Below are 144179 nucleotides of genomic sequence, written 5' to 3'. Positions count from 1 at the left end.
AGACTTTATGGCGAATTTTGTTTTAATTATAGTCTCTATTTGATAGTCGTCACTTTCGAACTCATATATTACATTATATTCCTAATCGAACGAAAACGATAAGTCAATATGATTCGAGAAATGTATTTCAAAAAAGGTCATCAATCAGTTTTTAGCTTATGATATGTTTTCATTTTCGTAATTCAAAAAGGTATGATAAGGGTAGAAATAAAATTCAACTAATAAACAGTAAGCATAAAAATAGTTATCAAAGGTACCAGGATTATATTTAGAACGCCAGACGCGCGTTTCGTCTACATAAGACTCATCAGTGACGCTCATATCAAAATATTTATAAAGCCAAACAAGTACAAAGTTGAAGAGCAAAGAGGATAAAAAATTCCAAAAAATTGTGCCAAATATGGCTAAGGTTATCTATGCCTGGGATAAGAAAATCCTTAGTTTTTCGAAAAATTCAAAGTTTTGTAAACATAAAAAGTCATTTTATCATTTAACATTCCCTTTCATCACAAAAACTTTCAACATTTCCCATGAGATAGACGATGATGTTTTACTACAACAAAATCTTTAACAATCAGTATAAATATTTCATCTGGTGCAGATAATTATCAATAATCGTCATCACTAACATCCTGTGCTGATATGTGCTACAAAAACATCATATAGAAAAGTAGATAAAACTAATGTTAATAAAATAAGATTCTTTCCTGGTGTTCATTTCAATCTTTTAAGATAATTAATTCGAAAAGCATGTTTATAAATAGTTGTCTCTTTTATTATTTGTAATAGCTCGATGTGCACATGACGTTTTACATTTGATTGAACTAAAACAATTTTTTATACATCACAAACATCAAGCTAAAGTCTTTTGATGTTTATTACAACATAATCTCTAACAATCAGTATAAATATTTCAGCTGTTGTTGATGATATTTCATTATCGTTATCACTAATAAAATGTGCTGACATTTGTTTATGATTCTTTACTCGTGTTCATTTCAATCTTTTGAAAATATAAATTCATGTAAGAAAAGCCATTTTTTTCTCTTTTTTATTTGCAAATGTACGATGTCAACATGGCTCAGACAAATGATTGAACATGTGTTGAACTAAAAATAACTTTTAGTACACAACAAACATAAAGTGAAACTATTTGTATGTTCATTTCAACATTATCTATAATGATCAGTGTATATACGCTACAGATTATTTTTATGACTCTTCCATTAACTTGATAAGTAACAATTTCCTTAGATACATTTTAAAAGGTCAAATCTACTACTGTTTTGAATGGTTTGAAAATAAATACTAACATACGTAAAAAACGTATGTTCTAAAATCCGTGTAAGGAGTGCATTGTTTTCGCTTTTTTTTATTTGTAAATGAACGATATCATCAACATAGCTGTTTACAAATGATTTAACTCATATTAACTGTTGGTACATCAGAAACCTACAAATGATTTAACTAATAATAACTCTTGGTACGTGAATCTATAGCGATCAGTATATATATGCAACATATTATTTTTATTACTTTTAATTACCTTAATAACAAACACTTTCCGTAGATATGTGATTCAAAATACATTTAAAAAGGGTAAATCCACTACTGTTTTGAATGGTTTAAGAATAAATACGAACATACGTAAACACATATGTTCTAAAACCCTGTGTTGATATTTGTTATATTAAACTGTAAATACATGTGTGAAAATCACCTTCAGTATTATAACTGAAAGTTCACATGAAAAAAATAACGCAAAAATTTTTTCAAAAAAGAAAATATTTTTCTAAATATTTTTAAAAGACTTTCTCGTTTCTTATAATTGTCATCAGTTATGAAATCTATTTAATACTCATCTCTTTGCAAATCATATGATTTGAGAAATGTATGTAAAATATTGTTAACAACTCTTTTTTAATTATAATAAAACATTGTATTAGACCGTTGGTTTTCCCGTTTGAATGGTTTTACAATAGTAATTTTGGGGCCCTTTATAGCTATTTGTTCGGTGTGAGCCAAGGCTCCGTGTTGAAGACCGTACATTGACCTATAATGGTTTACTTTTATTAATTGTTATTTGGATGGAGAGTTGTCTCATTGGCACTCTGACTATGTAGTTTGTTTTACTTTTGTTAATTTAAAAAGCATGATAAGGAGTGTAATAGAATACGATTTATGAACAGTTAGCATGAAAAGTAATGTCGTTCAACTTTCCCATAAGCCAGACGATAATCTTTAGTATATTACCTATAACAATCAGTATAAATATTTCAGCTGATTTAGATGATTATCTGTTATCGCCATCACTATTACCGTCAATGAAACATGTATTGAGAATGTCCATTCTTTCAAATTACTTGGAATAGACATTGATGAAAATTTAAGCTGGGAAGATCATGTTGATCGTATATGTAAAATTATCTCATCTAAAGTATCACTTTTATATAAAATTAAAGTATATTTGCCAATACACACAAGGCAACTATTTTATAATGCATATATTCTACCATATATAGACTATTGTAGTTCAGGTTGGGGAAATTTATTACAAAAAGATTCAGATAGAATCATAAAACTTCAAAAAAGAGTAGCAAGAATTATACTGGAATGCGATATTTCTATTCCATCTAATTTCATGTTTTCTTCTTTAAAATGGCTATCTTTTACCAAAAGAATAAAATACCAACAATCAATTCTAATGTATAAAATTGTAAATGGGGTAACACCTGATTACTTAGCAATACTAAATATTGATGATGTGCAACGCCACAACTTACGATCTGTCTCTAATAATGATCTTTTTGTTCCAAGACCAAATACAAATTTTTATAAAAAATCTTTTCATTATTCTGCAACCAAAGTATGGAATAATTTACCACTCGAAATAAAGAAATGTCCTAATGTGGAATTATTCAAGAAACATAGTTATAATCATTTTCTTGAAAATTATATGCAAGTCAACTAATTTGTTTTCCTCTAACAAAACTATATCAAATATTGTCATTTATTACCCTTTGTATATTTCAATGATTGAATTGTGTATATACTAGTAATATATATCATGTAAATTAATGTATGAATGTATGAATGTTAACTGTATGCATGTATTTTGTTTGAGGGCCTCAATGAAAATTAGACTATTTCTAATTGAGTTACCCTCTTTAAATAAAGAATTTATTATTATTATTATTATTATTATTATTACTAACATTATGTGCTGACATTTGTAAAAAAAACATAATTCTGAAAAATAGTTAAAACTTCTGTTATTAAAATACGATTCTTTATACTAGTGTTCATTTCAATCCTTTAAGAATATAAATTCATGTGAGAAGTGCACTGTTTTTTTGTTTTTTTTTCAAATGAACAATGTCACCAGAGCTTTTAACATTTGATTTAACTAAAGACAACGTTCTATACATCACAAACATCAAGCTAAAGTCTTCTTATTTTTATAACAACATTGTCTCTCACGATCAATCTGTAAAATATTTCAGCTGTTTCTGATTTTTATTTTTTATCGTTATCACTAATATCATGTGCTGACATTTGTTAAAAATACACAATTATAAAAAACTAGTTTAAACTAATGTTATAAGAATTAGATTCTGAACTTGTGATCTTTCAATCTTTTAAGAATATAAATGCGTGTAAGAATTTCATTGTTTCACGTTTTTATTTGTAAATCAACCATGTCAACGATATCAGCATAACTGTGGTCGAATGATTTAACTAATAATAAGTTTTAATACATCATAAACATCAAGTGAAACTATCTTTATGTTTATCACAACATTATCTATAACGATCAGTATACATATGCTACGGAGTATATTCATGACGCTTCAATTACCTTAATAACCAACACTTTCCGTAGATATGTGATTCAACATACATTTAAAAAGGTCAAATCAACTACTGTTTTGCATGGTTTTAAAATAAATTCTAACATACGTAAACAAATATATGGTCATTATCCTGTGTTGATAATGGATACAAGTACAAATTATGAAAAAAGTATAAAGTACTGTTTTAAAAAAAGATTCTTTGCTAGAGTTCATTTCAATCTTATAATGCTTCTGGTGCATGAAAATTGGTACCGTTAATTTTATAACTACCACTGGGTCGATGCCTCTGCTGGTGGACTATTAGTCCCCGAGGGTATCACCACCCCAGTAGCCAGTACTTCGGTACTGGCATGAAAATACGGATTTTTTTGTGTTATTAAAATTTACTGTTACAAAATGATAGAAATTATTGTAAATTAAGGAATGTATCTCCCTCATGCAAAGCTCTGATTCCTTTCACGGATTTTGCTATACTTTCTGGACCTTTTGGATTATAGCTCTTCATCTTTTATATAAGCTTTGGATTTCAAATATTTTGGCCACGAGCATCACTGAAGAGACATGTATTGTCGAAATACGCATCTGGTGCATGAAAATTGGTACCGTTAATTTTATTATAAAAGTACTAATTCGTGTAAAAAGCGTAGTTTTTTCCTTTCTTTCTTTCTTTCTTTCTTTTAAAAATGAACGATATGAACATAGCTGTTTACAAATGATTTTTTTGATATTATAACGATCAGTATATAAATGCTACACAGTATGTTTATGACTCTTCCATTTACTACGTAGATACCACTTCCCGTTAATATGTGATTCAAAGTACATTTCTGAAGCGTAAATCCGCTACTGTTTTGAATGGTTTGAAAATAAGTACTGGCAAACTTAAATAAATGTATGGTCAACATCCTGTGTTTATATTTGATAAAAGTACATAACTATGAAAAAAGTAGTTTTAACTATTGTTATTAAAATAAGATTCTTTACTGGTGTTCATTCCAATCTTTAAAAAATATTAATTCAAATGAAAAGTGCAATATTTTTTTTTAATTTGTCGAATGAACGATATCAAAATGGCTGTTACAAATGATTTAACTAAAAATAACTTTACTTCATCACAAAATAGCGCAACTATTTTTATGTTTATTCGTAACAAATATGCCTCTGTAGATGCATTTAACTATACCATTCCTTACAAATATTTCCCGTTGATTACGGATGACAAATAAATTTGAAAAGGGAAAATAAAATACTGTTTTAAATAGTTAATTCAAAAATCATATTAAGGGGAGTAATAGAAATACGATCGGTAAACAGTAAGCATGAACAGTAGTAAGGTCGATCAACTTTCCCATGAACCAGACGATGATGTTTTATATATTACCTATAACAATCAGTATAAATATTTCAGCTTGTGCAGATGATTATCTGTTATCGTCATAACTAGCTTCCTGTGCTGATATTTGTTACAAAAACATCATATGGAAAAGAAGTTTAAACTGATGTTAATAAAATAAGATTCTTTACTGGTTTTCATTTCAATCCTTAAAGAATATAATTTCGTGTAAGGAGTGCGTTGTTGTTTCTTTTTATTTGCAAATGAACGATGTAAATATGACTTTTTACATATGATTTAACTTGAAATAACTTTTAATTACCTTATGAAAATCAAGTGAAACTATTTTTTATATTATTACAACTTTATATTAAACGATCAGTACAAGTATTATTATGTAGATGTTTATAAAACTACCATGAATTATTTACTTATAGTAATCAAAGGTACCTAGCTTAAAGGGGCACAAGCTACGAGATATTTAAAAAACTAAAGTAATATTTGTTTTTGTTCAATCAATAATGAAAGTGAAATAGTGAAATAATAATTCGCTTTTAGCATCCAAAATGGTTCAATTTTGTCAAATTAAGCGAAGAAACATTGATAATTACTCATTCACTTGCAAGTGAATAAGTCGACCTCATTAAATCCGTATTCATGTGAACTTCAATTTAACCCCTTGCTAGAGATTTACAACGCATGCATTGTACGTGCACTGGTTATTTAAAGAAAAAGAATGTCAACAATGAAAGTGAAACTACGGTAAATCATTTGATTACTGATTCGAGCCATATAAAATCACTCTTATACGGTTAAAAACAATGAGAAACATATATTTTCAATCTATAAAATAAACTCAAACAGACCTTAAAAAAATCCTATTGCACGTGATGGTTTAATCTATTCATATCTTTATTTATGTTTATATCGCTTATATGGTCATTTGAGGTCAAATCGATAGTTAATTAGATGGCGTCTGGACTAAAATACATACGAAACGAACCTTCATAGTATCTACCCCATGCTCTGTAAACTGTTTATTTTAGACTTTTGGTAGTTAGGATAAATGATCATATAATTGATATTCATGTCAACACCAAAGTTCCGACTCCTTGGCTGTTGAAACCCTCGGGGACGAAACGTCCACCAGCACTTTCATCGACCCAGTGGTGTTAATAGTTATCAAAGGTAACATTTTAAATAGATATGTGATTCAAAAGGGATTTGAAAATTTCCAGGTGAACTGCTGTTTTGAATGATTAGTTAAAAAGAAATCTGTATATGCATCACTATTTTAACTCAAAGTTCACACAAAAAAATAACGCCAAAATGTTTCAGAAATTGAAGATATTTTTCTGAATATTTTTTAATGACTTATTGGTTTTTTAATGGTTCACAGTTACTGTGGGTTCATTTTTATTCATTGGATACCAATTTTAGTGGGTTTTGTGGGTATATGTGACCCAATAATACAGATGTTCAAAGACAAGCATATTTCAACAGGCATTCTTTGCAGAGATTTGCAAAACAGTTGAACGGCAAACGATTTAATGGCTTCTAAGGTCAAGACATTGGTCACGTGATAAAAGGTCAGAGTTTACGATTTTTTGGTAAACGTGCATGCCTCGTGGTCTTTGGACTCGTATTGTCTTATTTATACTCGTACATTAATAAAAACCAAAGTGTTCAATTCTAGATTGAATAAGCTTCCTTATTTTATATAATTATCATCAGAAAGTGTTGTTAAAATGTTATAAATTCACGAGTGAAATGAAACTTTTTTTCTGAAAATTTGCGTAGGTCCTCGGAAAGTTCTTGATATATCCTTAAATAGGTTTGGTAACGTGTTGAGGGTGTAAAATATGAAGTAAAACCATTTTTTGCTTCTTATTTTTCTATATCAGATCACGAAAACCCCGGATACGCAATTGTGTCAGCTAATTCGTTGCGAAGCGGAGATCAAAGGGAGATAACTCGGTACGCGCATCGTAGGATATTGCAAGTTCACAACAGTAAATTTGAGTAAAATTAATGATTGCAGATCTATTTCGACGCTTTCTTGAATAATTTTTCAATATTCCATGTTCCTCTACTGTTGTAACATTAAAAAAGTAATGGAAAGGTTGAATATGACATTTTTTTCAAGTTCTTACAGGTTTTTGAACACTTCCAAAGAAGACAATATTACCTACATTTAACAGACTGACTTTTTCTCTGAAACTATGACTTATTGTATTTTTCCAACACCCTTTTGGTAGATAGAAGGATACAAGATTGGTTTATCAGTCATTTGTCAGAAGAACCTGTGTTACAATAGAATTGAACTGTTCATTACATTTGAACAAAAATATGGAAAAAAAGGAAATATAGTCTTCAAAATTGTGACCATTAACATTGAATGAAAATAAAATGAATCTGCAGTGGACAGAAGTACATGTACAATTTTTGTTTTATTATAGCTGCTTTAAGATACAGGGGCAAATCTCAGGGTGTCTGGTGATTGGAACCTCCTCTTTTTATGGAAGATTAATGCATTTGAATGGGATCATATAGTTGGAACCCCTTCTTTATCCTTGGTTGAGAATACCACCACTTATGTTTTAAATTGTCTGGATTCACCCTGAGATAAGAAACTATATAAGTTGTACAAGTTATGTTGCTTGCCTTAATCAAGAGAAAATAATCTGAACATCCAAAGAACCAGAAAGGGATTTAAAACATAACAATCAACGCAAAGATAACTGAACAAAAGCTGTATTGCAATCTGATATCCTGCAGTTATCATAAATCCTATTATATGTAATATTTCAAGTTTTGCTTTATATTTTTTCTTCTTTCTTATATTTGAATTCAAAAGTCTTGCAACCAACTGTTAAGTCCTTTCAATTAAATTATTGATTGGATAATAACCTAAGCTGACCAGTAAATAAAAATGGAAAATGCTTTGTTGAAATACAATAGTGGTATTATGTCATAAAATATACTGAATCAACTTCAAATTTAATCCAAATTCACATTTACCTGTTCTAAAATGCATATAGTCAATTGGACTACAAAAACAAAAACCTGAGTCTACTTCAATGTATAACATAGAGATTGGTCACCTCCCATGTTATAGTAGTCTCAGACAAAAACAAAACTGACTTAAATACAGTACAGTACAGCCTGTGACATTCTCTTAATTATGTCCACCCTCTTGCATGGTCAACATCCAATGGTGGCCATTTATTGGGGTATTCAATCTTGAGATGTTGGCCATTTATTGGGGTCATAAAACATAGGCTGATGTTTTATCTAATAATGTTACCTGTTATAATCAATCCGGGTTGAAGTTTTCAACTTGTATGTTTCTTTAAAATTTACCTGTACAGGTAACTTAGCTTTCTTTCAAAATTGACAGTTCACCTTTTTTTGAAAATGTAGAATAAGACATTGTTTTAGTCATTGTCAATTAATATTATTTTTGATTTTTCTATCTTTTGAGTTTATTCAAATTTATTTTTTTTATTCTTTAATTTGTTTTACTTCATTTTTGTATTATTTTGATTCTTATTCTTTTAATGTCTTCTTAGTAAAAATCTTGAGAAGCAAAAAGACAAAAATACCAAAGATAAAGTTATTGACTAGCATTTGAAAGACAACAGACTTTAATTAAATTTTTTTTAAATTAAAAAAAAATTAATGTACATGATGTTCATTGTATTTAATTGTTTATTTGCATTATTTAATAATTACATTAAATAAAATTGAGAATGGAAATGGGGAATGGGTCAAAGAGACAACAACCCGACCAAATAAAAAAAACAACAGCAGAGGGTCACCAACAGGTCTTCAATGTAGCGAGAAATTCCCGCACCCGGAGGCGTCCTTCAGCTGGCCCCTAAACAAATATATACTAGTCCAGTGATAATGAACGCCATACTAATTTCCAAATTGTACACAAGAAACTAAAATTAAAATAATACAAGACTAACAAAGGCCAGAGGCTCCTGACTTGGGACAGGCGCAAAAATGCGGCGGGGTTAAACATGTTTGTGAGATCTCAACCCTCCCCCTATACCTCTAACCAATGTAGAAAAGTAAACGCATAACAATACGCACATTAAAATTCAGTTCAAGTGAAGTCCGAGTCTGATGTTAGAAGATGTAACCAAAGAAAATAAACAAAATGACAATAATACATAAATAACAACAGACTACTAGCAGTTAACTGACATGGCAGCTCCAGACTTCAATTAAACTGACTGAAAGATTATGATATTCTCTTGATTAAGGCAAGCAACATAACTTGTACAACTTATATAGTTTCTTATCTCAGGGTGAATCCAGACAATTTAAAACATAAGTGGTGGTATTCTCAAGCACAATCCTTCCCGTTAGGGGTTTAGTATCATACCATCATAACATATATGAGAAGAACATAACCCGTGTCATGCCAACAACTGTTTTTAGAATAAATGTGTTTAGTTCCGATGCAAAGACCTTATCAGTGACTCAATATTAACGCCAAAATATGCAATTTTTAATGACTTGACAACAGTATCGTAATTATATCCCTTCTTAATAAGTCTATTCAAAGGTTTTGTAAGTTTCTGAGGTGAATACTGACACCTTTGTGCTTTATAAAGAATATTTCCATAAAAAATTTGATGTGAAGTACCTGAACGTATTAGAAGTATGCATGTTGAAGCTATATTTACGAATGATGTCTTTATACCGATGATAAAATTTAGTAAATGTTTTGACTAGTTTGTGATATCGAAAACCCTGGTGTCATAATTTGTCAGTAATACATAAATTTCTCTCGTTAAAATCTAAAACATTGTTACATACACGAGTGAATCGTACAAGTTGAGATATATAAACACCGTAAGATGGTGACAAGGGAACGTCACCATCTAAAAACGGATAATTAACGAACGGAAATGAAAAATCATCCCTTTTATCATAAATTTTAGTATTCAGCTTTCCATTAGTGATATAGATATCAAGATCGAGAAAAGGGCAGTGGACATTGTTAGTATTAGCTTTATTAAAAGTAAGTTCAACAGGATAAATTTCATTAATACACATACTGAAGTCGTCATTATTGAGAGCCAAAATATCATCCAAATATCTAAAAGTATTATTAAATTTGTTTATCAAATGTTGTTTCGATGGGTCTTTGCTTATTTTTGTCATAAATTGTAACTCATAACAATACAAAAACAGGTCCGCAATAAGTGGTGCACAGTTAGTCCCCATTGGAATTCCGATAATCTGACGATATACGGAATCCCCAAAGCAAACAAAAATATTATCTAGTAAAAATTCAAGGGCATATATAGTATCAAAGCATGTCCAATTAACATAGTTTTCTTGTTTATTGCTACTAAAAAATGACCTAAAAGAGTTTGAACATATATATTCACATTCTGATTTTTTGAATGCCCATTTAATTAGGTGTGTGAATTTTTTCTTAATGAGAATGTGAGGCAATGTGGTATACAGGGTAGAAAAATCAAAACTTTGAACAGATTCAAAATCACCAATATAAGCATCCAATTTATCAAGTACTTCCAATGAGTTCTTGACACTCCAAAAGTAATTTATTCCACTATTTTCGAAGGCCTTATTTGAACAATTTATTATCAGGTTTTTAATTGTACCAAGTGTGCTGGTAAGAAGAATAGACAATTTAGTAGTTGAACAATGGCTTGAAGACGAAATAAATCTATATTTGTAAGGTGTTTTGTGTAGCTTCGGAAGCCAATACATAGTTGGGACTTTCATTGTATTTGGGTCTGCTTGTAAAGCGGTGGCTAACAGTTTATGTTTGTTACAGATTTCGTTTTCTGAAAATGGAGTCAGTTGGAATGTTGGTGAATTGGTGATTTCCCTTTTCAGAACCTCAATGTAAAATTTACGTCAAACAATAATAATATTATTAGCAGCTTTATCGGCCGGGACAAAAACAAACTCCTTGGCTAGTTCTTTTAGTTTATGTTTGATACGAGAAATAGGTTTATTGTGGTTATTGTTAATAGTAAAATGTTCTTTAAAATGTTGAATACGTATATCAACTATCTTCATTACTGAATTAAAAAAAGAGTCCAAAGATTTGTTGTCAGCTTTTTCCCGTTTTATCCATTTCATACAGTAAGTATGGAGTGAGTCGTGGTTGATATTACGACACTCATTCCAATTAATAATTGACGGGGGACGATATTTAGGTCCGTTACTGAGGAATGATTTTAACTCTCGGTCTTGAACGATGTTAAGATCTCCTGTTATAACATGGGAAATGGGTCCATAAATATATTCGGAATTACTGCAATTACATGAAGTAGGTGTATTTTCACTGATATTAACATCTTTACACAATTGACTATAATTAAACCCAAATTTCCGGGTAGATTTCTTGTAAATATAACAAATAAGAGGTAGCTCAGTATTGTCAAAATATCCAGGAATTTGTTCTTTAATAGAATGGTCGTTAAATATACCGGCAATATTTACAAAATCAAAGCCTTTATTGACATACTTAATTTTAATAAAATGTTTTTATGATCTTCAGGGCGATCAATTTTGGGAAATAATTTATAATAACAATATGCCATAATAATTTAAACAATTTCATACTTAGGACTGCTATATGAAATTGTGTTGCAATCCTCCAAAATTTTATTTAACTTATTAACCGGTAACGAACAGAGTTTTGTTAACAGATAATGTCTGCCGTTGTTTTTTTAAATAAAAATTAGGTCCGAAATATTGGTATGATTGGCCCGAAATTTTCTTTGATTGCGATTTGTTCTACGACCGTGAGAACGTTTTTTACGAACAGTTTTAGAAACTATATCCAAAATGTTAACGGAATTGGTTCTAGATATATTACCAATTCCCATGATATTATCATTTAGACCGAGAGGGTAAACTGTCTGTAATTTTTTAATCCAATTTAATTCAATTATTTTCCGTGATCGTACAAACTTCGAATGCGATTCACCAGGCTGCTTATTTATTACTTCTAAAGGTTGAACTGCTAAATATTTAAAAGGATGGTTGTGCTTCTTAAGGTGTTGGTAAATGATACTTTTGAATTTATTGGGTCTTTTAAAACGATACAGATGTTCTTGAGTGCGTTTAGATAAATATCGTCCAGTTTCTCCTACGTACTGAATACCACACCCCGGTTTGTTTCATGTGAGTAAATAAATAATACTGTTTGTTCTTCAAGTTATATCAGTTTCAAAATTTAAAGAAAATGTGCGACTATTAAACGTGGACCTTACCGTATTGTTGGTGGAAAGACGGGGACATGTAAGTCATTTTTTAGGCATGACACTTATCGATAGAAGGGTACCCACGATTTTTATTGTTAAAAATGTTAGCGATGGTAGTATTTTTAGATAACCGATTTTGAAGATTGAGACGTGTGGATACCCTTTGAACAAGTTTAGTATTTAGTAATTTTCCATTTCTAAGCTTCATAATTGTTTTGTTAGTGAATTATATAATAAAGGAGCAAAGATTGGCGTCCAGAATATAAACCAGCATACAATAATTTAAGTTATATAAAATGGATAAATTTGTTCGGCTAAAAATGTCAAACGCTATCAGTATTAATTACCCAAAAAAGATAGGGTATATCAGGGTAGGACTGATGGCTGACTAAATAGTAGAATGGGGCTGAATATTGAAATACTACTTTTTGATAAATATTCCTAAAGTAATGAACTAGAGCAGTTCTCGCTCGGACACACACTCCATAATCTAGTTTATTATAAGAGCATAAACCTGAAGCACGGGGAGGCACTCTACTGCCTCCACACGGCAATAAAGACAAACTCTGTAAAAAATAAAATTGAGAATAGAAATGGTGAATGTGTCAAAGAGAAAACAACCCGACCAAATAAAAAACAACAGCAGAGGGTCACCAACAGGTCTTCAATGTAGCGAGAAATTCCCGCACCCGGAGGCGTCCTTCAGCTGGCCCCTAAACAAATATATACTAGTCCAGTGATAATGAACGCCATACTAATTTCCAAATTGTACACAAGAAACTAAAATTAAAATAATACAAGACTAACAAAGGCCAGAGGCTCCTGACTTGGGACAGGCGCAAAAATGCGGCGGGGTTAAACATGTTTGTGAGATCTCAACCCTCCCCCTATACCTCAAACCAATGAAGAAAAGTAAACGCATAACAATGTATGTTTCACTATAATACGTTATTCTGATTGGCTAACTGTACATCATGTGTTATTCCTTAAGCAGTTGTATCACACAATAAAACTATTCATTCATGATGACACGAGGTCCCACAATAAAGTGCACAGGTAAATGAAATAAAAACTTGATAAAAGGCGTGTTTCATGATCCTATAGGTAAAAATGTAATTATAAGTATTGAATGCTTTTTTTGTAACTTTATAGGGTTGTAATAGCGTTGACTGTGTGCACATTTTTAGTATGAAGCGCTTCCGCGCTTCATACAAATGTACTTTGGTCAACGCTTTTACACCCCAATAAATTTACAAAAAAGAGCATTCAATTTTTAAATGAATTATCATTAATAATAACTAATAATCAAGCAAATGATATTTTTTAAGAAACCATGAAGGAAGTAATTTTTAGCAAGCCTGTTTCTTAACAAAATAAAATGATCAGACAATATCAATCCTCTTATAATAAATTTTTATAACATCTATTATCATTCAGGAAAACTACAAATGTCATTATATGGTTGTAATAGGAAAAAACAATTTTTATCTATCTTTTTTTATAAATTTGAAATCAGGGGTTTAAATAATGGACATGTTGAAGAGACTTATTTTCCAAAAAAATATTTAAAGAAAAAAACTGTCTTGCTTTGCCTTTTTGAAACAAATCTGAATTTATTAAATATGACATCTTCAGTTTGGCTAATATCTGTCAGTTAAAAGCCAAAATTTGACAAAATACACTTTATAAATAGCTACACGTTTATGGTCTATTAATTAAATCTTTTTTTTTCTGTGTACATTTATATTGTTGGAAGTGCTGGACTGGTATGATACATATTTTTGGTATACATTTGCAAATATTTCCCTAAACCCAGGCCTTTTAGATAAAGTTAACAATTTCAGGGTCTTGAATGAATTAAAACTTTAAAACCCTCGATGAAAAATCAATTTAAAGAAAAATATAAGAACATTTTTGAAAATAGATTTAAGAATAAAAATTTTGGTAAAAACTGTATACTCAAATGTGTCACATAGAGAGCATGGAGAGTTAGTGGTCATAATTTAGAAATAGAAAATAGTGGACAATATAAAATTCCTAAAAAGATAGAATATGTAAACTTTGCCACTTGCTGGACAATGAAGACCGCTCCTTCCTTAATTGTAAAATTAACAAAACAACTTGAGATAATCTATTTAAAAATTATTCACCTTCTCATAATAATGTCTCTTACCCAAGAACAAAAAAATAAAGAAATGCTAAACCTTTATTACATGAATATGTTAAAAATATTGCCTTCCTTATAAAATAGTCATTATTAGAACTGAGGGCAGAAACCTAAACAAAATCCATGTGTTTTAATTTCTTAAAGAATTGTTAATTCTTTGCACTATAATTGTTTTTTTTTGTTTGTTTGTTTTTTTGTCATAACTAAATACCATATGTTTATGACAATACAAATATTATCAAATTTTGTTGAATTAATGAATATTTTGAATATATTTATTCAATAGAGAAATAAGGAATTGCCTAAATTTTATTTAGATTAGAATAAGTTCTAAAGACAATCTTTAACATTTGTAAAACAGTATTGAATGCAGATAAGTCTATCTACTATGATTTAAGTATAAATCATTTTGATTTAAGAAAATTAATTTGAGAAACATCTTTTCCATAGAAAAAGGCAGGCATTGGGAAAGTTTGCATTATATTATAAGATGATATTCATTAATTCTTCACTTACCATAAAGTACACGTAAAAAATAACTTAAATTGATTAAAAAGGTATAATGTAAAAACAAATAGTCATGAGTTAAATTAAAAAAACAATATCAGGTCTTTATTCAACTAGTTACATTATTTCATTTTATTTTTGAAATTTTCTTGTCATAATCACAGTAATTAAATTTCACAAACACATACATGTATATTTTACCTGAGACACATGACCTGTAAGTTATATAATTTTACCACTTCAATGCAGTCAAGATTTCCCTTTATCCTTGACTAATTTTTAATTAATACCTTGTGTATTAATTAAGCGACAGGGAGTATAATGATGGACATATAGGGCCACCATGGTGGACATAATTTTTATGGCCACCATGAATAAGATAATTTCACAGGTAGTACTGTATGTTCAGATATTTTTTGAAAAAAGGACAACAGTAAGAAATTTATTATTCTGATATCAGAAATAATCTCATAGTATCAAAGCAGAATGTCAGTTCTTTTAATTGAGATTACCAGTTTAATCACAATATTTACTTTTATATAAAAAAAAAAATCATGATATTATCTGGATTTACAATCATTGACTAAGCTTGTCAACAATTCACTCACTTTAAATGCTTTTTAAAGTTTACCTGTCAGTACTAAAATAAAGAAATGTGGTATAAGACAAGATATTTTATTCCAATTAAAGGGCACATGAAGAGCAAAGTAATGTATTACAATGATTTTTATAATTGAACAATGATGTTAAATATAAATCAGATAAATATGGAGATATAAACCAACTCCATTCTTAGAACCACAGCCAGATCAGAGCCACACATACATGTATATTAGAAAAAAGGGCATATAACAATTATATCTTCTATTAACAGGCAAATATTCTCAAAGTCTTAATTAAACAATATCTGGACTCGATATAGTGATAGTTTTCTGAGTTCAAATCATTTATTTTAAATTGCAACACTTTTCAATACCTTCTTGAATATAAAGCCAATTAAATTTGGCACTTGTGCTTAACTTATTATTATATTATCATTAAATTCTGTTCTTAAAAACTTATTAAGGGGTAACTGACATTTATGGTATAGTTGCCAATGTGATAAGAAACTTATCTAAATATCACCAGAGTCCAAGTCTCTGTTAGCAGTGACAGTTAAATTACAAGTCACTTTACATACATCAACAATCAATACATTTCATTGTTTTCAGGCAAATGAGGAAACTAAGAGTAAAAATAGCTTTTGCCTTACTACATGCACAAGAGAATATTAGAAATTATAATATAAATAAGTAAATATCAGAGGCAAAAAAGACAGGACTTAGCCACTGGACCTTATGTAAAGTATGCCCTTACTAATCCTTAGAGGAGCTGCTGTATACTAGAAAAAATGATGTTGATAATTTGACCCCACCAATCAGCATTTTAGCATTACATTATTGTCTGCTATCTGCTCTATTTGTTCCAACCTGTTATGAGAGTCAACATGTATATCTAGGGTGGGAATTAAATCCATGTATGTTCATTTACTTTATTGTTCTTTGTGTACATAAAATTTACATGTATATCATGTACAAGTCATATGTAATATATCAAATGCAAATTACACCCTCATTAGTGAAGGACCAAGTAAAGGAAGTCCCTTCACCTACCTTGACGTATTTCTTGGGTAAGATGTATTATATAACTCTTTAAAGTATAACACGATAAAGGTTATTGGTAAGTATATAGTAACATCAACGTGCAATTCAGGTAAACAAACTGTCAAACATAAACAATCTACCACGTGTTTGTCTGCTTGTGCTTGAGTTCAAAACGACCCATCGGGCTTATTTACACGAATTTTTGCTCAAGCAGACAGTTAAATATGTCCGTTTACCTTATGGGGTCTATTAAGAATGGATTTGCTGTTATGAATTGTGTATGCATGGAAATATAATGAAGATAACATTGATTTTTACTGTAACTTTTGAATACACAACATTCCCAAGGTATCCCCACAAAGCACATGGCTACTTTGTGACGATGACTGGTAACGTGTAGCCACTTTCTAACGGTAAATGTAATTGGATGATCTTCAAGAATCAATAATAAAATTGCTAATAAATGATTGGATACGAAATTGTGTCGGATTATAAATAGATGAAAAAATGTAAACATTGAAATTCGCCATTTTGATGTAGGAAAACTAATTTTTAATCTTGGATTAAAGGACATTGCGCACATTGCCAGCGTATCATGTATAACCAGTCATCGTCAAATATATCTTTCAATTTGTTTTTTACACTTACTTTTCTATGTTTTAGTTAATTTTATGTTTTAATTTACTACAGAACGGGACATCGTTCTCAAAGATGCCGGTGAAAAAATTATAGGTGGCACTCTTTGTGGGCGTAAACATTTTACATACGAGTCCTTTTTGTGTCGACAAATTGACCTTTATCTGTCAGATTCAGGCGTTTGCTGTCCAACTGAAACTACGAAATTAAATATCCATGAAAATACAACCTTTCATCAATCCACGAAAACTGGTACCCACGAAAATAAATGTCTCCACAGTATGACCTCTATTGGATAATCAGCTTATTAGAAATCATACATTATTGTCACTGATGAGTCTTTTTCTAGACGAAACGCGCGTCTGGCGTACATACAAAATTTAGTCCTGGTATCTATGATGAGTTTATTACATATTTCTTTTCAAACAAGAATAATAAGTCAATATAATTTGAGAAATGTATGTAGAAAAACAGTTTCTAATTAATAGTTTGTTTTATTTTTCTATATTCAAACAGCATGATAAGGGAGGTAATAAAAATATTTCTGATTAAACGTTAGCATGAAAAGTCATTTTATTATATAATATTCCCTTTCGTCATGAAAATGTTCAACGTTCCTATGATGCAGACGATTATATTTTATTACCACATTACCTATTATAAAAATCAGTGTAAATATATCTATAGATGCAGATGATTATCTATTATCGTAATCACTAACTACATGTGCTGACATTTGAATTACTGTTTGTTCATTTTTGATTATATAGTTATGACGTGGTTTGGTACTTATGCATCCCGACATTGTGTTATTTTGTTATGGTCAATTTTGAGTAATTGTCATTCATTTTTGCTAAAGTACTTTGCCTTTACGATTTCTTTTGTTAAAACAGCTATTTGTTTAAATGTTTTAAAGATTATATTACAATGTTGACTGCTGAACTCCAGTTTAGATGTTACACCTATATGTCTGTTTGTCTTACTTATTCATCGTTATCAATATGGTGGAATTGTATGCAACTGTCATACAGTGAGAGGTTGAGATAGCTTTAAAATCGAGTTCAATCTAATCCATTTTCTACATATGGAAATGCCTATACCATGTCAGGAATATGACAGTTGTTTTTCATTTGTAAGATGTGTTTGAGTTTCGGATATAATCATATAATAAAGGACATTCCGTTAAGAATTTCCTCTGAGTTGGGTGTTTTGTTTTAGTTAATCTATTATAGGTCAATTTAATTTGTCAATTATTGTGTTGAAGCTGTCTTTGTTAGTCTATTCTTTTTTTTTTAATGCTGATGTTTTTCATTTTGGCCTTTATCACAAATTGGGTCAAAAGAACAAAAAAATATTCATTTTTTTGGATACGTTATTTAACATTTAGCTCTTGTTTGTTCTTTCTATCTAAATCGTGGCGATTTAATTTCGCGAATTTACAATTCATTTGATGTAATTTGAAGAAAATAAGTTACATCCAAGTTTTACAAATTTGCAATAAATTATGTTTGCGTCCATTTTAACTCGCGAAAAAAAAATCGCTCACGAAAATTAGTTGGTTTACACTAACCACGATCATCTTTTCAAACATTTATGCAGTTTGTAAAGTTCGTTTTCAAACTAAAAGGTAAACTATCAAACATACTAAATAATCAAACCGCTGCAAGGGTTTCATGGTTTTATAGCTTGTGGAGCATCTCACTTGTATAACAGTCGCATAAATTTCTATTATATTGACAACCAATTAACAAAATAAGTATAACAGATTTGTCATTCATTTAATTTATACGTCAACTTTGCACTCGTTTGGTTTTCTAACTATTTTGATCTGAGAGTCACTGATGAGTTTTATGTAGACAAAACACTCGTCTGGCGTATATCAAATTATATACCTTTGATAACTGTTGAACCTCTCACAGACACACCCATACCTGTCAACCTGTGACGATGAAAATGCAGGTCATGATCTGCATTTAAGAATCAAATCTCAGGTCATAACGCGTACGAACTTTTTCGAGCTGAATTTCAGTATTTATGGTACATTTTCTTATAATGTATATCAAAGATACCAAAATATCAATGCATGTTCACTTTGTTAAGTCATTTTAAATCTTATTAAATCTTATTTCATTGCACTTTTAAAGATTTTTATAAATTTGTGTAACTCAGTCTTATGTGCTTTACTTTTTGAGAAATAATAATACAATCATCAAACACTAGAATTCAATGTAATCCTTAAATGTTTGAGATTATTCACTATGTAGCCTTAAACCATAATATTTTTATTGAACAAGGAAATTAGACTATGATAAAATATAGTAAAACAGTTAAAGGAAGTACAAATGTAAAAAATAATTTTCAACTTTTTTTAAAAAATTGTATAAAGGTATAAAAATAATGAATAGTTATTTTTCAATATGTATTTGAATTTTATATTTTGAATGATTTAATCTTTTTCACCCATAAAACGTAAATATAAGGAATAATTTTGAATGGTGACAAATAAGGGTAAGTAACTCTAGTTCAGTTTGTAACCGATGGTGCAATTTATTTACGACCTAAACCTAAGGTAATTGGTGTTAATTAACAGTGTGTTTGACACCAAAGCTGTCAAGTGAAGCCATGCACTTAATGGGTCACTTAATTAGAAAGTTTACATAGCTAGATGAACTTCCTGTTCATGGAAGAATTACGAATTTGCCGGTATTTCAAAGGAATATTACTTATAAAATCAATCTCAAGGCTAAGAAATACGGGTGAAATCGGGTCATTTTCGGAATTCCCGGGTTATTTCAATGACCCGGCGGGTGTTCCGGGTGATCCCTCAGAATTATGAAAATATCGGGTCACACCCGCAGAATATGGGTCAGTTGACAGGTATGCACACCTCACAGATATATGGGTTTTGGTCACAATAATTAAGATACAAGGAACTAAAAGTAATATGAATAAGTGTTTTTAAGTTATACAATACATAAAAAAATAACTGATGAAAACATGTCTTGACAACATAAAAAACACAAAAATACACTTACTGCGTCGATATAGAAAAAGATCTTAGTATTTTGAAAACATTTAAAAAAAATATGTTCAAGTGTCAATAATTTTTGTTTATTTTATTAAACCTTAAGTAGGTGTATGCAATTTAACTATGTCATACATTGTTGAATCATACGAGGACGGAAACGATATTGTAACGGGATGTAAACACCTCATATACAACAGTAAAATTATATGCAATTAAAACACACATAAAGGATTTAAATTAATTCTACGATGAGGTAAGACCTATGCTATGTTATTTTGAGACAAAATATCCATTTACAATATAAACACTTTCAGGTTTTCAATCTTTCATCGGATTTTGGATTGATTCATAGAGAGTTATTATGTGTCGTTTTGTCACCCACGGAACAAATAAGGTTTATTTTATTAACAAACTACGAACTGGCCTAATAAACCGTGGTACATACGTCTGCTTAGCGAGTATCACAAATAAACACTCCACACATATTGTTTATCTCATGTGACCTAAAAGGTCATGTAGGCTTTCTTCTTACTAGTCCTCAGTCGTCCGTCATCATCGTCGTTAATCTTTAACATTTTGAACTTCTTCTGGAGAACTACTGAATATAATGAAACTAAACATGGTATGACTGTTCCCAATGAGATGCTGAACAAGTGTTGTAGCTTCGTAGGCGAACGTTCATCCAAGATGGCCGCCAGCATAAGACTGCGTTTAACATGAGACCCTATAGGAAATACACACAAATGCTTTTTCTAAAGCCATACTGAAAAGAAAACTTTTAGTTTGCTTAATTTCTTGAACGTGTTCTTTTGAATTAATAACATCCTTACGAAATGGAAACAAGCATAAAAAAATCTAGTTTATTTATTGTTTATATCGGAAGTTGTTTTGTGCCACTTGATTTTTTTCACAAACACCGGTTAAGACAGCTAGATACATTCCTAATGATTAAAAGCATGAGTAATTTCTTACAATGGGATAAATAACAAAGAAAAAGATCTAAATTCATGCTAACTAATAAGATGATATTACAAATTACATGGCGGTTTGTGAAAATGACAAAAGACAATTTATACCAAACACTGCCCATGTAAAACATGTTTTGTGTGCACAAGTTATATTTTTCACATCTTTAAAAAAAACCAAATCAATTGTTTAACAGATATTCAATTCTACACTATGTCGTATAGTACGTTACTGTATTTGTTCTGTATTGTTCTTTATCATAGGTTTATTTATAAGTATATGGATGTGGTTGTGAATTATTGGTCATAATGGTGGAGTGTAGTATATCATTATAACTATAGATATTTACATCATGTCATTTGAGCATTTGTTTTTTTAAAGTTGGTTTAAATCGTAATGTAGTCAGTTCAGGTTTAGGAATATTTGTTAGTTTGCCCTATATCACACACTTTCCTTTTCATATTCCACTCCGATAGCTTATAAAAATGCTATTATCAACATAAAGGCAGATTTGAATTGTTTTGCGAACGATTTGAGACCCAAATAATGCCAAAGCTCAATATAAGGTAAATGTCAAAGTTAGCCTTTTGCAGCTGTTTTTTTTAGAGAGAGTCAAATATCTCAAAAAGGAGTTCCATAACCTAGCAATATGATCAGCTTAAAATGTTTATTAACTAAAAATAATGCTCCACTGACTTAAAATATCAATGCTTAACCCTAGATGTTTTTAATTTCACATAACAAAATCATTAGAGTAAACGAACATAATTGATCTTTTACATTGAAATAGTGATACTATAATTACTCTGTTTTAGCTTTAGGAGGTCCAAATTTGATTTCAAGAAGATGGAAGTTAATAATGCTTGGTCCAAATAGTTTATATACCTATGAGTTAAGATATTGGTATGGGAAACATATTTCACATCCATCAACAGGAGAAAAATACGTATATGTTCATTGCGATATTTTATTTTACCATAAGTATGATAAGTGTATTATGTTTTTTAATAATTTTTATGTCGTAGTATGTTCATAGAAGAAATTTCAGTTCAAGATTGTTTAACTTCTTTAATATCGATGTAATCATTGCTGTTCAACTTATGTTAAAAATGTGAAAGATGAAATATAGTGCAACTGACGATTGCCATTTGTCTTTATTATCATACAAAACAACCTAATTCATTGAGAAAAAAGCAAACGTCATTGTTTACGAACACTACTTGTAATAAATACCCTGTATAAATGAGTGTTTATAAAACGCTACTTGGTTATTTTACAATTGTAAAAGATTAAATCCTCAAGGATGACACATCAGGGAAGTAAACCAATCTCATTTTAAACTTCCTCCTGCAAAATGTATAATATTATTCATTTGAAGTATTGACAGTAAAAAAATAGACATATTTTATATAGGTTCTGTGCGTATGAAGCACTTTAAAGTTATGGATGTGCCTTAGCTAGTAAAGCTCAAACATTAAGACTATAATTCAGGAAAGTGTAAATGCATAGAACAGATAATTGCTTTATAACTGCAAAAGACGTAAACGATTTGCGAATTTCTTCAAAGGTCTAATTTTCTGTAGGAGCTGACATATATGTTTCGTAATAATTTATTTACCAACAAAGAAATTCAGAATAGTATGTGATACGTACACCCAGTGTCGACTGACTGACTGCTGGGACTTACAATAGGAGTAGTATCGACCCCCGCGATAAAATAACAATTTATAAATATAGTGCCTCCAGGGGATTGATCGTTTTTTGGATTTATCCTCACCAGGAAAGCTCGCACCTAATTATTTGACTGTCAGGTACGTGTAGTACATAGAAATGTTTGAGGCTAAATAGACAGAACGGACCTAACATCATTGAAAAATTTATCTTTTTTGTCAATTGCAAAAAAAGGAGATTGCATTTCTATTTATGTACAACATAAACTATCTTTTTCCAAAATTATGATTTTGCATCACGTTAATCATCTTTTCTATTTTTTTTCTTTTTATTTTTTATCAATTTGAAATGAACTTCAACTAGACAGTCCGGTTGTTGTCTCTTTGACACATTCTCCATTTCCATTCTCAATTTTATTTTAGTGTTCACCATAAGAGTTCTTAGGGCAGTGTTCAATGTATGATTCCAGTTGTTTTATTGATGGACCACTGATATATATATCTTGACTACTGTTGGATTAAAATATTTTTCTTCACGGACCCCTGTTGAATATCCAGAACCTTTCGTTACCACTGTTGGATTGACAGTACTGTTCTTGATGGACCACTGTTACATATCCAGAACCTTTCTTGAGGGACCCCAATTTGATTTCCAGTTGTTTTTTCTTGATGGGCCACTGTTAGATTTCCAATGCTTTTTTGTTAAACTTCTGTTGGATTTCTAGTACTTTTCATAATGAACCACTGTTAGTTTCATATGTTGGATTTCCAGTTGTTTTCTTTATGGACTATTGTTTGATTCCCAGCACTTTTCTTGATGGACCACCAATTTTTTTCAAAGAACCACTGTTTAATTTCCAGAACTTTTTTTCAAAGGATCACTGTTGGATCTCCAGTTATTTTCTGAGTGGACCACTGTTAGAATTCCAGTACCTTTCTTCATGGACCAACCTTGAATTTGAACATTTGAAATAGTTTATAAATATATCCAGAAAATAATATTGATTGATTATACTTACAATTGCAACCAACTGTAACCATGATAACTATTTCTGTAATTAATACATACTTATTCGTATTAATCGTTATGTAATTTTGGAAGATAACAAGGGATCTGTATGTTAGTATGAACACAATTGGGGTTTTGAACATTACTGATGAAAAATGATTTGTTATCAAGTTACAAAAGTTTAAATTCATAACATATTTGAAAGTACACAAGAAAATTTGTACAATGACTTAAGTAAACTTGTACCATCAGTTGATCTTTAGCAAAAAGATTAAATCGTTCAGTTCATAATTAACTTGTATATTATAATAAACAAATCAATGAGATAATGGGAAAAAAACAAGGGAAATGCATAATTGATTATTACACGTTATTCTCCGCAGTTTTCCCTCTTATATTTCGTTTTATTACAAAAATCGAAAAAAAAAATGGGACAAATGATATCAGCGGCAAATCCAAAATTATAAATAGAAGATAAACTGGTAAACTGGTTAACTGGTTAAAAAGAAAAAGACAAACAGACAAACAATAGTACACAAATCACATCACAGGAAAATAGAGACTAAGCAACACGAACCTTTCTTTCACGAGATAGAAAATTACAAACAAAGTTTAATTACCGATAAAACTCAACCAGGAAGTTCATATTTTCTAAAGTACTAATAACGTTTATCTGGTTTGTTTTATTTTTTTTTTATCTCGTTGACAATTCATTTTTACACAAATGATTTCACTCATCTGTTATCTGATCGAAACAATCAAGGACAATCAACAAATTGCAGAATTTGATTAATCCATGTTCTATATCGTGTGACTTAATGCACGTACTAGTTATAGTGGATAAACATGAAAGTCTAAGGTATATAACACATTGAATGTAACGTATTGAATCTTACAAATATGTTTTTTGTTCTCTTATGATTTCACAGGTTGAGACGATACTGGACGAGGATGAGATAATGAAAAAAACTAATTTTAACCACGCTCTCTAATAATTTCTAGAAATACGTAAAAAAGCTATCTCCTGCAATCATATGTGGTATTATATATTTCGTTTAACCTGACAAACATTACTTTTCGGATTTTTCAGATCAAGTTGAAATGTCTATGCAACTTATATATATATCTAATTTAGACTTATTTATAATAAAAATACTAAGCAAAACGTCAGCCGGTACCTAAAATAATTGACAAAATGCATGCACACATAAAATCTAACGTGTTCGTATCTAAATAACAAAATGACTAAAATTTAAATCAACGTAAAAACAAAACTTATTATGAGCGCACAATTGCTCTAAGTTCACATTTCTTTTTTCTAAGACAGCTTCATGTGGTACTAAATACCTTGACTAAAATTAATTTGGCTCGTTTAATTTGCAGAAAAGTTTTACAAATTATTTACTTTGACACTTTGACAAAAATATATAAATTTCAAAAACTTGAACCAAACACTACTCGGAAAATTTTCATTGGATATATAGCAATTTGATAAACACGAATTTTGATCATTGAGAAGCTTAATATTTCATTCACAAGACAATGTGATGAAAACGTTTAGCAGATTTTTGCAGAGTTATCTCCCTGTAGTGTGAGGAACCACATTTAGTATAGAATGAGCCAACCAATATGCGTGTACTTCAACACAAGGAATGGATGTAGAAATAGCTTTATATTTCCTTAACAATGCAACTTGATTAAAACGTGTATCTGATTTTTACAGAGTTATCTCCCTGTAGTGTAGAATGAGCCAAACAATATGCGTGTACTTCAACACAAGGAATGGATGTAAAAATGGGGATCGATGTAAATTCGTTCACCAAAAAATTGATTCTTCGCAAAGATCTAAATGTAGAAATTATAGGTAAGTAAACATTTGGAATGTAGGTAGAAGGATCTACGAAAATAAACTGACAATGCCAGGGCTAAACGAAGGAGACAGACAAACATACAACGGTATTCAAAACAAAGCATAGAAAACTAAAGACTAACATCACGAACCAAACCAAAATCTGAAGGGTCAGCAGATATGCTCTATATGTGGTATATGTGTCACCTGTCGTGTTATTCAAACGGCTATAATTGATTAATACTCTTCCAAAACATAGCAGGAGTATTTGATGATATTGTCGGATAACTACATATATTAAAAAAGGTAAACATTCGATTTGAATGACGCCAAAAATAATATTTAAGGTTTAAACTAATAAATGATAAAAAGGGAAATGCACTGCATGTTGTGACAATAATTTGATTAATTTTAGGTAAATTATAAGAATTTTATTAAAAAACGGAAGGTATGCAAAAGTTTCAGATCGCTTCATTTGGGATATGTTTAACATTGCCAAAGGACTAATTATTAGCTGTTTCGTAATAATTTGTTACATGTATTTATTTGCAAATGAGTGAAACACCTCATTGCGTTTGCATTCCCAAGAACGCTTTAATCAAACATTTAATAGTTAGGGATGTTCAAATGCATAGAAATACATAGCAAATGTTCACTTTAATTACAGGGGACCAGGCACCTGTAAATATTATGACAACTGTTTTTTCCGTCATGAAGAGTCAGAACCAGATATTCTCGCCACTCAATTACAGAATAATTTGATAATATCAGATCAAACGAATGGTGAAAGATATGCCAAAGAGTCGGTGGTTGTTATGGATATTTTTCCAAAAATCACGCGAGATCTCGTACACGATATCATTAATCCAACTGAGCTGTTTCATTTGTTACAAAACAGTTCTATTCGGAACACATTTACAGAAAGAGAAAATAACATGGTTGAAAGCCTTGTGTCTAATGGGTACAATGAATGCGACGTTGATTTTATTTACAAAATAGTATGGCAATACCTTCCGAAACCTCGTTGTGGGTGGCAAACATTTCCGGAAAACTCCGACTTATCAGTAGGTGATGATTTGCAAAGAATCTATTTGAGAAGCAAATTGTTCTATTCAAGACCTCGTGTTGAAATATTGGGAGAAGAATTCGCCGCTTGGTTCAAAGAATTCAAAGATGTGGCGAAGCGAATCGATATTTTTTTGCATAAACAAGCAGACGAAACATATCTGTGTAAGATTTCAAATATAGAAAGTAACAAGTTCGATGAAAGCTACATAGAAACCTGTATTGAAAAAGCTCGTCAAATTGAAAACATGCAAGGTAAGGTAATACAAATATTGAATTCATTAATGGAATTTGATACTATATCATGATTATCCTTAAAATTTTTGGTGCTTCTATCTGTATTTCATATTTATAAAAAAAGGAAGACGTGGTATTATTGCCTATGTGGCAACCCTCCACAAGAGCCCAAATGACACAGAAATTAACAACTATAGTTCACCGTACGACCTTCAACAATGAGCAAAGCCCATACCGCATAGTCAGCTATAAATGGTACAGAAATTACAAATGTAAAGCAATTCAAACGATAAAACTAACGGCCTCTTTTATGTACAAAAATTAACGAGAAACAAATATGGAACACACCAACAAACGACAATCACTGAATAACAGCTTCCTGACTGGGAAAAGTTACAAACATACAAGTATGGCGGGACTAAACATTTTAGCGGGATCCCAAATAACCTAAGACAGTGGTGTTTGATTGGACACTTCACCGGCAGAGCTTAACCTAACAAGTATTTTGATGTAAAGTATTCAGGCGATTACAATTGAATATTGATAAGATGCTGATTTTCTGCTTGAAACAATGTAAAAATATTTACAAACAGAGTATCTCCAATTAAATGTCTTATTCTTATACTCTGATTTTTTTATTTAATGGCCATTGCTGGCATAGGTCTGTGATGTGCAACATTCATGCTGTTCTATCACTTTAATCTACCGTGTATTCATTATTATTTGTTCGACACACATGTTCATGGAGTTTTACGTTAAGTGCAAATTTAAACCGCGAATGCTAAATGAAGTACATGTTTTTTTATATACTTTAATTAGAGTTTTTATCAAATGAAAAGAAAAAATATTCACAAATATCATTATATTCCTAAATCTTCTAAAATTAGGCTCGTCGAATATACACTAAGTACTCCATTTTTTTCAGTGGGCAGAACATGCAGAAGCAATGATACCTCTATTAATCTTTACATCGGAAGATCTGGTAGAAAGTTTATAGATCGTCTCATAAAAGAAGGCAAGTTAGACAGTTCTTTTTCTTAATTTATTCCTCATACTTTCTTTTAAAAAATTAAAAAATAATCACTAGAATATGATCAATCCACCGTTTCAATTGTTTATTTTCATTATAATTATTAACAAGCCTTAATCAAATTGCATTACGATAGTTGTTCCAAACAATATCAAATATTCATGAAGTGTTAAACCTGTTTCTCTGTGTTAAATGAAAAAATCCGCGATTCGTTGAACTATTATGTGGCACATAGTAGTATGACATTGTGTGTCCTGCTCCGCCATCAAACTTTAACATCCTACATTTAAAAACTTTGCTTAAGCTTCAGAATGAATTTAAAATTGACAAAACAAAATTTTGAATTAGAAACAGTGCGAGTGTTTTGTATATTGAAGGATTCATTTATGGTTGATACCATGAATGAAATGTACATCGTCGTAACATTAGAAAACATCAATGACCAAACGAAAAGGCAATAGAAATGGCGTACTATTGTCTCATGACGCCGATTAAAGCATTTGAATTAAGGCAGTTTTCGAATCTATTTTTGTATCATATTCCGTGTATTGTAATGCGAGAAATATCAATTCAAACAAGACATAGATAACATGCCATAATTGCAACCATTAGTGATTGAAATGTTATTGTCTCATGAAATAAATACATTATTTTATCTACCCTTTTCAGGGTCAAAAGTGGAAATGATGAATTTAATAGTAACGGGAGAGGTTAAGGAAAATGAAGTTGCTGAAAAGTTTTTAAGAGTGAATTCCAGTGAAAACTTGTTTCAGACTGAAATTGAAGATATTCAACCGAATCGTATAGTATTGATCATGAAAGTCAAGGCTCAAACACTCCAATCTAAAGACCATTTTATGGAGAAAATGCTCAAATTATTAGTCAAAGTTTTGATACCTGAAGAGGAGAATCAATTTCCAAATTCAACAATTGACACCGTCATTATTGGTTTTGCCGATAGAATAACTCTAGGTACATGTATTTTATACTACATATTTTTTTACGACCTATAACTTCAGAACCGAGGTATAACATATTTGTTTTTAGTTCCTGAGCGCCCATGAGTGGTAATATAAGAGAAGGAACTATTGATCCTTTCATGAGCACTGTTAAATTTTTCCTAATTTTTCGGTAAGGGTTTCTAAACCTTAGTTTTAAGTATTGTGTTTTGATTTTTGTTAGTGTGTTCAGATCTATTTGTCTTATTGTCCGTTTGTTTGATTGTTTGTTTGTTCGATTATTTGTATGTTTATGGTATTAGCTAAAGATCTTAGTTTATATACCGGTTACATTTCCTTCCTTCTATAGTTGTAATTGTTTTGTAATAACAGTTAAAATAATATAATTGACATATCTAACCTTGTGTCGTTTCCAAATTCTGATTGAAATTTTTTTTAAGAGCAAACCAGATTTTTTCTACTCTACTTAATTTGTATTTACTATCATATGAATTAAATTAACAATATACCCCAATGTTTAGTTATCATAAATCTTTTTGAGAGATACAAATCAAGATGACAAAAATTAACTGAGGAAGTCGCATGAACCTTGAACGGAACAAAACTAGGTGCGTCTACAGGGTAAATAAACTCATCATAGATATTACTTGATTTATTTCACTTGACTTGGTGGGTTATAATCAGTTCGCTTTTTAAAGACCAGTCCATCTATAGACAGGAGTTTGGGGATTAACGCATGAATGAAGTGTCCAGGTATTTGTCCCATAGTATACACTAGTTCTTTTGTATATACATTCGGTGACAATGATAGGTGATTAGAAATCAATAATAATTATAATGGCAATCAATCTAACATCACACATCTTTATATAGACTGTCCTTATGCAAATTAAAACATAAGCTCCGCCCGATCATTTGAAATACCGTTGGTAATACCAGGCTTGAAATTTTATATTTGCGGCAGACGCGCGTTTCGTCTACAAAAGATTCATCAGTGACGCTGGAATAAAAAAATGTTGAAGGCCAAAGAAAGCACGAAGTCGTAGAGCGTTGAAGACCACAAATTCCTAAATAAAATTGCCAAATACAGCTACGGTAATCTAGTCCTGAGGTAGAAAAGCCTTAGTATTTCAAAAATTCAAAAAGATTTGCAAACAGTTAATTCATAATAATGGCCATATCAATAATGATCCATGTCAACACGGAAGTGCTGACTGCTGGGCTGGTGAAACACTCGAGGAAGAAAAAACCAACTAGCAGTGGCATCTACCCGGTGGTGGTAAATAAACTCATCATAGATACCAAAACTGAAATTTTATATTTGCGCCAGACTCGAATCGAAAAAAATGTCTCCTGTCGTACAACTTACACGTACCTTCAAAAATATAGACTGTCAACAATGAAAGTCATGATAGTTTTGAACTGTGTCTCTGTCCTACCGGTACTGTTAGTTTTTATAACATACTTTTGCAGAAAAAAAATATTCCGGAATTGATTTTGAAATCATCTTTAAAGTAACCTTCCAATTCTTTATATCAGCTTATCCTAAATGATTCGTTCACGGTAACTTCAGGATCGTTGCTTCTAATATATCAACATCCCATATGTTATTACGTCAAAGTAACATCACACATAGTATGCAAATAACAAAAATGACATCTATTTTGAAATATTTTATAAATACTGTATTGAGATATACCGGAATGCTCCTGTGGATAATTTATTAAGTTCGATTTTGTATGTTAAAATGAGCAACAACACGACAGGTGCCACATATGGAGCAGGATCTGCTTAACATTCCGGAGCACCTGAGATCACCACTAGTTTTTGGTGGGGTTCATGTTGCTTATTCTTTAGTTTTCTATGTTGTGTCATGTAGACTATTGTTTGTCTGTTTGTCTTTTTCATTTTTAGCCATGGCGTTGTCAGTTTGTTTTCGATTTATAAGTTTGATTGTCCATCTGGTATATTTCGCCCCTCTTTTAAAAGATTTGATTTTATCATGTTTTTATTAATATCTTTATTTTAGAAAATCCACCATCACAGGAAGAACTTGTCAAATATGCACAAAGAGCTGAGGGATATAACTTGTTTCTGTCCGTAAGTCTCAACAGAAAATTCGATTTGAAATCTCAAGATGACGGATATCTGGACCTTTCAGATTGCACCATTCTCAGCACGAAAATGGTGTTCACGGATAGTAAAGGATTACTTATATATGATACAACCATTGATGCTACCACTTATATACCTCTGTCCGAAAAACCACGATATGTGACAGAGATTGACAACGAAACCGTAGCAGTATCTTCGGAATGGGACTGGGACATTAAAATTATAAGTTTGACAACAAAGGAAGTATCCAGGACAATACAAACAAGCGGTTATTGCTATGGTGTCTCATTTTATGATAACAAGCTTTATGCTGCTTTCAAAAATGGTAATAAAATTGATGTCCAAGTTATAGATCGCGATAGTCAAAACGAATTTCAGAAAAGCAACGTCGTACCAATTTTTTCCGATAGTGTGCGTTACATCACAGTCAACAATGGAAAGTTATTTTACACGGCCGAATCTATTTTATACTGTTGTGATTTGAATGGAAAAGTTCAATGGCAGTTTTCTGATGACAATCATTCATGTTTGCTAGGTGTCACGAGTGATGGAAATGGAAATGCCTTTGTTTCTTGTTTGAGTGCGCATGCTGTCTTACTAGTCTTAAGTGGCGGGAAAAAATACAGAGAAATTCTGAATAGGTCAAGTGGATTGACACTTCCAAGAGGAATTCATTTTGCCGAACATGATAACTTACTTCTTGTCTGTAATAAAACCGGTAAAGTGTCCATAGTTGATGCTAGATAATTAGGCATTACAAAGTGTTAATTATTCCAGAATGAGAAGCAAATTATACATTTTGATGTTGATATGAAACCATTCGTATAACTTGTAAATAATCTCATAAGACAAAAATTTCCTTTATCAAATACCTTATTATTATTTGTTTATATTTGTCTTTTTTTGTAATCTATAAATGTTTGTTTAAACACATAAGGGTAAACAAGTTTGCTTCGAAATACCATACATGTAGAATCATTTCTATCGACCCTTTAATTTATATGTTCCGACCATCCGTGGTCGTATAAATCAAACGTATTTTTCTTATTTGCAATATTCATAGAATTTGCTTTAGTTATTCCAACACCGTATTGAAAAGAAAAATCACAAAAATACTTTTGATGGTAAATAATTTGGTAACACAATATGGTGATTATTCCAGAATGAGCCAATTATACAAAACCTTTGCTAATAATTACTTATATCCACTTCATTTGAACTTATTTCTTTTCTTATTTTAAAGCAAATCAGTATATTAAAATGCCACACTTAATCCCCAAATAACATCGTTTTTGTGTGTAAAAGTCACTACATCAACTGCTAGATAAACGAATTAGGTATTGACAATTCACTTGGTAACTCAACATATACCCTCACGACACTTACCAAAGAGGAAATCCTGGATAATCATAGGTCTGTTCTATGTTCCTTTGGAATTTCAACCAAAGATGAAGAACTGGATCTTCCATCACTGTATTGGATACCTAAACTACATAAGTGTCCTTACAAACAACGGTATATTGCTGGGTCTTCCAAGTGCTCCACGAAACCTCTTTCTAAATTATTAACATCTATTTTATCAGCAATCAAAGACGGGCTTCAAAGTTATTGTGAAACTGCCTATTCTAGAGGTGGCGTGAATCAGATGTGGATACTTAAAAATTCAAAAGATCTTTTAGAGTACATACAATCTAACTCTCTTTCATCTTGTAACAGTATTAAAACATTTGACTTTTCTACCCTGTACACAAGTATTCCACATTCCAAACTAAAAGACAAATTGAAAGAGTTGATATTACTTTGCTTCATAAAAAAGAATGGCCAACGTAGATACAAGTATCTTGTCTTAGGGAGGGATAAATCCTACTTTGTAAAGAATCACTCTGATTCAAACAAAAAATTCTCTGAAACTGATATTATCAAGATGCTTGATTTCTTGATTGACAACATATTTGTTACGTTCGGAGGACGTGTTTTTCAACAGACTGTCGGCATTCCAATGGGAACAAACTGTGCCCCTTTACTCGCCGACTTGTTTCTTTATTATTATGAGGCTGACTTCATGCAGGAACTTCTTAGGAAGAAAGATAAGAAGTTAGCAATATCCTTTAACTCTACTTTCCGCTATATAGATGATGTTCTTTCACTAAACAATTCAAAATTTGGTGACTATGTGGAACGCATCTATCCAATCGAACTAGAGATAAAGGATACTACAGATACAGTTAAGTCGGCTTCATATCTTGACTTACATCTAGAAATTGACAATGAGGGTCGGTTGAAAACAAAACTTTACGACAAAAGAGATGATTTCAGCTTTCCAATTGTGAACTTTCCATTTCTAAGTAGCAACATTCCAGCAGCATCTGCATACGGGGTATATATCTCCCAATTGATACGATATTCCCGTGCTTGCATTTCCTATCATGATTTTCTTGATAGAGGTTTGCTGCTCACAAGGAAGCTATTAAACCAAGAGTTCCAAATGGTGAAGTTGAAATCATCCCTTCGTAAATTTTACGGACGCCATCACGAGTTGGTTGACCGTTATGGAATAACCGTTTCACAAATGATATCGGATATGTTCCTTACGTCGTAACTATAATCCCCTTCCCTTTCATGAATATGACCTACCGAATTAGACTATTTACCGGATTTGTAATCACTTAAGCAACACGACGGGTGCCACATGTGGAGCAGGATCTGCTTACCCTTCCGGAGCACCTGAGATCACCCCTAGTTTTTGGTGGGGTTCGTGTTGTTTATTCTTTAGTTTTCTATGTTGTGTCGTGTGTACTATTGTTTTTCTGTTTTTCTGTTTGTCTTTTTTTATTTTTAGCCATGGCGTTGTCAGTTTGTTTTAGATTTATGAGTTTGACTGTCCCTTTGGTATCTTTCGTCCCTCTTTTAATGTTCTGTAATAACATGTTGAGTTATTCTCTATAGAAAAAGTTTAGATACTGTAAACCAACTTATTTTCGCGGGTACTTTTTTCGAGTTTAGCCCTATCTATTCCATTTCGCAGCAATTCAATTTTGCGATTCTTAAATGTACTGTATGTAGTTAAGTAAGAAATCATCAGTTTTACATATTCGCGACGATTTGTATTCGAGATATTATTCTACTCGGGATAATATGTTGGTTTACAGTAGTTTACAAAAAAATATTTTTTAATTTGCAATTTTAAGCTTTTCAAACAGTGTCAAGAAAAGAATTTTGTATACTTACAGAACATTATCTAAAACTTAATCATGACAATCCTTGAATTATTGCAGAGTTTACAAAATGTTAGCGAACTAATTGTTGTTATTTAATGCAAATAATCAATTAATATAACAAGATGATCTCATTTTTTATATTCATATTTTGCTATACCCTTTATAACCAAAACGTATAGTTCTGAAATAAATCTTTAATAGGGATTTGACGAATAAGACTCACCTTTCACAATCAATGTTTCATCAAAAGGGTCCAGGATTTCAGGTAGCATCAATCAATTAGCTTTATAACATGTATATCATGACCCCATACAGTTTTGTAGTTTTAATAATGTATGGTATTTATATGGATTCAATCATAAGGTCTTTGCATCGAAAATAAAAATACCAATTGTTGGCATGATACGGGTTATGTTATTCTCATATAATTTATGATGGTATGATTCTTAACCCCTAAAGGGAAGGATTTTGCTTGATATGTATATGATGAAGACATAATTCTTCAATTAGTTTATATGAGGTCTGGAACTGACATGTCAGTTACTGGTAGTAGTTCTTTTGTTAATTTATGTATCATTGTAAATTATCTTTGTTTTATTTTTTATTCTGCCAAGGGACGCGGAATCATTTTAAACAGAGTTTTACTGTGTGTGTGTTTATTTTACATTGGCTAATGGTATAGGGAGAGGGTTAAAATCACAAAAAGAGTATTTTATTTTATCAAGCGAGTGTTTAAGTAGATATGAACAGATTGAAACTTATGTTACAACCATCTTTTGCCATATGACCTAATTATCGATAATTGTAAAGTTTTGAATAAAAATCAGGAAAAGCCGACCTATTATTATGTGTGTACAAGGTTAAGCTTTTTGCATCCAATTTTCTATGAGTTTTTCTTAATGAAACACATAAATTGTCGTCAGTCGATCATTTCAAACGATTATCAAATCTTTAAATAGACTTATTCAAAAGGGAAATAGTTCCGATACCGTGTCAAGTAATCAAAGACGGCCTTTTTTAGAATTGATGCTTATCAACTTGTGACATCTTTGTATCGAAAATATTCACATTTATTCTAGAACCAGTATTTGACATGATACGGAATAGGTTCTTCTCGTATATTTTATGATATTATAATCCAAAACCCCTAAAGAGAGGGATTGTGCTTGATTTTCATATGATGATGACATAATCTTTCAAACAGTTTAATTAAGGTATGGAGCTGGAACATCAGTCATTGCAAGTACATGTAGTCTTTTCTTAATGTATGTATCATTGTCATCTTGCTCAGATTTTATTTTTACCTAATCTGACATCAGACTTGAACTTCTTTTAAAATGAGTTTAGCTGAACGTTTCGATGCGTATTTGTTTATTCTAAATTAGCTAGATATTAGGTTTGAAATCCTACAAAACATGTTTAATCTCGCCGTTTTAAAGCCCAAATCCCTAGTCAGGTGCCTCTGGCATTTGTTAGTCTTGTCATTATTTTTGATTTTGTATATCTATATGTTTAAAAGCTTTTTTGTGACGTTTATTTTTGCTGAACCAGTTGTTTGCATGATGTGGGTTATGTTCTTTTACTATGATTTATGATGGCATGATAACAAACAACAAATGTGAGTGATTGTGACTGATTTTCATATAACATGTAACATAATTTTGCGACCAGTTTTATCTCAGTAACTGCTAATTTGTATCTTTCTTCCTATCATATCTGTTTATATTGTTCAGGCATCGTTGCCATTATAATGGAATTTGATTCCATTGTCACACAAGTGAGGTGTTTTGCTAGTTAAAAAACCAGATACATAAAAAAATACCTGTACCAAGTCAGGAATATGACAGTTATTTTTTCACCGAGGTTTGAGCTTTCGATTTTGCCTTTTAATTGGGGTTTTTGGTTTTAAATTTTCTTTGGAGTTTTTTTGTGATTTTACTTTTTTAATTTAAATGACGGACTCGGATTACTTTTAAATGAGTTTTATGGTACATTTTCTTGTGTGTTAGTTTCTTTCACATAAGCCAAATGTTTATAGTATATGGGATGGATTGAGATCTCACAAAACAAGTTAAATCCCGTAAGATGTCTCAAGTTAGGAACTTATAGCTTTTGAAAGTCTGCTTTGTTTTATTTTTTTTTGGTTATATTTGTACATGTTGTTTGTTTCAGAGTGCAGTTTGGCATCCATGTCACTGAACATGTATTCTTTATTGTTTGGGGACAGGCTGAATCCCGATGCCGGGTAGGAATTTTCTAGATGCATTGAAGACCAATTTGTGTCCTTATGCTGTTTTCTACGTGTTGTCGTGTACCTAGAAATGAACATATATGAAATATTTGCCGCTGGACGCTAAGCAAGCAACTACATCTCAATCAACATGACGCATAGTAACCGGACAGCTGAATCAATTTCTAACGCTTTATTAAATTCTGATAAAGATGTGTTCAAATTTCATACAATGTCTGGGTGAAGTGAAGATTCATTTAAAAATCGAAGGGGGTGTCTCTGACACACTTAATGTTTCCAATCTCTATTCAATGCATCTAGAGTCGCCAATAATGAGCAATACTAACCCGTATTTAGAGATATAAGAAACCCCAGGATGACAAATGCGAAACTATTTCAAAGAGAAAAACACAAGACAGATGTACACTACATCAATTAACACAGTTATGATAGACAGGCATATGTTACAGGGAAAAAGATAATGACCTTTAACGCTTGTTATATTCAAAATATTACAGACTGGTAATAACCTCAGAGTAAAAATCAACAATTTCATTATGGAAACATGTAATAATCAACTTTGTAATTTTTTTGTCATAACAAATAGAATTCAGTTGACAATTATGACTCTTTCAAGTATGTTTACTGGGAACTCATTCTTTTATAATATTCATATACCATAGATTTAAAAACTATGAAATACGCATTTGTTATATTGATAGAATTAGCCTTTGGTTGATTATTGTCAACAAACTAAAAAAAGTAGGATAACGTGAAAGACAAATAAAGCCACTCACCCAAAACATGTATGTGATTGCAAATGAGACAAGTATCGATACATATAAAACATCAAAGATGTGAATATATAGATACCGTACGGCCTTTACAATTGGGGAAAACCTATACTTCCTAGTAAGGTAACAAAAAGACCCTGCTACCAGTTGGAAGAATCCATCAATCGTATTTGATAGTTTTATAATTAATAAGAAAAAAGTGTATGCTACAAGGGGTAAACTGCAAGTTAAAGCAAATTAACATATTGATATCATGTGCTAAATATCTGTTTCGATATCTTGCAAAACAGTAAAATGTCTCTGTGTGAGTTACATTTTAATGTTGTGTCGTTGTTCGCCTCTTATATTTAATGCGTTTCCCTCAGTTTTAGTTTGTTACCCCGATTTTGTTTTTTGTCCATGGATTTATGAGTTTTGAACAGCGGTATACTACTGTTGCCTTTATTTAGCAAAAAAAACTAGTGGAAGAAAAGAAAACCAAACCATAAGGTTTTTCCACAAGTGGAAAGAACTAATAATAAAATTGAGAAAGGAAATGGTGAATATGTCAAAGCGACAACCACCCGACCATAGAGCAAACAACAGCCGAAGGCAACCAATGGGTCTTCAATGTAGCGAGAATTCCCGCACCCGTAGGTGTCCTTCAGCTGGCCCCTAAAATATGCATAATAGTACAGTGATAATGGACGTCATACTAAACTCCGAATTATACACAAGAAACTAAAATTTAAAATCATACAAGACTAACAAAGGCCAGAGGCTCCTGACTTGGGACAGGCGCAAAATTGCGGCGGGGTTAAACATGTTTATGAGATCTCAACCCTCCCCCTATACCTCTAGCCAATGTAGAAAAGTAAAAGAATAACAATACGCACATTAAAATTCAGTTCAAGAGAAGTCCGAGTCTGATGTCAAAAGATGTAACAAAAGAAAATAAATAAAATGACAATAATACATAAATAACAACAGACTACTAGCAGTTAACTGACATGCCAGCTCCAGACCTCAATTAAACTGATTGAAAGATTATGTCTTCATCATATGAATATCAGGTACAATCCCTCCCGTTAGGGGTTTAGTATCATACTATCATAAAATATATGAGAAGAACATAACCCGTGTCATGCCAACAACTGTTTTTTAGAAATAAATGTGTTTAGTTCCGATGCAAAGACCCTATCAGTGAATCAATGTTAAATCCAAAATATGCAATCTTTAATGACCTGACAACAGTATCGTAACTATATCCCCTTTTAATAAGTCTATTTAAAGGTTTTGTTAGTTTCTGAGGAGAATACTGACATTTTTGTGCTTTATAAAGAATATTTCCATAAAATTTTGGATGTGAAATACCTGAACGTATAAGATGTCTGCATGTTGAGTTATATTTACGAATTATTTCCTTATACCGGTGATAAAATTTAGTAAATGTTTTGACCAGTTTGTGATATCGAAAACCCTGGTGTAATAATTTTTCAGTAATACATAAATTTCTCTCGCTAAAAACTTATACATTGTTACATACACGAGCGAATCGTACACGTTGAGATATATAAACACCATAAGATGGTGACAAGGGAACGTCACCATCTAAAAATGGATAATTAACAATAGGAAATGAAAAATCATCTCTTTTATCATAAATTTTTGTATTAAGCTTCCCGTTTATGATATAGATATCAAGATCGAGGAAAGGGCAGTGGTCATTGTTATCATTAGCTTTATTTAAAGTAAGTTCTACAGGATAAATTTCTTTAGTATACATACTGAAGTCGTCATTATTTAGAGCCAATATATCATCCAAATATCTAAAAGTATTGTTAAATTTTTGTATCAAATGTTGTTTTGATGGGTCTTTGCTAATTTTAGTCATAAATTGTAACTCATAACAATACAAAAACAGGTCCGCAATAAGTGGTGCACAGTTAGTCCCCATTGGAATTCCAATAACTTGACGATATACGGAATCTCCAAAGCGAACAAAAATGTTATCAAGTAAAAATTCAAGTGCATAAATAGTATCAAAGCATGTCCAATTGACATAGTTCTTTTGTTTATTGCTACTAAAAAATGATCTAAAAGAGTTTGAACATATGTACTCGCATTCCGACTTTTTAAATGCCCAGTTAATTAGGGATGTGAATTTTTTCTTAATAAGAATATGAGGCAAAGTGGTATATAGGGTAGAAAAATCAAAACTTTGAACAGATTCAAAATCACCAATATATGCATGCAATTTATCAAGTACTTCCAACGAGTTTTTGACACTCCAAAAGTAATTAATTCCACTATTTTCAAAGGCCTTATTTGAACAATGTATTATCAGGTTTTTTATTGTACCAAGTGTACTAGTAAGTAAAACAGACAATTTAGTAGTTGAACAATGGCTGGAAGATGAAATAAATCTATATTTGTAAGGTTTTTTGTGCAGCTTCGGAAGCCAGTACATAGTTGGGACTTTCATTGTGTTTGGTTCTGCTTGTAAAGAAGTAGCTAAAAGTTTATGTTTGTTACAGATGTCGTTATATATGTTTTATAAATTAAAAATGAAATATTGAGACAGCCAGTTATGTACTATAACTATCAACTACTTAGCGCTTTTGAAATATGAGTTATAATATTTTTTGTCCGATGTTATCATGCACGGAACAAATGATTTTTTACAAGAAAATGCAAGCAAATTTGAACCCAATTAAATATGTTACAGTCATTATTTAGGGTAAACATACGATATTTACAAATAGATGCTCGAATAGTTAAAATGTGAATTAAATATTTTGCATCATGTATATAAACTCATCATAGATACCAGGACTAAATTTTAAATATATGCCAGACGCGCGTTTCGTCTACAAAAGACTCATCAGTGACGCTCGAATCCCAAAAAGTTAAAAAAAAAAACAAAAAAAAAACCAAAAAAAAAAGCCAAAGAAAGTACGAAGTTGAAGAGCATTGAGATCCAAAATTCCTAAAAGTGTTGCCAAATACAGCTAAGGTAATCTATGCCTGAGGTAGAAAAGCCTTAGTATTTAAAAAAATTCAAAATTTTGTAAACAGTTAATTTATTAATATAACAATATCAATGATAATTCATGTCATCACAAAAAGTGTTGAATACTGGGCTTATGATACCCTTGGGGAAATAAATCTCCACCAGCAGTGGCATGAATATCATAAGTCTCCAACGAAATAAACTTTTTTTCAATATGAAAAATGAACAGACAATAGTAGGACGATCGCAAACAGAGGAAATTGAAACAACAAGAAGGTATAAATGACACCCCTGTTTCGGATGGACGGAATCGTATATCTTGGAAGTACAAATGCTTTTTAAAACGTACCTGACATTGAGTTCCTAAAACCGTTTAAAAACCCACTTGGTTACCTCCTTTAATGGATTCAAGCTGCATATTACCATAAAAATATCTGATAACATTTATGACCACCCACCTCATGCCCTTTTCGTAATATTGCATACTTTGATATGTTTGCGTCTTAACTCGTAAGCGATGATTTTTCCTGATAATAAGGGGGTAGGCCAACATTTCCCTCTCGTTTAATTTTTCTTATATTGATATCATAGTACGGGTCCGAGCATCATCTGCCAAAGTCTTAAACGAAATTCACCGTTTCATTATATGTTTAGGGTATATTGAATATGACCAGTTTTGGGGTACCATAAAAACGATGAAAACACTTGTAGGTAAACATCATTGTTTGTTTTTGCACATGTTGTCACAGTTTTTAACTATTGATACGTCGAAAAATCTGGCAAGCTCAGACAGCAATTTCTTTTCAAACATAGCCAGAAAAAAAATTGTCGTTTAATTCCTGCCAAATAGTTATCAAAGGTAGCAGTATTATAATTTAGTACGCGAGACGCGCGTTTCGTCTACATAAGACTCATCAGTGACGCTCATATCAAAATATTTATAAAGCTAAACAAGAACAAAGATGAAGAGCATTCAGGATCTTAAATTCCAAAAAAATGGGTTAAATACGACTTAAAGCTATTTAAACATTTATTGGTTATCAATCTTGAAAATAATAAACTTTTATCGAATTTGACGGTTTGGAATTTTCAAAATCTTTAAACAAAGCACATGAAAAAGTAGAATTTTGAGACAAAGTTCATTTTTCCCTTCCAAACCATTCTTTTTATGTGTAATAGTCCAAGGTGTACTGTCCCAATAATAATTTTAATAATTATTTTAAAGAAAAACAATAAAATTTAGTATTGGACGAGTACCCTTGGGGCGAATTTACATAAACTTTTATCACAACTATATATTGGTGTCCCTCCCTAGACTACAAAATGTAATTCCCTGTCATCAAAACCAGACGCTATCAGAATTTATTCTTTTGACAGTCTGTCACTATCTAAGTTCTAGCTTTGTGTAGATTTTCTATTAGCATAAGCTTGTACTAGGATTGATGTTCAGGTCATATCTTCTTGAATAGTGCCTTTTTAATTTGAAAAAAAAATTAAACACAATCAGTAAGTGCAAACTCTCACGGTATCAATGACTTAGCACTAAAACCATATTACTTCATTATTTAATCCATTTGTTCAAATCGAACTACACAAAACTTCCATTTTTCAAAGTAATGCCACAAGACACTATAGTCAGTATGGTTGCTCTAGAACTCCTCAGACTCTGTGTTTTTTAAGCATTTTGTGTATGAATGGTAATTTTCTACCTTTTCATCCACGTCATTAAAAAGATGATCTTAAGTTTAATGCTTGGTGGTGTCAAACATGTACAGTTTAACGGACCTGTTTGCATTATTCTCACAGCCAAATGTAAACAACATAAATGCTTGATCACTGTATAATTAAATGATATGGGAAAACGCACAAATGACTTTCAATATATTTGGAAGAGTTGTCTCCCATTTACCATGTCTGCGCCCTTAAATAACAAGATATTCGTCTGATCTTTAAATTAAATGATTGCGTCAATTTCACAATTTTGACTAAGTATTGACTATGGATGCAAAGCAGGAAAGGTTTATGTAGCCAACGCATCATATCTCTCTCCGTTTTATGGAGTACATGAATTTCTGCTTGTACTTTTTTTTTACCTTAATTTGTTTTTGATGGATATACATGACTGGAGCATCAAAAATTGGTAACTTTTATCGATGTCAATTTATTTCTCAAACCCCAAAGCAAAATTGAACGTTTACTATAAAAGTAGATATACCAGCCGGTAATGGTGTCGTAATACCTTAATGAACTAGTAAGTTTTCTTTTATCTTTACATGATAAACGTATTGCAGGAATCATGGTAACACTGCTATTCCAGAAAGGCGTATCAGCTGGAGAATGTGACCTCTTCAGTCAAAAATTCTAAGTATTTCAACTACTGTATCCATTCGAACGCCGCACATAATAGATTCGTTCGACTTCAACCTTATTTATTATATTGTGAGTTTTCATGATGATTTTTTTTTGTGACCCGTTCCGGGTACTTCGACGTCCCGAATAATTTCAAACTGACCTTCACTTAGTAGATTCGTTTGACTTCAATCTGAACTTATCATATTGTGAATTTTCTAGCAAAAAGTTGGTGGCTCGTTACGGATAATCAAGCGATGGTAATCAGGCGTTCTCCAACAATTTCAAACTAATTACAACGAAATATCACACACTGCTAAAAATTGTTTGAATCTGACCATTGACAACAAACCAATGAAGCAACTGTATGATGATGGTATCAATAATAATTGAGCAAGTTGATTGAATATTATTTATTTATAATCAAATTGTGCATTTTATATTATGAGAGCATGTCAATAGTATTATTTTGGTCTTCACACATTGCGAGAATTGTCTTTACAATTAAAACAAAATCAGGGAATAATTCAAATGCAACGCCTTTCTCAATCACTTAAAAACAATACCCTTTTTTAATACAAAATATTATTATTCTGCTCTGCACTTTTCTATATTTTTTTTTTATCTAAGAACTATTTTGACTATGATACGTTATAAATTAAAGCAATGTGAATATTTTCTGTAAAAATAATTTGGGTAACACTCATCATAATACTAGAATCAGGTGATTTAAAATTAATTGTAATATTATTCAAACTAATTACAGCACACTCATAAATTTGTGAAAAATCAAAAAAAACTAAATAAATTATCTTGAAATATAATGATATCCAATCCTGCATTGAAACAATTCATGTGGTATATTAGACAAAGAAGCAACAAAGTTAAATGACATGTAGGACAGCTATAGTCAACGAGAATGAAAACCCTTGCCTCATTAACAACTATTGAGGTAGATGGGGTGTCTAAATTATAATCCATAGAATTTTTTAATAATTTGCCAAAATGTAGTTTATATCATGCTTTTAAAAAAATAAAATAAAAAGAATGGGTCACCGGGCTTATTTTCATGCTACACAGTGTTCAAAATTGACAAATTTTGTATAGATTATGAATGGAAAACCCAATTTTCTGCAATAAAGCGCAATCTACACCATAAAATTTTGAGATAACACATGAGAAGATGGCTTTAATAGTATGCTTTAGTTAAGAAAAAGAAATAAGGGGGTCACCGGACCCGTTCTCTTGCTACACTATAAAATAGGTAAATTCGTAACACATTCTATTGTAAAAGTACCTTAATCTGAATTATCTGTCCTTGCATTTAAGTTGCCTCCCCTTATTTGGCAAAGTTGAACAAAAATTAATAAAGCAATAGTTTTCTGTTTTTTGTAAAATGCAACCATAAGTATGATAAAACATGGCATTTTTCTATATCGAAGTGGAAGTTCTTACACACGAATCACCTAATACTCTAAAAATTTGCACATTCTATTAAAGATCTAGACCTTGTTTTCTGGTATTTCCAAATCCAAGATGGAGGAAGACACCCTATCTACCTTAAAGGCTTAACAAAATTAAAAAAATATTGAGGCTAAACAATATTTAACTAGAAAAAGTATATATGTCACACAGCAAACATTATTTATTATACATCGTCTTGTCATAATTCTTTTCAAATAAAACCAACAGAAATACAGACTCTTGACTAAGGTCAGACACATGGAATGTAGCCCGAATTGATATGTTTGTTTGAACTTAACTTCCCCAAACTTGGACAGTGATATATCAGCACAATATGGGAACAAGTTGTAAATAAAGGTTATATATTGCTTAACTTAAAAAATGTGTATGATGAACACACAAAACAATGCAACGTAACGATTAAAGAGTACTCACAGTTACCGTTCAAATCTAATCACAACTAATTGTTAATTGTCAAATAGTGTTGTATTTTGATAATAATTTGTTTGCAAACCATAACACGTTTCTGTACCCTAATTTGTATGAGTCGAAATTAAAAGAAAGGAAAAAAAGAAATGCTTTTCTTATAAAAAAAATGGAAATCATAAAAGTAATATGTATTTCATTGTTTTACGGAGATGTTGTTAACCGAGTCTAGGAATTTAGATTTGACAATTTATCGATTCTTTGAGTAAACTGATTTTAAAAGTTAATCAATTAATACTGTGATTAGATCTTACAATATTGTTTGTATTGATATAAATATTTATTATTTTGTTTTCAGTAAATTAGAATCAAAATAAATATAATTGTTATATACATTTGCACATTCATGACTCTACAATCTGTACATGCTGTATTTGGGCATTGCAAATTGTTTTGCACATAATTCAGGCCGTCGGTTTTCTCATTTGGATTGTTTTACATTTGTCATTTCGGGGTCTATTATAATTGACAATGCAGTTTGAGTTTTTTCTCATTGTAGATTAGCTATGGTTGTTCAACTTCAATGTTATTTGTCATCCGATGGAGAGTTGTCTCATTTACAATCATCCACATCTTCTTATTATTATATTTTATCAAGCAAGCATCAATATATACAAAGGTTCAACTATTCTACTAAATGGATATTGTGATACATTTGGTTGGTCCATGACATGTAGACCAACTTATTACCATAATTCAAAATAAGTCTGCCAAAACGTTTTCAATGATTTTGATATTTTTATCAATGTTATTGAACGCCTGGCCAATGTATCTCAATGACGGTCTGAGTTGATATGAAACACAAAACACAGATCTCCATTCCTGCAGAATATCTCTATTAAGTTTCACCAAATCTTTTTCTATTTGTCTGTATCTAATCTTCTCCCAGGTTTTGAATTCCATCCCAAGCTCAACAAGAAATGGCAGCGACTTGTTTCCTACTAACGGAGCTACTCTATCAAGATGTTCTTCTGTAGCTATCAAGTCCCATTTTTCTGGTTCTTTGTCTAATAAATTTAAAAGATTTTTTTTTATAACAATGATCCTCAGATAAGACAACGTGCAAATCACCTTCAACATATTCAAAGCTTTTTTAAAACTGTATTTAAAATTATTGTAGATTCATATTCAGCACGTCTAAACGAAATATTACAGTAGGGTTATATTTGTACATGTTGTATGTAATGACAAATAAATCATGAAATTTGGATTGTTCAGCTAACTATTTTCTTTTAATTGTTTAAATTGCTTAACTTACCAAAATCAATAGTGTTTCCTCTCACTACCTACAAGAATAATTAAAAACTACTATTAAATATAAGAAAGGTAACGTAAAACTTATAGCCGTGTTTCTATATATTCATCAATCAACAACGCAAGTTAGAAAAAAATATAGAAATTAGTTTGTTTACACACATCTTGCAAATTGATCAAAACATGGGACCGAAAATGTTTATATACTTAGAGAATAGGAACAAATTACGATATATGATAATAACTTACCTTGCAAAGAGTGTGTTGGTTCTGTATTTTACCGAGTTCAATGGCATTTCTTATGTCATTAAACGTTTTATTGGAATCCCCAATGCATCTTCTCAGCGTTTCAAATTTTAATCTCTCTGGTTCTTCATATAGTGTCACATACATGTCATCCCAAGTACCAAATTGCATACCGAGATAAATGGCTAGTTCTTTGGTTTCATTAATGCTGTACTGCATTGACAAACGTCGAAGATGAATATCTATGGGAAGCTGCTCTAAGAAGGCATTATCAGTCACTGAAATATTTATGCAACTATAAGTTTCTGTATATTCCCATTTTTTTTTTATCAATGTTACCCCTCTATCGTAGACTTCAATATTTTCCTAACAAATGCATAAAGGGAAACTAATTATCATTAAGACACCATGATAATGGATAACTGTTATGATATAATATAATGATATTATTTTATTATGTACGTATTTAAACTTGAAAACCGCAAAAGATATATTTTTTTCTGCGAAATGGGCAATGACATTAATACCTTCATTCTTATTATTGATACTTTATGGAATTTTATGCTAGTTAACTGTAACTGAGTTTTCGAAAATATAAAAATAATGTTGTTTTGTGACATTTGGCGTGATAAAACTAGGACATAATTAACTATTTACAAATGTGTGTTTCCCTTCCTATGCCTTACTTTGATTCCCTCTACGGATAGACTTTTAAATGCGTATCTTGTTATAAAACTTGTGAGGTTTCATTAAACTTTATAAGCTGGAGGTGCCCCAATGAAAAAAAAAACATACATTAAAGTAAACAATTTATAAATTATGTAACAAAACATTGCAAAATGAAAACAAAAAATTACTGTGAATTTATTTATTCTCTTGGTTTTCAACTTTGGTAAAGAGATTAAGAATTGTATCTTGAGAAATATTTGAGTTAATGTTATTTCGTTACTCTTCGTATAGTATAAGTCTATATATAAGTCTACTTTACTGGACAATTACATTGAATTTCATGGTTTTGAATATATCGATGAAATCTACAAAATCAGTATCCCACGATTAATAATGAATTCATGTTATAACAAACAGGAACACACTGCCATTGTTAAATTAAAAATTATAGGCTAGGAAAATCACATAGAAAATAAGTATGGTTTCACAAACATATTTAGTCCTTCATGTCTCTTGTTAAAGTCATAAGAAATCTCAAATTAAAAAAAAATTATGTGTTTTTTATATAACTCAATTGGTAGTTTTCATTATAAAACTTTTTACAGTTTACTTTATTTTAATTGCTTCCAGGAAGCAATTCCCCGACATATTTTCCGTATGCAAAGTGACCTCAGTGTGACCCATCTCGTAAAAATCCGATGATTGCAATACGCATGGATGTCCTTAAAATAAGCTATTATCTGATTGTACATGCTAAACACGTTCTCAATATCCATGCTTTTTTGTTGATTGTTGGCAAACAGGTAAAATCGTTAAACTTCGGCTTCAGACACTAACTTTAACTAACTGCCATATTTTCACAACAACACTGACCGATTGAAAATAAATTTGACGATTATACGAAATTCATGGGAAAAAAAATGATAAAATCGTGCACAAAAGACTAAGTTTATGATGTTTGTATGCATTGGTTCCAGATTTTGAATACATTATTTTTCACCGGTCACTCGTTTCTTATGACTTTAACACTGAAACTAAACATAAGTATTCTATTTAAGAATTTGACAAACATTTACCATAAAATTGAGAATGGAAATGGGGAATGTGTCAAAGAGACAACAACCCGACCAAATAAAAAACAACAGCAGAAGGTCACCAACAGGTCTTCAATGTAGTTAGAAATTCCCGCACCCGGAGGCGTCCTTCAGCTGGCCCCTAAACAAATATATATATCAGTTCAGTGATAATGAACGCCATACTAATTTCCAAATTGTACACAAGAAACTAAAATTAAAATAATACAAGACTAACAAAGGCCAGAGGCTCCTGACCTGGGACAGGCGCAAAAATGCGGCGGGGTTAAACATGTTTGTGAGATCTCAACCCTCCCCCTATACCTCTAACCAATGTAGAAAAGTAAACGCATAACAATACGCACATTAAAATTCAGTTCAAGAGAAGTCCGAGTCTGATGTCAGAAGATGAACCAAAGAAAATAAACAAAATGACAATAATACATAAATAACAACAGACTACTAGCAGTTAACTGACATGCCAGCTCCAGACTTCAATTAAACTGACTGAAAGATTATGATTTCATCATATGTACATCAGGCACATGTTTACCATGTTTACATACATTGACAAACACAAAATATCTCAATTATCATTTTTAGAAGAATAATCACTGTCGATTATACAAAACGCTTTAAAAGTAACGGATTGTAAATTGAAAAGTAGAATAAAGTTCATTTTATTTCATACCACAACGACCAAACGATGATATTGTTTTCATAGGACACAAAGACACACTATGTTACCACACCCTTCCAAAAAAAGAAAACAAACCGTAATGTTGAGTGTGAATGATACTTACATTATATAAACTTTTGGTGTATTCAAATGAATAATTACACACAAACACACTAATTTGTATATTACCTGGGCACGCATCTCCACATTGCAATCCTTCCTGAAAGACATATAATTATTAGTTATTTTACACTGCGCTGCTTGATCTGCAGTAGTGCAAACACCAAGTAAAACCGTTCGTATCACATTCCGTATTTGAATTATTTTACTTCAGCAACAATTTATGTTATATTATTTTTTTGCAATATTTGTAAACTGAAAAAAATATAATATAAACACTGAAATTATGTAGTGACATTATCATATATTCTAGTATGTATTCCTACTCTAACATGTGTAAGACATTATCATATTCTGAAAACCTAATACACGAACATGACAAATGGTGAGGCTTTGCAATGTTTGTAAGAATTTTTTTAATCATAGTCGAAGAAATGAACACTTTCTCATTATTTAATTTCGTCTTGTCTTGTCCTTTAGATTAAGAAAGCTGAAATACGTTTCTCCCAATATGAGCATATTTGGAATTGAATCTGTTAAAAAAGTTAAATAACCCTTTATATCTTGTATATATTTTGGTTATGGTTTGATATTCTTTAATATTTTTACTAGACATTACCTGCTGTACTTCCCATGAAGACATTACATCTTTTGTGTGCTCAATTCCATGCTTCGGACATATCCATGGACACACTTGTTCTTTAAGTTTGAATATGGGCAGGAGACAGGGAGCTTCGGATGAACTGCAACACAAACTAAGACTGAAAGAACCTTCGTTTACAACAGATTCTGTACTGCATGTTTTGATGTAAAGCTGACTAATTTTCTCCAGTGCAACAGTTAAACATTCCCTAATACTTGATGCAAGATCCCTCATGATAAGTGTTCTATTCTTAACATGAACAAGACGTACAATAATGATCTCATCATCACAGTTAATGCACATATCTAGGGATGGGTCGATAGTAAAAACAGCTGACCTATGGAATAGCATTTCTTCATTCTTTTGTCCGTATAATTTTACCGCAAACATACTCAAGCAGTAGCTGAGGAATCTAAAGCTTAACGCTGGGGGTATCATTGACGATGGAAGACTAAACGCTATTGCGATGTTTCTCTGACAAAAGCTAGCTGACTTCATATACCCAGTTGTATCATTGGTTTTTATCATGCTGGCAACATAATAAAATTCGGCAGGTATGCTTCTGTGCGAATTATCATAACGTTTTGGTTCAACCAGTATATCAAGATGTGTCATGACTCCCAGCAAATATTCTTTATGTTCATGAAATTTCTTGTAATTCTTCTTTTTCCATATATCTTCTACACATTTCTTGGCGATTACACCTTTCTGACTCATTAAATCCCATGAATCTTGTCTCAGTTTGTCGCCCTTGCAAAATTTCCTATCAGTAACAATTGATTTAAAGGCATCAATCAGGTGTGTTGGTGACAGAATGATGTGTTGATTTAAACTGGCTTCGTCAAAGTATAAGATTCGTCCAACAGAATGCTGAAACTTTAGAAATGTTTTCAATTCAACATCTGTCAGTAGTCGAACAGGCTGAGCCGAGTTTATCCTTTGCATATGCTCCATTGTAATCAAAGGAATATTGCGACGTAGAAGAGAATCAAATTCTAGTTCAAGTGGAATGAAGCATTTGGGAAGTTCTTGACCCCACGTTGGTTGTTCTATGGCTTGTTCTATTATGATATTTTTTATCTTCGACATTTCAGGGTCCTTTGCGTTCCTTGCGTTTACAAAAATTTGATCCTTAATGACTAAATGAGAAAGTAACGTACTGCCAGAAAACATTTGTTCTATTTCATGAAATATCTGTTGCCGTTTAGGTTCAACATCAACCTGTAAACGAAATAAAAATAATCCCGATTTTACATGAATTGCATTTATCAATGCAATGATATAAATTTATGTTTTCTGGCTGTTTAGTCGCATTTTGTAATATTGACTTCTAGATTAACATGAAAAGCGTCAAACATATTTTTTTATTTTATTTTAATTTCATTTTTAACAAACGTATAGATACATTTGTATGTGTATATTAATGGGAAAGTTTACCTTAAACAACAAAACAGGCTTAACCTGAATATTTATTAAATATGCTTTTAAATCAATAGACACATGATCTCTCGATCAACTAGACTAAGTAACACGAATCCAACCAAAAACTAGGGTGATCTCAGGAGCTCCGGAATAACATTATACACTTCCTATTTTTTTTTTTTTTTTGTGATATGATTCAATAATCTCATTGTTAGAAATGAGGAATATTGCTTGTTCAATAGTTACATAATAGTGAATTTAATTATTGTTTGAGTGTCATAAACTGCATGCTCATATTGCTGCTTTAGCATCTGTTCAAAATTTTTATTTTTATTTTTCTACCCTATATTCCACTTTGCCTGATAATCTCTTAACACAAAATATCAAAAATCTGATTAAATTGCGGACCTTTTTCTGTATTATTACGAATTGCAATTTTTGATTAAAATTAGCGAATACCAATCAACATTACATTTGATACAAAAATATAAAAATAGTTTCAGATATTTTTATGACATACAATGTATTAGCTATACTAATTATGACGATTTTAGTTTATCCTCTAATGAGATTTATATATTTTTAATAGGAGGCTTAGTACTGACATAAACGATAAAAGTGACGATTTTCATTTCCTTTTGTTAGTTATTCGTATTCATATGGTAATGGATCCTTTATATATTCTATACTATCTCATTCAAAGCACAAATAATGTCAATATTATTCACAAAGCAAACCAAACCTTAAATCATATTTGTTTATTATATAAATAGGGATATAGTTACAATACTGTTGCCAAGTCAATAAAAATGTCATTTGTTTGATTCGCTTAATAGTGCGTTGACTAAACTGATTTTTTCGAATTTTATATTCCCACCGAACACACACCTTTATAACATATCATTGGAAAGAGGTAACCTTGTACTATATCAATATGCCTTTTGTCAGGACTTGATATGGTCACATTTTATCTAAATTGAGATCAAAGGTCATATGTACAAATCTGTAAAAATTTGAGAGGGTTTCAAGTTTGACATTTTATTTTATTTATAAACTCTACCTTAATACAAACGATACTTTTTTTGGCTTAAATTATGTTTTTTTATTATACATAAACTTTAATCATTAAGGTATTTTTAATCAATTTTTTTTCTCTAAAACGACGTTTTTTAAACAAAACTTCAAAAATCAAGTTTTCAACCTATACAATGTTTAGAGCACCGTAACCTTATAAAAATATTCAATTTCAGGTAAAAATTAAGTGTCATGCAAGACAATATTTTAGAATTATGTTTTCTATCACATTGGGTGAGGTATCAAACCAAAGCAATATAACACTACAGTCAAATTGACCTTAAATTGAATTTGCGGATACTTCTGGTTTTTTTTATAGACTACTCGTTGCTTTTGTGGGTTTTTTTCACAATTATTACTGCTTCTATAGTATATCTGTTGTTGTGAATTTTACACTGGTTAATATCTATTACATTAAAGATTTTGTACCTATATCACCCCTTTTTCCTTGCAACGTACCACAAACTCCAAAAGTATTCCATATAGAGAAAAAGAAAGAAGATGTGATATGATTGCAAATAAGACTATACACTCCATAGGAGACCAACTGGAACATAAATTAACAATTATAGGTCCCGTACGGGCTTCAACAATGAGTAAAATTTATACTGCAAAGTCTTCAATTTCCGAAATGAAAAATGTAAAACAAACGAAAAATCTAACGGCCTGATTAATGTACAAAATAAATAAGAAACAAACAAACAAATATATTATATAGAAACAAACGACAACCACTGCATTACAGTCATAACTTGAGACAAACACTTACATAATGTGGCGGTGTTTAACTTTTTAAAGGTGCGCAAACCCTCCCCTAATCTGGGACAGTGTGAACCAGTGCAACAAACTATATATAAAATAAAGCGTTATCTCCATCATTTTCATTTTCATCAACCGACACAAGACATGTTTTAATATTTCTACACATTTCACTCTTGAACACAGGTCTGCACATAAAATGTTCTGCACAAAGCAAACACGTTATTTTGAGCTCACAGATCTTTTTCTTTACAAGTACATACAAGGTATTGTAGGAAGTACGAAGACAGTTGTTCCCAAAAAATATACCGTCATCAAACCATTCCTATCAATTCATTCCAGATTTAACGGAGATCTAATAGGTTATTTAGGAAGGTGTGATGACATCCATATGCATGTCTGCAAAGATGCTGGCGAAACATTATACGAGACGTAAACAATTTCTTGAATTTGCTCAATTTCATGGTTGGCAACACTTATTAGATAGCGTAGCACCTTACTTTAAGAATCACACATTGGCATTCAATGTTTCAACAAGGTAATTTGAACCAAACTCATAGTACATTTGTAAATCCAATCCTAGATGAAAAGGAGTAAAACAAAAAATTGGCCACATAAACGATTAACCAAACAATTGTCAAGCATTTACGCAATTGTTTTGGTGCAATTTCCTAAGAATAGACTTGGCTTTATGCAATATGATCGAGTAACCATAAATGAATTGCAATAGATACGAAGGCATTGACTGAATTGTGATCTGATATTTCTGCTTCCATGGGTTTGGAGTTGTTTGTATTTTTAGTTTTTAACAAATGTTTTGTAATCATCAACCAGAATGAATGAGTGTATGAAGTTTAAAAGATGGACGAGAAACAAGTTCAACTTTAACTTTATCTGACACGGATAAAACATTCTTAATACGTTCATCTGATTCAAACTTGCGTAGTTTTCGGTCTTTCGAAAATGTTTTGTTGCAACAAAATATGCAAGCGCTCCAGTTGAACGACTGCATTATAGAAGGGGTACAAACACCCGCAACTGAGAGACAGCAGTCCGATAATGTCGTCATTAATTATCAGATTAGAAGCTGCGTCGCTCTATATATTAGGACACTTTAATTGGAAATATTTGTTTATTATAGTGAAAAAGGTAGTAATTTCATATATCAGTTGAGAGAAAATTATTGACTTATACACACAATGTGACGGAAGGCAAGTGACTAAGTTCCGTGTTGAAATTGAAGTTTTTTACTCCATTCTTTTCCCATTGATTTTTTAAGGTTTTTTTCATATTTAGGTTCCAAAATTTTTATCAGTAATTAGTTTATTAAATATTACATGCTTAAAATATTATGGGATTTATTACTTCTATGAAGAAGAAACTAAAGTTCTGTCTGAATTTGCAATTAAAATTACCTCAATTTAAAACAGTCCAAACTTATCAAATTTTATAGATTTGAAGAAAATAAAATACTGAATACAATATTTTGACATATGAAAATAGCTTAAAAAAAAATGTTTCGGTTAATGTAAGCAAACATACACAATTTTTCATTTTGAAAAATGGGGGTTGAAACTCTCCAATGTTTCACTAGTCTTTTAAAAGTCTTTTCAGAAAAATGTAACCATACGAAATTCTGACTACAGGGCAAACAATAAAGAAGATATATTTGTCTTTAGGTAAAGACCATGTTTAGCCGTGTGCTATTTGGAGAGATTAAAATCGCAATCTAGACGACTTTATACACTTCTGTCACCGCACTATAAAGGGTCCTGACATAAAAAAAATAAACACATATATTCTTAATAGTTTTCAAAGGTACTAGGATTATTATTTAATAAGCCAGACGCGCGTTTCGTCTACATAAGACTTATCAGTGACGCTCAGATCAAAATAGTTATAAGGCCAAACAAGTACATAGTTGAAGAGCATTGAGGACCCTTAATTCCAAATACTTGTGCCAAATACGGCTAAGGTAATCAATTTCTGGGATAAGAAAATCCTTAGTTTTTCGAAACAAATCAAGTTTTGTAACAGAAAATTTATAAAAATTACCATATAACTGATATTCATGTCAACACCGAAGTGTTGACTACTGGGCTGGTTATACCCCCGGGGATGAAACGCCCGTCATCGACCCAAATTGTGTAAGAAGTTATCAAAAGGTACCAGGATTATAATTTAATACGCCAGACGTGCGTTTTGTCTACATAACACTCATCAGGGACGATCAGATCAAAATAGTTATAAAGCCAAACAAGAACAAAGTTTCTAACAGGAAATTTATAAAAATAACCATATAATGACGAAACGTCCACCAGCAGTGACATCGAACCATTGGTGTAAATATTTATCAAAGGTACCAGGATTATAAGTTAATACACTAGAGGCGCGTTTCGTCTAAAACCAGTTGTTAGTATGATACGTGCATTGTTTTTCCCCATGGTGTATGGTGGCATTTATGATTTATGATGGTTGACTTTCTAAAGATAAAGGAATAATCGTTCTATCAGTTTAATGGAGGTCTGTAGCTGGCAAGTCATTAACTGTTAGTAGTCCATTGTTAATGTAGTATGGTTGCTGTCGTTCTTTTTATTTACCTATAATAAAATCGTACTGAATGAGTTTTATTGTGTTTATTGCTGTTTGTTTGTTCATTAGACATTGAGATCGCACAAGACATGTTTTACATCACCGCATTTATGTTCCTGTCCAAAGTCTGGAACCTAAATCCGTTGTTTATCTTGTGTGTTAAAAAAAATATATTTTCGAACTTTAGTGTGGCTTACATTTTGTTGAACTAGTAAACATTATTGATAGGGGACCGCTGAAGCTGCCTCCGGGTACATGATTTTGTTTCTGTTGACATTATCGGGATTGTTGTCTCTTTGAATTTTCTCGGTTTCAATTATATTTCTCTAATATTAACCCCTTGGCCCAATTATTCATATTTACTTATATAAGTTCAAATAGTTTATCTTTTCACACATGTGTGCCAAATAAAAATTGAATTTATAATGGCAGATTAAAAATTGACTTCTTAGGTAATGGTAAAAAAACTGTGACACGTTTACTATGAAGTTTCGTAAAAGAATAAATCCCAGAACGGAAAGTTGATGTGTACTACTATCTTATTCAAAGGTCAAAACATAGGGCTATGCCTCATATTTTCAACATTTATATGCCCTGAACTTGTAAGGGGTTTGAAATTATGTACTACCCCTACCTTTAATTTTTGCCTTTGTCCGAATTAATTTTTCACTGCAATTTAATGTTTTTATACTGGTAACAGTCTCAATTTGTGTCTCTAAAATTTGAAACATAGAGATCATATCTGGGTATCTATGTCAACAAATCAAATTACCTATGAATATTAAATAACTTCCAAAAAGAGGTGTTGTTTGAGAATCAGCTGTATTGACAAAGTGCAACTAATATACCGTTTATATACTTTTTTTAATAATGGACACAATTGATGACCATTTTAATGAAGATAATAATCAATGGTCAAAATAATTAATAGCGGGGGGGGGGGGGGGGAGGTAACTTCCTATTATTGGGTATACGGGGATGTGCCAAAAATATGGGTCATAATTTTGCGAGATTTTATATAAAAATGACCCTCCTTTTTAATGACATCCTATATTAAAATGCATTCACGTTTGATAACTGCTGTATATTGATTTGGGGTATGATCTACATATCATATATAAATTCAATCTATTCTTCTGCAAATCTGATTAAATTTGCACCTTTTTGCATGGAAGTATTTGACATTTAAAAATATCATATATATTTTAAATATTGTATATAAGTATAGGTCATTCTTTCTTAAATATCTATATAACTATAGGTACTTTCAGTGAATGTTATATTAAAATGGGTACGTTTTTTGAGGCAAAAATTGGACACCCCTACCAAAAAAATATCGAGGTTAACCCCCCGTGATTGATAGTTTATTGTAGCTATAGCTAAAAGGAGATCTATGGTACTAAATGGCATGCGTAAAAAAATTGAAAACAATACGTTTAATAATTTATTGCGTTCTGGATTTACCTTCATCAGGAACGCTCAAAGCCAAACATTTGAAATCCAAACCGTTGAAAAGCTATACGCAAAATGTAAGGTAAGGTAAGTGAAAACACAACCAACCGTGCTATACAATACGATATCTAAACAAATTTGATTACGTTATACTTACAGCTTTCAATTTATCCTTGTGAGTTAAGACAATCATGATTTTCGGAAACCCGGTTCTACTTCCTTTACAGTATGTGACTATTGTGGTGATCCAAAATCTCAGGTAGTCTATGAAATAATAAAGGAAAACATACTTGTACATAACATGCATTTGAACACTGAAATGTAAATGTGTTTATGTACATGTACTACAATATTTACTGAAAAACGAAAAGTTTTCAATACGTAAGAGGTTATTTAGATTGACAATACCAATTGATTTTGAAGATGAATTATTCAGTAAAAAACCACAAACACGAGAATTTATCATTCTACGAACATTAAACAGTTTACAAAATATATGTAGAAATCCCCAACTTTATTGAGTGTTATTCTAATTTTATTCATCGTTACACATCCTTTTGTTTCACTTTGGGCCATAATAGACATTAAGTTTTATATTTATCAGATCATTTTCAGTTTTCAGTGTTTCTACCACTCTTTTCAGTGAGTGAACAAAAACTCTTTTCAGCTTATGAAAGTAAATATCCAATGTAAGATGGTATAGAATGACAAAATTCAACATAACTTTCTCAAAAATTGTAAACGACAGATATAAATTGACATGAAATCAATAGAGGATAAAAAACAAGAAAAACATATCCGTTAACATAATTTTAAGACTAAAGCTCTTGAAAATGTGGCGGGAAATGAATACTAGTATCTCTAGATTTAATAAACAATAAACAGTATCACCTTTTCTAAAAAGGAACTATGAAAAATAACAAGTACATCATATTATTTTCAAAAATTACTTTTGAATAAATATGTAATACTTTAATGTATATTTAAGAAATAATTCATGGGGGATGGAATATATCGTGATTTTACCACGGGTTGGCCCTTTATGACAAATATTTTACCCTGAGCGATAGCGAGGGGTAAAATATTGGCATAAAGGGACAACCCGTGATAAAATTACAATATATTCAAGCCCCCATGAATTATTTCGATTCTAATAGGACAAATACGGCTATTGTTTTGGATCGAAGCGCTCTAGGTGGGGGCAAATATTTGCCGTTCCCATAAATAAACGCACTATTGAATTGGCGTAAAAGAACAGAGCAAACTGAATTAGTGACATGTTTAAAATTTTTGCAATTACGTATGTAGATAGTTGTGGGTGAATTTAAATTATAATTTACTTATAATGTCTTATACGTTTAAAAATCAATCGGCTTATATCACATTTAGCATCGTTTGATTACGTTTTCTTGTTGTGATGATTTTTGTTTTGGCAAGCGTGTATTTTCCCGTAAAATGCTTATATTCTAACGTCATCGTTCTATGACGTCGGGTATCTCATTCATAAAAAAACATATGACGTGGGAGTACGATTGGAACAGCCCAAACAATATATTCAAATTTTACCACGGGTGTGTACCCAAAGAGTTTGAAGGACGTCATGTTAGAATTTATCGTATAAAGTTTTAATGGTATTAGGCCAAACCAATTTAATTTCTTGTTCTACGGATTTTTGGACTCCAAAATTTGGGGCGAGCGAGCGATTTGAAAATTTTAACAAAAAAATATTTAATTTGCAAATTTTTGAGGCGAAGCTTGAAAAGTACAGGCGAGCGATTATAATTTTTTTTTGTTAAGATAAAATAATAGGTTTTGACATATTAAATCTTGATTTATCACTTGTACTTTGACATTTCTTTAATTTCTGAAGTATTTTTTCCCTGTTCACCAAGAAATAATTAAATCTGGTCTATGTATGTGTGACTGACAATGAGACAATTCTCCATCCAAATCATAATCAGTTTGGGGGCAACCCCTTAATGTTATAAATATCCCTTTTACATGTTTATGAGGGATCAATATAAGTTATAATATATTTGTTTGTACAAAAGGGCTCATATTTTCTTATAAAACTATATATCTATCTGGTAGTAAATGGTCAAAACATGTCCAAGAATTTAGTAATATTCCTGGACTTGAACCATGTTAACACATTTACTTTTAACAGTTTAATATTGTTTAAAAGAAGTGGACCCCTCTTTAAGAAAAATTTGTTTAAAATATGATGCAACTCTTCTCTTTTTGAGTACAAAATTCGAAGTGTTCAAAGGTTTTGTATAGAAGAACTATACAAATCCTTGGTATTTCTATTTACTTTTCTACATCAGTAAAATGACCCCTTGTCTGAGGGAGGGTTGTTCTCAACCTGATAATAACAAACACAGGTCGAGTACGGCCTTTTACACAGGGCTTTGATACAGACCAAACAGGAAGCTATAAAGGCCCCGAAAATTATTAGCGTACACAATTCGAACAGGAAAACCAACGATCTAGTTTATATATCCAAACGGAAAAATACCAATGAACAACATCAACAAACGATAACTGCTGAACGACATGCTCCTGAATGAATCAGGACAGGTGCATCAACATGCAGCGGCTATGGATAGTTTTGTTTCGCCAGCATACACTATAATTGCAGTTGAAGGCAAATCCTTCAGAAGTTCTTTGTAATTTATTCCAACAACGATCATTTTTTGATAGGGAATATAAGTAAGGGGGAAAGAAACTAATTTTTTGTTCTTCACGGAAATACCCGCTGTTATAACTTTTTATCAGAGCACTCCCAGGTTTCATGCTGAAACAAATATTCTCACAAATTTTTACACAGTGTGGTGGGGTGCTTTTATGTTTAAAATCGTTATATACAGGTTAGACTGTGATAAATTTAACAAATGTTGATATCTTTTTATAATATTTTCACAAGAAAAACGGTGCGGGAAATGGACATGATTACAATTCCGGATGCGGGAAGCGGAAATATAAAAAAAATAAAACAAATCTGTTTTGAAAAAAAATAGGTGCGGGCGGGTCCGCCGAACAAGGGATCAAATTGGTATGGCCTTACATATGAATAAAACCATAGGATTCTGAATAATTGACAAAAAATCAAAATCAAGACCAGCAAACGTACTTTCTACAGATCTAAAAGAGGGACGAAAGATACCAAAGGGACAGTCAAAATCATAAATCTAAAACAAACTGACAACGCCATTGCTGAAAATGAAAAAGACAAACAGACAAACAATAGTACACATGACACAACATAGAAAACTAAAGAATAAACAACACGAACCCCACAAAACACTAGGGGTGATCTCAGGTGCTCCGGAAGGGTAAACAGATCCTGCTCCACATGTGGCACCCGTCGTGTTAAATTATGTGATATAGCCTCTACTGAATCATAATTACCTCGTGCTGTTTTAGGCCCACTTTTGCCTGGGAGATACTGTTCAAACGGACAAGGATCATCAAGGTTTCTATGGCCATCTAAAACTATCAGGTAAATAGCTCGATACGTCAAAAATGTTTGGTGAGTACTATAGAACACATCTTGTCCTCCAAAATCCCAAATGATTACAGGAACAATTTTCCTGTGATGTATCTTCTTTCTTCCTACCTTCAAGGATTCTTTCAAAAACTTCTCATCTGTCATTGACACCTTTATTTCCTCGACATGCTTTTCAATCCCAAATAACTTCTTTAACATTCCAATCTTACCAGGGTTCTTTACTACTTCAGAAGTTATGCTACTTTCAGAGGATTTTCTATCTGTCCCTAAATAGTATTTTACTGTAAATAAACTCAGCATACCAGTATTGAATTTTGTAAAATATATAAATTTCTATTTTTAGCGTTCCTGATGAAGGTAAATCGAGTAAACTTAATAATTTCTTATGTTATATTTTGATAATTGATCCTTTTTTAAGGATCAATGTATAACTTTACCTTAAATTGTGTAACTATTTGGGAATTTTGTCGGTGTGCTGTCTAGTTTAAAAAAAAAACCTCATATGAAACTATCGACCAAACCTAAATATTGCTGGTTTCATCATAGTATATATAAAAAAAATAAACACACATTTTAATCCACTATTATAACTTAAATCCCATATTCGATCATATACAATCAGAAATAACAATATATTCAGAGTTGTTAAAACATTTTTTCACGTGTTGCGTCTTAGATCCGTCCATCCAACTTGTTTTTTCTAATTTTAAATTTAGCAACTCTAAAAAAATCTTTGAATAATTTTATTCTGAATTTTATAGCCAACAGTTACACTTTTCTACCATACAATGGTAAAGTGCACATGCTACTCGTAAAACGTCGCAGAACGTATTGTTTTTAGTGTCATGAATACTAATATTTGTCTTCAAACTTACATATGGTTATAGTGACGTAGACCCAATTATTTCCCCCATTACTTAAATGCAATTTTGTCATTATTTGGGGAGGGGAGATTCTTATTTCCTTTATTCGACTGCATAATGTCAAATACTTTGGCATATATCAAGAATGAATACAGTTTAACATACTTTGAAGACTATTTTCGTTTGATGCGATACGTGCAATATCATCAGCATATAGCAAATTTGCAGCGTTCATATCAACAATATCAACACAAGCACTATGGTCATGTAGCCCCCTCCTTGTTGGAGAATTCTTAAAGGGTCATTTAAGAGAAGAAAAATACTAGTTTGAGTATACATAAGGTAATTTCATTAACTTCCTGGTTGAAAGAAAAAAAAAACATTACTTACACAATCGTCCACCCTATACATGTCAGATTCAATTACAGAAGTTGAAAGTTTAAAGGATGCACTTTGGATATACTTTAAATTTAAACCTCTTTACATAATTTTCATATCATATTATTTCAGTTAATAGGTAATAGATAAATCAAAGGAATTAGTGGGTACTGGACCGGTATCCTTTAACTGGGATCCAATTCCTACTATTGTTAGCACATGTTATATAAGTAGATATATGGCCAGATGATGGATAGTTTATTTTTCGTTTTAATCTTGTTCTGAGGACGGCGTATTTGGAACAATCAATTTTGAATAATTTCAAATTTAAAATATTGCGGGATCATATTTTTGAATAAGTATTGTATTTGTTCGAATAAAAGTTCTTTCGACGGAACTATATTAATATGATTGTAATATGAGTTTTTTAGTCATTGATGGTAACATTTGCTAATACACATTTAATCGATATAGATGTGTTTCTCAACTTTCGAAATTGTTTGTATAATTGACATAATTATATATGTTAATGTTTTGCTATTTTAACATGGAACTTTCTATAATGAATCAAAACAATAGACTTTATAGTATTTGTCAAATTCATACCTGTCTGAGCATATTCTTTTTTTCCTTTTGCAGAGACACATAAGTCAGGTTTTTGCATTGGATTTTCATCCAATTTGTCTGGTGAAGGAGGAATTTCTTTATGTTCTATTTCGTCTGTGGATTCCACAAAAAGATCCTGTGACGACTCATTTGCTGCCTTGAATGTGATTTGTTTTTCTTCTATAATTCTTTCATCATTAAAGGCTTGCTGGGTATCAGTTATGTGACTACTGCTTATAGTTTCAGTGTTAAGCGTCGGATATGAAAGACTGTTATGAATACTTGTATCTTGATATGTCGTTTTCTCTTTTTCTTTGACGTTTATCGATGTACTTGTGTCTGTTCGTAAAGATCTGCTGATGGCGACTTCTGATAATGTGAAATCTAGAAAACATAAACAAAGCGTTACGTTATAACGAAAACATCTTGATTTCAATGTTCATTAAGCTTTATATATAAATGTCTGTCTGTCACTACATTTCGGTTGTGATTTAGTTAAAAAAATAAAAATAAATACAAGGCAAAATCATTATGATAAATATGCAGAATAATAAGGGAATACTTGAAGTGAAATATACATGAATTAAGAAGTTCGAGTATCAGAAAAGTGTATAATTTAACAAGAATATATTTATGGAAGTATCATATTTCAATTTAAAGACCAAAATAAAAGAAAATAATTACGTAGAGGAGAGCAAAATAATGACGTTCAATTGTGAAACTGTCAAGTCGACAAGACAAATGATCTCTCTGCTGGAAAATGAATTATTAAAAAGAGACATTGTTTTTCATTTTTATGTAAAAAATCGTTTTTGTTTAAATTTTGAGTATGATAAAGATTCTATGATCTAGTGAGTTAACTTTGTGATGCCTCGGTAGCAATTTGAATGGAGAGAACTTAATTTAAAATAACAAAACACATTAATTTTATACATTCATTGCCAAAGGGTAGCTTTGTTTGGATCTAACCAACCTTATACAATGTTCAAACGAGAGGTTACTTTGGAAGTATATTTGGTTTTTTTTTTCGGTATAGCTTCAATATTCTCAATTTTCTTCTTTATAAAAAGATATACACATATTATCATATTAATCATTTTTAAAGCCCTTTATAGCTCTTTCTGTGTGGGCCAAGTCTCCGTGTTGAAGACCGTATGGCACATTTTCTATAGGAAAGAGTGAAGACGAATCATTGTGATAACTTTAAGATATTGCCATTCATTTAAATGGAATTTTTTCAGTATATGAAAAAAAAAAATCAAAAAAAATCTATAATTTTATAACTAACGGAAACATATGATCAAATTCAGCATTTTCAATATAAAATTGAAATCAGGAAAATGTTTTATTATGGTAGATCATAAGTATAGACTTTTTAGACAGAATTTTCTTATAATTTGCCAAAATAAAGATTTTACTATGCTTTTTAAAAACTATAATAAAAAATAGGGGTCACCGTGCTATTTTTCGAGCTATGACAAGTGGAAAATTGCCTAAATGTGGTTAGATTGTTCATGAAAAAACAGATTTAGGTGCATAAAAAAATTTCTATGAGATGGAATTTTAAAATTAATTGAGAGAAGATAGGTTTTATTGTATGTTTTAATAAAAAGAAAAAATGGTGTCACCGAACTTGTTTTCATGCTACAAGTAAATAGTTATCAAAAGTACCAGGATTATAATTTTATACGCCAGACGCGCGTTTCGTCTACATAAGACTCATAAGTGACGCTCAGATCAAAATAGTTAACAAATACAAAGTTGAAGAGCATTGAGGACCAAAAATTTTTGCCAAATACGGCTAAGGTAGTAATCTACTCCTGGGGTAAGAAAATCTTTAGTTTTTCGAAAAATTCAAAGTTTTGTAAACAGTAAATTTATAAAAATGACCATTTAATTGATATTCATGTCAACACCAAAGTGCTGACTACTGGGCTGGTGATACCCTCGGGGACGAAACGTCCACCAGCAGTGGCATCGACCCAGTGGTGTAAATAGTTATCAAAAGTACCAGGATTATAATTTTATACGCCAGACGCGCGTTTCGTCTACATAAGACTCATCAGTGACGCTCAGACCAAAATAGTTAAAAAGCCAAACAAATACAAAGTTGAAGAGCATTGAGGACCAAACATTTCAAAAAGTTGTGCCAAATACGGCTTAGGTAGTAATCTACTCCTGGGGTAAGAAAATCCTTAGTTTTTCGAAAAATTCAAAGTTTTGTAAACAGTAAATTTATAAAAATTACCATATAATTGATATTCATGTCAACACCAAAGTGCTGACTACTGGGCTGGTGATACCCTCGGGGACGAAACGTCCACCAGCAGTAAAAATGGAAAAAAAACCTCCCTATTAGTCCTGTATATTTTTTTTACTTAAAGAGTTCTTCGCTTAAATGGTTCATTTGGAAAAATGAATCAAAAAACAAAAACATATTTTGGATAATACAATAAATCACTAAGTTTTCCTTATATAAATATATATATATATGAGACCATACAGCTGTCTTCCAAAAAATTGAATAAAAAGGTCTTTTTGTGTTCAGATTTATTGTATCATGTCACCTTAGTGTAGAAATGATGAAAAACACACAAAGTTCTATTTCCTACAGCTTCAGTAAATATGCATTCTTATATGTATATATCATGTATATGTTCTACGGCCTAAATTGACCCTAAATTTCTCTCATTCTTACTTGGCCTAAGACCCTTTTAAACTAATATGATATGCTTTTTGTAATTTTTCTTTCCATTTAAAGTACATTAAATACATATGTAAGGGTTATTTATCATGTTTATAATAAAAAAACATCACACATTTGAAATTGCTTGAAAATATTACATCTTCATGAAATTTTTCAATTTAACGTCGAATTTTACCACGCAATGTTGAATATAGAATTTATCATACTGTCTATAATATATATCCTATTGCTATTGCTACACTTTGTAAGCACACCAAATTTTATAAAGGTTGGTCAATTTATTCTATCCTATTAGGTCCGATTACACAGTTATTGTCCTTTGATTCTCGTTGTCCACGAATATAGTCCATGGTGTGGACAGTGTTACTTGCCAATTTTTGTTATACCCCTTCCAAATTTATTTCTTCATGTGTTATGCCTGAAATCGTAAGTAGGGGATGACATTACACTGCAAAAAAGTTTTGGTCATGAATTTGAAAGTCAAGTAGTGATTTGGTCCAGTTAAAAAGAGTTAAAAATGAAGGACGAAAGATTAAAAATTAGCATTTCGGAAGCTGTAAAAAGATTTCAAGACCCCCTTAACATAAAATTGTCCACATCTTTAAATAGAGCTGATAAAGTTTTTTTATAATTTTGATATAATTTGTTCCAAAGTAGTACAACACACTGTAAAATTTTTATTTAGAAAGCACAGGTTGGATTTTTTTTTATTTTCTTTTTTTGTCTAAGAGAAATGCACTACGAAATAACTGCATTCTCGGTCTTCAAATGGGAATTAAGATGTCAAATTCATAGATAGTAATGTTTCTGTAGGAAGACATTCTTGTAAGAAGATTTTGTGCCAAAAACTACTTGGGAAGTTTACATATGAGAGTAATAAAACAAAAATTGAGAATGATAATGGGGAATATGTCAAAGAGACAACAACCCGACCAAAGAGCAGACAACAGCCGAAAAGCACAAATCGGTCTTCAACGCAGCGAGAAAATACCGCAACCGGAGGTTGTCCTCAGCCTGCCTCTCAGTAAATTTGTGTACAATTGAAACTGGACGTCACACTTAACTCCAAAACATTTAAATGAACTAAAATAAAAAAAAAACCACACAAGACTAACATAACACAACTATTATCTAGTAAAAATTCAAGTGCATTTATAGTTCCAAAGCAGGTCCAATTGACATGGTTCTTTGGTTTGTCGTTCCTAAACAAATGAACTAAAAGTGTTTGTACATATATATGCGCATTCTGAATAACTGTTTAAATGCCCATTTAATCATATGTTTGATTTTTGTACTTTATAAGATTAAGAGGTAATTTAAAAGTGGTTTATAGGGTAGGAAAATCAAAACTTTGAACAAATCAAAATTACCAATGTAAGCATGCAATTTATCAAATACTTCCACTGAACTGTTGACACTCCAAAAGTGAGTAATTCCACTATTTTGAAAGGCCCTATTCAAACAACTTATTACCGAGTTTTTTCGTTACTTTACCAAGTATACTAGTAAGAAGCATACATATTTTAGTAGTGGAACAATGGCCTGGGACGAAAAAAAAAATATTTGTAAGGAGTTTTGTGCAGATTCTTAACAGGATGATCATTTAAAATACCGGCAATATTAACAAAATTAAAACCTTTATTTACCTAATTAATTTTATTCAAATGTTTTTGTGACCTTCGGGTCCATCAAATTTGGGAAACATTGAAAAATAACAGTATGCAATTATCATTTGGACGATTTTATGCTTAATAAAATTGAGAATGGAAATGGGGAATGTGTCAAAGAGACAACAACACGACTGTTATATGGAATTATGTTGCATTCCCCCAAATTTGATGTAACTTATTAACAGGCAAAGAACAGAGCTTTTCTAAATAATAAATAATGTCTACCTTTTTTTTTTTAAATCGAAATTTTGTCCAAAATATTTATATTGTTATTATGAAATTTTCCTTACTTTGTTCAAATTATGCAACAGTTTATGAATAGTAAATTTACAAAAATTAACATATGAATGACAAAGGTTTTGACTACTGGTCTGGTGATAACCTTAGTCCTATAATATAAGACTTCGAATTTTCGTATCATTTGCATTTCTCAACGAATTTTTATTGGAAGTTAGAACGACAATTTATGAATAAAAATCTCAAATAAAAATAAATGTCTTACCTTATCATATGATGGAGATATATTCTATTTGAAAACATCTTTACAGCTGTCCCCCCTCATTTCAAATTGTGGAGCGGGTCGAGTACGAGACGCTCCACATGTCTTTCCGAACGTTAATCATTTACATATATTTCAGAATACTCATTGGACAATGAATTTGGTATTGAGTTTTTACACTTATGAGGCGACCATATAGTATGCATAAGAAAGGAAAAGATGATTATATAATGAGTATTCTATCCTGATAATAAACGAAATTACAATAATATTTTGTCCCAATAGTGGTTGAAAATAACGTTACTGCCTCGTGAAAATAAAGGACAAAGCTGGAAATTCTGGTATTGATTGTATAGATGAATATGGCAGTTAGTTTTTCGATTTAATTGTTTTACATGTTTTCTGTTAACCATGACTGTGTGTTTTTTCCACGGAAGGCAATATGGTCTATTACTGCTACAGCAATTTCATTCGAACTTGAATAATGTTAGTTAGAGCTAATTTCCCATTTTTTGAAGAGTTAAACTTTGGTTGGCTTTCTTGCTTTGTATAAACGTTTACTCAAGCTTTGCAATCACGATTAACATCTTGAAACAATATATAGGCATATCTAATCCTGTATATATTATATTCAAATTTGATTGGACATAATTCAAATTACTATATTGTAGAATATACAAACAAAGCAATCAAGCTCACAAAAGTCTTGTTTTACATGCATTATCATGATTATAAAATCAGCTCTAAAAATGTTATACAACTCTCTTTATATGTACAAATAATGTAATTAAGGCATAGTGTACCAGTCAAAAGCAGATAACCTTGGGAGAAATGTAAAAAAACCAACGGTAAAATGTTGTCGATTCTACGCATATTTTGTAATTTAAATGTTATACAAATCATAATGTGAAAATTGCATGTATCTAACATGAAATAAGAACAACAATATAATACTGCCAATTTATGCACTTCACACAAATAATATTTGTAATGCCTCCCGTGTTTTAAAGAAGCCGGTCCCCTTATCTTTCTTTTCTGTTTATTATAACTAAAAAACTAGTGTTCAATTTTCTACAAACTTAGTTCCCCGTTTCTCTTGCTGTCGTATTGAAACAATAATTAATAAAATGTTAAGCCCCTTAATGAGACATCGCATAACAAAAAACAATGTTAAATTTGCAAAAACAACATATGGATCGGTAAAAAGTTTAGATATGATATATTGAGCAAACATTAATGAAAAGACAATCTTACGACAAAAATAATAAAAGCGAGTAGCATGATATTGCACTGGAACATTGCAAGCTACAGATAGTCACACAATCAAAACAAAGAAGGTAAAAAGGTAGCAGAAACATATTATCTTCCTTAAATTAAGTGACTACCAATGAGAAAGCATGAACACAATTGAAATGATTTAAAAGATACCAATCTTTTTGAAATCAGATTGAATCAGATTTTCCCTTTTCTTTATCCAAGTTTAATTTCCCAGGAGTGAAGATCATGTCAACAATTTTGTCAGCTGTGAGAGCTAGATACATATGTTTCAAGAGTTCACATATTGATGGTGAGCGAGCCAATCCTCATTCATCAAAAGTTTTCTTGTCCAATTTGTTAAACATAAGCTAAAATTAATCTATAGTTGTGAGAGCGGGCGAGGTTATAAGTGTCTTTCAAAATACGATTTCATACTTAGGTGGGGAACGAGCCAATTCTCATTCACAAAAATTTTTCTTCTTCAAATTGTTGAACATCAGCAAAAATAAATTTCCAGTTTTTGAGCGGGTGAGGCGATGCATGTCTTTGAATATACGAGTTCATAAAAAAGAGGTAAGCGAGCAATACTTATTCACCGAAAGTCTTCTGGTCCAAATCAGCAGAAATAAATTGCTAGTCGTGAAAGTGGGCGAGGCGATCAATGTATTTCAAAATACGAGTTCATACAACGGGTTGAGCGAGCCAATCCTTATTCAACCCTGTATTGTTTAAAATGTAATTGAGAATATTTCATATTATACAGAAAAATAAAAAAAAAAACATTTACAGACAATCTTTTAAATTTTTCTCAGCCAGACCACTGTAGAATTGAAAACAACACGTTTAATAATTTCTTGTCTCCGAAGCGCTTTTCTGGATTTACCTTAATCAGGAACGCTCGCAAAAATTATAATTTCTCATGATGCTTAACTTCTAATAAGTGAGAATTGGCTCGCTCACCCTTGATGTATGAACTCGTATTTTGAAAGACATGAATTATCTCGACCGCTCTCTCAATTCGTGCTTGATTTATGTTGATGCTTAATAACATGGACAAGAGAATTAAAGGTGACTGGCTCGCTCACCCTGTTGTATGAACTTGTGCTTGGCAAATCAGCTATCGCCACTCCCGCTCTCACATTGATGTGCTCTAATAAAATATTGCAACTACATACATGTGTACTAGTAGTAGATTTCTTTACGTTTGAAGCTAATAAACTCATCATAGATACCAGAATTTTAAATTTGATGTTCACCCCAGACGCGCGTTTCGTCTATAAAAGACTCATCAGAGACGCTCGAATCAAAAAAAGTTTAAAAGGCCCAATAATGTACGAAGTTGAAGAGCATTGAGGACCAAAAGTTCATAAAAGTTGGCAAAATACAGCTAAGGTGATCTATTCCTGAGGTAGAAAAGCTTTAGTTTTTCAAAAATTCAAACTTTAGTTAACAGTTGATTTTTAATTATGCACATGATAACTCAAGTCTACACAGATGTATCCTAAAAGACATGTGTGGCCTTGTCATAACAACTGACATTTAATTTGTTGATTTTTTAACCATTTAGACAAAACAAAATTTGTGGAATTGTTCGCTAACTCCCATTGTATAAACTCATAGCCTGAAAGACATTCATCGCCTTCCCAGTCCCACAACTAGCAATTCATTTCTGTTGATGCTAAATTACTGACTAGAGAACTTTTGGTGTCTGAGAATTGGTTCGCGCTCTCCAGTGGCATGAACGCGTAATTGAACATCAGCATCACATTCCCGCTCTCACAGTACAGTTATGGAATTGCAACTAAATAGTAGGTTTTACCACCTTATGAACACGTATTATTTGATAACGAGAATTGACTCCCTCAAAAGAATAATTGGGTACGAAGTAACTGACTCGCTTCATGAATAAATTATACCTTTAAGGTAGATCATAGGTATAATATTTTCTTATACCTTGCCAAAATGAAGATTTAACTATTCTCTTTTCAAAAATATAATAAAAAGAATGGGTCATCGCGCTATTTTTCAAGCTATGAGTCGTTGAAAATTGCCTAAATTTGCCTTGAATTATCATGAAAAAACACATTTGTGTGCATAAAAGAAATCTATGAGATAGAATTTTGAAATGAATTGTGAGAAGATAGGTTTTAAAATATGTTTTAAGAAAATAAAAATAAAAAATGATGTCACCGAATTGTTTTCTTGCTACAATGAAAATAAAAAAAAATCCCTGTCAGTCCAGTACATTTTTTTTCCTGAACAGTATTTTTGTACCTTTTTTTCCTTTTCTCTTTTTTTCTTTTTTTTTCTTTTCTATAACCTTTTTTCTTTATTCTTTTTGTTTTTTTTATGATTATTACTTGAATATTTTCTATTCTGTGAAACGAATTCTCACCCTGCAATAAATGTTTGCCAACTGAGATTCAACTGAGGATAAAAGGTATGGACAAGGAACATAAGTTTGACCTATAAATGCGATAAGAGGTTATTTTCAGTCATATTTAGTATCCGTTTTATTAGTTTTGGCAGTACTTTGAAAATTTGCTAGAAGAAAATAGCAAGTTCCGATAAGACTTCGAGGTTCAACATTGAATGTAAAAAACAAGTATCCGATAAATGTTTGAATGCAAATGATATGAACCTTTGGCGTATTATATTATAGTACTAGGGACAAAGGAACGATACGCCAACCAGCAAATCCTATCTCAAAGCTTAAAATATCTGAAAGCAGAGAATAAATATTAACCAAAAACAGTGAAGAGCTCAAAGAAGGCGTTGCTCTAATGTCTCAAAAAATACGATTCTACATACAAAGCACATTAACTTCCAAACGAAATCGTAAACATTTTTTTCACTTGAAAGATTGTCCGTTAAAGTGTAGAGAACCTGAAAAACATTGTTCAATTCATTGCTTCGTTGATCTTTTGTTTTGTTTAATTTTATTTTGGTGGTGCATGTATTTGATGATTTGACATAATAGACATAAAACATTTATTGGCGAATTGGTGATCAATTACCAAAAAAAAAAACAAAACCACAGTATGCAAGGGATAGAAGTACTTTTGTTTTTATAGTATTTAAACAGGCATGTCAAGTCGGATGGTGAGTTATTGAGATCCACAAAGGTTGATCGAGAACTGCACATAGTCAGAAAAAGAGTTGAGGTGAATATTATTAAAATGTAATTAATTAAATTACACATTACATTTTGAAATTGATCAATTACACTAATTACAATCACACATATATTGAAAAGTAATTTATTAAATTACAATTACTTTACTTAAGTAATTAATTAAAGAACAGCCTGTTGTTTATGTGCATCAACTAACGCAACTTGGTATTGACATTAATGCTCTATGACGTTGTTTCTTACAATGAAAAAAACGTCAAATTATAACGTTCTATAAGAGGTTTCTCAACATCTTACGAACGAACGAAACTTTACGAACGTATCATTAAGGAGCAGTAATTTTGTTATAATAAAACCCATGACACATGTCTACCGATATTGCAGTGTGTTAAAATGCAACAGTTAACAATTGCATAGTATTTTTGCAACGTTACTTTTTATTTTTGTGGTAAAACATCGGTGTTCTAATTTATTTTCTTTTGTTGAATGATACGTATCCTTACGTTGAGTTTCGTTTGTTTACATGAACATGTCCAATTTATTCATTTGATGTATATCCCTTATCCATTTAAAAGAATATTGGCAGTTTATAATGTTGTTGAAAACAATCGGCGCGTCTGGTTTGCATTTGATTTTATTGATTGTTGGATGTTTAACTTCCGTGACAAGTATGTCATTCTTTTCATGGCAAGATAAGCGTTTGTAAAGTTATTGGAAAGTGAATGAGATGACACAAGTTTGGTATTTTTCATTTATTATATCCACACATACGTTATAGACATGGAACGAATCGAAAGGAGGGCGAGTTTTGGGTTAATTTTGTCTCCTAGAATAAAGCCTCCATCAGGAAAGTCTCAATGTGCGCTAGGTATAAATGATCTTACTTGCTATTAAATTATTCTTGGGAATTAGTTACAGAAATATAAAGGTGCACTCGATCAATCGTTATAGAGTTATGTGTATTCTTGTTGAAAGTATAAGTGCTACATCAGTAACAAACATTATAGTTACATAATTTTTAAAGGTACATTTTCTTTAAAAACCATTCCTTACGTAAAAAGAAAAAAATGAGAAAAAAAAACCGAAGAAAACTTATACAGGATCCACGAAAACAAAAAAGAACAAATAATTTTATAATATACACAAATATGTACGATTATAAAACATACACAAAAAGAACAAGAACTGCCATGAAAACAAAACAAACAAAATAAAAACTATCAGACACCTAAATACATTACAGAACAGCTTTTTAAAGTGTAAACTGTTTTTTGGGTGTTTTTTTTCAAATATTCAGTTCAACGTTTCCCTTTAGATGTCTTATAGATTTTGTCAGTTTAGCTAGAGTATAAATCAGTTATAAATATTTTAAGTAAAGGAGTGATTATTTCGATTTTAAAGTTGGGGTGACTAAGGGACGACATCAAAAGTTCATTGAAGGATAAAAAACTTAATTCACATAGTTTTTTCACTGACCCCCCTCCCCCCTTTATCTTAATTTGGGAAAAATTGATTGAACTTATGAATATATGTAAAAATAAATGTCGGAAAACAAAACCTGCAGCAGTCAGGAATTCGACACCACCCCCCTCCCCCCAGACTATTTGAATTTTTTTTTATCTTACATTGATCTTTTGATGTCGTCCCTTTAAAGTTACCCTGGATCTGAGAACGTAATTTTTTTTTCAAAATTAAAAACTAGAGGCGCTCAGACATAGATTAGTTTTACCTCATATTTGCAAAAAACCTCCTTTATCTGATCCTTGATAAGATTTAAAAACATTCCTATTACCTTTCATTCCAAAGTTCTATATTTACCCTTCTTCCTATATATATGTACTAAAAAAATCGAAATGATGTTGTCTGCCGTATTTGGCACAACTTTTTGGAATTTTGGGTCCTCAATGCTCTTCAACTTTGTACTTGTTTGACTTGATAAATATTTTGATATGAGCGTCACTGATGAGTCTTATGTAGACGAAACGCGCGTCTGGCATACTAAATTATAATCCTGGTAATTTTGATAACTATTATCAAAATCTCTTGTTCGATTGTTGTCCTGGGTCTAAATATTTTATATTCTTCGCCTTAATTCATTGATCAATAAGATTTTCAACTGTTTTGATTAAACTGTAATTATATATCATATAATATATATGTCAAGTCAATTTAATGTCTACCAATCAAAATGGTTTTCCAAATCCAAAATGTATAAAGCACATATTAAAGGAAAGAAGATCAAAGCCGATTTTCCAAAAATATTAAACAAAAAATGAAGGTTCCTCCCTCTTTTCTCGTTACGGCAAGTTACGTCAAGTTATGTCAATTTTCGTTCGTTCGTAAGATGTTGAGAAACCTCTATTTCGAGTTACGCCTAAACGTCTTACAAGAAAAGAGCAATTAAGCGTCGAGCTGATATCTTGTGGAAATTAAACACAAATGGACCCAAAAGATACTGTACTATATTAAACCTTCGTTCTATGAAAAATAATAAAATATAAATCTTGAATTCGACTTTTTGCATTTGCGCCGATCTGTATTTCTTATTTTTTACTTGCGTAGATTTTGTCTTTCATTTGCGCCGATTGTGTACAGGTTAAATATAGGTGAAAGTTGTTTTATGTCCAATTTATGGGCATTATGTGTTCTGGTCTGTGCGTCTGTTTGTCAGTTCGCGCGTCCATCCGTTCGTTCGTCTGTCCCGCTTCAGGTTAAAAAAAATTGTTAAAGTTTTTTGTCAAGATAGTTTTTGATGAAGTTGAAGTCCTATCAATTTGAAACTTAGTACACATGTTCCTTTTGATATGATCATTCTTATTGTATTGCCAAATCAGAGTTTTTACCACAATCTCACGGTCCATTGAACATAGAAAGTGATACTGCGATTTTGGAATCTGTGTACCATGGACACATTTTTGTTTTGTTTACCATATGAACCTCTTTTGTTCAGTTTGAAAGTTGTACATATGTTATGAATGAATCTAAAGCATCCCAATAAGATCACTAAAAACGTAAAACAATGAATTATTATCTGTTCTTGTCAAGTATGTATATACTACACATCTGGTATATACTTGTTGTACTTGCAAACGACGAAGTCCATGTTTTTTTTCTCGTATCAAAACGAAGTTCTCGAACAATATGACAAAAATGATCATAAAACAGAAGGGAACACTGTTAATATCCATATATTACCAGTAAACATTCTAGGTTAACCACATGTACATGTATTTACTGGTAAATTAAATATAGTATTTGACTTGTGATGAAAATATAATAGGCGCTAATGAAGGATTTGTTAAATTTGCGCAAATCTCGTACGACTGTTTAACTTTACACTAGTAAATTCTAATGTCTTACGCTTATAATTTGAACTTATCTCGTAAAATAAAATCCGATCATGCAATAAAATTAAAAATTTCTCTATACTGCTTATTTGACAAAATCTTATAGTAAAAATAAAATTAGGTTCATTGTCGTTTGTTTTTGTTTCATTCCAAATTGTCTAAAGGAGAAATAATATACATTTCGCCTGATCTTACTGAAGCTTACAGCTTATATCATAATGCATGTAGAGCAACTCTTTGGTTACCATTAATTAGGGTTTCAAACGTCCAATTGGCGATTTGTTTTCAAGTAGTGCGCCAGCAAGGAAAGCTTGTACTCTGACGTCAGATTCAATGTTCTGACGTAATACAACTCTTTTCTTCAAAACGAACGTGAAAAAACATGAAAATTACTCATAACATTTTTGAAAGGTCGGTGACACATACACTTTTTTTTGCCTTATTTTGAGGAGTACACGTGGTACTTCCCTTCTTAATTTTTTTTCGAAGAAATCACTTGTAGATATTTTTTAACACTGGACAAGTTTTTCAGTCGGTGACCCCAAATTTTTTCATCATAATTTGTTCCTCAAATCATGAAATACTTTCACACAAAGTTTTAAGGAAACATCACTAGTAGAACTCTAAAGGCTGTTTGGTCTTTAAATTACACATTATATTTTATCATGATTTTCATGAAAGCTTTGCATCTGATTATCATTTGTAGATTTAATGTTTTGTCATTTTGTCTGCATATATCTGGTCTGAACACTTTGCCAGTAATTCTTTAAAGTCTTTCTACAGGAGCTGCTGTGGCAGGTGTCGTTAGATCATAGATCATAAGATGTGTTAATAGAAGAGGAAATTTGTTCCTTTTAACTTGCCGATACACAAAGGGTTATTTTGACATCTCAAAAATTGAGTCATTTCATTAAAAATAATATGAATTTTAAAAAAAAATAATAAATTAAAAATGTTCTCCATTGTTTTTTTACTTTGCAAATATCATAATGTATGCTTGTCACAATATTGAAAATACTTTTAGTACCAACAATGTAAAATGTCTAAATATTAGCAATATTTTGTTAATTAGATAAAGTACATGACATAGCGGCATTGTCACTAGGCTTTTTTATTACACATTTTAATCTGATTAATTGCTGATTGTTTTTACAGCTGATAATTTTTATTTCAATGATCCTTTTGTGGCAACCTGATTTTGTGCAGTAATTTAAAATTATAAATACATTGTAAGCTGTCTAAGAAAGATTATTCCACAATGTTTACACATTCTTTTGACCATACATACATGTATTGTTGATATGTTTATACGTGTATAGTGGATTAATCTAGGGTTTTTGTTTCAAAAAGATAATTAACTACTATTTTAACTCTATTTAGATAAAGATTTTTCTTAAAAACTGAATAAAACTAATACATGATTCTATCAGTATTTGTTTTAAATTATAAGAGTATTCAGCAAACATTTCCTGATGTCAAATGAATAATATTAAAACTCAAGAATAAATTACAGTTTTAGTATAAAAGAGAATGTACCTGATATATTGATATTAAATATAAAATAAATATTATTCTTTCTTATCATATTGAAATGTAATTCAAAAGTAATTTAGCATTACCTGCTTTTTTCATTGTAAACAATTGAATTACCATTACATGTAATTAAAAAATTGTCCAACTGCACATTACATTCAAGTATATAGAAAATTGTAATGCATTACACTTAATTAACATTATATTTTTTAAAGATGTTTTTAGCTGTTAACAATGTATTTCAGAATAACTTTTAAATATTTGTTATCAATACCAGAATCTGTAAAAAAAAATATTAATATCTAAAAACGAACTTCACAAATTTGTTACCAGTGACAAACTGTTACCGGAATTGAACGCGTCTTAATTGATATTTGTTATGATATTGAACAACATTATTGACAAAAAAACTATTCGATACGTTACGTTAAAATTTTAAATATAAATGAAAATATAAATATAACTGCACTTGCGTTCATTATGATGTTCTACCATTGACTGTAGTTATTTAATGATGACATTTGTTAACATGTAATTGACATTATTAACCAAAATACAGATACAAATCCTTACCTTGTTTACCATGCAACCATTCTTCGTTTTCACGATCGATAAAAGACAATCCATTATATAACTGTATTCCATCGGTCGATATTCGAGTTTTAGTCGGACCTTCACCAACTAAATATCTTGCAATAGTAGTTTTACCAGTTCCTTGTTCTCCTGCTAACATAACCCGAGCTTCATAGTGCTCGTATCCTTCTTCCTCCAATAAACTAGTAAATACTTTAGCTGATTTTTTATCAAGTTGTTTTATTTCTATTGGTAAACCTATGAAATTTTAATTCTATTAAAGCAATAGGTTAGGGTAAGAAATAAAATATATGTCATACAGATTTGTATTACTAGTAGTGGATAATATAAAAAAAAATAAGATAACCTTAACATACACTCCTCTCTTTTAACAAATATAAAGATATCTGCCTTTTCAATATCAAATAAATCATCATATAGTGGTTGTCAAAGGTACCAGGATTAAAATTTAATACGTCAGACGCGCGTTTCGTCTATATAAGACTCATCAGTGACGCTCAGATCAAAAGAGTTATAAAGCCAAACAAGTACAAGTTTAAAGAGCATTTAGGACTCAAAATTCCAAAATGTTGTGCCAAATACGACTAAGGTAATCTATTCCTGAGATAAGAAAATATTATATAGTTTTTCGAAAAATTCAAAGTTTCGTAACAAGAAATATATAACAATTACCATATAATTGATAGTCATGTCAACACCGAAGTGGTGACTACTCGGCTGACGATACCCTCGGGGACAAAACGTCCACCAGCATATAAAAGCATCGCTTATCGTCAACTTATAGTTTTTTTGGGGAAATAGTGCCATCGCCCCAAAGTAAAGAAACTTCATTTAAATCAAATTTATTTTTCATCAAGGATAATCATCCAACAGTTAAAACAAATATTTAATTGCGAAAAAAATCTTATTAAATTCTCATGTTAAGTTATTGTCAATCAACAATGAAAACATTTAAAAACTATCAGCATTTCTGATGACAACTTACCGAGCTGCCAATATTCCTCAAACTCCTAGTAAAACAAAAGTGTTATTCAGTGTTATAAGTGTTATAACAGTTATTCAAAAAATGTGGTACAAAATAAGGATAAAACATATGAACAATAAAACTACTATCAACATTATAAACAAATGTAGTCATTGTAACAATACTCCAATTTATAAGACGCGTCCGGTTCTGCATGTTTAATTAAGCTATTGTTTATTTACAAACTGTTTTAATGGAATGTATACATAATGCTTTGTTTTGTTATTAAATATGTAGTTCAACGTACTGTGTTTATATATAAATTACTCGAAACCAAACTTGATACATGGTGTCAGATTGCCAGAAGACAAAACAATGGCAATTTTAGAAAAAATATAAAGATTCCATCATTTGCAAAAAAGGGAAGTAACCAAGAAAGCAAAACACTGTCCCTTAAACATAGAAATAAGCAACAAATTGAAGTCCCTTAAAAAAATCTGGGAACAATGGATAAGCTACAGGCACCCGAGAAAATTAATGTTGAAGCTTGAAATCTCGCTTATGCGTGGACAAGATGGAAAGAAGAAGTAAAGTGGAGCGGCGAATGTTGAAAAAGTCGCATAGTTAACGGGATTAAATTACCTAAATTCCTCATAGAATTTTATTGTCTTAAATTATCTATCGATTATTCAGCTTCACGCAAATGTTTTTTTCTTAAATATCAAATCTGGTACAAATGACGTTAAAAACAGCCTCAACTGACGTTACTCAACTTACAACGAATACCCACTGCTGATTCGGTAGACAAATTTCATAACTTACCCCTTCTAAAAATAATTTGTGAACGAAATCGGCAAAGTTACTCTTGAACTACGTAAACTATAAAAGTATTTTAAAAGAAGTTCTATATGTGGAGTAGTATGCATCTGAAAATAGTTGAAAATAACGCGGAAAAATCATCGTTTTTGACATGTCATTATTTGCACATGCAATATAGATGTGGTTTAAAGGTACAACATGAAAGCCGCCGTATTACACTTCAATTGATCCGATTGACTTTTTGAAGTTCATGTATAAGAAGATAAGTATTTGGCTAAATATCTGCTTTTTGTCATGAATTCAAGAGCGGAAAAGAGTAGGTTCAGTAAGACCCCTTTTTGGCTCCAAAATATAACAGTTTTAGAAAATTGTGAAAATGTAATCTTTAAACTATATTTTGGAAAGTAAAATGCTTCTGCTACATAAACATGAGCTGTTTTTTACAATGCAATGCACAAATATCGCGTTCTAGCATCATTAAGTCATGCTAATATACTGAAATCTTCCAAAATTTAAGCATCTTTTCGTCTAAAATGAAAGTGGCCGCATTCGTGTTCATTCATAATATTGAAATGTAAGTTGTATTTGATGATAATACAAAACATATATAAAGGTTGAGGATAAACACGGATGCGGCCACTTTCATTTTTGAAAAAAAACCATGTGAAAAGTGACGTTTTTTGGCATATTTGATAAATTTTACATATTTAAGCTTGAATCAGAGCATTTTTATGACTATATCAGTTAAAATCTTTCACTTAAACTAATCGAATCAATTAAAATAGACACTTTAGTGTTTAAAGAGTGTCCAAAAACTTTCGTTAGATGAAACTCAAATTTGAGGCCAAAATCGGCTCTTACCGGACCTACTCCTTTGTCACACATTAACCGAAGCTGGTGTGGTTTCTAGTTATATGCCCTTATTAGGCCATTTAGCAAAGATCAAAAACTAGGGGTGATCTCAAGTGCTCCAGAAGGGTAAAAATCCTGTGCAACATGTCGCACACGTCGTGTTGCTTATGTTATTATAAATTCGGTAAATAGTCCTCCTGGTGCGGGAATGTCTCGCTACATTGAAGACCTGTTAGTGACCTTCTGCTGTTGTTTTTACTATGGTCGGGTTGTTGTCTCTTTGACACATTCCCCATTTCCATTCTCAATTTTAATTCGAAAGGTCACATTCGTGAAGAGGGTAGGATATTGTAGTTACAACATAGGGAACATATCCGATATCATCTGTGAAACGGTAATTCCAAAACGGTCAACCAACTCGTGATTGCGTCCGTAAAATTTACGAAGGGATGATTTCAACTTCACCATTTGGAACTCTTGGTTTAAAAGCTTCATTGTGAGCAGCAATCCTCTATTAAGGATATCCTGATAGGAAATACAAGCCCGAGAATGTCGTATCAATTGGCAGATATATACTCCGTATGCAGGTGCTGCTGGAATGTTGCTACATAGAAATGGAAAGTTCATAATAGGGAGGCTGAAATCATCTCTTTTGTCATAAATTGGAAAATGTCTCAAACTGGATTTTTTTGTCGATACACTATGGACGATATTGACAGCATTTTTTCCAATTTCTAACTAATTACGAAGACAATTGACCTCATCAATTTGAGCAATTGTGTGAAGAAAATAACCACAAACGTTAAAATGATATGATATGCGCACCATAAGCAGAAAAAAAAGGTATAGAAGTCAAATGAGGCATTTGCAAACAAAGGATACTTTTTTAAAAGTGTTATTTGTTTGGTTACGTACAGAATTTTAATAGTTATAAAGTATCACCAAAAGGTATGCTTATAATTTTCGTCGTTGGAAACCATACATCACATCAAGGATTTGTAAAGTGACAAATTCTTGATCACGCTATTTCTGCATTATGATATTCAATTAACAATTTTATTACATCACCCCTTTTATGTTAACATTTATTAGAGGCTGTTGTTTTAGTTATTATATTTTGATACCTTTATCATACTTGACGAGGTATAAGGTTAGAAGGCACATGTAGTGTGAATTAGTCACATATTATGTTATTAATTTTTAAAGCAATACATTTTTAAGAAAAAAATGTTTTATGATGAAATAATTAATATTGTTACACTACACTTCTAAAGTATGCAAATCCATCCATACCCTTATAAACTAAATCTAACTTCAAATTTATAGAATTTCACAAAGCAATTTGGCATATTTCCACCACTCTCTTCTAAATATCATTCAGAAACCAATTTTTTATTACTACTAGCAAAATGCTTCAGTCAAGGAAAATATTCACAAGAAATAATGTCCTTTTAAGAACATTACTTCAAATATAACTTTTCCTTCTAAAGAAGAAGTCAATACAAGAAATGCATCTGTTAATATTTTTTTTTATTTCTGCATGTTTTTTAACGCAATATACAAAGATCTATGTACAGGTTGTCAACTAGTTGTCACACTGGTTAGGGTATTTAATTTGTGGTGCATAAGGAATTGTATGGTCGTACTAAAGGTAATTTTCCCCACTTATCTTTTTCATTTTACACTTGAAATAAAAAAAAATCATCTAGAACTTTTGAAACAAATCCTTTCGCAATATCATCAAAGAAAAAATAGAAACAGCACAGTTTCTGAATGAAAAATGAACGATGATTAAAATTGATGAGACATTTCCACTCACATCCGCCATTTTGAAAAATCCCCCAAAATCACCTTTTTTAAATCAATGTGGGGACAATTTTAAGTAGACTATTTCGACAGATATATGTTTTAATATTGTGAATCGATTTGCAAAGAATTACTTTTATATACGGAATTTGTAAATTTGAAGTAAAAGAAGACGTGGTCCCGCTCCATTTTAACATTGAGTCAACGGGGAAATATCGAAAAAAACACGACTTTAACGAATCTCTAGGGACGTAATTTAATTAAAAACTAAACTGTCAGAACCAACATTTTTAGATAGAATTATGTTCGAATACAGAGGATTGATTTGCAAAAGTTAAGAAACGTGTCAAGTTGAAAAGAAAATTGAACTGTTTGAAGCACATATACAATTTAAATGGGACAAAATATTTCAAAATGGTGGTTCGTCAACATAGTCACGTGATGTCTTATTGAGTTGAATATGGTACCAATTACTTTATAACATTGTATTAAACGAAGACCATGTTTGACATTAACTCTTCATTCTCAAATGCATCGGTTTACGGTTTCTTGTATTTAGAACGGTCTTTCCTTCTTTTCGACAATTATGCGACTATAACAAACCAACATATTTTTTATACTTTTTCTACACAATTGTTAATATTAAAAATATTAAGAAATTAACCAAAAAAATGTTTTGTTTTGTTTTGAAATGAAATACAAAACAAATCAAACGGCTGGAAATGAGATAAGTCTCAAGTAGACATACAGCAAGCTGCAGTAACTCGACTCAAATCCACGCTGTTGAATCTGTCGCTGATTTGAATAATGAAAACGCATCCGGGGATGAGAACGTTGATGCAATTGAGTCCCTAGAAGAGAGCCAACCATCAACTTCCTCACAGAGTGATTGTCCTTTAGTGTCAGCATTGCTCAATCGCCAATCTTCTTTTTTCAGTACAACTATTCATCGTGATAGAGCTGCTGCAGTGATAACCTCTGATGATGATGATCTACCACCGCCTCGGAAAAAAATAAAACTGATCAAAAACGTCAAGTAGAAAATGCCATGCACCATGGATCTTGTCCAGAAAAACAGTTGGCTAATGATCGATTTATAAGGAAGCAAGTGTAAAAAATGTAAAGGCTTTTGATATTAACACAGAATCTGATTCTGATTCCAATTTAAATATATGAAATATTCTAGTTTATAATTCGTTTGTTTTTGTAAATATATCTCTAAGTTATGAAAAGCCTTAAAATATAATACAGACGTTCAAATTTATGATATGTAATTTGAGTCTTTTCTCTGAACTACAAATGCACAAAAACTTTTTCATCGAGTTAGGTAGTATTTGTGCATTCTGGATTGGAGTATTTTAGGGGTTGGAAATCCCTTTTTGTCAATTAAAAACAATCTTATTATTAAATTTTGTGAATATTTCATGGTCTCCCTGGTATATGAATTCCCCTTATTAAATTGGCTGAATCCGCGCTTGGATAACAATGATAATTGTAACGTATAAATCAATAATTATAATTTTGTTCTAATGAGATGGTTCCTAATCTAAATGTCTCAACTCTCAATTGCTGACAATAGTTATCTATTTAACATGTCCATTAAAGTCCAGAAAGTGGTAAATGTATTACTGTAACAATGATATATTCCAATCTCACTTGTGCCCTAGGCAACACAAACATCCAGGATGTACACAAAGAGCTTATAAAGTAATTGTGCGTAATAACTATATCTTATCAATTCCCCATGTTGCGTGACACCTGACGCTTACAACTTCAATCGAGACCTGAAATCACCTATACCGCACACCTGAGACTATGTTGAATTCATGGCATAGTACACGAGTCTCCAAATCTGGATTCCTGAATAAAGTTGGCGGACAGAAATGTAGTTTGGGGTTGTTAAAAAGTCAAATCTTTACCTTTTCTAAATCTGCGTGTCATTCAAAGAACAGAAATATCAAGTCATTATTCTTTTCAACTATATTGTTGAATCCATCCGTATCATCGTTGATAACTGTCATCAATCTCAGGCGCAGAGTTCATATCCGTTCCATTCATGCTCCGCAATACTGCACTTAATATTGAGTGTAGTGTTACAAAGTATTGAACGGAACAGATATGATGTCTGCGCCGGAAATTGCACTGTCATGCGATTTGTTGGATAATAATCGAAACTATAGTTCGAGTTTTCCATATGTCAATATGAATAAAAGTAACCAATGTTCGTTCTGAGTGACTTCCGGGATATAAATGGGTCGATAAATCGTTGGATGAAAAATACATATTTACCAAATGTTCTACCCTTTTATTGATATCGATGTATATTAGTAACGGTTAAATGTAAATAAACAGTTCGAACACAAATTGAAAATCGGATTGTATCTAAATTTCCAGGCTCAGTGAACAATAAAAATACTTTTCCAAGATCCAGCTAAACTTCAAACTAAATCTTTATATATCAATATATCAAAGGACAGTTATTGTTGTTTATATTTGGTTTATTTAAAGTAAGTTCCATTAGGTAAAGAATAGCAAATATTGTTGAATGCACCAATTAAATGAATTGAAGACGCGTGTTTATAAGTGAGATACACACTTGTGATTCAGAACCGTACAGGAACAAGTTTGCTATTAAAGGAATAATATTTATTTGTCATGCTCTAGCGGCCGCTATTTAGTCAGTTACTACTATGCTCTGTAATTCACCATTATTTGAGCCCGAACTATACTGAAAAATAACAATCGGCGTCGACACTTAACTGGGTTTTTACAATATTTAGTTCACTTCTAGAGGTAATCAAAATTAAAAAATGCTAAATAGTTCTGCAAAAGGTTGTTTTTTAGAAAAAGAAATTGTGTTTACCTTAAGGATTTTAAGTTGTCTTTCAATCTCCTTGCGATCATCTGGATGTTGAAATTTAAACGATTTGTCTTGTATAATCATATATGGAGTCTTGCCCTGCAAAAGAAAGTTCTAATAAATAGATGGGTAGTTAATTATATAATTAGTTAGATACAATAAACGTTTACCAATGTTCTGATACCAACAAATATAACTATTCAAATATAATAGCATTGACGCATAGTATGCTTGTTCCTTTTAAGTATCCATACGGTGTTAAACGGTTTAAAGTCGGAAAATACGAGGATGTTTTCATCATCTTATTTATTTATCACAAAAGACATGTAATGCTTCACTATGCTATTTGTTTTAGAAGAATAACAATCCTTGGGTTATTATTCGCTTTGAACTTGGTAAAATAAATGATCATTACATTAGATATACGACATGCTTGATTTTTCGTACTATTTTACATTCCGCTTTAGTGATGATATGTCACGTTTTCGGTTCCTGTACATTTTTTTTAATATTTTGTTGATTTCGTTTTGTCATGTTTAAGTATTATATATTTCCTGCATACGTATTATTTGGTGTCTAAGCTTATGATTTTAGTTTGTTAAGTATTTTTGTTATTTTTCATTTTTTAATAAACACATGCATCGTAATGCATTAACTTAATATTGCTAGATAATATTGTATGTGGTGTTTTCATATTTTATTGTTAAAACATGACACCAGACAGATAAACCTTTAAACTTTATTTAAAACATATACATTTCAAACGTTTAAAACAAGATAATTCAAGATTTGAAAAAGGAAAATGAAGTATGCAGTTGTAAAATCACATTAAAATTAAGATAGAAATATGAAAAATACACATCTTCAACCTTAGATTAGTGTTCAAACGATCGAAGAATCAAAGAACTATAACAAAAATTGTATTTTAAAGCGATACCTGTCTTTTTTTGTTAAATTATAAAAAAACAAGAAAAAAAAAACAGGGGCGTGTCGGTGAAATCTGACAATTGTTCATTATTAAGGATGGACGAAAGATACCAGAGGGACAGTCAAAAACATCAAAAATTGAAATGCCATGACAAAAAAAGACAAACAGACAAACAACAGCACACATGACACAACAAAAAAAAAACTAAAGAATAGGCAACACGATGATCACCAAAAATTAACTGGTATAAACGCCTCTCAAAACGACCGAAAAAAATATTTAAAATTATATTATTTTTCTTATCTTATGTAGTGTATTTCAATAATTTTATGAATTATGAAATTCCATAATATAGTTACAAAATGATCCGATTAATTGATTCATAATAATGAGTTTAATCATGATATTTCATAATATTATGCAATTTCTTATTTGCCTCGACTGTTTATATTCACAAGTTTTTCAGATTACACATAACAATAACATGCCCGATGCAAACATTAGTTCACCTAAAATTCGTTTCCACTTCATATCGATCCAATTCAGGTTGCAAGTAACTTATAAAACAAGAAGGATGTTAATAGAAATCAGAACATTTTAAAACTTAACTGCTATCGAAGCAAATTTGATATCAAATATATATATATATATAAGTAGTTAAAATGTACCAATCGGAGGATACCATAAAACGAACAAAGTAGTTACATGATATTTTAAGCAAATTTTAGAGACCAACAGACAATCAATATTCAATAGAAACTCTACAAAAAGTCTTACAAACAACGAAGATCTATTACGAATATCTGATGAGTTAAGCCTTTTTCAACCGATTTGTATAGTTTGTTCTTATGTTGTAATTTTACACCACTGTCCCAGTTTAGGGGAGGGGTTTGGATCCCGCTATCATGTTTAACCTCGCCACATTGTGTAAGTATGTGCCTGTCCCAAGTCAGGAGCCTGTATTTCAGTGGTTGTCGTTCGTTGATGTCTGACATATTTTTTATTTCGTTCATTTTTTGTACATTAATTATGCTATTTATTTTCTCGTTTGAACTGTTTTACATTTGTCATTTTGGGGCCTTTTATAACTGACTATGCGGTATGGGCTTTACTCATTGTTAAAGGCCGTACGGTGACCTATAGTCGTTATTATGAATTTCTGTGTCAATTGTTCCTTTGTGGAGAGTTGTCTCATTGCAATTATATCACTTCTTCTTTTTTTTTATATTATGATAATTTCAACTTATTGTTGACGTTACTTTGTCTAAAAAGTTTGATGTTTTATGCATCATCTTACCACGTTTACATTTTTAGTGGATATTAAACCCGTATGTGCGTTTACATTATATGAATCTCATATACATTTGAACCTTTTATCAAAATAATCCTACATGACTTATAAAAAATGTGTATCATAAAGTTAAAATCAACGTTTCTTAATAACGTCATTGTCAAAATTAGGCTAACGTGTATTACTAGACTATATATTAAAAATTACTAAAAAAAAAAGTACGAGTTAATTTTTTGATACAGCTTCCATAAAGGATAATAAAATAAAACTAAGAACAACATTAACCTTATTACATGAAGCTATCTACGGGACTTGGCTGTAATTTAAACTTGGTAATATGTCTCGTAACATTTAAAAGAACATTTTCTTTTATAACATACATTGAAAACAGCACAATCAATTAATTTGACTATTTTTAATTAAATATGTCGATAACATTAGGAGAATGCATATTATGTGCACTAAATTCTCTCATTGAATTTTTGAAATGTTCATGTCGAATAAAAAGCCAGCATAAAACATAAAGGACAGAAAATTTTAAAACAAACTGACAACGCCATGGCTAAAAATGAAAAAGTAAAAGCAAATATTACTCATTTTACCTGATCATTTGTTTGGTTTGGGTTACATCCACTCTGAAGTAATAGTTGAATGGCATGCTCGTTATTTTTTTCAGCAGCTATATGCAATGCTGTGTCACCCTAAAATCAAAAGTATTATATATTTGAAAGAAAATAGTGAAAATAGGAAGGAATTTTGAAGAGCAGAATTTCACACTTGAGAATACGAACATAGCTGTCATTATGTTTTATGCAACCGTTTTCGTTAAATGACTTGATTCTGGTCCGATTAAGAACTTTGATGATCGTTAATATGATCATTTGACCTCGGGTGTCAAATATCACTTCTGATAACACGTGTGATACATATAAATTGTTCACTTTGTAATTCCCTTCAATCGAGGATATTTGTAAGCATAGATACATCAGCATATATCTGAAGGTATTTGTTTTATCAAACATTTGATGAATGAACTGAGTAATGTTAGACGAACAAGTAATTGCAAATGAACACCTTATTTTTTTTTGTCCTACAAGTTATTGTAAAACAACATATGATTATCTAAAGAATCTTCGGTTTTGATGCCTTCAACATGTTCAAATGATTTACCAAACTAAATTCCACGAATATAAGTACCATGAAAAATGATACTGTTGCTCGAACAACAAACATTGCTACCCAAGAATAAAATTCTTTAAAAAGCAATTTAGATAAATATTGTCTATAAATTATGAATATTACGGATTGCGAATTAAATTCAAGGTTTGGTATGCAATTTTCATACAAAACATGATGACAAGTGTTGTATGTACTATTTAAATATGGACAAATAATTAGTGATATGTCAACAACACAAAAGTGTTAATAAGTGTTAACATTGTATTCTAGTTTTAAGGATATGAGTTGGTTCTTTTATTTAAAAAAAGTATCGAGGATCAAATTATTTATATCAAATGCTTCAGCATTGAACAATTTATAAATGAAAATTAAAACTCCTCAGTGACGCTGGAATTCGAAAAAGTTAAAAAGGCCAAATAAAGTACAAAGTTGAAGAGCATTGAGGACCGACATTCCTAAAAGTTTTGCCAAATACAGCTAAGGTAATATATTCCTGATGTGAAAACATAAGTATTGCAACAATTCAAAATTTTGTAAACAGTAAATTTATAAATACGACCATATCATTAATAATCCATTGCAACCGCTATCTAGTAGTTCTTGAATGGCATGTTCTTTCCCTATAATTGCAGCTAAATGCACAGCAGATTCACCCTAAAACCCCATAAATGTGTGTTTGAAAATTCTCCAAATATTGGTGTTCGTCATGGTGATAACTTAAGTCCTAATATGTTAAAATCATTAATAAATAACCTCCAAAACATGTTTGATGGTTACTGTCAACCATACAAACTCAATACCACCATGTTAAAAAAACTAAATCGCTTGTTTTTGACAAAATTGGCAGGGTAATTATACTTTGTTAGATTAAGTTATATTCCTATTGAAAGAGAAATACAATACAAATATTGAGTACTAGCTATATATATAGTTTTCACTATAAATGGCTGTTTTTTTGTCCATGGATTTATGAGTTTCAACAGCGGTATACTACTGTTGCCTTTATTTACAAATGCTAAAACAGATTTGTATAACCGGGGTTTGAAAGCATCATTCAGATTTAAAAAAAAATGTTTTAGCGGAAAAATTCCCAAACTTAAAATATTATTATTCCATTTTTTTTCTCCATCATACTGTTAAACCAGTCTTGTTATATGGTAGTGAGGTGTGAGGTGCTTTTCAGTGTGAAAAACTAGCAGCTGGAGGGGGTAAATACTTAAATGAGTTATGTAAAGAATAAACTGCAGAAAAAAACTACATTTAAAATTTTGTAAAACCTCATTGGGAATAATTAAAAGGGCAACATATTTAGCTGTAGTGGCGAACTTGGAAGATATCCCTTATTTTAGGAGGTAATAGTTAGTATGTTCAAGTATTAAATACATATACATAAATCTAATAACTCCTTGCTATCAGAAGCATTCACATTATCGCAATCCCTTTTTACTCAGAATAAAAAATGTTGGTTTGGATGTATTGACAGTTTGGCAAAATATTTTGATGTTGCTATAAATCACATTTTAAACTTAAAAATTCCATTAAAATCTTTTCTTTTTAATAAGCTCAAGTTAAAGTACAATACAATATAGAACAATGGTATATTTGATGATAGAGTAAATCAGTAACATGGAAACAATTTGAGTACATACAGGTTATTTAAAAGTACATTTACAGGAACATTTGAGAGTAATCTTGTGAAAACTTTAATAAAAGACAATTGTTAACAAAATTCAGCAATAGTGCTCAAAAACCAGAAATAGAAATTGGACGCTATAAGGGGCTTCAGGTACAAGAGAGAATATTTCAATTATGTAAAAGAGATATAGAGGATGAAATACATTTTAATAACAGTGCCCAATTTTAAAAAACAAAAGCCTGCTTTTTATATTTTTAAGAATAGTATTTGTGAACATTGGTTTTTTCGTTATGTACCTGTTTATCCTTTTCATCTGGTTTACATCCATTTTCGAGTAACAATTGAATAAGGTCTAGATTCATCATCCATCGATTATCAGCAGCAACGTGTAATGCTGTTCTCCCCTTTAATAACATAAAGGACAGAAAATGTTATTTAATAATTTTCATCCTCAATCAATTTGTATCCTTTGTATGAAAAAAAACCCGCAAGAGACCATTGAAGATAATAATGTTGTACCACAAAAAGATCTGCATTTACGATAGAGCAATACCGATATTGTATATAATTTTATTCACAAGTGAATCAGATTTAACCTTTCAATTACATGTTCGATACAAAAATAATATTAATTATTCACATAACTGATGTACATTTGTGTAACCTTTGTTAATGTAGTGAACATCCTTTAACAGTTAAGAGCCTGTAGTTCAGTGTTGTCGTTAGATCATGTCTGTTATAATTTGTTTTCGTGACAGTTTAGTTATAAATTAAGCCGTTAGTTTTCTCAATTGATTTGTATCCCGTTTTTTTCTATCCGGTTTTATTACAAATTAAAGGGAATGGGTTTTTTTTTTTATTGTTGAAGGCTGTATGGTTGCCGATATTCCCGAATTACTACATGTAATTCATTTGTACTTTGGTGGATAGTTGTCTCATTGGCAATCATACCACATCTCCTTATTTTTTTACTTAAATCATAAGAGAGTTGGTTTTAAACACAATTCGTTTTCCCCTTTTGTTGCCAATTTCATGAACTTTTGATCAACGAGCAAAATGAATGATAATTTTGAACAATATCAGCATCCGGTAGGTCTTAATATCGATGCATTGAATGACAATTCGATTAACTTGTAAAATGTTAAACCTTTTATATGTAGTTTGTGTCAGTTCTCAATTAACATACAAAATAACAAGGATGTTAAAAGGAATGACTATTTTCATAATTGTTTTCTTCCCATTATCTAAATAGTTTAATTTTTACACATCTAACGGCGTTTAAATACTTAAATTGATACATTACGAGCATGTAAAATTACAATAAATTTCCTCATTTTTTTTTTAATGTCCATGTTCGAATAAAAAACCGGCATTTTATATTCTTAAGAAATTTGTGAACATTGTTTGTTTCTTACCTGTTTATCCTTATCATCTGGTTTACATCCATTTTCGAGTAACAATCGAATAACATATAGACTTATCTTAAAGTGGTTACCAGCAACTACGTGTAATGCTGTTCTCCCCTTTAATGACATAAAGGACAGAAAAAATCAATTTAATAATTGTAATTATGACCCAATTTGAATTCTTTGGATGTACCACACAAACACTGATTTTTATCATAGAGAAAAACCGATATGATATATCTATATATAACACGTAAATAAACTAAACTTATCCATATATGTATCATGGTCAATAAAAAAAAATCAGATTATATATTTACATCCATGCTGTACCTTTTTTTTTTTTTTATCTTTGATAGTGACATGGTTATTCTTTCTCAAATTAATAGCAGGTAGTTCAGGGGTTGTCGTTAGTTGGTGTCTGTCATATTTGTCTTGTTGTTTGTTATTTAATAAATTAAACCGTTAGGTTTGTCAAGAAATTTTTTTTCTTTCTAATTGTTGAAAGTCGTAGGTTACCTAGTTTCTAGAAATTCCGATTTTTGTTAAACGTTTGTGTTGCAACTTTGTCATCTAAGTTTCATGATAATCTATTGTGCTAAAAACAATAGATTCTAGAAAGCATATAATACCAATATATCAATTTTCATAGTTTTATTATTATTACATTTTTTTGGCAAACGGTCATTGTTCATCAAGGCGACGGTCATTGAACATCGGCACGAAAAATCATAAGGGAGTTGGTTTTCACAATTAAGAATACGAACATAGTTGTCATCATGTTTTATGCAACCGTTTTCGTTCAATGACTTGTTTATGGCCCAATTAAGAACTTCGATGATCGTTAATATGATGATCATTTGACCTCGGGTTAATTAGTGTTATCACTTATGATAACACGTGTGATACATATAAAATGTTCACTTTGTAATTTCCTTCAATCGAGGGTAGATAAATCAGCATATATGCGAAGGTAATTGTTTTATCAAACATTTGATGAACTGAGTAATGTTAGACGAACAAGTAATTGCAAATGAACACCTTATTTTTTTTGTCCTACAAGTTATTGTAAAACAGCATATGATTATCTAAAGAATCTTCGGTTTTGATGCCTTCTACATGTTCAAATAATTCACCAAACTACAATCCATGAATATAAGTACTATCAAAAATGATACTGCTGCTCGAACAACAAACATTGCTACCCACGAATAAAATTCTTTAAAAAGCAATTTAGATAAATATGGTCGATAAAGCTATGAATATTACGAAACAATTTAAGCAACACAATTTCGTTCTAAATGATATTAATGAAATTTTCATTTCAACAGCAACACAACCTATACATTCAGTACTGTTTTTACTTTCAGTTTTACAATTATTTTAATAAAATAAGAGAGTGTCTTTTAAAGCGTTAGTTTTTTCTAGATAGTTGAAAACACGACGGTTCTGAAAATTCGTCAGCTTTTAGACTGGAACTGTGTCAGCCTTTTCAGACGATTCGATATTTATTGTTTTCCATCTAAACATTCTGTAAACACAGTTCATAGTGTCTGTAATTGCAATGAATAACTTTATATATGTAAAACATAGTATACAGTATCATCATATTCCCACATATATGTTACGAAAATATTAAATTTAGTATATGCAATAACTGCAGATTTGCCCTAGTCATAAATGTGCCCGTGTTAATAAACGGTTAATGCGCTCTGTTAATAATTTCGTCATAAATGTTTCTTACAACAATGAAAGACTAGGAAATGGATAAAATAGAAAACTATCACTAGAAGAAAAGTTTACATTGACAAAACCATATTAAAGAGCTTTGTAATAATTGAATTATTTCTTTGATTGAAAAATATATGATTTCGCGGGTAGGTTAATGCGGTTGCAAGTAGTTTTTTGGTGATTGTATCGGAATCTCATCTATTACGTCATTTTCGAAACTATGCGAATTCTGATTGGCTAAATCCGACGTTGGGAGAATTTTTAATGGAGTGGTGATTTTTTGGCTACACTGAGGTCGAGGATTTATCAACTTGTTGTTTTTCGACAACGACATTGCGACTTTAAGAATATCTTCATCCATGACCATTGTTCCCATGAACACTTACATTTTCAAGTAAGAAAATCGCAAAAAACTAAGACACTGTAAGATTCATCAACGTCAATGTTTAGCTTGTCACGTCACACTCATTATCATCAGCTGTGGAGCACCTTGTCACAGAAGTGGGCAAATTGAAATCACGATGGAAAGATGGACTTTGCATACATTTGAAGGTAAATACTTTGTAAATTGTAACTTTTTACCACCGGTACCTATTTCTTCTTATTTAATTTGTTGAAAGCGAATCAAAACATTCATATTTCTCCATTTTGTAAACGACGACAGAAACCGTTGATCTGATGAATCAATCAATATTATAAATTTAGCTAAATGAAAACAATGTTAGGAGAAAGATAGTTATAATAATAGACTTGATTTTCCCCAACTAACTGTTAAATAATAATGAAATACCCCCCCCCCCATTACTCTAACTCCCACATAATGCAGATCTTCTGAAGAGGGGGTTCCCAAACTAGTGGATGTAGTGTATGCAATAATTTAAAACTATCCATTATTGATAGTTCCATAACTGGGTTGTAACAGGTGCCCCCCTTAAATATCTGCCTCAGTCTGCATCTCTTTTAATAGCCATTTTTCATACCAACACAAATGGCCAGTATCGTTGTTTTTAAATAAACTTTTGTTCATTTTGATTTGAGTATGAATTTTATTGTATTATTTCCATTATAAGTTATCATGGTTATTGTCTAAGTTTATGAGAAAATACCAGCCTGACACACAAAAACAAACAAAAATATAAATGCATGTACAAACAAATTATATTTTGTCATATTTTAGTTGACAGGCTACTGAGATTTTAAATGAGAGAGTTTGCTCGTCTTAGTTAATATATTCTCAATTTTAGATATGAAAACTTTAAATTGATCACGATTTTCATTCAAATGACATAAACTTTATGATAAAGACTAATGATTATTGATAGGATTTGCTTGATAACTATTCAAATGTTATAATCCAAACATCTAATTATTAAATTTACATAAAATTTGACAATCCACTTTGATGTAAATATTTTAATATTATACAGATTAAATACCTGATAGTATTTGTTTTCTTAAACAGACAGTATCTCCTTCATTGCCAATGTCTTACATGTTTTGAAACCATTGATGTGTTTATATCTTTACAAAATTTGATTATGCATTTATATTTGTCTTTTGCAGAATGTGTATTCAATGGATTTTTCTACTTTAAACTGCATTGTTTAAAGTAAATAAAGAATTGAGTATGACTTGACATAGAAGAAGTCTGCATAATGTTAGCATTCAAATATTATAATATTGTTGAACACTTACTTTATAGTCACATGTAGTGATATTAAAGCTAATAACAGGTTAGTTGCTGATGAGTTTAGACTTAATTATTTTTTAAGAAAGTTGTGACTCATTGGTATTCACATGAAGAAAATATACAATCTCAAATCAATCAATCAGTGAATGTGTTCTTTAAATGATTTGGGTTAAATGAAACAACTTTGAGATTGCCAGATAATTTTTTCTGTCAGACACTGATTATTATACATTCCCTTAAAAAAATATCCAATCTCCCCTTTTCAGAAAGTACCAAGTAATGCATATTAAAGAGCAATTATTAATAATTTAATTATCAAATTAAATAAAGCTTACAAAGATGAGAAATATTATCACTTTTCTTATTCAATTCAACATGTGTTTAAACTGATCATGTCTGCTAATTTTATGTTGTTTATCCTTAAAAATAAACACCTCATTGATGGTTATTATAGCATAAAAGATAACATATTATTGATATTAATTAAATATAGATAATCAAAACAGTTGTCCCAGTTTATGATGTTTCTTATTTATATAAATTTAGACCACAGATACATGGATGAGGATCTGAACTGGGGAGGGGTCAATTAATTGTTAAAAGAATTTTTCTCTGGATTTTTTATTTAAATAGCATCCTATATATCTTTCTCTATTCTTATTTGATTTTTTATTTCTTCTTTAGCCTTTAATTTGAAAAATTATTATTATTATTTATTCTTTAAAAAACACTCCACACCCTATATATATATATAGAATTGTATGAACAAGGTTTATAATTATTGTGAAAATTGGGGGCTTGAAATAAATTATGATAAATCTAAAGTGATGATATTTAATAAAAGTGGACGAATGATATCTATAAAATTTTATATAAACGACAAGAGTATTGAGTCTGTTTATCAATATAAATATTTGGGTGTTCTATTTAGTTTGAATGGGAGTTTCAAACGTGCCCTCAATGACCTAAATTATAGAGGTCAGAAGGCATTTTTTAAATTGACTAATATATCTAAAAATACTCTTTGTGACATTCAAAATTTACATTTATATTTGATCATACTGTAAAACCAGTTGTACTGTATACTTCTGAAATTTTATGCATGTTTGACACCAGAAAATGTAATAAATATAATAGTGAAAATATATTTGACCAGATTTTTAATACTGTACCAATTCAAAAGATTAATCTTAATATGTGCAGATATTTGCTGAAAGTAAATAGAAAAACATGTAAACTGGCATTGTATGGTGAGCTAGGCCGTTTTCCATTATATATTGATATTATTATGTCAATGGTTAAGTACTGGATTAGATTATATAATGATAAACCTAAAGATGCTTTACTGTCAGAAGCATTAGCTGAAAATATTACTATGATAGATAATAACCAACAATGTTGGCTTAATTGTATTAAATGTATTTTGAATGAATGTGGATTGTCACACTTTTATAAGAATCCAAAATCTATTAAAAATAATTTTTTGTTAGTATTAAGAAAGTGTCTTAAGTGTAAATTTGAAAAACAGTGGTCTCAGCAATTACAAACCAGTGATAAGTTGAGAACATATAGATTATTCAAGAATATTTTTAAATTTGAAAAATATTTATCTGTTATAAATAATGATAATGATAGAGTAAGTATGACAAGGTTCAGAACCAGCAGTCATAAACTTCATATTGAAATTGGTAGATACACTTTACCAAAAACTCCTATAGATAACAGGATTTGTAAGAACTTTAATATAAATTTGGTTAAAGATGAGTTACGTTTTTTATTAAGTTGTCAAAAATTTTCTCATTTAAGGAAGGAGTTAATCTACAACTGTTTAAATAAAAACATTACTAATTCCACAAATATTGATTCTCAGTTTATGTGGTTGTTAAGTAATGAAGACACTGATGTATGTAGAAGTATAGCTAAGTACATAAACATGTGTTTTTTACTTAGAATATAAGTGTGAAATTTTTGTTTGCTGCTTATAATATGTAAAATGATTACTTATATTTTTTACACTAGAGTTACTCCCCTTGGAACACACATACCTTGATACCTGTGTAGTATCAGTTTTAGTTAAGATTGTTTAAATGTTATTCTTTGTTGTATCTATGCTAATAATGATTATGTTCATAATTGAGCTTTCTTTAATAAAATATTTCGTATTTCGTATTTCGTATATATAAAATTTGTCTCATGTACCTGAAAAGAAAGGCCCATATTAAAAGAAAATATTCTGGACTTTAATAAAGTGTGCTTTAATGTGACACAGAATGTTCATTGAATGTGTTAGGGTATGTGTGAAAAAAATTGTTAAGGTTGCAGGAAATATTATTGACATTCTCATTTGCTCTTGGACTATCATATTTGGTATAACTTGATTTAATAATCCCACCATACTTGATCATACTTTAATACTATAGTGGGTATAACATCTATGTACTTACTGAACATCATAAGGTTTTTTTTATGAGATCAGCATCTATTTTCTTATATATGTTAAAACATGTTTTTTTCTTTTTATTAAAATGTATTAAGAAATAAATAAGCAGGGTTATCGGTATTGAACATTCCAAGTTGTCATTATATATGGACTGTATAGTGTGAATGCCACTGTGACCAACGACCGAATGATGTACAATGTATGACTCTGTATGGTTTTTAAACAATGAACAAAACCAAAAACATTTTCTGACAAAATATAAAACACTATTCAAAGAATTATATTAATTAGATTGAATGTTCATGTTTTAACAACGCTTTCGGCAATGGTGTGCGATAACATGGTGGTCTTGTTCTTTAGGTGGATAAGGCTACAGTGTCCGTAGAAACAGATTATAATTTTATTGTAAAAAAAACACCAAGCAGAAAGAAAAGGGGGCTTCATACCCCAAGCCGATGTTTAATTTTCTGATCAATTCTCCGATTAAAATATTTAAACAGTTTGTTTCTTTAATTGAATCAATTCATTATGGAGAAGATGCTACATAAAGAACATTTAAATAAAGATCAGCAACCATTTCCCGATGTGTGAAATTTTATTTCTGTTCACAGAATTACTTCCCTTTGAACGTCACTTGTGCGTTTGTAAACAATGTCGGACCCGAAAACTTGTGAAACACGTTAACTTTGACTCAAAAGTGCTAGCATGTAGAAATGATGAATTTTCGAGTCAAATTAACGTACAGAAAGCGAAATATTAATCTTTTCCGAAAACTGCTACTCGGTTCATGTTGTTTATACCGTTCAAGTATCAGACGTTATAATATCTGAAGGTCATAGTATTTTTGGCGCAGTTCGGTCGAAAATCTCAGATTATTTATTTAATCTTTTTATTCGAAGAGACGAGTAGCACTTTTATATTACTTTGGTACATAAGCTATCCACAGATAACAATACTTAGAAAAATAACACTGTCTACACACTAGCTCTTTTGAGTTTTCTGTTTTCACGGTTATAAATAGATTTTGAGTGTCACGTGATAACCACATAATAATTCAAAGATGTTATTTTTGAAAACGAAAGTTCATATTGACAACATACTAGCAAAACTAAAAAAATATAGCATATATAACTATAAATGAGTCTAAAAGATTCTTTATTAAAAGTTGAAATTTTAGTATCATTAAGTATCATAGTACCCGCGTTTGTCGGACGGAATAATGAAATTCTTTCTTTTTTGAAAGCATATATAAAATGTGACATATAGATCATAAGCCTTTTTCCGTTAACTTGAAAAAATCCCATGACTCGGTTGTTAACAATTGCTTATGCATTAAAATATACTTATAGGAAAAGTAAATGAACATATTACTAATTTTACCTGATCATTTGTTTGGTTTGGGTTACATCCACTCTGAAGAAATAGTTGAATGGCATGCCCGTGATCCTTTTCAACAGCTATATGGAATGCTGTGTCACCCTAAAATCAAAAGTATTATATATTTGAAAGAAAATAGTGAAAATATGAAGGACTTTGGAAGAGCAGAATTTCACAATTGAGAATACGAACATTGTTGTCATAATTTTTTATGCAACCGTTTTCATTAAATGACATGTGTATGGCCCAAATAAGAACTTCGATGATCGTAAATATGATGGGCATTTGACCTCGGGTTAATTAGTGTTATCACTTTTAATAACACGTGAGATACATATAAATTGTTCACTTTGTAATTCCCTTCAATCGAGGATATTTGTAAGCATAGATACATCAGCATATATCTGAAGGCAATTGTTTTATCAAACATTTGATGAATGAACTGAGTAATGTTAGACGAACAAGTAATTGCAAATTAACACCTTATTTTTTTGTCCTACAAGTTATTGTAAAACAGCATATGATTATCGAAAGAATTTTCCGTTGTGATGCCTTCAACATGTTCAAATAATTTACCAAACTAAAATCCATGAATATAAGTACCATCAAAAATGTTACTGTTGCTCGAACAACAAAATAGCTACTCACAAATAAAAAGCAATTTAGATAAATATTGTCGATAAAGCTAGGAATATTACTGATTGTAAATTAAATTAGAGGTTTAGTATGCAATTTTTACACAAAACATGATGACAATTTGTTGTATGTACTATTTCAAAATGGAAGAATAATTAGTTTTATGTCATTGTATAACCAATAACAACAACATTGTATTTTATATTTCAAGGATATGATTTGGTTCTTTTATTTGAAATAAGTATCAAGGCGACATTCCATATATCAAAAGCTTAAGCACTGAACAATGATGAAATGAAACTTCAAACTCCTCAGTCATGTCAGTGACGCTGTAATCCAAAAAAGTTAAAAAGGCCAAATAAAGTACGAAGTTAAAGAGCATTAAGGACCAAAATTCCTAAATGTTTTGCCAAATACAGCCAAGGTAATCTATTCCTGAGTTGAAAAACATAAGTATTGCAACAATTCAAAAGTTTTGTAAACAGTAAATTTTTAAATACGACCATATCAATGATAATTCATTACAACCGCTATCCAGTAGTGCTTGAATGGCATGTTCTTCTCCTATAATTGCAGCTAAATGCAAAGCAGTTTCACCCTAATACCCCAATAAACGTGTGTTTGAAAATTCTTTAAATTTTTGTGTTCGTCATGGTGATAACTTAAGCCCTAATATGTTTAAATAATTTATGAATAACCTCCAAAACATGTTTGATGATTACTGTCAACCATAAAAACTCAATACCATCATGTTAAAAAAATTAAATCGCTTGTTTTTGACAAAATTGGCAGGGTACAAATACAAATATTGAGTACTAGCTATATATATAGTATTCACTATAAATGGCTGTTTTTTTATGTCCATGGATTTATGAGTTTGAACAGCGGTATATTACTGTTGCCTTTATTTACAAATGGTAAAACAGATTTGTATAACCGGGGTTTGAAAGCATTATTCGGATTTAAAAAAAAAATGTTTTAGCGGAAAAATTCCTAAACTTAAAATATTATTATTCCATTTTTTTTCTCCATCATACTGTCAAACCAGTCTTGTTATATGGTAGTGAGGTGTGAGGTGCTTTTCAGTCTGAAAAACTAGCAGCTTGAGGGGATAAATACTTAAATGAGTTATGTAAAGAATAAACTGCAGAAAAAAGCTACATTTAAAATTTTGTAAAACCTCCTTGGGAGTAATTAAAAGGGCAACACATTTAGCTGTAGTGGCAAACTTGGAAGTTATCCCTTATTTTAGGAGGTAATAGTTAGTATGTTCAAGTATTAGATACATATACATAAATCTAATAACTCCTTGCTATCAGCAGCATTCACATTATCGCAATCCCTTTTTACTCAGAATAAAAAATGTTGGTTTGGATGTATTGACAGTTTGGCAAAATATTTTGATGTTGCTATCAATCACATTTTAAACTTAAAAATTCCATTAAAACCTTTTCTTTTTAATAAGCTCAAGTTAAAGTACAATACAATATAGAACAATGGTATATTTGATGATAGAGTAAATCAGTAATATGGAAACAATTTGAGTACATACAGGTTATTTAAAAGTACATTTACAGGAACATTTGAAAATAATCTTGTGAAAACTTTAATAAAAGACAATTGTTAACAAATTTCAGAAATAGTGCATATAAACCAGAAATAGAAATTGGACGCTATAAGGGGCTTCAGGTACAAGAGAGATAATTTCAATTATGTAAAAGAGATATAGAGGATGAAATACATTTTAATAACAGTGCCCAATTTTAAAAAACAAAAGCCTGCTTTTTATATTTTTAAGAATAGTATTTGTGAACATTGTTGTTTTCGTTGTGTACCTGTTTATCCTTTTCATCTGGTTTACATCCATTTTCGAGTAACAATCGAATAACGTCTAGATTCATCTTCCATCGATTATCAGCAGCAACGTGTAATGCTGTTCTCCCCTTTAATAACATAAAAGACAAAAAATTTTATTTAATATTGTTTATCCTGAACCAATTTGTATCCTTTGTATGAAAAAACACCGAAGGAGACCATTGTAGATAATGATGTTGTACCACAAAAAGATCTGCATTTACGATAGAGCAATACCGATATTGTATATATTCACAAGTGAAACAGATTTAACCTTTGAATGACATGTTCGATAAAAAAATAATATTAATTATTCACATAACTGATGTACATTTGTGTTTATCTTTTATAATGTAGTGAACATTCTTTAACAGTTAAGAGCATATAGTTCAGTGTTGTCGTTAGATCATGTCTGTCATAAAAAAAAATCGTGACAGTTAAGTTATAAATCAAGCCGTTAGTTTTCTCAACTGATTTGTATCACGTTTTTTTTTTATCAGGGTTTTATTACAAATTATATGGAATATTGGTTTTTTATTGGTGAAGGCTTTATGTTGCATATATTGTTGAACTACTACATTTAATTCATTTCTACTTTGGTGGATAGTTTCTATATTTAAATCATAAGAGAGTAGATTTTAAACAAAATTCGTTTTTCCCTTTATATCGTTGCCCATTTCATGAACTTTGGATCAACGAGCAAAATGAATGATAATTTTGAACAATATGATACCGGTAGGTCTTGATATCGATGCATTGAATGAAAATTCGATTAACTTGTAAAATGAAAAATGTTTTATATCTAGTTTGCGTCATTTCGAAATTAACATACACAATAACAAGGATGTTAAAAGGAATAAGACTATTCTGATAATTGTTTTCATTCCATTTTCTAGGTAATTTCATATTTAATACACATCTAACAGCGTTTAAATATTTAAATTGATACATGACGCGCATGTATATTTACAATAAATTCTCTCATTGTATTTTTCAATGTCCATGTCCGAATAGAAAGCCGGCATTTTATATTCTTTTGAAAAGTATTTATGAACATTGGTTTATTCTTTGTGTACCTGTTCGTCCTTGACATCTGGTTTACATCCATTTTCGAGTAACAATCGAATAACGTCTAGGTTTATATCCCAATGATTAGCAGCAGCTACATGTAATGCTGTTTTCCCCTTTAATGACAATTAAAAACGAAAAAATATATCTAATAATTGTAATTATGAACCCATTTGAATTCTTTGGATGTACCACACAAACCCTTAATTTCACTATAGAGAAAAACCGATATGATATATATATATATATATATATATATATATATATATATAACAAGTAAAAAAATACTAAACTTATCAATACATGTATCATACTCAATAAAAAAAAAATCCAATTATATATTTACATCCATGCTGTACCTTTGTTTTATCTTTGATAGTGACATGGTTATTCTTTCTGAAGTTAAAAGCATGTAGTTCAGGGGTTGTCGTTAGTTGATGTCTGTCATATTTGTCTTGTTATATTTGTTATTTAATGAATTAAGCCGTAAGGTTGGTCAATAGATTTATTTTCTAAATGTTGAAAGTCGTACGTTTTCCTAGTTTCTTCCAACTTCTTTATCGAATATGTTACTCAAATAAATGTTTGAATCAATTTTATATAGTAGTTAAATAATTATTTCAATGCTTGTTAGAATACTAGCACAAATAAATGTATCTTAGAATTTCCGATTTTTGTTGAAGGTTTGTGTTGCAACTTTGTCATCTAATTTTCATGATAATCTATTGTGCTTAAATGAATAGATTTAAGAAAGCGTATTATACCAATATATCAATTTTCAAAGTTTCATTATTATCATATTTCTTTTAGCAAACAGTCATTGTTCATCAAGGCTATGGTCATTGTACATCGGGACGAAACACATTAATTTTCAGCCAAGTTTTTCTTTCAACAATCCGCAAACGATCCAAATATGGAATATTTTTATGGATTATACCTTCACAGCGGACTTAATTTAAATAAGCATGTGTTGGTTCAATATACTCCTTAACAATTTAAGAAACACAATTTCGTTCTAAATGACATTATTGAAATTTTTATTTCAACAGCAACACAACCTATACATTTAGTACTGTTTTTACTTTCAGTTTTATACTTATTTTAATAAAATAAGAGAGTGTCTTTTGCAGCGTTAGTTTTTTCTAGATAGTGGAAAACAGCACGGTTCTGACAATTCGTCAGCTTTTAGACTGGAACTGTTTCAGGCTTTTCAGATGATTCGATATTTATTGTTTTCCATCTAAACATGCTGTAAACACAGTTCATAAGTATCTGTAATTGCAAGGAATAACTTTATACCACCGGTAAAACATAGTATACAGTATCATCATATTCCCACATATATGTTACGAAAACATTAGACTTTGTATATGCAATAAACCGCAGATTTGCCCTAGTCATAAATATGCCAGTGTTAAAAAACGGTTATTGCGCTCTGTTAATAATGTCGTCATAAATGTTTGTAACAAAAATGAAAGACTAGGAAAATTATATTTTGTCAAAAAAAATTAGAAAACTATCACTAGAAGAAAAGCTAATATTGACAAAACCATATCAAAGTACTATCCTTTAACCCTGTTGTGGAGCTTTGTAATAATTGAATTATTTCTTTGATTGAAAAATATATGATTTTGTCAGACGGAATAATGAAATTCTTTCTTTTTTGAAAGCATATATAAAATGTGATATATAGATCATAATCCTTTTCCCGTAAACTTGAAAATCCCATGAATCGGTTGTTAACAATTGCTTATGCATTGAAATATACTAAAAGAGGGACGAAAGATACCAAAGGGACAGTCAAACTCATAAATCTAAAACAAACTGACAACGCCATGGCTAAAAATGAAAAAGTAAAAGCAAATATTACTCATTTTACCTGATCATTTGTTTGGTTTGGGTTACATCCACTCTTTAGAAATAGTTGAATGGCATGCTCGTTATTTTTTTTAGCAGCTATATGCAATGCTGTGTCACCCTAAAATCAAAAGTATTATATATTTGAAAGAAAAAAGTGAAAATAGGAAGGACTTTTGAAGAGCAGAATTTCACACTTGAGAATACGAACATAGCTGTCATCATGTTTTATGCAACCATTTTCGTTTAATGACTTGTTTCTGGTCCAATTAAGAACTTTGGTGATCGTTAATATGATCATTTGACCTCGGGTTAATTAGTGTTATCGCTTCTGATAACACGTGTGATACATATAAATTGTTCACTTTGTAATTCCCTTTAATCGAGGATATTTGTAAGCATAGATACATCAGCATATATCTGAAGGTAATTGTTTTATCAAACATTTGTTGAATGAACTGAATAATGTTAGCCGAACAAGTAATTGCAAATGATCACCTTACTTTTTTTTGTCCTGTAAGTTATTGTAAAACAGCATATGATTATCTAAGGAATCTTCGGTTTTGATGCCTTCAACATGTTAAAATAATTTACCAAACTAAAATCCATGAATATAAGTACCATAAAAAATGATACTGTTGCTCGAACAACAAACATTGCTACCCATGAATAAAGTTCTTTAAAAAGCAATTTAGATAAATATTTTCGATAAAGCTATGAATATTAGTGATTGTGAATTAAATTCAAGATTTGGTATGCAATTTTCATACAAAACATGATGACAATTTGTTGTATATACTATTTCAATATGGAAATATAATTAGTTTTATGTCAACAACACAAAAGTGTTAATAAGTGTTAACATTGTATTCTATTTTTCAAGGATATGAATTGGTTCTTTTATTTAAAAAAAGTATCGAGGATCAAATTATTTATATCAAAAGCTTCAGCCTTGAACAATGTTGAAATGAATATTCAAACTCCTCAGTGACGCTGGAATCCGAAAAAGTTAAAAAAAAAAAAAAAAAAAAAAGATAGACAATATAAGTATTGCAACAATTCAAAATTTTGTAAACAGTAAATTTATAAATACGACCATATCATTAATAATCCATTCCAACCGCTATCTAGTAGTGCTTGAATGGCATGAAGACAAAACCATTTTAGACATAGGGGGACGTTCCATATAACAAACAAAAATAACCGGTAGTACTAAATGAAAACTATGAAAAAAATTAAATAAAATTAAAACCTTAATTCTCTTGAACTAATTGAGCAAGGCTGTATAAAAAAGATAAAGCATGAAAGGTGTACTATGCAAACTTAGAACTATATAGAGATCAGCATGGATTTTAATACATGTATAATATAACACAGATGTTTACTAATCTTCCTCAAACGTCCTGATAAACGACCCCATGACAGTTTTGACAAATCAATCTCCGCTTAAAAATTTATAAACTAATAATAGTTGCGGTAATTGGTGCAGTCCCTTCACGGGAAATATGTGATATACATGTTAATATATTCGAAATAATGAATCAAATACTTTCTGCATTACATAATATTCTATCATGGATGGAAATAGAATGGGTACTTTGGGGGCCTCGGATGGTCAAAGTTGTCCCCGACTTTGACCTGGAGATCAACCTATAGATATATCTTCGGTTGTCTGTTCCCGCAGAGAAGCCCGGTGGTTTTCTCTGAGTTCTTCGGCTTCCGCTACCATAATAAAATTATATTTTGTCAAAAAAAAATTAGAAAACTATCACTAGAAGAAAAGCTAATATTGACAAAACCATATCAAAGTACTATACTTTAACCCTGTTGTGGAGCTTTGTAATAATTGAATTATTTCTTTGATTGAAAAATATATGATTTTGTCAGACGGAATAATGAAATTCTTTCTTTTTTGAAAGCATATATAAAATGTGATATATAGATCATAAGCCTTTTCCCGTAAACTTGAAAATCCCATGAATCGGTTGTTAACAATTGCTTATGCATTGAAATATACTAAAAGAGGGACGAAAGATACCAAAGGGACAGTCAAACTCATAAATCTAAAACAAACTGACAACGCCATGGCTAAAAATGAAAAAGTAAAAGCAAATATTACTCATTTTACCTGATCATTTGTTTGGTTTGGGTTACATCCACTCTTTAGAAATAGTTGAATGGCATGCTCGTTATTTTTTTTAGCAGCTATATGCAATGCTGTGTCACCCTAAAATCAAAAGTATTATATATTTGAAAGAAAAAAGTGAAAATAGGAAGGACTTTTGAAGAGCAGAATTTCCCACTTGAGAATACGAACATAGCTGTCATCATGTTTTATGCAACCATTTTCGTTTAATGACTTGTTTCTGGTCCAATTAAGAACTTTGATGATCGTTAATATGATGATTATTTGACCTCTGGTTAATTAGTGTTATCGCTTCTGATAACACGTGTGATACATATAAATTGTTCACTTTGTAATTCCCTTTAATCGAGGATATTTGTAAGCATAGATACATCAGCATATATCTGAAGGTAATTGTTTTATCAAACATTTGTTGAATGAACTGAATAATGTTAGCCGAACAAGTAATTGCAAATGATCACCTTACTTTTTTTTGTCCTGTAAGTTATTGTAAAACAGCATATGATTATCTAAGGAATCTTCGGTTTTGATGCCTTCAACATGTTAAAATAATTTACCAAACTAAAATCCATGAATATAAGTACCATAAAAAATGATACTGTTGCTCGAACAACAAACATTGCTACCCATGAATAAAGTTCTTTAAAAAGCAATTTAGATAAATATTTTCGATAAAGCTATGAATATTAGTGATTGGGAATTAAATTCAAGATTTGGTATGCAATTTTCATACAAAACATGATGACAATTTGTTGTATATACTATTTCAATATGGAAATATAATTAGTTTTATGTCAACAACACAAAAGTGTTAATAAGTGTTAACATTGTATTCTATTTTTCAAGGATATGAATTGGTTCTTTTATTTAAAAAAAGTATCGAGGATCAAATTATTTATATCAAAAGCTTCAGCCTTGAACAATGTTGAAATGAATATTCAAACTCCTCAGTGACGCTGGAATCCGAAAAAGTTAAAAAAAAAAAAAAAAAAAAAGATAGACAATATAAGTATTGCAACAATTCAAAATTTTGTAAACAGTAAATTTATAAATACGACCATATCATTAATAATCCATTCCAACCGCTATCTAGTAGTGCTTGAATGGCATGAAGACAAAACCATTTTAGACATAGGGGGACGTTCCATATAACAAACAAAAATAACCGGTAGTACTAAATGAAAACTATGAAAAAAATTAAATAAAATTAAAACCTTAATTCTCTTAAACTAATTGAGCAAGGCTGTATAAAAAAGATAAAGCATGAAAGGTGTACTATGCAAACTTAGAACTATATAGAGATCAGCATGGATTTTAATACATGTATAATATAACACAGATGTTTACTAATCTTCCTCAAACGTCCTGATAAACGACCCCATGACAGTTTTGACAAATCAATCTCCGCTTAAAAATTTATAAACTAATAATAGTTGCGGTAATTGGTGCAGTCCCTTCACGGGAAATATGTGATATACATGTTAATATATTCGAAATAATGAATCAAATACTTTCTGCATTACATAATATTCTATCATGGATGGAAATAGAATGGGTACTTTGGGGGCCTCGGATGGTCAAAGTTGTCCCCGACTTTGACCTGGAGATCAACCTATAGATATATCTTCGGTTGTCTGTTCCCGCAGAGAAGCCCGGTGGTTTTCTCTGAGTTCTTCGGCTTCCGCTACCATAATAAAATTATATTTTGTCAAAAAAAATTAGAAAACTATCACTAGAAGAAAAGCTAATATTGACAAAACCATATCAAAGTACTATACTTTAACCCTGTTGTGGAGCTTTGTAATAATTGAATTATTTCTTTGATTGAAAAATATATGATTTTGTCAGACGGAATAATGAAATTCTTTCTTTTTTGAAAGCATATATAAAATGTGATATATAGATCATAAGCCTTTTCCCGTAAACTTGAAAATCCCATGAATCGGTTGTTAACAATTGCTTATGCATTGAAATATACTAAAAGAGGGACGAAAGATACCAAAGGGACAGTCAAACTCATAAATCTAAAACAAACTGACAACGCCATGGCTAAAAATGAAAAAGTAAAAGCAAATATTACTCATTTTACCTGATCATTTGTTTGGTTTGGGTTACATCCACTCTTTAGAAATAGTTGAATGGCATGCTCGTTATTTTTTTTAGCAGCTATATGCAATGCTGTGTCACCCTAAAATCAAAAGTATTATATATTTGAAAGAAAAAAGTGAAAATAGGAAGGACTTTTGAAGAGCAGAATTTCACACTTGAGAATACGAACATAGCTGTCATCATGTTTTATGCAACCATTTTCGTTTAATGACTTGTTTCTGGTCCAATTAAGAACTTTGGTGATCGTTAATATGATCATTTGACCTCGGGTTAATTAGTGTTATCACTTTTAATAACACGTGAGATACATATAAATTGTTCACTTTGTAATTCCCTTTAATCGAGGATATTTGTAAGCATAGATACATCAGCATATATCTGAAGGTAATTGTTTTATCAAACATTTGTTGAATGAACTGAATAATGTTAGCCGAACAAGTAATTGCAAATGATCACCTTACTTTTTTTTGTCCTGTAAGTTATTGTAAAACAGCATATGATTATCTAAGGAATCTTCGGTTTTGATGCCTTCAACATGTTAAAATAATTTACCAAACTAAAATCCATGAATATAAGTACCATAAAAAATGATACTGTTGCTCGAACAACAAACATTGCTACCCATGAATAAAGTTCTTTAAAAAGCAATTTAGATAAATATTTTCGATAAAGCTATGAATATTAGTGATTGTGAATTAAATTCAAGATTTGGTATGCAATTTTCATACAAAACATGATGACAATTTGTTGTATATACTATTTCAATATGGAAATATAATTAGTTTTATGTCAACAACACAAAAGTGTTAATAAGTGTTAACATTGTATTCTATTTTTCAAGGATATGAATTGGTTCTTTTATTTAAAAAAAGTATCGAGGATCAAATTATTTATATCAAAAGCTTCAGCCTTGAACAATGTTGAAATGAATATTCAAACTCCTCAGTGACGCTGGAATCCGAAAAAGTTAAAAAAAAAAAAAAAAAAGATAGACAATATAAGTATTGCAACAATTCAAAATTTTGTAAACAGTAAATTTATAAATACGACCATATCATTAATAATCCATTCCAACCGCTATCTAGTAGTGCTTGAATGGCATGAAGACAAAACCATTTTAGACATAGGGGGACGTTCCATATAACAAACAAAAATAACCGGTAGTACTAAATGAAAACTATGAAAAAAATTAAATAAAATTAAAACCTTAATTCTCTTGAACTAATTGAGCAAGGCTGTATAAAAAAGATAAAGCATGAAAGGTGTACTATGCAAACTTAGAACTATATAGAGATCAGCATGGATTTTAATACATGTATAATATAACACAGATGTTTACTAATCTTCCTCAAACGTCCTGATAAACGACCCCATGACAGTTTTGACAAATCAATCTCCGCTTAAAAATTTATAAACTAATAATAGTTGCGGTAATTGGTGCAGTCCCTTCACGGGAAATATGTGATATACATGTTAATATATTCGAAATAATGAATCAAATACTTTCTGCATTACATAATATTCTATCATGGATGGAAATAGAATGGGTACTTTGGGGGCCTCGGATGGTCAAAGTTGTCCCCGACTTTGACCTGGAGATCAACCTATAGATATATCTTCGGTTGTCTGTTCCCGCAGAGAAGCCCGGTGGTTTTCTCTGAGTTCTTCGGCTTCCGCTACCATAATAAAAGACTTCCCTGTGTCTCCTAACACTCCCTTTGTTTTGGGTGGGGATTGTCCTGGTGATGGGTTGTATATAAAGTTAGTGACACATCTACATTAATCCTGATAGGGAGTGTACACGGATTCCACTGTACCCTCGCAACAATCGACGGATGCTCCGTTCACGGAGGGATCTTCGTACATATATACATAATGGCAGATATAGGGACAATATGTATTCATTATATTCGATGGAACATCAAATGAAATAATAGATTGTTTTTAGTCTAGCAAACTATTTTAACCCTTTATTAAAGCTCAAACGAAAAAATGTCGTTCTTAGATGTTGATGTAATTAAAGATCAAATATTTACAACACATGGCAGTTATAATTGACCATGAAATACATTTTAAAGAAACCCGATTCTTATCTCTATCTGTACAGAAAAAGCTTTCACTGTCAGCATGTATTAAAAAAAATGAAATAAAGTTGTTTAATAAAATCTCACATAATAAAAAAAAAATGCATTCCTTGGTTGATATTGTGTATTAACTTCCATAATGAACATTGTTTTTACATATAAACGAAGAAAACAAAATACACTCTACAACATGTGGTATCTATCAACTAACATAGTATTATTATATATATGAGTGACAGTTTAATTTGAAAGTATGGTATTTTCTAATCCACACAGGTGATGCATTCACCTTTTATTCACATTTTAGTGGAATTTCTTGGCCATAGATGTAGACAGAATATGCAACTGTTTAAAGTGTCATATTCCAAAACAATATAAAAGTTGACCATTGACAGAAGTTTATGCAAGAAAACTTTAACTTCATTATCTAGATTATAATCAAAAGATATATCCCAAAATTTCAAAGAATAATTGACAGCCATTTGCAATGTGTCAGAACAGGCCATTATATCTATCTTATCTTAACTTAATAGTTATCTGAGATGGTTAAATTAAGTTTTCTCTTGTTTTCAGTTCACAACTTTATACATGTAAGTGATAGTCTATCTGGTTCGTCTACATCTATTTTGTAAAACATTATTTTCATTATTTAAAAAGAAAAATTTTAAAAAAGTCATATTTCATATTACCTAAATAAATTTTTCAAAATTTCCTACTTCAAAAACCATACCATGCTTCATACCATCAAGTTATACCTTGGTATAATAATTTGTACCATGGTATAGGAATTCGTACCATGGTATAGGAATTTGTACCATACCATCATACCATACCATGGTACCATTCATGCATACCATGGTATGATGGTTTTCGTACCATACCATCATACCATAACACATACCATACCATCGTACCATACCATGTTTTACAGAATGCCCATATGTACATATACATAAATCTAATAACTCCTTGCTATCTGAAGCATTCACATTATTGCATCCCTTTTTACTCAGAAAAAAAAATTGTTGGTTTGGATGTATTGATAGTGGGGCAAAATATTTTGATGTTGATTGAATCATGATCAATAATGTTGATCAGATTATAACCTGAAAAAATCCGTTAAAACCTTTTCTTTTTAATAAGCTCAAGTTAAAGTACAATACAATATGGAACAATGGTATATTAGATGATAGAGTAAATCAGTAACATGGAAACAAATTAAGTACATACAGGTTATTTAAAAGTATATTTACTGGAACATTTGAAAGTTATCTTTTATGTAAAAATGTTAATAAAAGCTAATTGTTAACTGATTAAGAATTAGTGCTCATAAATTGGAACATGTGGAAATATAAATTGGACGCTATGAGGGGCTTCAGGTACAAGAGAGATTATGTAAAAGAGATATAGAAGATGAAATACATTTTTTTATTACAGTGCCCAATTTTAGAAAACAAAAGAAAAGATATAATTTCAGAACCTGAAAAAAATCTAATTTTTCATCTAGAATGTGAGAGAAAAAAATACTGACTCCAGACATCTCTCGTTGTAATTATCTAAATAAGACATAAATTATTCAGTGAAGACTGCGTTGTGCATACATATCCAAAAAATTAGGTAAAAGACATTGGGCATTATATATGATAAGTCCTTTTTAGATAATAGCAAGTGTTATTGTTTTTCATTTTTTTTCATCACTGTAATCAATAACCTCAATGTTAATCTTATGTATATATAACATTTTTTTATTATTATTATGCTCCTTATGGGCGTCTTGATTGACAAATAAAACCATTCTTTTTCCTATTCTTCTTATGAAAAAAAAATGCGAAAAAGACCAAGGACTTTGAAAAGGTCGGAACCCCACATTAAAAAAAAAGTGCATTTGCATTCATTATGTACACTTTTCGTACGAAAATACACATAGTTAAGGTGATACCTAACACTACAGGGAGATAACTCTGTAAAGTCATCTAAACGTTTTCATTACGTTGTGTTGTAAAAGGAATATTAAGCTTCTCAATGATCAAAATTGGTGTTTGTCAAACTACTATATAACCAGAGTATTTTTTTCTGACAAATTTAGCAATATAACAAATGTTTCTAATCCTACATTGTACCTGTTTATTTCTGTCGTTTGGCTTACATCCAACATCAAGAAAAAACCGTATGGCCTGAACATTTCCATAATCTGAAGACATATGCAATGCCGTGTCACCCTAAAATACAAAATCAAATGTGTATATGAAGGAAAATCGAAAGATATATTAAGGATTTCAAAATAATTAAACTTTTTAGTAAATAACGCGAACATACTGAAAAAGACTGACATCTCAGATTCAACGAACATATTTTTACAGTATGTTAAACTTGATATTGAAATCAACATATGATTGATTGAAACGATCATACGTGACATCTAACATAATTTCATATTCCCCTCTGAGTAACATATTTCTCTAAGTTGGACTACCTCGTGCGACCTTAAGCGCGGTGAAAGCGCATAACATTTTGAACAAGGATTTTTTGGAAAATACCGATAGAATATTATTAGTCATTATCGTGTTTAAAATTATTTCTGACGTAAGAAATAATATTGCCATAGTAGAATGAACATTTAACTTTTGATCAGTATTATTTACCAATAATTAGGTCTTATTTAGTAATATAAGCAGGCGGATAAGAAACATTGTGTGGAAAATAATAATTATGTTTCAGAAGTAAAAAAAAGGTTTAGACAGTGGAATAAAACATTAATTTCCCTTGCCTTAGGAAGATTTGAAGATTTCTTATTTTAAATATTTAATAATATACAAATTTTGACATTGTGGAAAACAGTACGTTTTCAACATTTTGTCTGCTTTAAACCTTAAACTATTTGTAAACGATTCAATATTTAAATGAAATAACGTTCATAATTAACCTCTACTGCTTAATAAATGTAATATATCGCGGTAAATATATATGAATACTGGCTGCTCACCTGCACTTAGTTTTGTTCTCAAAAAGGCTATTCATATAGCAGTTCAAATCAAGATGGTCGTCTGAGATACCAATCTTGTTTACTGTTGAAGAAAACTAATGTTGATTCGCGTTTTCAATACAAAAAGACAATACAACGACTGTGTACATTATTTCAAATCTATAACCAGTATGATATGACACAATTAATGGTTTATTGTCATTTACACAATTAAAAAATTGTGAAAAAAAACTTACCTTAATATTCTATTTTGGAATAGATTTCCAGCATATGATTTTAAAAAATTCAAACAAGTATCTGTTATTCATGTCGTATCAAAACCTTATGCATTGACAGTAAACTTGAAAATCCCATGAGTTGGTTGTTAACTATAGTTGTGTAACATTGAAACATACTTCGAGGACAAAACTTAGAAGATATTACCAATTTTACCTGATTATTTTTTATATTTGGGTTCACGCCACTATTAAATAAAAGTTGAATGGCGTCTTCATCTCCATTTTCACTAGCTATATGCAATGCCGTGTCACCCTAAAATACAAAATCAAATGTGTATATGAAGGAAAATGGAAAGATATATCAAGGCTTTCAAAATAATTAAACTTGTTAGTAAATAACACGAACATACTGAAAAAGACTGACATCTCAGATTAAACGAACGTATTTTCCAGTATGTTAAACTTGATATTGAAATCAACATATGATTGGTTGAAACGATCATACGTGACATCTAATATAATTTCATATTCCCCTCTGAGTAACATATATCCCTAAGTTGGACTACCTTGTGCGACGTTAAGCGGGGTAAAAGCGCATAACATTTTGAACGGGGATTTTTGGAAAATACCAATAGAATATTATTAGTCAAGATCGTGTTTAAAATTATTTCTGACGTAAAAACCGTTAAACAGAAATTAAACTGCCATAGTACTATGAACACTTAACTTTTGATCGGTATTATTTATATAATAATGTTGTGTTTAACATTGACTATGCGAAAATAGTAGCCAGGGTGAGAGACAATAGTGCTCGACCCGAAGGGGAGTGCACTATTGTCTCAAACCCTGGCTACTATTTTCCATAGTCAATGTTAAACACAACATTAGTATCATTATTATACTGACTGTTTACTATTTCGAATAGTAGTGTATTTCAATGTAAAAAAATGCCCTCTATGTAAATCTGCATATACATGTATTTATACTGCAACTATTTGTGTTTATTTCCTTAATATATTTACATAGCAATATTTTTTATAATGTCAATTTCATCATGGAACATTTTCTCCAAAAACAGAGGTCCATTAAGGGATGAAAATAAGATTCAAAACATTCATAAGTAGGTGTTTTGAGGTGAAATGATTCATTTTAACTCTATCAGAATATAAATCATTATTGACTAGTTAAACAAGTAGAACTCTGCTTAAGTTGGTGCTAAAGGTTGTCTTAAACTTGCTATGAGGTACCTTTATTTGCTCTTGTTGAAGGCATGAAGTCATGTTGATTTCAAGATGAAGAAGTACCAAAAAGGCATCGTGTCATAGCTTTGACTGCCCGGTATTGTATTGGATTTTTTTGTCTTAACAAGGTTTACTCCATACCCCTCCATTTCATTCTCATTAACATTTTCCTTAGTACTAAATAACTTACAAAAAAAACCAGTGATGTAGCATAACTATTTATCTGCAACAAATGACTTCTAAAGTATTCAAACAATTTTGGCTTCAACGGCAGTAAACAGAAGTAAAGATAAACGTTCTAACAGAAACTAGAGTATTTTAAAGTCTCTTAAAATGTCAGATTTTAAATGGTATCGGCTATTTCCCCCTTATTGTTCAATTGTAATAGTTAATTAATTGTCAGGCTAACAAATCCAACCCACGTGTTTGTCAAAGCAACTAAGCTCCGCATTTGCACGTGAAATTGACATTGATTGACGTGAAAATCAATAGTCTGTTGCAACAGCAAGGCATACTATTTTCGCATAGTGCAGGTAACGCTATATATTTCTTTTAAAAACTATGCCAAAATAGAGCAATTTCACTATAGAAGCACATTCTCACAAGAAGTATAATAATAGTTAATTAATTGTCAGGCTAATAAATCCAACCCACATGTTTGTCAAAGCAACTAAGCTCCGCCTTTGCACGTGAAATTGACAATGATTGACGTGAAAATCAATAGTCTGTTGCAACAGCAAGGCATACTATTTTCGCATAGTGCAGGTAACGCTATATATTTCTTTTAAAAACTATGCCAAAATAGAGCAATTTCACTATAGAAGCACATTCTCACAGGAAGTATAATAATTACCAATAATTAGGTCTTAGTTAGTCATATAAGGAGGCGGATAAGCAACATTGTGTGGAAAATAATATTTATGTTTAAGAAGTAAACACAAGAGGTTTAGACAGTGGAATAAAACATTTATTTCCCTTGCCTTAGGAAGATTTGAAGATTTCTTTTTTTAAATATTTAATAATATAAAAATTTTGACATTGTGGAAAACAGTACGTTTTCAACATTTTGTCTGCTTTTAACCTTGAAATATTTTTAAACGATTCAATATTAAAATGAATAACGTTCATAATTAACCTCAACTGCTTAATAAATGTAATATATCGTGGTAAATATATCTGAATACTGGCTGCTCACCTGCACTTAGTTTTGTTCTCAAAAAGGCTATTCATATAGCAGTTCAGATCAAGATGGTCGTCTGAGATACGAATCTTGTTTACTATTGAAGAAAACTAATGTTGATTCGCGTTTTCAATACAAAAAGGAAATACAACGACTGTGTACATTATTTCAAATCTATAACCAGTATGATATGACACAATTAATGGTTTATTGTCATTTACACAATTAAAAAATTGTGAAAAAAAACTTACCTTAATATTCTATTTTGGAATAGATTTCCAGCATATGATTTAAAAAAATTCAAACAAGTATCTGTTATTCATGTCGTATCAAAACCTTATGCATTGACAGTAAACTTGAAAATCCCATGAGTTGGTTGTTAACTATAGTTGTGTAGCATTGAAATATACTTCGAGGACAAAACTTAGTAGATATTACCAATTTTACCTGATTATTTTTGATATTTGGGTTCCCGTCACTATTAAATAAAAGTTGAATGGCGTCTTTATCTCCCTTTTTAGCAGCTATATGCAATGCCGTGTCACCCTAAAATACAAAATCAAATGTGTATATGAAGGAAAACGGAAAGATATATCGAGGATTTCAAAATAATTAAACTTGTTAGTAAATAACACGAACATACTAAAAAAGACTGACATCTCAGATTAAACGTACGTATTTTCCAGTATGTTAAACTTGATATTGAAATCTACATATGATTGGTTGAAACCATCTGAAGTTGAAGGCATGAAGTCATGTTGACTTCAAGATGAAGAAGTACCAAAACGGCATCGTGTCATAGCTTTGACTGCCCGGTATTGTTTTGGATTTTGTCTTAACAAGGTTTACTCCATACCCCTTCCTTTTCATTCTCATTAACATTTTCCTTAGTACTAAATAACTTACAAAAGAAACCAGTGATGTGGTCATAACTATTTATCTGCAACAAATGACTTCTAAAGTATTCAAACAAGTTTGGCTTCAACGGCAGTAAACAGAAGTAAAGATAAACGTTCTAACAGAAACTAGAGTATTTTAAAGTTTCTTAAAATGTCAGATTTTAAAAGGTATCGGCTATTTCCCCCTTATTGTTAAATTGTAATAGTTAATTAATTGTCAGGCTAATAAATCCAACCCACATGTTTGTCAAAGCAACTAAGCTCCGCCTTTGCACGTGAAATTGACAATGATTGACGTGGAAATCAATAGTCTGTTGCAACAGCAAGGCATACTATTTTCGCATAGTGCAGGTAACGCTATATATTTCTTTTAAAAACTATGCCAAAATAGAGCTGTTTCACTATAGAAGGACATTCTCACAGAAAGTATAATTATTACCAATAATTAGGTCTTAGTTAGTCATATAAGGAGGCGGATAAGCAACATTGTGTGGAAAATAATATTTATGTTTAAGAAGTAAAAAAAAAAGGTTTAGACAGTGGAATAAAACATTTATCTCCCTTGCCTTAGGAAGATTTGAAGATTTCTTTTTTTAAATATTTGATAATATAAAAATTTTGACATTGTGGAAAACAGTACGTTTTCAACATTTTGTCTGCTTTAAACCTTGAAATATTTTTAAACGATTCAATATTTAAATGAAATAACGTTCATAATTATCCTCTACTGCTTTATCAATGTAATATATCGTGGTAAATATATCTGAATACTGGCTGCTCACCTGCACTTAGTTTTGTTCTCAAAAAGGCTATTCATATAGCAGTTAAGATCAAGATGGTCGTCTGAGATACGAATCTTGTTTACTATTGAAGAAAACTAATGTTGATTCGCGTTTTCAATACAAAAAGGAAATACAACGACTGTGTACATTATTTCAAATCTATAACCAGTATGATATGACACAATTAATGGTTTATTGTCATTTACACAATTAAAAAATTGTGAAAAAAAAACTTACCTTAATATTCTATTTTGGAATAGATTTCCAGCATATGATTTAAAAAAATTCAAACAAGTATATGTTATTCATGTCGTATCAAAACCTTATGCATTGACAGTAAACTTGAAAATCCCATGAGTTGGTTGTTAACTATAGTTGTGAAGCATTGAAATATACTTCGAGGACAAAACTTAGTAGATATTACCAATTTTACCTGATCATTTTTGATATTTGGGTTCCCGCCACTATTAAATAAAAGTTATGCTTCGACATTGTAACTGTTATAGTAAAATATATATGTTACTTCTTCAAACACTATTTAATCCAATACACAAAAAGGTAGTAAGTACCGCTTTTGAGCGGTCTGCCATTTAAAAAATCAGCATTCTTTACGACGGATTCGAAAAGAGAGACGTTATAAAACGGTTATGACACTACAGTGGCACCGAGGGCGATGCGTATAAGCAACATGTATTTCCCTTAAATAGCAGGGTAAAATAAAATAGACAAAAACAACCATATTCAGTATACAATGTATTCATCATTTCCCTTTTAAATGTTGATACGAAAGGTGAAAAAAAAAAACAGATTGCAGTTGCGGGATTTTTTTAAATCTTATCTTTTGTGACTGATGTAGGAAAATTTGTGCGATTCATATATAATCTGCAAACAAGCGTTTATTGTCTGGCGGATTTACGAATATAATCTGCTTTTACAATTTGATATTCAGTAACGAAAACAATTGCATCATTCCAGATTTTAATACCCAATGCATGTGGTGTTGTTCATTAAATTCATCCAGCATTTCAAATTCTAGAAGCCGCATATGTTAACCTGTTTTGTTGTATACGTATATATTGACGAATAACATACGGCCTGCTACTATAAATGTAATTCATATGAAGTGATTTGTATAGAAAAGTTAATACAAATTAAAAACCAATTAATCAGAGAAAAATTGAAGGTCTTTCCACAGCAATTTTCAAATCTATTGAAAAAGAAGCTATTCGTGTTTACTCAAAGTTAAAATTGGCATCTTATCATTAGTTTCTTCATACTGATGCGTTAAATAAGTGGTTTCTATATACTTTTGAGTGAAGTGAATGTCAGTTCCGTTCTTATATGATAGTTTCTTTCACATTGATTCCAAAAATAAATAGTTTCTGAATACTTTAGCTTACAAACTAGGAGATAATGGGTCACTTCCGGTTTATCAGAAGTAATTTTCAGTCTCCAATGATAAGTAAATGTATTAAAATTACAAAATATGTGGATTCCGAGTACTTTTCCATGAGAAAGTGCAAAAATGGCTACTTCCGGTTTTCTCAAGGTCATTTTCGGTTGTCTTTTTTCTAGGTCAAATGTCATTCAACCTTTTGTAAAAGATCAAACGTCTTGATAATGAACCAAATTTTAGTAATAATCAATTAACCTTATAATTGGATATTTTAGGGGCACTAACTCCTATAAGATGCCATAAGATTGTATCCGCTATTACTGGACATCACACATGTTCCCGTAAAATTTTGATGTTATAATACAAAATATCTGACGCCACAATGGAACAATGATTGTTGTATGACGTCAATAGTTCAAGCGGTACATATTTTCGGGTCAGCCGGGAATAGCGAAAACGCAGTAAAGTTAAGGCAGTTCTCCATAAGTTTTCAACGATTCTATCGCAATCTAATTGTGACGTCATGTAGCCGTTTCTATTGGTTGTCAGCACATTTATTCTTACACTCAACGTCATTTCAAAGCTTGAAAAGACATCAAAACAAGCAAGTGCGTGTCAGCTGTCTATGAGGTTGATGTTCCTGACGGAAAACTTGACTCGAGTATCCAACTGTAAGTACAATATGACTTATCTTACGTTTGTTTTCATACGATGTGTTAAATTCGCGAAACATTAGGTGTTGTTTTCTTTTCTATACAAAAGGGGGAAGTGTTATCGAATTCCAACTTGACCATGTTTATTTTATAATCTGACCGTGTGATCTCTATGAAGTGTTCGTTTAAGTCGAAAACAAATCTGGATTCGGGCATATAACACTATTTGTTATTTGTAGTGTTCTTTATTTACTTACAATAAATTGCCATTTGATTTCAGAAAAAAATCAATTAAGTATTTACATAAATTTACTGATTGATTGTCTAATCAGACTGACAAGTATCATTAGAGAAACCTGAATTTGTATTTAATTCATCAGTACTTTATTTCATGGAAAATGGTATAGAAATAAAAATGTGGGGGTATTTTTCAAATGAAAAGTTATGAATAATCAATTTTAAATATTGATGTATAAAAAAAAACATAACTCTGAATATATTGAGAGTTCAAATATATTGTATGACAACCTTCATTGTTTATAAATCCTTGTCAAAATAACTATAACTTTCATTCAGGAGAAAGTGGAGGATACAAAATTGCACTTTTCATAAATGTGTTATTTATTTCTCTATAATTATCCAGTATCAGGCTATATAGTTGTAATTGTGTGCACATTATATAAATGTAGCTAGCTAGCAAATACAAAGTATTCATAGTTCAAGAAAAAATGCCTTTTTTATATCCTCTTTCATATCAAAGCATGACTAAAAAATATATATACAAAAAACTTTAAATTGGTGTCAAAAAGATAGCCTTGTAATATAAAAGGTATAGATCTTTAATCATTTATTTGATTGATTAAGATTGTTTGGATAATTTATCTGAGTTAATTTTGGCATATCAAGTTTTTCAATTATTCATGTGTTCTCTGTTTTCTTTAATACAGGATGTGGCCAGACTGTGCTGTACCTTGAAATTAATTTTTCATCAATTGGAATTGACTAAACATGTAAATTTCAGTATAAAAAAAGAAGATGAGGTGTGATTGCCAATCATGATTAAATAATGATAGTTTCTACATTTGTACTACAAAATGTATTCTGTTTTATAAATTTATCAGTGGTTTAACCTAAGCTCTAGTTTTCTTGTCATTTCAAAATAAATTTGAAATCAATAATTTCATTAATGAACTGTTTGCATTAATGATTATAATTTGAATATGGTACTAGATTTTGTATTTATAGAAATTCCAATTGAACAAAATGCATCTCTAATTATATAACTTCAAGCTCATGCTCATTGCTGTCATTATATCTACATGTCAGATTAATAAAATAATACTTTTAAAAAAATGATTAGCTTTTTTTTTTAGAAACTTCAAAACAATCAAGAGTTTTAATAATTTAGAGCTGCACATTATTAGATTTTACAAACAGTTTCAATACACATGTATGACATGTATTTTCTTGGGTCCTGATTTCATAAGTCTTGTTGACAGGATGATTTCCTGATAGTGTGTTTTGAACAAGCATTTATGATGAAGGTGATCACAATCTTTGGAGAAGTTATAATGATCATAGTATCTGTATATATTAGTTAACATATTCCAATGTATTTGAAACATCTACAATGTACATGACTAATGTGTGAAATTTTGTGTTTAATTATGGTGGTTGACTTGATTACAGTGAGTTAAATGCATAATGATCAATGATTTGTTAATTTTCATTATTATTATATATCAGATCAAATGAATGTATCCAAACTGTGACCTATATATTTACACTAGAAGTAAAACATAGCTTTTATGATGTCAACTGGATAAACCCTAAAATGGAAGGATTGATTCCAAAATATTCATCACAAATCATGTGTTATTTTTACTTCAAAATTGCTATGAGAATAAACAGTGATAAATCAATGTGAATAGAAAAGGAAAATTCAATGTGATTCATGTACTACAAGGATTCAGTGATTAAAATAAATGTGTAGGAAATCATTCATTATTAAGGAGGTAGGAGGTATATATTATTCCTTCTAGGATATTACACTGTTTTATTGGAAATGTTTATAAAAAATTTGACAGGTAACATTCTTACAAAAAACAATTATGAAGCTTAGAAATGGAAAAATATTAAATACTAAACTTGTTCAAAGGGTATCTACACGTCTAAATCTTCAAAATCGGTTATCTAAAAAAACTACCATCGCTAACATTTTTAACAATAAAAATCGTGGTTACCCTTCTATCGATAAGTACTATGCCAAAAATGACTTACATGTCCCCGTCTTCCCACCAACAATACGGTTAGGTCCACGTTTAATGGTCGCATATTTTCTTTGAATTTTGAAACTGATATAACTTGAAAAACAAACAGTATTATTTATTTACTCACATGAAACACACCGGGATGTGGTATTCAGTACGTAGGAGAAACTGGACGATATTTATCTAAACGCACTCAAGAACATCTGTATCGTTATAAAAGACCCAATGAATTCAAAAGTATCATTTACCAACACCGTAAGAAGCACAACCATCCTTTTAAATATTTATCAGTTCAACCTTTAGAAGTAGTAAATAAGCAGCCTGGTGAATCTCGTTCAAAGTTGTACGATCACGGAAACTAATTGAATTAAATTGGATTAAAAAATTACAGAGTCTACCCTCTCGGTCTTAATGATAATATCATGGGAATTGGTAATATATCTAGAACCGATTCCGTTAACATTTTGGATATAGTTTCTAAAACTGTTCGTAAAAACCGTTCTCACGGTCGTAGGACAAATCGCAATCAAAGAAAATTTCGGACCAATCATACCAATATTTCGGACCTAATTTCTATTTCAAAAAACAACGACAGACATTATCTGTTAACAAAACTCTGTTCATTACCGTTTAATAAGTTAAATAAAATTTTGGAGAATTGCAACACAATTTCATATAGCAGTCCTAAGTATGAAATTGTTCAAATTATTATGGCATAGTGTTATTCTAAACTATTTCCCAAAATTGATCGCCCTGAAGATCATAAAAAACATTTTATTAAAATAAAGTATGTCAATAAAGGTTTTGATTTTGTAAATATTGCCGGTATATTTAACGACCATTCTGTTAAAGAACAAATTCCTGGATATTTTGACAATACTGAGCTACCTCTTATTTGTTATATTTACAAGAAATCTACCCGGAAATTTGTGTTTAATTATAGTCAACTGTGTAAAGATGTTAATATCAGTGAAAATACACCTACTTCATGTAATTGTAGTACCTCCGAATATATTTATGGACCCATTTCCCATGTTATAACAGGAGATCTTAACATCGTTCGAGACCGAGAGTTAAAATCATTCCTCAGTAAAGGACCTAAATATCGTCCCCTGTCAATTATTAATTGGAATGAGTGTCGTAATATCATCCACGACTCACTCCGTACTTACTGTATGAAATGGATAAAACGGGAAAAAGCTGACAAAAAATCTTTGGACTCTTTTTTTAATTCAGTAATGAAGATAGTTGATATACGTATTCAACATTTTAAAGAACATTTTACTATTAACAATAACCACAAAAAACCTATTTCTCGTATCAAACATAAACTAAAAGAACTAGCCAAGAAATTTGTTTTTGTCCAGGCCGATAAAGCTGCTAATAATATTATTATTGTTTGACGTAAATTTTACATTGAGGTTCTGAAAAAAGAAATCACCAGTTCACCAACATTCCAACTGACTTCATTTTCAGAAAACGACATCTGTAACAAACATAAACTTTTAGCTACCGCTTTACAAGCAGAGCCAAATACAATGAAAGTCCTAACTATGTACTGGCTTCCGAAGCTACACAAAACACCTTACGAATATAGATTTATTTCGTCTTCAAGCCATTGTTCCACTACTAAAATGTCTATTCTTTTTACCAGCACACTTGGTACAATTAAAAACCTGATAATAAATTGTTCAAATAAGGCCTTCGAAAATAGTGGAATTAATTACATTTGGAGTGTCAAGAACTCAATGGAAGTACTTGATAAATTGCATGCTTATATTGGTGATTTTAAATCTGTTCAAAGTTTTGATTTTTCTACCCTGTATACCAAATTGCCTCACATTCTCATTAAGAAAAAATTCACACACCTAATTCAATGGGCATTTAAAAAGTCAGAATGTAAATATATATGTTCAAACTCTTTTAGGTCATTTTTTAGTAGCAATAAACAAAAAAACTATGTCAATTGGACATGCTTTGATACTATATATGCCCTTGAATTTTTACTAGATAACATTTTTGTTCGCTTTGGGGATTCCGTATATCGTCAGATTATCGGAATTCCAATGGGGACTAACTGTGCACCACTTATTGCGGACCTGTTTTTGTATTGCTATGAGTTACAATTTATGACAAAAATAAGCAAAGATCCATCGAAACAACATCTGATAAACAAATTTAATAATACTTTTAGATATTTGGATGATATTTTGGCTCTCAATAATGACGACTTTAGTATGTATATTAAAGAAATTTATCCTGTTGAACTTACTTTAAATAAAGCTAATACTAACAATGACCACTGCCCTTTCCTCGATCTTGATATCTATATCACTAACGGAAAGCTGAATACTAAAATTTATGATAAAAGAGATGATTTTTCATTTCCTATCGTTAATTATCCATTTTTAGATGGTGACGTTCCCTTGTCACCATCTTACGGTGTTTATATATCTCAACTTGTACGATTCGCTCGTGTATGTAACAATGTTTTAGATTTTAACGAGAGAAATTTATGTATTACTGAAAAATTATTACACCAGGGTTTTCCATATCACAAACTAGTCAAAACATTTACTAAATTTTGTCATCGGTATAAGGACATCATTCGTAAATATAGCTCAACAGGCAGACTTCTTATACGTTCAGGTATTTCACATCCAATTTTTTATGGAAATATTCTTTATAAAGCACAAAGGTGTCAGTATTCACCTCAAATACTAACAAAACCTTTGAATAGACTTATTAAGAAGGGATATAGTTACGATACTGTTGTCAGGTCATTAAAGATTGCATATTTTGACGTTAATATTGATTCACTTATAGGGTCTTTGCATCGGAACTAAACACATTTATTTAAAAACCATTTGTTGGCATGACACGGGTTATGTTCTTCTCATATATGTTACGATGGTATGATACTAAACCCCTAACGGGAAGGATTGTGCCTGATGATGAAATCATAATCTTTCAGTCAGTTTAATTGAAGTCTGGAGCTGGCATGTCAGTTAACTGCTAGTAGTCTGTTGTTATTTATGTATTATTGTCATTTTGTTTATTTTCTTTGGTTACATCTTCTGACATCAGACTCGGACTTCTCTTGAACTATATTTTAATGTGCGTATTTTTATGCGTTTACTTTTCTACATTGGCTAGAGGTATAGAGGGAGGGTTGAGATCTCACAAACATGTTTAACCCCGCCGCATTTTTGCGCCTGTCCCAAGTCAGGAGCCTCTGGCCTTTGTTAGTCTTGTATTATTTTAATTTTAGTTTCTTGTGTACAATTTGGAAATTAGTATGGCGTTCATTATCACTAAACTAGTATATATTTGTTTAGGGGCCAGTTGAAGGACGCCTCCGGGTGCGGGAATTTCTCGCTACATTGAAGACCTGTTGGTGACCTTCTGCTGTTGTTTTATTTTCTATGGTCGGGTAGTTGTCTCTTTGGCACATTCCCCATTTCCATTCTCAATTTTATTTGTCTATGACATTAGTAAAACTACAAATGTCTTTTATTCAAAACTAGAATGTAATTTTCTTTACTTTAAGCAATAAAAATGAAAGTGTTCTTATGTCAGACAATATTTCCAATTCTTTATACAGATAGACCAATTCTGAGAAGACCATTATTACTCCTATAATGCTGATTTTGAACTTATACCTATATATCTAAATGGTTCTCATTTGAGCATGATAATAAATTACATATATATATGACTATGCAAAAACCTTTCCAGCTGAATATTATAACAGGGGTATAAAGCAAGGGGAGAGACTAATATTATCAATATAGGGCCCAACTTGTAAAAATATGAAAGATAAGTATAAGCATTATGGATATTTGCAATTAAAAATATTTAGTGGCCAAGTCAGAAGCCTAAACAAGCCTTGGCTACTAGTGCCCTGCTTGTTAATGTATTTGCTCATTAATGTACCTTAAGCAGACCATTCAAATATATAGCTAATTGCAAATCAATGGGTCATTCTTTGATGATCTAGGGACAACATGACATTATTAGAATAACAATGCAACAAGTACACCAGAATAAATTCAACATTTCTCTGAGCAAGAATTTTTGATTATATATCTTTATTCTCAATAAACCATCATTTTGACAAGGTATAGAGAAATTCATAAATTATGTACAATATTTACAATATATACAATATTCAATAAATACAATTAGTAAAAGATATTTTACAAAAATAATTAATAGAGTGGCGTCACACTAGATAAAGCCAGGAGTTCGCACAGATTTATTTATAATTTTGATAAATTTGCAGAGTTTAATCAATTTTACCTTTTTTTATGACATTAATAATTTATACTTTAAAATATTTGGCTTTGTGTAGCTATACTTTTCTATGTAATTTTTTCCTCTCCTCTTAAAAAAATTGGCATTCATGTATCAGAGTCTGAAAGGGATAATTATGACCAATATTCACTGCACAAAAATAAAAAGGGAATATATTGCTGATTAGTGTCTCTCTGTTGTAGTGATTATCAGACAAAACAGTAAATAACAGAAAAGGTTACCTAGACATTAAAAAAAAACAGTTTGTATGAAATGAAGGCCCCCTCAAGAATTCATAGACTCTAACTTATCTTTATAGAATGCACTGCATCAATGAGTGTTGTTCATTATAATTGCTTATATCTACAATGTTTGAATATCTTATCTGGATACATGTAGTTGTCAACTTGAATGGTCAATGCCAATGGAAATTTGACCCCATCGTCTTATTTTTATATTTGCATATCAATGAAAGAATGACTGCAACTGCATACAATAAATTTCATAAATTAGCAGTGCCTTAATTACCACTGATTACAGTGCAAGATATGAAAACGAAGATTTCAAAATTCGCTTATGAAATATTTTGTTCTCCGGACCCTCCCCCTTTTTCCAACTATATTATTTATCCAACTGTACTGAAAACACAAACACATACAAAGTAACTGTAAGGTGTATTAAAAAAAATTAAAACATATCATACGGACAAAAAAACAAGCTTAATTTTGATTATTATAAGGAAAATCAGCGTTCTCTGCTAACAAAGGGGAGTAACTCGTTTGGAACATTAAAGGTCAATGGAGCGTTTTAATATCGACGATTTAACTGAAATTCTGAAGAGTTGGTTATAAAAACGAGTAGAACAAGGGCATACTGGCCACTAAGGTCAACATTTTTTGGTTTCCCAGAAAGAGAATTTGAAATTACACTTCGCTAACATATGGCAAAGAATACAGATATTATAAAAAGTGATAAAAATGTGTCCGAAACTCCGAAAAAGCACGAAATGTGGAATGATTTGACTTTGAAGTTGGTTTTATATGCATTATCTTTAAAAACAACACTTTGCCATGATTTTTTAATGAACTTTAGATCGTAGGCTACCAAAAGGTGTCTTAAACTTTAAATTTAAACATCCGCATGCCCTTGTTCTACTACGATTTATTTGTCAGTATTTTACTTTCTATTTCGGGTGGTCACGTGACCTTTTCCCTTGGGCTAAAAATAGATTTAATTTTTTTTTTCAAAACCTACATCTATTGTCTTTATACACACCGACTATACTATGATTGGAGACAACTTTTTATTTACCGGACACTGAGTTTAAAACACTGCAATTTTGTATCTTTTCATGTGGAGAACAACCTTAACATCACTGCGAAGGTGTATAGAAACGAAAAGATGAAGGATCTCCATATATGACTAAAATGAGTGAATGTACAGCAAACAAATACAAATAAAAGAAACATCGTTTTTATTGCTGTTATTATTTTTAAATTCTGAGTAAGGCCTTTGACACGGAGATAAAAAAAATATTTCCTCTCATTGACATGAAACAGACACATTGACATCGACAGGGGTCTTTTAGTCTTAAAAGAAAATCAAGGTATATAACATACATTGGAAACACCACAACCAACCATTATAACAACCATGACAAAACATCGATAGTGTGCAAAGAAATGTCTCTCATTGTATGTGTTACTTGTTTTAAGGTAAGTCATTCGAATACCACCGCGCATGCAACTTGCGCAACTGAGATGTTGGAATATTATTTGTAGATTCATTTTAGGAATTTATTTTTTTATTAAAGAAACGATTTTTTTTTAATGATCAAAAATGTTATCATTAATATATAAAGACCTATTTCCAACGCTTTTCATGTTTACGACTTTCTATGGAAACCCGCAGTGTCGATAAAACCGCAGTTCCGTAAAATGTATTTTTGTAATGTACAAAGCGTCAAAGGGCATATTTTCAACCAAAAAACCTATAAGTAAATCTGAGTCATTCCAAAAAATCTGGCATCAGAAAAATAAGACTGAATCAAAATTAGAAAAGAACATGATTTTTGTTTGCCTTTATGAATGTATCAAATACCAGAGATGATGAAAACGTTATTTATAACACAACTGATATCCTTCCAGACAATCTCATAACTCTCAACTATTGCAGATTCATCGTTGAAATCAATCTTATTATCCAAGGCCTTGAGTTATGTCTGAATTGTTTTAACCCTCTCAGTCCCAAATAAACCCATTTTTTTTCGAGGTAAAATGCATATTTTCTGCATAGTTTGAATACACATTCCTGACCTAGTATGCCTTTATTGATGTATTTGACTCTGTAAACATAACGATTACTTAGTTGACATTGTTATTTTATTTTCAAAATGTACCGTTACTGCATTTGACGTCAGTAAAAAGAGTGTGATTAGTTACGTTGATGTGTAAAATGTCGGAATAAACTAGCTTGCAGGTACTTGAAAATACCGTAAGTGTTATACAGTCAACGGCTTGTAAAACGATTATAGTTTTATCGATTTCATAGTATAAATAACATTGATTGCAAAAGTTCTTTTTCCATACAATCAAAGTCTGATTTCCTGAAATATATTTGATATTTGCTGACATATATTTAACTTAATGAAGGTTTTATTATAGAAACATAATACTTAAAAGATATCTACTCTATTGCAGTAAAAACTCAGAAATAAAGTGTCGAAGTCTTGAATAGTACCGCACAATAATTCTTTCCTTTTTTATCATTTGTGATGTAACATGTAATGTGTTCATGTTCGCGTATGCCATCAAACCCATATAAGTATTATTATTTTCAGTAAAGTTCAATTATTCTTACTTAACCATTGTTTGAGATTTCATCCGTCTTGTCATTCGACAGCGAGGAGAACATTTTCAGAACGCATGTCGTCAGCGTAAAAAAAATAGGTCTTAGCAAACGGTACGTTTACCAAGGCGAGAAAAAAGAAAAAAAACATCTACTAAAAAAATACACAAAGCTCGACATAGGATTATGCATGTGATATGTGATACTTTAAATAATCTTAAACTGTCTGGATATTTCAAAGAAACATGCTCTACAAATTGACTTTTTTCTCGGCTTTCAAATTAACTTTTCATCAATTTTTTGGATTGAAAACTGTTAGCAAAAAGAAAGAATATAGCCAAATATCAGATGCCTGGAGATAAGAATCTAGGTTTTTTTAAAGCCTCAAAATAGAATTACATGATTTTGTCAACTTAATACAAGTTCTTTCTGTTATTATGAAATGGACATGTATAATTTTAATTTAGATCAACAAAGTTGGGATTTCAGAATGGAATTTACAAAATAATTATGATCATTGAAAAGAAAAGAAGAAAATTCGATAGCAAATAAAGGACTACTGGCATAACGATCTCCATGTTTAAAATTTTGTAAGGTCTTCCCATAATTTGGACGAAAGATATAAAATATAAGTCATATAATTAAACCATTGAAACACTGATGCGTTAGTTTTATTTTACGTGTTTGCTAAAAGTTACTAAATCATTAACTCACTTAACTATGTTACGTTTAGGGGTGTGTCTTTTAGTGAACTAGTCTATCTTAATACGGGACATTTATGAATAAAAGGAGACCAAGGGGGTATATATCAATGGGACAGCAAGCAAACAATCAAACCCCAAATAGACATCCATAGTACATTTTTTTTTATTCTTTTGGTATTAACACTATGTGGCATGCCCCAAATAAGTTTTTCCTCAGTATGGTTAAAATGAAGATCTATCGTAACTTGCTAACTCCTTTTTATAAACATAATGTAACCAGAGATCTATAATATTTTAAGATGATTGGGTTTTCATTTTAGCAAATATTGTTCTTTTCTTTGTGATCTTACAAGAAAGGGAAGAATATTATATACAGACAATTTTCACTTTGTATATTGATTAGTTGTGGTTTTCTTAACACCTAATTTGAAACATAATATTTTATAAAAGATTTTGATTTGAAATTTCTTTCGTTCAAAAGGATCAATTAGAACAATATATTATTAACAATGGTTACATAGTAAATGTGCTTTAATATTTTACTAATAGATATAAAAATGACGAGAAATTAGTATATGTATAACCCCCTCCCCCTGTGATAGTTATTTAGAGTTTGATATATCGTTATGATATTTTGTTATTTTACAAAAAAGTATCAGGTTGAAGGCCGTTCGGTGACCTATACTTGCTCACTTCTACGCCATTTTGTCTCTGATGGAGAGTTGTCTTAATTCTACGGTTAGATTTTATACTGGTGTGCCGACTTTTTGTCTAAAGAAGGACAAAAAGTCAATTATGACTTAAATATCTATATTTTGGCCTACACGTATATATTTTAAGAAGTTCTAAAAATGTCATGACATTGAATTTTTGTCGACAATTATTTCTTTTTTTGTGCGGTATAATATTTCAAATTTTGAAATGTTAACCTTGGTATATTTTAACAACAAAAGTTATTGAGAACCAGTTTGTCGAATTAAATTATATATATAGATAATTCAGCTGATCTGTAACAATTCAATCTTCATGCCTTATATATCATGTATTGTATTTCGACGTTAGATTAAAACTGACGAGGAAAGGTACCACACGGCCACCGAAAGATTTATTATTGTATAGCCTAGGAGATCGAGTGGTCTAGCGCGTCGGGCATAGTACAATGCGATTTGGTGCCACGATATCTCAGTGGCATGAGTTCGAATCCCGGCGAGGGAAGATAAAAAAAATTGCGACAGCAAATTAACAGATCTAACATTGTTGGGTTGATGTTTAGACGACGCAAACCTATGATTGCGTTGGATAAAAACCGCAATTTTTATACGTGTGCATGTAAAACAAATTCTTTACAGGGGTCTAAATACAGCATTAACAACATTTTCCAAAAGACCAAAGATTTAGATCCCTCTACAAAGAATTTGTTTTACATGCACACGTATAAAAATTGCGGTTTTTATCCAACGCAATCATCGGCTTGAATGTAGTTTTAAATTTAAACTTTTATATTTATATATATATTAAGATCCATTTTGTTACATCTTGTGATCAATTTTTTTTGGCAATCGCCAATGGCAGTCAGCAGGGTTAAAGAACATCAGTTGTTCGACCTGTTAGTCAAATGCGTTTTGTTTAAATATACTTTTTCACTTTTTTGGTCTTTGGAAAATGTTGTTTGTGCTGTTTTTAGACCCTTTTACAACGAATTTTTTTTTACATGCACACGTATAAAAATTGCGGTTTTTATCCAACGCAATCATAGGTTTGAACGTAGTTTTCAATTTCGACTCGCTCATATATTTTCGTTTGGGATTGTATCATATTTTCCATCCGGTTTATATGATCCGTTCATCCTATATTGACTCTTAAAATTCAAGAGTCTATCTAAAATTGAGGGTGCTTTTCTTAAAAATGAGGGGACTTTTTATATGGCCTTCCAAATACCGTTTCGATCCCTAACATCACTGAAGAGACATTTATTGTCGAAATCCGGATCTGGTGTACTAAAAAAATATTGACACCGTATGTTTGTGGTATAACATCGTTGCCACAAGTTAATTTTTTTTTCTTCTGTTTAGTATTAAATTGATATTAAAATTCATTTTGTTACATCTTGTGATCAATTTTATTTGGCAATCGCCAATGGCAGTCAGCAGGGTTAAAGAACATCAGTTGTTCGACCTGTTGGTCAAATGCGTTTTGTTTAAATATACTTTTTCACTTCTTTGGTCTTTTGGAAAATGTTGTTTGTGCTGCTTTTAGACCCTTCTACATAGAAATTTGTTTTATATGCACACGTATAAAAATTGCGGTTTTTATCCAACGCAATCATAGGTTTGAACGTAGTTTTCAATATAGATTCATTTATATTTTTTCGTTTGGGCTTGTATTATATTTTCCCTCCGGTTTATATGATCCGTTCATCCTATATTGACACTTAAAATTCAAGAGTCTATCTAAAAATGAGGGTACTTTTCCTAAAAATGAGGGAACTTTTTATATGGCCTTCCAAATACCGTTTCGATCCCTAACATCACTGAAGAGACATTAATTGTCGAAATCCGGATCTGGTGTACTAAAAAAATATTGACACCGTATGTTTGTGGCATAACATCGTTGCCACAAGTTAAATATTTGTTTTCTGTTTAGTATTAAATTTATATTAAGATCCATTTTGTTACATCTTGTGATCAATTTTTTTTGGCAATCGCCAATGGCAGTCAGCAGGGTTAATGAACATCAGTTGTTCGACCTGTTGGTCAAATGCGTTTTGTTCAAATATACTTTTTCACTTTTTTTGGTCTTTTGGAAAATTTTGTTTGTGCTGTTTTTAGACCCTTCTACAACGAAATTTGTTTTACATGCACGCGTATAAAAATTGCGGTTTTTATCCAACGCAATCATAGGTTTGAACGTAGTTTTCAATATAGATTCATTTATATTTTTTCGTTTGGGCTTGTATTATATTTTCCCTCCGGTTTATATGATCCGTTCATCCTATATTGACACTTAAAATTCAAGAGTCTATCTAAAAATGAGGGTACTTTTCCTAAAAATGAGGGAACTTTTTATATGGCCTTCCAAATACCGTTTCGATCCCTAACATCACTGAAGAGACATTAATTGTCGAAATCCGGATCTGGTGTACTAAATAAATATTGACACCGTATGTTTGTGGCATAACATCGTTGCCACAAGTTAAATATTTGTTTTCTGTTTAGTATTAAATTTATATTAAGATCCATTTTGTTACATCTTGTGATCAATTTTATTTGGCAATCGCCAATGGCAGTCAGCAGGGTTAAAGAACATCAGTTGTTCGACCTGTTGGTCAAATGCGTTTTGTTCAAATATACTTTTTCACTTTTTTTGGTCTTTTGGAAAATTTTGTTTGTGCTATTTTTAGACCCTTCTACAACGAAATTTGTTTTACATGCACACTTATAAAAATTGCGGTTTTTATCCAACGCAATCATAGGTTTGAACGTAGTTTTCAATTTCGACTCGTTTATATTTTTCTTTTGGGCTTGTATCATATTTTCCCTCCAGTTTATATGATCCGTTCATCCTATATTGACTCTTAAAATTCAAGAGTCTATCTAAAAATGAGGGTGTTTTTTCTAAAAATGAGGGGACTTTTTTATGGCTTTCCAAATACCGATTCGATCCCTAACATCACTGAAGAGACATTTATTGTCGAAATCCGGATCTGGTGTACTAAAACAATATTTACACCGTATGCTTGTGGCATAACATCGTGGCCACAAGTTAAATTTTTTTTTTCTGTTTAGTATTAAATTTATATTAAGATCCATTTTGTTACATCTTGTGATCAATTTTATTTGGCTATCGCCAAGGCAGTCAGCAGGGTTAAAGAACATCAGTTGTTCGACCTGTTAGTCAAATGCGTTTTGTTTAAATATACTTTTTCACTTTTTTAGTCTTTTGAAAAATGTTGTTTGTGCTGTTTTTAAACCCTTCTACAACGAAATTTGTTTTACATGCACACGTATAAAAATTGCGGTTTTTATCCAACGCAATCATAGGTTTGAACGTAGTTTTCAATTTAGACTCGTCTATATTTTTTTTGTTTGGGCTTGTATCATATTTTCCCTCCGGTTTATATGATCCGTTCATCCTATATTGACACTTAAAATTCAAGAGTCTATCTAAAAATGAGGGTACTTTTCCTTAAAATAAGGGTACTTTTTATATGGCCTTCCAAATACCGTTTCGATCCCTAACATCACTGAAGAGACATTGATTGTCGAAATCCGGATCTGGTGTACTAAAAACATATTGACAACGTATCTTTGTGGCATAACATCGTGGCTACAAGTTAAAAAAAATTGCTGTTTAGTATTAAATTTATATTAAGATCCATTTTGTTACATCTTGTGATCAATTTTATTTGGCAATCGCCAATGGCAGTCAGCAGGGTTTAAGAACATCAGTTGTTCGACCTGTTAGTCAAATGCGTTTTGTTTAAATATACTTTTTCATTTTTTTGGTCTTTTGGAAAATGTTGTTTGTGCTGTTTTTAAACCCTTCTACAACGAAATTTGTTTTACATGCACACGTATAAAAATTGCGGTTTTTATCCAACGCAATCATAGGTTTGAACGTAGTTTTCAATATAGACTCGTTTATATATATATATATATATATATATATATATATATATATATATATATATATATATATATATATATATATATATATATATATATAGAGTCTATAAGAATCTACCAACCAGTAAACTTAATAGGTATTGGATCATCAAAATTGACAATACTACACAAACAGGAAAAATTATATGAGTCTGAAAGATTGTGTAACAATACCGATAAATAGATGGAAAACAAAACACTAAAAAGTGTTGAACATCATTGCACAAAGATGGAAAAACTGAACAGATGATATAAATTATACAATAATTGCAAATATTTCGGCTCAACAAATGGCCTTCTTCGGTGACAAAAGTTTTAACAATAATGAGATATAATGTATAAGGTGTAAACATAGATCACTAATAATACAGGTAAGTTTTGGTCGATTGATTTTAATCCAAAATCCTGAATATAATAATATAAACACTAGACTGTAAATTTAATTATTTCTTTCTATTGATTCCATCTGGATGGAGGACACCCAGTGTTTTTATCCAAAACCTCTCCCGATTTTCTCTTTGCCTATTTTGCCATGTACAATCCTGTTCGATCACAAGGATCTTCATGTGATCAAAATCTTTCAGATTGTGATCTGGTAACCTGAAATGTTGGCTGACAGGAATATACGGTTTTTTGTGAGGTCACTCCTGTGGCCATTGAGGCGTTTGTGAAATGGCTGCATAGATTCACCAACATATTGGAGACCACATCTAGGACACTTAAGAACGTAAATCACGTTTGAGCTTTTGCAGTTGACATTGCAAAAGATCTTGTACGTCTTTTCTGTGGTCTTACTGTGAAATGTTGATGAATTCTGCAATTGGTTGCAACATTTGCAGCGCTTGTCCCCACAAGGCTGACAATTACCTACAGTATGGTTAGGTTTGGAAAGGTCAGCACGGACAAGTATATTTCTCAGGCTGTTAGGTTGTTTGAAGGCAATCATGGGAGGCTCAGGAAAGATTTTGGATAACTTCGAATGTTTCTCGATTGCTGTCCAATGATCACGAATGGTCTTGAAACTATTTCTCAGGCATGGATGGTAGGTGAGCACACATGGGATTCTTTTACTTTTCTGTTTATCTTTGTAAGTTAGCAGACTGCTGAGGTCCCCTTTAATAATATGACCATAGAGAACATATCTAAACTTCGACGTTTCACAGTTTCAAGTTAAGCCTAAAGGGAGTATTATTATCTACATTCACGTCTGATGTTACCGACGTATAATTAAAAATTAAACTTCTGCTGTTTTTTTGTAAATGTATGAAATTATAGGTGGTTCTATGTTATCAAAATAGGGAGATATAAGGTTTTGAACGGTAGAGTCATTAAATATACTAGATAAGTTGATAAAATCAATACCTGTGCTAATATATTTAATTTTTTCAGAAAATGACGTTTATGATCTTCAGGTTTGTCGATACGCTGGAACAGCCTTTGGTGGCAAAAAGCTGTAATTATACGCGAATATTCATCAAGTGGGCTGAAGAAAGAGATGATGTCACACTCTTTGAAAATATCGTGTAATTCACTAATGGGTATTTGACCCAGTTTACATAATAATTGATGTCTACCATTGTTTTTAAATATAGATAGGAGATTGCCAAATTATAATTTATACGATGTTTAACTCGTTGATTTCGATTCATACGTTTGCCATGAGACCTATTATTTCGTTGTCTTTTATCAATAATATTCATGATATCAATAGAAGAAGTAGTAGATATGTTCCCTTGTCCAAGTATATTGTCATTTAGACCGAGGGGATAAGCTGTTTGAAGTCGTTTAATCCAAGACAGTTCGATAATTTTACGGGAATCTTCAAATTGTTTATGCGATTGCCCTTGTTGTTTCTGGACCGTTTAGAGCGGTTAGAATCTAATAAATTTAATATTGTGGTTGTGTTTACCTAAATGTTGATAAATTATACTTTTGAATTTCTTAGGATTTCGGAAACGGTATAGATGTTCCTGTGTTCGTTTAAAAAAACTCCCGTCCTGTTTGTCCTATATATTGTATACCACACTTTGGCTTTGTTCATGAAACAAGATAAATGAGGCTTTGGGTTATTCATGTAATGTCACAGGAAAGGGAAAGCAAAAAAGCTCTCCCGTTCACTGTTGACCTTACGGTATTATCATAAGATAATCTAGAACAGGTTTGTCATTTTCTTGCATTGCTCGAAAGTATTTTTGGATATCCACGTGCATTGTTATTTGATAATCTGGCTGCAGCAGCATTGCCACCTTTAACACAATTATAAAAAGTGCTAAATTTAGATGGGGAATTACGATTGACGGCGGTTGAATTAATATTTGGAATAAGGTTTTTAGAGCACGTGAATATACTTGAAGGATTGATGGTTAGTTTTTTCTTTCCATTTCGTAAAATCATGATTAATTAAAGGGTTATGAGCAGGTAAAATGAGGCCGAATTTCATAACATTGAATTAAGAGTTACAATAACGGAATATATAAACAATTTATAAAACAGTCGAAGAATTCTTATAAAAACTATATTGAACAGCCCGACAAAATGACGACAGTAAAACAAGACACACATGAAACAAATCTTGGTCCGAGAAAACAGTTATGACGTAGTGAATTTATCTATAACAGAAAACAACAAGTATATTTTAACAAAAATTAGCACCTGCTCGATCCAAAAAAATATTTGTTTACAGTGTAATGATTAATTTTGGGACACATCATAATTTATGACCTTTTCAAACTGGACCAAAGTGCTAATTCATCTTAGCGTAAAATTACTATAAACTGTTTAGACATGTAATTTCCACTCCATATTACTATATTATGCATAAAATATAAGGAAATAAAATTTAAAAGGTGTATGCAACAAACACTGTCTGCATTAGGGACTATATTCGTAGACAACGAAAGAAGGACGATAACTGTGTAAAACCAGAGAAGGGGGCAGGATAAAAAATACAGTATAAGAAATATATCATTAATCATGATCATGATAATAGAATAGGTAGACAACTCTCTCACAAGCAAAAAACCCCTAACTGTAAAAATATAAGGGCATACACTACAGGCACGGGAAAACATGCTACACAGCACGAGTAACAAACCCTGCAGTAATTATAAAAAAGAAGATGTGGTATGATTGCCAATGAGACAATTATCCACAAGAGACCAAATATTTGTATTATAATGGAACTATAAAAAGAATATGTCATACACATGGGTACTTAAGCTAGCTGCTTTGAAAACCAGGTATAACCCATAATTTGTTTTCGTAAAATGCATAAACCGAGTCTGGAATATGACAGTTGATTTTCACTTGTTCCGTTTACTAGACGATTTTTATTTTGGCAGTTTGTATGGACTTCCCCGTTTTGAATTTATCTAGGATTTCGGTTATTTTGTAATACTTTTTTTAACATGATATATATTTGACAAAATATCAGTGTAAATAATTACCATACTATCGACTGCTAAGATTATGGGTTTGATGTAGGCCAACTCAATTTGTAAATAACATATTTTATAACAATGATGTTAATAAAAAAAGAACATTTTAATAATACAGTTTTCACTTTACAGTTTGATATCAAACATGTACAAAAAAATGAAAAAAAGTTCCCATCGAGATATACAAAAAAAAAACATTCAATATAATGGTAAAATAACACAGACAAGCAGTATTCAACAGAAGCACTATACATATCCCCACAAAACTAATGTTGAAGATTCCCACCCTGCCTTTCATTTGATAAATATGTTGATTATCAATATAAAATAATGCAAAGCATTTACAACAATATATATTTGAAAATGAGGGTACTTTATAGATATCTTTTAGAGATAAGCAGGTTTTACCTTTGGTCATTTTTTTCTTCATATCTTTCGCCAAAGCAATATGTTTTTCCCCACTTTCAATTCGTTTTCGTCAAGTAACATCAATATTTTTTGTTTACAATTTTCCTTCTTTCACCACCCCCCCCCCCCCCCCACCTCACCCCCACCCCATAAAATAAAATAAAAATTAGTTTGTCCCATTGTTATATCTGTGATTATTCTCTTTCTCTGATAAATCTACATTGTAATGAATAAACGCTAAAAATTTACCTTTATAGAGATATCGATACTGTAAATATAGCAATCATCATTTTGTTTCTGGGAACACGAAATTCATCGTCATTAAGTTTATCGGATATATATTTCCCTTCTAGTTGTAGGATAAAGACTAAAGGCAGAGATTTTTCTAATTTTTTAAAATATTTCTTCATAAAAACAATTTTGTTTTCCGGACCACCGTAAATGAAAAAGTCGAGACGTACAACTATACTTGAAACACCTGCGTCGCCGACCGTGCAAGGGCTGTATAGCTAGTCAAGGTCGTTAAAAACTTCCATCATCATCGCCAAAACGATATTAAAGGACCTTCTGAGATCAATTATAAAGTTTGAAGTCGGAGATTTTTCTTGCTGTTGAACATGTTTCGTCATAACAGCAATTTTCGTTCCGGACCATTGGTAACGAACGGAGAGTAGACGTCACACTATGCATCAAACACATGCGTGGCAAAGTTGTGAATAAAAAACAACGTAACGAGTTCAAGGTGAATTCCCAGTATTGCTTGATTAGGTCCAAAAAACCCGAAAACAATAAATAAACAAGATGGACGAAATCAAATCGTTATATATATTTCTTACATTAAATTTATTCGCCAATAATCAATTTAAATCGCCACAATTTTTAATTTTTGAAAAAATGCGACCTCCAGCGGATAGGTCATTGTTGTCTGTATTGTCTCATCTCTTTGACGAATGCTACGAAACGCCACAGCTGCATTATGATAACGATATTTATATCATCAAGGGTTGAGGTATAACATGAGGCAATTTCTATACTATTACGACATTTGACTATACTACTTTGTAAATTTGATATATCAATAAAACAAATATACAAAGACGTTTTGATATAACATGGAGCTTTTCAAACTATTCTGTCATTTTACTTTGCCATGCAGACATTATTTTATACTATAAAGATATCTTGATACCACATGGATCTACCGTCTCATACTATTCAGTCATTTTACTTTTTTATGTCATAAAGATTCATTGTATATTATAAATACATCTGAATATAACGTTGAGCAACTTTTTTATACTATTTTGTGATCTCGCAATGTCATTATGTCATGTTACTTTCTTATTACCGTAAATTTGTGAAGACGTATATCAATATCAAGTTACCAGTTTCTTGAACCACGAGGTGCCATAATACATTTTGTAACAGTAGACTATTTGATAATTTTACAAATTCGACAACATAAAGGCCTTCATTGGAATTATTTTATTTAGTCATGCTAGATATGTTACTTATGTCCTTAAATAAAGAAAAGTTTGGGCGAACAACTTCTTTGTTTTGGATATAAACACATGCATTTATATCCTTAAAAATCTATGTTGAATTTAAATAGAAATGTGAATTGATATCCCAGTTGATTTATTTGAAATGTTATTATTCGATGTCTTCATCAGGCTAAATAAGAGTATTGATACCATACCAGAATAATAGATAACTGTCAGTGTTTTCAAACAATTACACTCAAAGGTGTAAGTATTAATTAAATTTAACTCCAAGCAACTACAGTTGTAATTTACCATAGTTAATATATAATGACAATTGTTAAATGGCCCTAGCTGTCAAATCTATGTTCACCAATTTGACTCCCATTTTCATATTTAGTTTATAACATACTAAAACGTATATCCAAATTACAAGAAGTCTGAAATAAAAAGTTATGAAAGCATGTTCTAAATAACTATCGAGATTACTTCCGAATACTGCCGATAGTCACATAACCCGATATAAACATAAACATAAAATAAATATATTGCGACTCGTGCAAATGGATTTTTATAGATCTGTTTGATATCTTGTTAAAGGTTTTAAAATACGTTAACTAACGTTATTACCTGTATAAGAATGATTTTTTTTTTGTTGATCGAATCAGTCTTCCAATTGGTTTACCCTTGTTTCACTTTCAATGTTGATGTTCCTTTCCTTTTAATGGCTGAACACAACTTATGCTAGCGTAACAAATCTCTAGCTACATGCAATGGGTTAAATAGAAGGTCACATAAATACGGATTTATTGAGGTCGAATAATTAACTTGCACTAATTCATCAGCGATATGTCTTTGCTTATTTTGTCAAAAGTGTACCAAATTGGCGTCTACAAAAGATTTATTATTTCATTATTTGTTTTTTATTTTATGATTGAACCAAACGAAATCATATTCTTATATTTTTCATATCTCACATCGTAGCTAGTGCTCCTTTAATCACATTGGTATATTTAGGTGATGAATTATTTTATTCAATTTATTACACATATGATTGAATAAACTGTATTACAAAATCATCTTGACCTCAATAATGTACCTATATTTCTTTTGATCAACACAACATAAAATAATTCTGTATGAAATTTGATTAAATTAATTAATAAAATGTGGGGTTTTTTTTAACAAAAAAGGCTAAAAATCTTGATATATATATATCTTAAACGGGAAGCCTTATACCAAATTGACGATAAAAGATGATCTTCCATGTCCTAATGTTAATCGTAAAATTTTACGCGGTAACGTTTCCTTTTCACCATCTTATAGTGTATATATAATTTAACTTATTCGATCCGCTCGTGAATGTAACAACGTAATGGATTTTAAAGAAATAAAACTCCGTATTACTGAGAAATCACTACACCAGGGATTTCGATATCACAAACTAGTCAAAATATTTACTTAATTGTTTCATCGGTACAAAGACAATATTAATCAACATTCAGACATTTCACATCTAAATTTTGTGGAAATATTCTATACAAAGCCCAAAAAAATCGACAGATTTAATAAGAAGGGATTTTGCAACTATATCTTGCCAGGTAATTAAAGATGGCATTTTTTATATTAATATTGATTCATTCATAAGGTCTTTGCATCTAAAAAAAACCACATTTATTCTAAAACTTGTTGTTGGCATGATACGTTTATGTTCTTCTCGTATGTTTTATAATGTTAGTAAGCTAAGCCCCTAACTAGAGAGATTTCGATTAGTTTTTGAATGATGAAGACATAATATTTCAATAAGTTTGGTTGTGTTCTGAACAGAAGTTTGCATATCAGGTACTGCTAGTAGTCCTTTGTGAATTTATTGTCATTGTCATTTTGCTTAGTGTCTTTTGTTACCTTTTCTGACATCGAACTCGGACTTCTTTTTAACTTTTTTACGGTGGATATTACTGTTTATTTGTTTATTCTACATTGGCTACAGGTAAAGGGGTGTTTTAAGATCCCACAATACATGTTCAACCCCGTCGCATTCTTGCGCCTGATGATGATGGAAGTTTTTAACGACCTTGACTGGCTATACAGCCGATGCACGGTCGGCTATTGCGCCTGTCCCAATTTAGGATATGCCACTTTGTTAGTCTTGTATGTATTTTATTTAGTTCATTTATTTGTTATTGAGTTCAGTGTGACGTCAATTTCTACTGAGTTTCTGCCCATTTTTGTTAAAAAGCCAACTGTAGCCTGCAACCAGGTGCGGGATATTCTCGCTGTGATGAAGAACCATCAGTGGCCTTAGTCTGTTTCTGCTCTTTGGTCGGATTGTTATTTCTTCGATACGTTCCCTTCTTCATCTCTTTATATTATGTATAAAAAAGGCTACCAGATTTCATTTTACTCGTAAAATCAGTGTCATAATTAACAGTTGATAATTAAGTACTATTTAAGTTACACTTATCAGTAATTATTTTGAAGAAATAACCACAATTGCATAACTCTTACATGAGAATTGTCTGCAATAATTTGATTTCAATATTCCCCAATACATTGCAATTTAACAATATGAAGCCGATTATTATTATTTCCTTTAGATTGCATTTCTGTTAATATCGACAATGCAATTTCCCATAGGATCTCCTCCTTTTACGGCTAAAACTGTACCACTTTCACTACGAAGTTTTGAAAAAAAATAGATCCTAGAATGGAAAGTTCATACATGTATGCACTACTATTTTTCAAAGGTCAAAATATAGGGCTGTGCGGCATATTTTTAACGTTTATAAGTCTCGAACTTCTAAGAGTTTAAACTTACACTAAAATTCTATACTACCCCTATCTTGACTTTAGGATTTCCACAGATTTCAATATGACTGATATGCATATGCACATTTACTGATAACATTCCGAAGTTATGTCTCTACGAGATGAAATATAGAGATCATAACTGGTACCCAGTATGTAAACATAATTAATTATCTAGGAATATTATATATCTCCCCAAAGGAGCCGGGGTTTTAGAAACAGCTGTATTTACAAAGTGCAACCTTTAACATTCTGTTAACAATTATTGAATTTTAAATATTTTAAAGAAAGAAGATGTCAAAAAAAGGGAGAGTGTCCTTAATTGAAATACAAAAATAGTTTGCATCAATATTGCAAGTACAAAGTTGAAGAGCATTGAGGACCCAAAATTCCAAAAAGTTGTGTCACATACGGCTAAGGTAATCTACGTCTGGGATAAGAATATCCCTAGTATTTTGATTAATTCATGTCAGTGTTACCGTTCAACAGGTATGGCCATTTGGAATTTGTGGAAGCTGGGGCAACTATGTCCAATGAAAACTTTCTTTAATTTTCTGATTTGTACTTTTGAGATATTCCTTGAGATTGGTAAGAATAAAAATAAAATGACAGAATTTTCCAAACCGCCCATTTGCTTAAAACAGGTTGACGATTATCTGCAAATTAATGTGATGTAGCCCTTCTGAAAATTACTTAAAAAAACAGAATTCAAAATATTAAAACATTATAAACTTGTCGCTATTTATAGAATTGTCTTTTGATAGTACGATACAATTGTCTTATATTGTAATCAATTAGTCTACAGGTATATAAATGACACCTCGTGGTATAAGAAATTGAAAGCTAGATATTAAAATATGACTCATAAGATAGTTACATGACATAATAATATATTGAGGCGACAAACTAGTATGAACATGTTGCTCACTGTTTTATATATATGTTTATAGTATAAAATGTATCTGTATGATAAAGCAATATCGCATAAAAGTAAATACGGACAAAATAGTATGAAAAAGTAGCGCAATGTTGTATCAAGATGTCTTTGTAAAATAAAAGAATGTCTTCGTGACAAAGTTAAATGACAGAATTCTACCAAAAAGAAGTTCCATGTTGTATCAAAATGTCTTCATGACATAAAAGAATGCCTTCATGTCAACATAAATGACAGAATAGTATGAAACGGCTACTCCATGTTATATCAAAGCGTCTTCATAGTATATAGATGTGTGTTAGTGATATAGCAAATTGGCATAGTAGTATAGCCCAATCGTAATAGTATAGAAAAATTGCTTCTTGTTATATCATAAGCTTCAATGATTTGATTATCGTCATCATACGGCATCTGCAGAGTATTGTAGATTGCCTCATAAAATATGCCGTAAAGAATATCAATGACCACATTTGAACTTACTTTAAAGTCAAGTTCTGTCGTATCTCTTTTTTTATCGATGCTATATTTATCTAACATTTGACACATACGAATAAGCCATTGAAGATAACAAAAAGTATGTTAAATGGTATGAAATATTAATTACTGTGATCAAAACTTTTTTTCTCTTCGGAATCGGATAGAATTAACATTTAAAATTTCAATTTGCATTTGGTTTATGTTATCCATAGTCTGCACTTAACTGTCACTTTCTTGTATGCTGCTACCCTTCATCAGAGAAATCATTATAGCAATCGCAAGCTCTGGAATATTGTAGCAACTAGGGGAAATGTTCACAATATATATGCAGGTGCTTCTGGAATGATGCTAAATTGGAAATTGAAATTGTCTACAATTCGAAAGCTCAAACCATTCCCTGTGTCGTAAACATTTGTTTTCGACCGAACCTGGTTGTCAATCCATGATGTTATTCAAGATGATAAGCAGATAAACTGTATCCGTTGTATATTTTATTTCGATTCGTTAGGACTGATGCGTTCAACATACTATCGATTTAATTGCCCAATTAAATGCAATAAATTTATTTCCAATGATGCCATTACTCCTTCTTAATTCATATTCAGACGTCGTTGACTTTTTGAATGTCTTAAATCATAGTTTTGTTGATTTCATTGGAGGTTTGTTTTTTGTTGCTTGTTTTTTTTTTTTGGGGGGGGGGGGTAGTGGTGGGAAGAGAATGAGCCGGTGAAAGGGGACAATTGCTCCACCACACTTTCAAAATAGGAGATGGAAGCGACAAAAGATATTTCTTTCTTTGTACGTATGCATTTATGATTTTT

General features: G+C 30.9%; 2 protein-coding genes across 6 annotated transcripts; one reads left to right on the top strand and one right to left on the bottom strand.

The window, feature by feature from the left end:
• The first annotated feature begins 20585 nt into the window (after nucleotides 1–20585).
• LOC143059594 (uncharacterized) lies at nucleotides 20586–32297 on the top strand. Of its 5 annotated transcripts, none has more exons than XM_076233108.1 (6): nucleotides 20586–20686; nucleotides 25802–25942; nucleotides 26595–27247; nucleotides 28155–28244; nucleotides 28929–29231; nucleotides 31248–32297. In XM_076233108.1, exons 2-6 carry the CDS (start codon nucleotides 25824–25826, stop codon nucleotides 32078–32080), a joined length of 1998 nt encoding a protein of 665 aa, XP_076089223.1. In that variant the 5' UTR covers nucleotides 20586–20686; nucleotides 25802–25823; the 3' UTR covers nucleotides 32081–32297. The 5 variants fall into 5 exon arrangements, with proteins under 5 accessions (XP_076089223.1, XP_076089225.1, XP_076089224.1 ...); XM_076233110.1 differs by lacking the exon at nucleotides 20586–20686 and adding an exon at nucleotides 20712–22302; XM_076233109.1 differs by lacking the exon at nucleotides 20586–20686 and adding an exon at nucleotides 22380–23210.
• Nucleotides 32298–44860: 12563 nt separating this feature from the next.
• Nucleotides 44861–106107, bottom strand: LOC143058081 (uncharacterized). The gene is made up of 17 exons (XM_076231546.1): nucleotides 106045–106107; nucleotides 105470–105568; nucleotides 103364–103462; nucleotides 101493–101600; nucleotides 100398–100505; nucleotides 87070–87168; nucleotides 84252–84347; nucleotides 77933–77957; nucleotides 76927–77184; nucleotides 62208–62591; nucleotides 60261–60626; nucleotides 57007–57113; nucleotides 49527–50771; nucleotides 48977–49007; nucleotides 46370–46644; nucleotides 46125–46152; nucleotides 44861–45873 (listed from the first exon to the last, which is right to left on the bottom strand). Exons 1-17 carry the CDS (start codon nucleotides 106105–106107, stop codon nucleotides 45563–45565), a joined length of 3702 nt encoding a protein of 1233 aa, XP_076087661.1. The 3' UTR covers nucleotides 44861–45562.
• Between the last annotated feature and the right edge of the window lie 38072 nt (nucleotides 106108–144179).

This window comes from Mytilus galloprovincialis, chromosome 14 (assembly GCF_965363235.1).
Source record: "Mytilus galloprovincialis chromosome 14, xbMytGall1.hap1.1, whole genome shotgun sequence".
NCBI classification, from domain to species: Eukaryota; Metazoa; Mollusca; class Bivalvia; order Mytilida; family Mytilidae; genus Mytilus; species Mytilus galloprovincialis.
The sequence above is the reverse complement of the archived record's forward strand: the minus strand, read 5'-3'. Positions and strand labels throughout refer to the sequence as shown.

Bases quoted from the DNA above. Each gene is read 5' to 3' on its own strand.
- LOC143058081 (XM_076231546.1), bottom strand. From the start codon at position 106,107: ATGTTTGTTGTTCGAGCAACAGTATCATTTTTTATGGTACTTATATTC. The intron at 87,169-100,397 runs GTACACAACGAA...TTTTGATTTTAG, and splicing joins CAGATGAAAAGGATAAACAG to GGTGACACAGCATTGCATAT. The intron at 77,958-84,251 runs GTAAACACAATT...TTGTTTTACTAG, and splicing joins GACAACTTAAAATCCTTAAG to GAGTTTGAGGAATATTGGCA.
- LOC143059594 (XM_076233108.1), top strand. From the start codon at position 25,824: ATGAGCCAAACAATATGCGTGTACTTCAACACAAGGAATGGATGTAAA. The intron at 25,943-26,594 runs GTAAGTAAACAT...CTTTAATTACAG, and splicing joins TCTAAATGTAGAAATTATAG to GGGACCAGGCACCTGTAAAT. The intron at 28,245-28,928 runs GCAAGTTAGACA...TACCCTTTTCAG, and splicing joins AGATCGTCTCATAAAAGAAG to GGTCAAAAGTGGAAATGATG.